General features: G+C 40.7%; 1 long non-coding RNA gene across 1 annotated transcript; it reads left to right on the forward strand.

Moving 5' to 3' along the window:
• Nucleotides 1-3,706: 3,706 nt before the first annotated feature.
• LOC123373171 lies at nt 3,707-100,229 on the forward strand. Its single transcript, XR_006580596.1, has 3 exons — nt 3,707-3,901; nt 86,559-86,705; nt 99,774-100,229. It is a non-coding gene; the product is annotated as an uncharacterized LOC123373171 (long non-coding RNA).
• The last annotated feature ends 43,950 nt before the right edge of the window (nt 100,230-144,179 follow it).

Here is a 144,179-nt window from a genome sequence, read left to right on the forward strand (position 1 = left end):
AGCACAGGGGATGGGGAAGAGCTAGGCTGCGCTCTGCTACACCAGTCCTCCACTTCTGTAAGGTCCTGAGGGTTTTCTGTTGGTGGTATCGGACAGAGCAGCCCCTAAGATTCCACCTTGTCCTGGGCCGAGCAGAGCTTAAAGCAAGAGAGACTTGCTCCTGATATATTAGTTCTCTATAGTTAATGAATTGCAGAAAATAAGCATTATACATTATTCAGAGAGGTTTCATTTCACCTCCTTTATACAACAGCATTTACAAAACCAGTCTGAACATTTGGAGAAAATGCTCTTAGACAAATTCAACTTTCTGTCACTCTCTGTGGTCTTGTCAAAACATTCAAAGTTTCTGGCATTTAATCTGTGAAAAGATAGGCAAAATATTGAACACTGTATTTTTACCAGAATCAAAGGCACCTTTACTGGGTATCACTTTACAGTAAACAGGAATATAGCACAACAAAAATTGAACAGTCTACTGTTCTTCCTTGATCTTGCAAATAACTACATTATTGAAATAAACAACTTCATCCACCTACAATGGACCAGTAGGCTATCTCTACAAGACTTTCTAGAACAGATAACTAGCCATGGGCACTTTTAAAATAGAAATGGATTCCAGCGCTTATGTGTTCTGATAAGGATCACCTAAGTGATGGCTTCTTCTTTCTTGTTTGATTTAGGAAGAGATTTTTCTTTTACTTGCAAGAGCCCTCTTTCACTTTTACTGCTATTCTGAGAAGAACCCCCTACAGCAGGGGTGGCCAACCTGTGTCTCCAGAGCCACATGCGGCTCTTCAGAGTTAATATGTGGCTCCTTCTATAGGCACCAACCCCGAGGCTAGACCTACAGGTGCCAACTTTCCAATGTGCCGGGGGGTGCTCACTGCTTAACCTCTGGCTCTGCCACAGGCCCTGCCCCCATTCTGCCCCTTCCCTGCCCTCCCCTCAGCCCACCGTGCCCTCGCTCCTCCCCCCAGAGCCGCCTGCACGCCACAAAACAGCTGATCGGGAGGTGCAGGGAGGCACTGATCAGCGGGGCTGCTGGTGGGTGGGAGGTGTTGGGAGCAGGGGCAGGGGGAGCTGATGGGGGGCTGCTGACATATTAGTGTGGCTCTTTGCCAATGTACACTGGTAAATTCTGGCTCCTTCTGAGGCTCAGGTTGGCCACCCCTGCCCTACAGCATTTCCAGGGGCTGGTCTGCCCCCATTACACTTTGGAGGGGTAACAAGTTAGGCTTACTGCCTCCTGAAAATCTCACCCTATCTTAAGTAATAAGAGTGGAAAACACTCTTTCTGCCCCAATAGTCTTCCTTCCCTGTTTTCTGTAGCGGGGCTGAAAAATCTTCCTCCTTCCTGATACTGCTGCTTTCACTGGCCCCTTGTATATGCTCTTGATTGATGTTGATGCATAGCACATTTTAAAAATACCATGTTATAACAGAAGGACTTATGTCTGTTATGTGTCTTGTGTCTGTTATAACTTATGTTATTATTTCATCTTTAAATGGAAAGGATTTCCTTTTTCTGCTTGAGTCAGCTGCCATTTTGAAGTCAGACTGACAAAGATTCTTATAGAATGGCACACTGCAAACTTTCAGCTGGAGACTGAGAACATGTCGGCCCATTGTGCTAGGCTCTGTATGTGCAGATAGCAAGTGAGACGCCCTGCCCTGACGTGTTCACAGCTGAAGGCCCTGATCTTCCAAAATAACCAGTTTCTCTCATCCTTCGGTATAGACCAAATGGCTATTACCTCCCTTCCAAGGCCCTTTGACTAAGAAAACACATACTAAGAGGGGTTGACTCACCTTGTTGGCATTCTTAACTAACTTCCAGTGTAACCTTAAGGATTAAAGCAGGTTCATAAGTCTGTTTGAATCTCTGACTGCACCAAAACAAAAGACAGTATATTTCCCCCACCCTCCCTCTTAAGGATAACAGGTGCCTCTTCCTGCTGATTACTACAGGAAATATAGTAGACAGATTTACTAGTGCAATTTAGCAAGAGTCCCGAGAGAGAAAGACAGAGATTTCTTCTCACTTCTTTTAAAATAAGAAAGTATTCCGAAAGAAACAAAACATTATTATAGCATCCAAGTACCACCTGGTGTTATTTATCTTCCCAGTTTTCAGTCTCCTACCGCATTAGATCTGTCCTCTGATGTAATGTGTTAGACTATTTACCTGCATAGTGCTCCTTCTGCTGTCTTCAACAAATCTTCCCATTTCCCATGTGGTTTTCTTTGGTTAAAAACACCCTATAAGTACTTCATGTGGCATTATGATTTGTTGCAAAGGAGAAGACAAAACAGTGCTTGACCTCACATAATACTGAAGATCACCCTTGATTTAAAGTGGCAGTCTAAATTCTACACATTAGCCTGCACTACAACATTTTTAATATACCAATAAACCAGAGTTATTTCAAGGCAAACAGGTTTTTTTTTTTAGAAGCAACTTTCGGCATACAAATGTGAGTGTGTCTCAATAAAGTTATTGGCTCACAAATACATTGCAAGCCCTAGTTTCTGATACAATTTGATCTCTGTATGAATAATTCTCATTGGGAAAATCAAAACCATCTTATCAGGCAGATGTGGAGTGGAGATTTACAATTTGCTGAAATCATGTACTCAAGGAGGTAAGAATAATAACCTAGAAGAAATAACTTAGACCTCTTGAGGTCTAAGTTAAAAAGGGTCATGTGTATATATACACAATTAAAAGGAGGTTAAAATGGAGACAATGATTAAAATGGATGTTTTGGCTATGCAGCTTTCTTTGCCTTGCAAAATGAGGTAAACCAAGGATAAAATTAGTTGTACTTTGATTTTGCTTTGCTTGATCACAGGGCAGGGATGGCTTTTCTACAACAGCGTTGTTATAATCAGTGCCCCTAGAATCCTATGCTACTTCTGTGACTATTTTAGGGGCAAATTTGTGTGGCAAAAGTTATGTATGAAATCTGTGGGTTTTCTTCAGCACTGAAGCCTCTTCTACTTGCATGATCCTCTGTTGTACTCTTTTTTGCTGTTGTGTTGCAGAATTCCAGAGACCCTGCCTACAACCTAATTTCTCTATATAAGTATTATTATTGTGCAAAATTGGTGAAAATGAGTCTACAACATTTTGCACCAAAATATTTCTTTCTCACATCTTCAAAATGTTCTGCCCTATAAAATTTGGTAAAAAAAATTAAATATTTTTGAATTTAAAAAAAAAACGTGAAAATGAATTTTTCAAACTTTAGAGCAAGCTTGTGATTAGAAATGGTCACATATTTAGCTCTCCTGATCCCCAGTGTTACAAAACATTTTTGGGCAAATGAGACCAATCTTGAGATTACACAAATGTAAAAGGTCTCAAATTTTAGGTAATTTCTCCTGATCGTATGTTTTTTTTGTTTGTTTTTGTATTTTAATCTATATACGTATAGAAGGACCCTAATTTGTAATTTAACAAGTCATATTGTACTAAGGCAGTGTCAAAAGATTTACAATTAACTTGAACCTTTGCAGTTCTTCCTCCATGAATATCAAGGCTCTGATCCCACAACTGATTACATATGGGTGTACTGCTGACTTCAGTGGAACTTCATGAGGGTGCAGGTGAATCCAATTGCAGGATCTAGTCCTAACTATGCTTTTATCAAAATCCTGCCTCTTTCCTGCTTCTCTCTCTCCTTTCTTTCTTTTTTCCTTTCTCTTTTCTAGCCTTTTGGTGAGTCTCCCCATTCTGTTCTTTGGAAACTTCTTCAAGCCAAATTTTTAGAAATTTGAAGTAGAAGAGACAGAAAGAGAGCTAAAGCCAAGTATTGCAGCAGTCTACTACAGAGTTAGTCCTGGTTTCTGCAGCATCTTGGAAATTGAAAGTATTTGGCACAGCTACCAGATCATGGTAAAGTAAACTCCTTTCTTATATCATTTCTAGTGGTTTTTTTTAATCTTTTCAGTCTGTTTGGTGAGGCAGAATCAATTGTAACTTATTTAAAAGGAATTGCCCTATGACCAAGAGCCCTCTTGTTTGCAAGCCAGATAATTTTCTCTCTCTCTTCTAATCGTGCCTTTTTTTGATGCAAAACTGTGTGTGGCTCCCTAGAGATTGTGTTCCTTATTGGAGAAGACTGTTAGATGTTTGGTTTTCTATGGTGAAGTTATAGCTATTTGAAAGTGGTTGTATTTATTTTTAAGAGCTTTGAAGCCCCATGGGTTTAGCATGTTGTGTTAAAGGGCAGCCTATAGAAAGGCTGAGCATGGGGGTTCTCTTTTGGTTTGTGTAGTTAGGTTTTATCAAAAGCAAAAGTACTTGTTGCTGTTGGAAGGACCTCTGAGGAGGAAAAAAAGAGAACTGGGAGTGTAACAGACTAGGGGTTCTGAGTCCCAATGAGATACTTACAGTAGTTGAATTGCAGCTTCCACAGGGTGTTAGAGTTGGGCAGGCAGAAAAGTCTTTGGGTTTTATTCTTTTTGTTATTTTGGTAAGATATCCATGTGAAGTATCTAACTAGAAGAGAATCTTGTTGGTTGGTTTGTTTCAAACAAACTCTCAGGCCACCAGATTTTACTTATAGGTTCACAAACAAGCTACCCTATAATTCCTAGCCAAACCGCTAGTGCTGAGGACTATATGAACCATTTTTCAAGATGTTATTTACTGCTTATCACAGTGACTCATGTTTTACTTAGACTTAAAGCTCTTGTGGACTGTGACGGTCATCTTGTGTGTTTGCGTAGTGCCTGGTAAAATGAGAGCCCTTGCCTCTAGGTGCTACTGCAGTATAAATAAAAGACAAGGATGAAGAAGAGGATAGTAGTAACACATGAGAGGGAATGAGAAAATGATACCAGAGGTAATTTCCATTAAAACGTAACAATAGTGCTTTGCAAACTTCCAGGAGACATGTAGTCTCTGTGTCCAGGTCAAATTACCTTCTGATTGCCTCAAATTCCCTTGGTGGTTTCAGTTGGATATGCTGTCCTTTGCATTCTAGCTGGAACTCTTGTGTAGTAGTGCCATTACGTTTTAAAGGCAGCCGCTTTCCAAACCAAAGGGGGCTTAAATTTAGTGGTAGGTACTGTGATCCCTATATACAATTTGTAATACTTACCATATGCTCAGGACTTCTGAATCAAGGAGCTACACTATATCAATAGTTATTAACATTACTAGTTTGTGGGAGCCAGCTGAGCTGGGAACTCTTAGAGTTCATTTTGGTGCTTTGAATCTGATTAAATCTTAAGGGTCCAGTGTGATTTATAGGAATAATTTAGCATCTGTGGATAAATACTTAGATTATTGATTGTGATAAATTAGAAAGAATAGATCAGACATTTATCTTACGGACATTAAAGTATTTTAAAATCAAGGTGCCAAGACTATTGAGATTCACTGACAGTTGGAGTGAACTGCTTGTATTGTGGGTTAGATAGAAGTTTCATTCATTGAATGCAGCTCTGTGTGAAGCTTTTTTTCCTGTTTCTTTTCCTTTGTTAGGATTCAAATGAACAAAGTTATGTTTGAGTATTCAAAACATGATCTAAGGAGACACTTCACAATTTGACAATTTATGTGTAAGAAACAGGTGGAAATTTACAGTTTTTTGCATCAATAAAACCTTTTTGGTGCAAAATAATTTTTCCTTCTTCATGACTCCTTATTTCCTTGAAACATTTTATTTTTATCCATATCTTTAAAGGATAAAAGGAGTCACAAAGAAGAGAAACAATTATTTTACACCCAAAAAGTTTTATTATAAAAATATTTTATTTATGCTCAAACATGGAAGAGAATTGTTGTTCATTAGTTTTCCTGAAATAAAAATATTTTCAACATACTCAAATTTTGTGATACTCAGAAATTATTATACAAGCAAAGTCATGAGGGTCAGATCTGGACAACTCCACACTCCCTAATTTTGGCCAGGACTTGAAGCACAATGCCCAAATAATGTGAGATAGGTAACTCTTACAGTATTTCTGGCCTGGATCAAACCAGAGTGTGCTGGTAATCTTGTAAGTCTTTGATTTCTTCAGGTTTCTAACTTGTTCCCCCCGATGAATGTCTTGATATTTCATTGAAATGCATGGGCGTGAATCCCTTAATTTCAGTGGTGCTCCATGGAGACACAGGAATCTGACCACACACATCTCGTTGTGGGATAAGGGCTTGTTAAGACTGGGACAACTTTCTGGTATCTGCGCTTCTGAGTGATACCTGAACCTTACTCAGGTTTAAAACCTTTTGAAGTTCATTCACCACTAACTCTGATGTGAACTACTTTTTTTTTTTTAAAGTTGTTATAAAATAATCGAAGCCTTCATAGAGGCTAGTTATGGATACTAGGAGGAATACACTATTTCTACAATAAGCAGCATATATAATTATGAAATAACAAAACACGCATTAATCCTGTGGAAAATATTCTTTGTTAGTTTTCTTTCTCTGAAACATAAAATATTTTTTTTCTTTCCATTTATAAAAGTACCAATTTTCAAGACCTCTTTTCAAGTCATGAATATTTTAAACAGACTCCCTCCCAGAGAGAGGAACAGCTTTACAACCAGCTGGCACAGGGTTATATTTGGCATATGGAGCCTAGATTCAGTGTTTAACTTAGAAGCCAAAAAAATCCCCCTAACAACAATGCTGTGTGTGTAGTACACGTTGTTGGGGAACCCCTTAATACAGACACTATGTAGCCAGCCTGGTAGACTACTAGCAACAGAATGCACGAAGCAGGAAACTTGAGTTCAGAACTTGTCCCTAAGATCTTTTGAGTTGGCAGAGGTTAGGTTACACACACAGCCTCCAGGGTTGGGAGTAAGGGGGAAGGAAGATGAGAGAATGACTTATGGTGTTAAAATTAACACCATTTACAACTTTTTTCTGTATATATCGGGTGTCTGTGAAAGCAGCTAAAAGCTGGTGTTCTCTATGCACATTACAAATACTTCATGAACAGCAACACTGCAAGCTTTCTCATAAAACTTATAGACTTCAGTGAGCCTGTGTGTGGTTCAGGGGTTCCCCTGCATGATTTGCTTTTGCAGGATCAGGGTTATAATATGCAACCTTAATAATTTGGGATTTAAATTAAACATTTTTTTTTCCTATTTGGTAGATTAAGTATGGAGTAAACAGGCCATCCTTGAACATCTCAGTAGAGCTCAGCATGAAAAGACTTCATAAAGTCATCTCTTCTTTTCCACAATAAAAATCGAAACCCATACATCCTGAACAGTTGTATGTTACACTGGTATGTAATAGTTGTGATTGTTTAGTTACCATTTTGAAGCGATCAAAGTTGACAATAGAACTTTGGAAAAAGGTTGATATGGAAGTGAACAGGGCCAGCTCCAGGCACCAGCAAAGGAAGCAGGTGCCTGGGGTGGCATTCCATCCGTTATTGGGGCAGCATGTCCAGATCGTCTTTGGCAGCAATTCAGCGGTGGGTCCTTCACTCCCTCTGTTCCTCTTCGGCAGCAGCTCAATCGAGATTTTTTTTTTCCTTCACCGCTTGGGGCGGCAAAAAAGCTGGAGCTGGACTTGGAAGTGAAACCACATATATTCTGTTATCTTTGTGGAAAAAATTGGTTCAATTTACACTCTTGAGGTGCTTTGCTATCAGAAATGTCAATAAAATGACCAACGAAAGAAAAAAATATACTGAAACACATACCTTATTTACAGAATTTGGCCCAAATGTAACGAGAATTTTTTTTTTAAATTTAGTATATGTATCAGTTTTAACTAACTGTAGGCTGGAGGTATAGCTGGGTGAATATTATTAAAAATAAATGTAGAAATGTTTCCTGAATAGGAAGATTTAAGGGAATATTCACAGTGAATCTTAGATACACAATTATGTATTTGCACCAAAATCCTGTTTCTGAAAGATACTCATCCAGATAGGCAACATAAACATACCAGGTGTTCAGGTGAAAGCTCTCATCTCACACATGCTTACATATGTGCTTAACTTCAATTATATCTGTAGTCCTGTTGACTTTAAATTTAATAATATGAGTAGTTCCATTTAAGTCAAGCATGTATGTAACTGTTTGCAGGATTGGGTCCTAATTATACTGATAGCTTGCAATGAGGTGCTCATGAAGAAGTGCAAACCAAGAATTATTATGAATAACAAATACATGTGAGAAAATTGCAATCAGTGCAGTGACAGCTAATGGAGAGTGAGAGGGATGAAATTTGACAAATTGTTATGAATTATTTCCTCAGCCCCAATTTGTATCTTTGCATCTCTAAGATTCAGAAGATCAAGTTGGCCAAGAGGTTAGAGATGATTTGAAGTCAATATGCCACTCTAACAGCATGCACTGCAAACTGCTGTGCTGTGATGCTTTGAACCAGCAAATACACCTTTAGGAAAAAGTCAAAACTTAAAAATGAGATCTCATTACCTGCTTAGTGGTGGTCACAATGTGCAAAGCTATTCCAGGCATTACTCCCCCCCCCCCCCATAGTATCTTTAGGTCTGAAAAGGGAACAATGGTTTTGCCCTATGTAATTTGGAACATTGTTAGTGTAGTTTCTTTAAGTCTGTGCAACCTGTCTCCAGGTGCCTTTTCATTATGGAAGGGCAAGATAGAATCTTTCCCTGGGCAAATATCTTACATTAGTATAAAAAACATAAGGAAGCCTTCATGGCAGCTGCAGTGCAAATAAATTGAAAAGCATCACTGCTTTTGGTCCTCAGCTAAGCTGCCCTTCAAAACCAGATCATGCAGTAAAGCTGTCATTACAAACTGGTAATCTCTTTAGGATGACTTGCCTCTTCCATTTATTTTCATGCATTAATATCTTAACAAGAAGAACTAGGTTTCTGAAATCTGGGGAAAACCTCTCTCTGTTAATATAAGATTTACTATAATTCTGTTCAACCATATTTTTTTTTAACAGACGGTAAGGTCAAAGAAACACTGTAGGGAATGTTTTCAGTAGCTTCCTCTTGCTACAATAAGACAATATGTTACCTGTTTCTCTACAATGCTTTGTCAAGTTTAAATCTTTTAAAAAGTTTTATATAAACCCCTCCATTTTTAGTTTTGAAAATAGAAACTGGAACTAACAGAACATTAGACAATAAACTCTTATATTGCAATGCTGTTCAACTTGAAATGGAGCTTGAAAGTTTTGTCAGTATGAAATGTATTCTGTAAACATATCATAGGAGAGTGATCTGAAATATCCTATTCTGCAGATAAGTGTGTTTAGAGCTTCTATCTGTCACCTTATAGAACACTGTTTCCTGGGAAAACATAGCTGGTTATTATTGTGGGAACACAATGGCCACTGAAGTAAGGTGATGTAGGAACTTTCCAATGCAGATCAATACTAGTAATTCATTTGGGTGGGGTATGAAATTTCCAAGGTTTTTCCATTAAAGTTGAAAAGAGCTGGTTGCAGAAGAGAGAGGAATACACAAAAGAGAATGTATATATGCAGGGTATAAAAATGCAGGACTTGTGGGAAAAGGAGTGGACAAAATATAGGGGTATAGGTGAGAGAGAGACCAAGTCACTGAGAAAAGCTCTTTGCTAGAGCAGAAGGCTCTAGCAAAGTTAACTAGCAGAGTTAATTCCCAACTCTACAATGGCTCACTGTGTGATGCTGGGGCAAATGGGAACCTCATGCTTCAGTTTCCCTCCCTGTAAATATTTTCAACTTCTGGTTGACAAATACTATACAGTATATGAATAAAGTCATTTTAGTTTTATTTGTTCTTTTATTGTTCCACTAGCTTTGATTGCAGATTCATTCTCTCACACACAAATATATAGAATTTCCCATGTCAAAGTGTTGACTATGTAGACAGCAGATTATATGATTATGGAAAAATATATTCTGAAGTGCAGAAGTACCACAGAGAACAAAAGACAATATGATGAGGCATGAGAGCCAAATTGGGTACTAGATCTCTTGTGTTTATGGCCCTTAAACCTTGTTTTTTCCAGTCGGTTGTCATTCATTAATCCAGGTAAGCCAACATTAACAAGCTTCTTGCTGCTCTTAGAGCCAGATAGTCACAGGTCTTAAGGGATCTTAACGTAAACTTGGCAAGTAAGTGCTTTTCTGCTCACCTTAAATATGGTTCGATAACAACCTATCCAGAGGGTTGTCGTGTTCCCTCCTAGAACATTGGTCCTGTGGTGTGGAATGTCTCTTGTCCAATGGAAAGCACATTTTTCAATTGCTTAAAAGAAGTTGTGAATCACCTGAAATGTGTTATCTTTCCAGTGTCTTTCACTAGCAGATCAAAGAGCTGTGAAAACATATTGGCAGATATCGCTCTTTCATCTAAAAACAAGTTGTGTAAAATGCTAGTGCCAGCATAACTGCTTCTCGTTAGGGCCTGAGTAAGCTTTGTAATTTGGAAGGTGAATGAGGAGCTTAGTCTGGGATGTAAGGCAATGGAAGACAAGTAGGTATTTTAAATCAAGTGCATCTTTAATGTTTACATTTATCTGAGTGTAATATGTAATTACATATATTTTATGATGTGTCTGAAAATAAGGCTGACCATTTTTATGATGATTTTTAGTATGTGAACTAATTATTTCTTAAATGCCATTTTAGAATTACTTCTATCCTTCAGTGATTTTATAAAAATACTGTTAAACCCCCTTATCATAAAGCTATGATGGCTAATGGAAACTACTGGGGAAGGTGCAAACATGATTTTGTCAGAGGGTGGAATTTTCAGGACTGCTTAGTGCTGGCCTGACAGCTCTCATTGAAGCAAAAAGGAGCTGTACCATTGACTTCAATGGGAGCAGAGCTAGGCCCGTGCTTGAACGCTTATGAAAATTCCACCCTTACAGCAGCTTGATAGTAGTGAATCTCCAAAAAAAAAAAAAAAGAGCTACATGATGAGTATTTCTGTTTTGGAAAAACAGCAAATAGGTTCAGGTTTAGGCTTCCAGAGCAGTGGTAATGCACACTTTCTCAATAACAATAGCCTCCCTGAGTGTACGGCACCCTCTCCCTGAGCCCATTACTTTTGCTTCTGTCAGGAAAAATCTGTGCCCGGATGGGTCACACTGGAATTAAGTGTACCCCTGACCTCTAGACCCCATCCTGAAATAAATCTCCACAGCTCCTGTTTTAGAGGATTGCAAAGCGGCCCCTCTTCAACTTTTTGATCCCTGCCAGGAGCACCCTCTGCTGTATGTAGGGTTTCTGAGGGATGGGTAGGCACAAGACCAGGACAGAATTAAGCATAATAAGATCTAGCTCTTGTTGGGAATGTCATTATTCTTTGCTGCATGTTTCAGTGCATTGCAATGTGAATATAGCAACTGCAGTTGCTGGGAACCTCAAATTATAATAAAGTTATTGTCTGGGGCAAGAGGGCAGGGAAAAGGCCTTAGAGAAAAGGATCCACTGTCTTGCATTACACGTGCTACAGCAAAACCTTCACCTGTTTGTCTGCTGTTTCAAAGACTGTGACTGTGAAACAGAGTGGTAACACCAGTTGGTTTTCATCGTGTCACAATAACTCATCATTATATTGTGCAGTACTGTCACTTCCTACTGCGAGGAACTATTAACAAGAATGGCTCTCAGTGCTGCAGTGTTACACTGGATTAAAATTAACCCATGTCACCTCTGTTTGGTTTCTGAGGCATGTCACACGGGCACACAATGGGGATTGTGTGAACTCCCTGACTGGACTGCTTTCATTATCTCATAGACACTGTGGAGAAGGAGCTGTTAGAAAAGGGGTCAAATAAACACCATGCAAAAAGCAGCAGTTAAAAAAATTGCTTTTGGCAGCACAAAATGTCTACAAAGGAATCCTGTTCTTCCTAGAACCACGACAAATTTCCGGCGGAAACCCTATACCTGATCTATATCACACGGTGCAGAAATGCACATAGGGCTAACGCGTCAGAGCAGCTTCTGTACTGTGTGTGTAAAAGCAGCAATTGTGTGCCTATTAAAATTCATGTAAAGTGCAGTTATTCTCTGTGACCAATATGTCATCATGGGGTTCTATGCTTACTGGCTTTCAATGTCTTTCAGATCCAATTTTGCTCGGTTTACCATTTTAAAAAAAAATTCTAATTTCAGCCCTGTGATCTGAATGTCCAGCAAAGTTCTTTTTGGCTCCAGTGTTAATTAAGCACAATAAAGTCTATTGATGAGGCATGAGCCTGAATAGATTTATTCTCATAGGTCTGTATAGGCTCCGTAATGCTCATCCAGGAATGAAGAACAATTGAGTAGGGGGGTTTTGTTTGTTTGAAAGGCATCCTTATCTTTTCTGGGAAGAAATGTTGAGCTTAACAATATACTGCCAATGTCACAGTTTCAGGGTTACTGCCCCTTTGACGCCGCTCACCCACCTGCAATCAGATCGGAGGCCTCTAGTCTTTATCTCCCTATGGGCAGGAACCAGCATCCCTTCTTTCTTCAGACAGGGGTTTTTAGGCTGCAGTTCCCTGCTCTGTACTGTGGCAATCCCAAGAAGGTTTGACAAAGGTCCAGTCCCTTACTCTTTAGTTTCTCTCCAGGGACAATGATGGTGTTTTTACCAGTGACCACACAGGTCTTCCAAAGAAAGAACATTTATTCAAAGACAAAAGCCTATGGAGAAAACATAAAATAAAATAAAAAAATCTAAATGCACAGTGAACGTACCAGAATTGCTCATCTTTCTTATGGGGAGGTGGGTAGGCCAAAGTAAGTGGTTGGGGTCCCACTGGAACCAAAGGGTCCTGTCCATTTGCTGAATTACAAGGAATATCCTAAGTCTATTTAAACTCAGTCTTTTATACCAGAAGTTTTGCTTTGTCTCCCAGCCCCAAATGAACAAGTGAAACCAGTTCCTCCCCATATTCCGTGGGAGGTCTAGTTTAAAAGGGTGCCTTGGGATTTTGCATTAATCCCCTCTTGTGATTTCAGATCTGCAAGGAATCCCCCACCTCACCTTACCCCTTATGATTTGGGAAAACATACAAATATACATAATCTGTATTGGTACAGAGGTCTAAAGAGGAAAACTTGTACCATCTTGCACCTATGGGATAAATCTGACCTCATAAATGCACTTTAAGACCAATCTGTAAATTGTAATGCTTTGATCCCCGTTTACTACAAGGCATGCTAAGGCGACATGGATGCAGTGATACATGTCATATATGGCATAAATGGAAAATTTTTATTTCCCATAGAAAGAGCTAGATTGTACTGCTATAACCTGCCAGACATAATATTTTACAACATTATAAATCCAGTTGTTATTGCTGATCTATACTGTTGTAAGTGTGGAGAATGTAAGGTTTGTGTTTCATTACCTTCTCTTACAGTTGTGTAAATCAGGAATAATTTCATTGGAGTTACATTAGTATAAATAGAGGGGGATTTACTGACCTTTACCTGTCAGTTTCATTTGTATAGTCTGGCACTTTGTATAGCTCTAGCATACCAGTGAAACAGGCCCTTATTTAATAACTTTTGTGCAGAATTGGAATACTAATAATTAATTACACACGGGGAGCTGTGGCCCCAGTTTAACAAGCTAGTTAAATGTATGCCAAACTTTTAACACTTGTGCCTTCTCAGAAAAAGCATTGCCACTCTAATTTGTGATTAGTGTGCTGAATATTACTGTGGTGGAGTAGCAATGAACTTTCTTGAGTCCAATGGCATCATGCAAAATTATAGATACTAGATATACATTTTGTTAGAGGAAAAGGGACTTTTAAAACTTTTTAAAATGTAGAGTCTGTTTGTGGGATAAAAAAATTACCATGCAAATTGTGTGTGGGGGAGAGAGGAATTACCGTGGAATGTGCTTATGAAATGGAGGAAAAAAGTAGGTCACAGAAAGGAAAGAGAAGAAATAGACACTGGCTTTATGTGATAGGCAGTTTTATCATTTATTTAGTTTATAATTTATTTACAAGAGCGTTCATGCATCAAAGACTGCACAGACTTGTTCAAAATGGATGGGGAGTAGATCTGACTGCACTCAAGAAACTGTTACAAGCCCATTCAGAAATCCTAATCATAGTATTAGCAGCTCAATTTCAATCTGTGAAAGAAGGTGAATCCTCTTCAGAGTGGTGGGAGGGGGAAAAAATGAGTTGAGCAACCATCTTCCAACTGCTTCACTGAGCTGCCATGGCTCCCTGAATTGGCCAGTGCTGCCAGCAAGTGTAAACGCCTAGTCCTGGTGAATAGTAACAATTACAAGATACAGTGGCAGAAAAAACACAAATCTTTTGTTTTAGTGTTCTACAGAATTTATAGTCTGTTTCTATATTTGACTTCAAATATGTTGTTCATTGGGGCCCTGATTCAGCAAAATACATAAGCACATACTTCAAAATAGATGCTTAAAGCTCCTTGCATTCAAGGGGCTTTCAGAATATGCTTAAAGTATGTGCTTACTGTATTGTGATCAGTGGAACTTGAGTCAGAGGGTCTGGATGGACACCTGGGAACTAGGAGGAGTTAGCCTAGGGACAACTCACGCACGTGCACAGGATTCAATAAAATTCCTCTAATTCAACTTAACTTCATTCTGCTTCACTCTCAACTAATGAGTCACAGTGCACTTCACTGAACTGGGGCCTGGGACTATGACATTATCTTCAATAAAGAAGGTTTGCGATGGTGGGCTGGGGATACGGGGGAGGGATTGCTCAGTGGTTTGAGCATTTGTCTGCTCAACCCAGCACTGTGAGTTCAATCCTTGAGGGGGCCATTTAGGGATCTAGAGAAAAAAATAGTTGGGGATTGGTCCTGCTTTGAGCAGGGGGCTGGACTAGGTGACCTCCTGAGGTCCCTTCCAACCCTGATATTCTATGATCAACTACTCTTTGAGCTTAGGGTGACCAAATGTCCCAATTTTATAAGGACAGTCCCGATTTTGGGGTCTTTTTCTTATATAGGCTCCTATTACCCCCCACCCCCATCCCGATTTTTCACACTTGACCTCTGGTCACCCTATTTGAGTTAAACAGCTTCAAAATGGCACCGCTGCTTTAATTTTACCTCTGTATAAAGATTGCTGTTATAATATTGCTTCTGATTTAGCTGACATAGCTTAAGTTTTCCTGTATCCACCAAGCTCAATTTATAATCATAATTCTAATAAAAATATTCCATACAACACTAAAAAATCTTGGCTCCCTAGAACGGTGCTATAGTGAAAGTGGAACAATACAACATATTGCCAGAGAAGCATTTTAGTTAAAAATATGCCAGCAATGACTCATCTCCTGCATCAGTTTGTAGAAGGATACTTCAAATAAGCAAGTTTAAGCAGATACTCTGTTCCCAAAGCATATTATGCTTTGATTCTAAATATATTTATATTCCATTTTCAATAATTTTTGAAAAATTATATGGTGATGCTTGACTGGCAAAATGCATGATGCAAACTTATGACAATATTTAAAAAAATAAAATAGCTCTTTTCAGTTTCTGCATAAAGTGTGTTATCTAAAGCCAAGAGGCAGTTAGGAAGAAGTGTCCTATATATTGCTATTTTGCTGTAGTAAGGAAATTGCAGTTTCCATTCCATCATTCCTCAACAAGCCCAGCCATTTCCAGGAATTGAGCTATGCTCCTAGGGCTAGCCACTCACAATCTAGTCTTAAGGCAGCTACCAGAGGTGGATGATGAGGTAAACAGCTTCATCCCCTTGATGGCTTTTAGGTGGTCCATGCCAGAAATGCAGCTCTACGGCTCAAAGGAGCACAGGGATTGCACTGGAGCAACTCTCCAGAAAGGGGAAAGGTCAGGGAATAGGTTGAACCAAATCACCACCTCCCTTGTGCTACATTCCTCAAAGAAGTATTGCAACTTGTTCTGATGCGCACACAATCAGGGAGCTCCAGCAATCACCATCACTTACACAAGACAGTGACTTAGGGTTAACTTGTGAAATTTAGCCACTAACTTCATTTCACAGCATTATAGCTGGTGATACATGGATAAGATTCTTAGAGGAAGATCCGGTAGTGAAGATAAGCAAGTAGACATTGATATAGCATATGTATGGGGATAGATTGCTTCCTGCTTTTTATCCAAGTGGCTGGCTTAATAGCACCTCTTGTTAGCTTTTTTTTTTTTCCCCCTTGGGAGACATTAAAGCAATGGAAATCTTTATACTGATGTATCAGAATCTGGCTCTTTATGAGGTGAGGACGAGAGCTTATCTGCTTTGCTTCATTGGTTGAGCCAGAACTGGCCTCACTCTTTCAGTGTGTTCAAATGGGAGCCTTCTTGTCAGATAATGCCTTTAGCAGCACTCCTTATCACATACATTACAGGCATTTAAAGATTACTGTGTTGTGAAATATTTCTTTTCTTTGGATGGTGAGGAAGTCTTCAACTCAAAGAATGCACTCACTTCTACTTGTTACTTGTATGTTAATTCCTAGAAAATCAGGGAATTACAGTAGAAACCCATTAAATTGTTTCATCTTTCTAAATCTGGCATCCCCCAGCAGACCCAATCAGGGTTAATGTACAACCATGGCTGGTTCTCTAGTGGTTCAACTTTGTGTAGCAGCACCTTTTTATAGAATTGTATCATAAGTAAAATCTATTAGCTTCGGAACTTTGTTTTCCCTTTTTGTTGATGGTTTTTTCCTCTATTTTGATAATAGCTGAACAGTCAATTGTGAATAATGTTGCTAGAACTTTCCTAATTTAGCTCCAGATTATTCCACCATTACTGTCACTGAGTAGTGATTTTTATTTCAGTCGTATTACTTAGCGTAAGTAAGCGTGGCAGAATCTTTAATGTCACAGTACTTAAATGGAGTGCACTAATGGACCCAAGGGTGGGGGTCCTGAACTTGGATTCAGAAGACTTATGTTCTGTTCCCAGCTCTGTTGCTGACTTTAGGTAACTCACTTCTTTGTTTTGTTGTGTCTATTGAAATTATAAGCTCTTTGGTACAGGGATCATGTCTTATTTTGTATCTGAAAAGCACCTTGCACAATAGGGCCTCGATCCCTATTCTGGCTTCTAGATGCTAGTGTATTAATAGTGGTGGTGATGATCATGATTCTTACATTTCAGAGGTCAGGCCTGGAGTTCAGATCTCTGTGGTCCTAGGCCTTGATATGTTAGTTCTTGGCCTTAGAGCTGGAATGTGCTTTTTCAAAGCAAGTCAGGCTGTTCCAGCTCCTGATTTGGTTTCAGCATTTCCACTGATGTCTTAGTTTGTTTGTGTTGCTTTCTGATCTACTGCAATCTGTTAGACATTTGGGGCTACATTAAATAGCAAATGATGGCAAATGGACCAGGAGCTCTGTGAGTGTGCATCCTCTCAGTACAAGATTTAAGTCCACCCTGTGCTCTCAATATCCTTGTCCCACTTTGTACAACATAATAAATCATGTAAACTTCTGGAGCAGGATTTTTTTCTATTTATAACATAGAATTGTTCTCTATCCAAATTTATGTATCTCTCTAGAGCATATGCCTCAGAGCCCTGCTTGTGTTTAACATTTTGTGATAGTGCTCATTATTAGTGAGATAAATTTTATGCATTCTCTCCTGTCATGTACTGTATGTCTTTTATGTTTTAAATCATGTTAAAAATCAATCACTTTGTGCCTGGTATTAACTAATGCATTCGTCTCTTTGCATGTCAGACTAGTCCTCTGTCCCATTTTGAACAGATCAGCTCTTATATTTATCCATTGGTAATTGAAAAAGGAGAGAGAGAGAGAGATGTTCTTCCTTTAAATTAGAGAGAGATCCATTCTCTTTGCCTGATTAAAGTTCCAAGCTGATACAACATTTCTCTGTAAGGCAGTGAGTCTCATTTATAAGAATGTGAATAAATGATTCTAGAAAAAATATCATATTTGTGCTTAATTGTTGTAAAGATAATTAAGAATCTTTTCCAACAATCCTCAACTCCTTTTCAGCTATATTATTTTTTGTTTGGTTGGTTTTTTTAGCTCCCTGCTTCTTTACCAAACAAAAAGGAATATATGAATGCACCTTTTTGTGTATGGACTGAGAGTAAAGATGAATGTAAGTTATGGGTAAGTCATGATAGCATGTGTATATACCTTGCTGGGAGTTAATGTCTGTGGCAGGGTGCTGGCCGAGAAGCCCTTACTCGGCTCCTGCCACTCCAGCCCCAATCAAGGGGAATGGATTGGGGCTGGGTGAATAGCCTGGTACCTGCCTGGTAACTGGACGCACCTGCAAGTCTTATTAACCAGGAGCTATAAAGGCTGGGAGGAAGCTGGGACAAGGGGGAAAGGGAAAGGCTCAGGCAGAATTGGGAGCCGCCTAGTCTGTTGTTGGCCAGGCCTGTTGTAGGCAAAGTATCTGTGAAGCCTATATATCAGGGGTCAGCAACCTTTGAGAAGTCGTGTGCCAAGTCTTCATTTATTGACACTAATTTAAGGTTTGCATGCCAGTAATACATTTTAAATCTACAGGGGTTGGGGGACAGAACCCCAGACTGTCAGCGGGCAGAGCAGGGCCGGAGGCCGGGACCCTGGCTGGCAGGGGCCGGCGGGCGAAACCCCAGACCAGCAGCACGACTGGCAGATGAAACCCCAGCTCAGCCCGCTGCCAGTCTAGGGTTCCGTCCACCGGCTCCTGCCAGCTGGGGTCCCGGCTGCCAGCCCCGCTCAGCCCACTGCCGGCCCGGGGTTCCATTCATCCAGGCAGGCAACGGGCTGAGCAGGGCTGGTGGCTGGGACCCCGACTAGCAGCAGAGTGCCACTAAAAATCAGCTCACATGCCACAGGTTGCTGACTCCTGCTGTATATGGTTGGGAACTGGCGGTGGGAAACCTTTTGAGAATAAAGAGCACCGGTGTTGCACCAGGCTGAAGTGTCCCTGACTCATTGAAGGTGGGGGCAGGGGCACAGCGTGAACCTCCGTTACAGTGTCTCAGCATCTCCACAATATGTAGATAGTTGTTGTTGATTTGTTTTATTATTATTATGTTGTTAATATATTAATTAATTATGAGGGATGAATCTATAAAATATCCAGGCTGGAAATCTTACACCATAATTAGTTGTATCTTAAAATTTTCTCTGCAAGGAAATGGAAAGAACAAGAAGCAGCTGTTGTGGCTTCACTAGATTCACTATTGAAAAATTTAAAAATTCCTACTGTAAATTCATTAAAGGCTTTGCTATTCAACAGGCAACAATTGCTGGAACACTAAGTAGATGACCTAATAAATGCTTTCCATCTCTAACTCCTTTGGGTTTTCTGCTTTTTCTAAAAATATGCAGATACATTTTCAAAAAAAAATGCCCCTAATTTTGGATGCTGCTGGTGGGTGCTGGGCAAGATGAAATATCTTGGACCTGTCCTTCAGCGGTGTTGAGCACCTGCAGCTCCCATTGAATTCAGAGGCATCCGCAATTAGAAGCTACTTTTTAAAAATGTTCAGCCACAGCTCTTACAACTTTTAGACTTTCTAACCAGTGAGGCTATGCTGAAGGTTTTACTAATGAAGTATTGATTGTTGCTAATCTTAAGCAAGGCCACTGTCATAGACCTGTGGAAACAAAGCATCAACTGGAGGGTCAGGCTCACCAATATTGAAATCAGGATGTCACTGTCATTGATCTGGGACTCATTAGGGTGCAGAGTAAACAGTACTGTGCCCACCAGCTGAGATGGATCACCATTTGCCGTTACAGCACTCAAAGCAGTTTGACTGCTTCCCACTGCGGAACTGATGCAGCTTCCTAAAGTGCGATTCCAACAATAGAGAGATTCTTGGCCTGAGTGCATCGGTCTAGCATTGAAAGGGATGTTCATCTAAGGGTTGTGAAAAATGTTTGTGTTAACTCCATAAACCCTGTCCAAGCCATGTGGTTTTAGGTTTAATCATGAAACCAAAATTCTATGTGGTTAACAGAAAGCTGTGGCAGGAACTGAGCAGGCCTTCCTTCCTCCTATACTAGCCTCTATGATGCCTTTTTTATTATTATTTTAATGTAGATGTTGCAATATCCTTGGGGAAGGAGGTAGGGTCATGGGGAATTAGATACCCTCTCTCCTCTCAACACCTTCAAGAGTCAGCCAGCTGGCATGCTCCATAGTCCATATCTTCAGGGGAAGAGAGGAGGCCCTCTGTCCCTCTCACACCCCATCCAGAGGAATGAAATGCACTGTGCTGGCACTTCCATTGGACCCAGAAGTCATGCTGACTTTCCTGTGTCACTTCCAGTTCATCTCTAATAAATCACTTACCCCTTTGTAAGCACATGGGCTTTCCAGTGGCACTGCCTGCAACGCAAGGCCCTCAGTTGAAGGATCTCTCATTGGCTCCTACTGATATTTATTGTGAGAAAATGTCAAGGCCACCTTGGAATTTTTCAGGCTTTTTTTATCCAGAGGATGAAAAGCAAAACTTTTACAGAAAAGAGAGCAGAAAGGGGAGGGGCTTTTTCCCCTTTGAATACCTGACTTTCCAGCATACACCCTTATGATGTCATTAACAGCTCCTCTAAGAATACCAGCACAGAACGGCTTGACTTTCTCCATTTCTGTGTCCCACTATTGCTGTCAAGACTAATAAAGCTGGGAGCAAATCTAGCAGGCACTCTCCTTCCATATTCTAACGATTTTACAACATTTTTCCTATTCTTTTTCATGGTGATGATATAATTTACATATAGTGCACATCTCTAAACATTTTGCAACCCAGACTGGGATTTGCAACACCATAACTTTAAAGTGAAAATGCATACCCTTTCATTGTTTTGGTTCCTAATTTATGCAACTATATGAGAAGTTATACATATTTGCAATGTGCTGGCTTTTTTGTTGTTAGAGAGTGTTGGCAGGTATAAAAACTACAAACAAAGCTGGAATATGAGGAACAGAGCCCTCTGTGCACTAGTGGGTGAAGAATGGACCTCGAGGGACAGGGTGAGAGGTTCGGATGTTCTTATCCTCCCTTTCTAGGGAGCATGTTGGAACTACAGAGCTTATTGCATGCATCATTAGGACTGTCACAAGTGAACATGGGGTGGCTTCTTACTTGCTCTGTGTCTGAGAGGAAGGATGCCTCCCCCAGGGAATGTAGTAGTATGGAGCCTGATATTCAGGCTATGTGTTGCTGCCAACAGTTTGGGCCTCTGCGTGTCTCTCTCCGTCTCAAACTTTCAGTGACATCCAGAATGTTCAAATTCATTACACTCAAACTGGTACAAAATATCCAATAATTCACTCCTGTACAATTCTTGGGTTGTGTGTGGGTTTTTTTGTATTTTTTTTTTAAATCTTTGACTTAAACAAACTATGGTAACAAGTCTCATGATGACTAATTGGAAATAATTATTTCTTAGAACAAATTAAGCAGGGGGGAAAAGATATTTAAAAAAAAAAAGCTGTAGAATTACTGAGTAGGCGTACTCTGGTTGAGCAGCTGTGTCGCGAAGCTATGTAAATGCTTACTGTTAACTTACTATTCAGAGCACTCTTAGTGAAATACTCTTGTGTGATTTGAAACTTGCTCTTCCACATGAAACTCAGGATTAATTCTTTGTGATTCATGATACAGATTAATCATTTAATTTAATTATCAATTTATGCTACTGCTTTTTCCCCTCCTTTGGCCCAAAAAGTGGACAAAATTAATAATGTGGTTATGTGATACTTTTATAAAAGTGGCTTTGCATGTGGCTTTAACAGAGGAGGTAATTGTACACTCCCTATAAGAGCATGTTGTCTATACCCTGGTTGAAACACATGCCTGCTTCTTTGAGTTCCCGGTGCCAGTTATAATCTTCTTGATTAAATATATCACTCTATAAATAGAGATGGGCCTGAGTTGCAAAATTCAGGTCAAGATTTTGACCCCCTTCTCCTCCCCTGCCTCAATTTAGGGGAGACTTTCAAATATGGAGACTCTTGTTCCCTCCTTCCACACCCCAGATAATATTTCCTTAGAAACCTTAATAGGTTTCTGCCGGAGGAAAACTGGTCCTACAAGTATTTTAGAATAGATCACTGATTAGAGACAATGTCCAGTAATGAAATTGAGTTGATAATCTGGGTTATTACTACTAATGTTTTTGTTACAGGAGTTGCTAGATATCCCAAATGAGATTGAGCTCTTCCCCCTTCTCTCCCACCCCCATTTTACCTGCTGTAAAAAGTAGTAGTAAGAGAGTCCCTGCTCTGAAGAGTTTACAATTCAAATAGACAAGGCGCACAGTCTTGGGAGAGAGGAGGGGGCGGTATTCTTATTTTAAAGGATGGGGATTGGAGAAAGAAGCACATTTTTACCTGTCAAAGATAACACAGGAAGTCTGGCAGAGCCAGGAAATTTAGCTGAGTATCCTGGCTCCCAATGCAGTGCCTTAACCGCATGTCATCTTCCTTAAATAGAGATCTGTCCAAAGGTTGGTCTATTGATCTCTTACCATCACTAAAAAGTTTCTGGGGCGGTGGTGTGTTGGTTATTTTTGGTTGGGGTTTGGGGAGGGCAGAGGTTCATATCTGACAATTTGGTTCAGGCCCATCTTTCCTTCTGTCGCTTGAATCTCATAGAATGGTGGCGGAGAGTGAGGGTGGAACGCCAGTATGAATTTACTAGGAGACCAATAGTGTTGGACTCCAGAATTTGAGCTCTCCAGTAAGAACCCTGTAAATAGAACTACAGGCAAATGACTGCTGATTTCAGTGTTACTTAGCCATGCTTCTCATGGTGCTTCTAAAGAGCCCACTGTACTCTGAGAGCAGTGTTGTGTTTTTTTTTAACTTCATCTCCAGTCAAAACCTCTAAATAAGCAGAGCAAAGAAGGAAAAAAATACTGGAATGTTTAAATAGAGTGAAAAAATGTTTTCTCTCATCTAATTTAAAGTATGGCCTGACAACTTTTCTGCTTAATCCTGCTCTCAAGAGAATTGCTGTGTAAATTCTAGTAAATGCTAGTTAAAGTAATAATTGTATATAATTAGTACTGGAAATGCAGAAATAGATGGGAACAGCATGTGTTGAATGTAAATTCTGTAGCACTGGGCAGTAATGTTGTTCTGTCCTATACAGTTTCCTTGTTATGCTGATTATTTTTCTTGATGTTTTCATTTTCTTTTGTACACAAATTACATAGATGAGTGTAATTATAAATCTCGTCTTGTAGATCAGGATCATAGCAAGATGCATTCTGTCCTCTGATACATATGCATCCAATTTCCATCCACTTATTTGAGTGGCTGTTACATGGCGTACCTGAGGCCAGCATCCAGTTCATAATGTCAGGGAATGAGCGGGCATCTTGGCAAAAGGAACTACTGAATTAAGAGTTAGATCTCCATTTGGTAACTAAATAGTAGGACTTGCTACTTGGGAAGGAAGTATGTTCTTAGTTGCATTGCTCAGTGTCCCATGTTTCAATTTGCTCCCTCTTGCCCTGATGATCCTATTGGCTGTAATATCTTGTGCTAATGTGCATTGTTGCTCTTACTCATATACACACGCATGCATGAATGCAAAAATAAACACATTAAGGTTGCAAAATTAAGTATTTAAAAGTTAGGTTTGTCTGTAAAAACTTAAGTCCTCTGGTGCATATGCATGATACAGTCTTTAATTACATGATCGCATACAATTCCCCCTTCCTTCCCCCAAGATCCTGATTCATTGCACAGTATGAACAGCTATTCAAAACTTTGTTTTATCCTCATTGTTCAATGTGTGTTCCAAAGCCAGTTTTCTGCACACTATTCACATCCTGCTATGAAGACAGAATCATTCATTACCTTTTAGGCTTTTCTGGGGGCACTTATCACTATAGTAAATCTCAGTGCTTCACAAACTTTAACTTACTTTTCACAACACTTTTGTGAGAGTTTGGGTGGTATCATCTCCATTTTACTGATGGAGAACTGAGGCACAGAGTAAGGTCAAAAATAGCCACTATTTGGGGTGTCCAATCTGAGACCGCTCCCCACTCCCTGGACCTGATTTTTGAGAGTACTAGCATTATATAACACAGTGCTCTAAGCATAGTCGCTATTAACTTTATTTGTGGCACTTCTGCAAATCAAGTCTAGGATCTCAAATTGGGCACCCAGAAAATGAAGGACACCCAATTAACCTAAACTTTTCACAAGCAGTCATTAGTGACTTGCCCCACATCACATAGGAACTCTGTGATAGAGGCACAGTTTGATTCTTGCTTTTTTATAACCTCTGATTAGTTGACTTTGCAACTTTTAATGGCCTTTTGACATAGATCCCCGGTATTAATTTTTTGTTTTAGTTTCCTATTGTGTGGTGGCCTATTGACATCCACATGTTTTCCGCAGCAGGATTGGAATATTTACAGCCACCACACAGACCTCTGCTACTTGAGAATTAATCAAGTAATTGATAGCAGTAGTTGTCCTCATCATCTTGTTTGTGAACCAGCATGAGGTGGCAGTCGGATGCTATTTGCCAGTGAGCTTCGCAGCCATCTGATGACAGAGAAATAGTGAGACTTGGGAATTTCATGTTCCATTTCAGGCTCTGGAGGAGAGAGTTCTCAAAGAGGTACAATCTCTTCTGCTGGTTACCCTCAAGCCTCATCCTTTCTGCTTTATCCCTCCAGTCCTGTCTCTTCCCACCTTGGCTGCTCCTTCCTGTTGAATTCTTTTTAATTAGCTAGTCTAGTTCCATAACTCAGGCCTGATCAACACTAGCAAATTAGGTCAGTATAACTGTTGCTCAGTGATGTGAAAAATCCACACCCCTGAACAATACAGTTAAACTGACATAACCCCCAGTGTAGACATCACTAGGTTAATGGGAGAATTCTCCCAACTACTGTCTCTCAGGGAGGTAAAGTGGCTATACTAACAGGAGAAACCCTCCTGTCAGAGTAGGTAGCGTCTTTACTGTAGCACTACATCATTGCAGCTGCAGTGTTTGAAGTATAGACAAGCCCTCTGTCCTAGGTCCAGCTTTTGTCTGCTCTGCATTTGAATCAGGCAGCTTGCTCCTCCAGATTGCATGAGCTCAGGAGGAAAGCATGCTGATGGAACAGGAGAGACAAACTCCCTGGTGCTCAGCACGTAGCAGCTGCATCTTCACAGAAAGTCCTGCTTGAGCATACCCACTGCAGAATCTGAAAGGAATTTAGCTGCAAAGCTGTAGCAAGTCTCTACTGCGTATATGTAAAACTGCAACTTTTATCCCCAAAGCTTATAACGTGGATGAATTTGGACAAATGTGTGCGTGTTTTCATAGGGATAGCTAAAGCACATACCTGACACAAAGATCCACCCTCTGCCTAATTTCAAGTCTCTGCTCTCAAGCATGGGGGCACTGGAGCTTCTCAAAGAAAAGATTGTTATTCCCATATTAAATATTTCTGGCAATCTGTAGTCTGATTCTCAGAAACAGCTGAACCTTTTGGCTGAAATTTTCCAGAACAAATCAGACTGAGGCAGACATCCAACATGGATAATTTCAGCCTGAATGGTTAAAGTTTTGGCAAACAAGCAAGTGAAAACAACATTTTGCAATGGGAAGTGTCAGGTACCTTTAATAGGCAATGCTATTTGCTACATCTATAATACATTATTAAATTTGCTAATTTTATTCCCTATTGTAAATTCACTGTGATTAATATAATTACAGTAAAAGTGATTTTGGACCAATGAGAATAATCTTTTTGTAAGTCCAGTGGCAAATACAATTGCTAATAAATCCTTATTTTACCTAACCTCATTTATTAGCTTAAAGGAAATTGCAGACATAGTTTCACTTGGTGACTACCAAAGACATTGCAATACTGACTCCTTTTATGTGCATTAAAATAGCTTTTTTTCTAGTTCATATATTCTTACTGCTACATCGTGACAAAGAGCATCCCTGGACACATGAAGTCAAGTTCTGTCCTCAGATGGATTGTTTTGAGCGTAATCCCACCTCCTTAAATCCCAAATACACACCACGTTGTTGCGTCCTAAGGTAACAATTGACTCTAAAGGCCAAGTTTTCCATGATCCAGAACCTGCTTCTGGAACAGGAAAGGGAGAGCAGAGAGCTCTGTCCCCTTGGAGAATTTGTCTCCACATCCTCTTCTTGTTCTGCATGTGCAGAAGTATTGCTGAAGGCATGCACAAAAAACCCTTTTAACTAATTTATCATGTTTTTCCCCCATGCCTTTTTAATTGTCAAGTACTTCATTAACTGAATGATTGTCAGCATGTAGGTTCTGATCCTCTGGCCCTTATTCATTATAGAAGCTAATGAGCCCATCGTTAGTGTACCTGACAGACCCCCTGGGACAATATTTAATTGACTGTGGAAATATGGTGGAAAAACATCTGATATAGACCTAGTTTTAAGGCCAGTTTCATTCTTGCGCATTAACCTTGTCATTCACCGAAGCGCAAGCATGCACAAGACCCAAGCAGTACTCAAGCCCCTTGTAAAACCTCTCTATAAGTAGAGATCAAGTGGTACATAAAGTTTTGCAGTGATTTGCATTTCATTGTGTTATCGTGTGGCTATTTTCGTATTATATGTGCACTTAAATGGAATCTTTCTGCACAATGAAGCTGTGAAATTAATCTTTTTCTGAATTCAGTGTTCCATCAAACACATTGAAAAATGGCTAGTGCTTAGTTATATCTTAATGCTGCACTAAAGTTGAACTTTCCATATTTATTGGTGTGCCCATACATTCTGGCGATATATTGATAATCTGTAAAGCCAACAATAGTCATGTGTCATAGTTCTCATGTTGTAGCATGCTGCACTCATGCAGTTCAGGCTAAACACTCCTTTTTGCAGCAGCATTTGGTCCTATAATACAAGTATTTAGCTACAAGTACAGCTCTGCTTTAATCGCTTCCAAGGCTAGGTTTTTGTTTACTGGTCTTGAGAAATTAATCACTGTCACTGCGTTGTTAAGAGAGAAATAATGAGACATTGATAAAGTGGCTACAATTTGTGCACAGTGTATAAAAATCAGATTATGCAGAACCAAATCAAGAGCTTAAAGATACTACTGCAGCAAGCTCCCTATCGCTGATGTTGCGGAGGGTGAGAGCCAATGGTGCAATAAACATCTCTTTGATAATGCAAAATGAGAATACCATGTTTTTTTAAATGAAGCTAGTAATGCGTTAGTATGCATAAATCTCAACATGAGCTCTGAGAGAGTTAACAAGGCAGCCCAGATTTCTATAGCTTACTTTGCTGTTATTAATGATGGAGTGTTGTTAATGATAGAGTGGATCTTTTATAATTAATGTATACACCACATATGCGAGGTAAATGCTTGTACCTGGCAAAAAGAGAAAATATGTACAAAGTTAGTTAAATTCTACAAATACTGGAACATTAGTAGTACATTACATGGCAGCAGTGGTAGCTTTATTACCCTAGAAGACCTCTTTACTTTCTGACCTACTGTTCTTAGAAATGCAACTGTTCTATCAGTCGTGCTCCATCGTATAATAGCCAATGGAAAAAAAGATATTTCCTTCCTTCCCTCCCCAAACACATGAGCTATCTTTGATTTCCAGTTCCAAAATGGCCAACCCCAGATGTTCAAAAACCATCAGAAGGACCATCCTAAATCATTAGATTTGGCTTTAAAATTAGATATATATATTTTTTTTTTTAATGTCAGGTTCTTTTTATTTGCCTTCTGTTGGTTGAGCCTTCAGGGTTCAAGTTAACAAACTGCTCTCTGTAATCATGAGGGTAAAACCTACTTTTTAGTGGGGTTGAGGGTTGGTTGGGGAGCAGGGACAAGTGCCTTAAATAAAGAGTTTCTCAGGTGATCACGTGACTCCAGAAAATGGGGTTTGGAATAAAACCACCAAAATCACTAGACTTTTGACCAAATGGAAAGAGCTGGCAACACTGAATCACTTGGTGATGTGCAAGCGAATTACTCCAGCCTTACTTGCTTACACAGATTGTCTAGTCAGCAGTATATAGAGAGGAGAGTGTGTACAGGAGAGGAGAATGAATTGAAGATCTTAGTTACGTAATCCCCACCCCCTTTTCCCTAACTGGGCTGGTTTGATTACATAAGGCCCGTACTTTAAACTGTAAAATCTTCAGGACTGAGGCTGTGTCTTCCTGTTTGTGTACATGGGTCCTAGCATATGGTGGATGAAAATCAAATACTTTTAATAATGCTCACGGGCCCTGCACAAAACTGTATGGAAGATTCTCCTCTGTTTCTTCCACAGACTGATCTTGGGTCCATATTCAGAGAAAAGGGCAAGTTTCAGAGTATTGAACTCCAATTCTGATTCCATTTGTCCATGCCCTGAAATCCTACTGCAAATGCCAGGCACAGAGCTGCAATGGGTGATAGATTGATCTACTGTCAAGCAATCTGAGGCTTTTCAGGGCTTGTGAATCCCAGAAGGCCACCTATGTTTCCACTGCCCTAGAATGTATATCTCTCATTAATGGAAAGGGAAGTATCTCTTTTTTTACAGAGTGGTTGATTTGCATTGCTTGATTTAGTTGGCAAATGCCATCAGCAGACATTACTCTGGACATTTTAGGCACTTGAGAAAAGCCTAAAGGAAAAAGGGAAAATATGATTGCATGGATTAGGATTTTTTTTATTTTAAAAGCTAATAGTTACTATGTTGAATTGTAATTAGATGTAAATTGTTTCCCACTCCTATTTAGAAAGTTGTAAGCTCTCTCTGGTGAATTATAGATATGATTTTCCCCTGCAACCATCCATAGAGACTACTCTGGAAAGGCTATGACATCTATTTAATCTATGTATTTATGTCACACTCACCGCCAAGATATGTGAGCAACTTACATATTCTAAAAGAAACACACATGTTCTTTTTCCCTCTGTAAGAGGAAATTGTGTGTGTATAGGTGTACCTCAGAAGCTTATTTAGTGCCTGAACCAAAGTTCATAGACTTCAATGAGCTGTAGACCATAAGAACGGCCATACTCGGTCAGACCAAAGGTCCATCTAGCCCAGTATCCTGTCTACCGACAGTGGCCAATACCAGGTGCCACAGAGGGAATGAACAGAACAGGTAATCAAGTGATCCATCCGCCCTTGCCCATTCCCAGCTTCTGGCAAACAGAGGCTAGGGACACCATGCCTGCCCATCCTGGCTAATAGCCATTGATTGACCTATCCTCCATGAACTTATCTAGTTCTTTTAAAATAAATACAGGATTTAAAAAAAATTCTGGTATACATGTATGGTATATGCAAGGCCTGTGATCATTCTGACCTCTTCTGTGAACTGATTACACAGTTCTGGGCCTACTGTCAAGACAGCTCCATCTCCACCACCCACCAGTCTCCCTCTTTGGGTTTGAAATGTCATTGTTCCAGAGGTGCATAACTGAGGCAAGCAGTCAGGAGACAAAGGTGAGGTGAGACCATTTGCTTGCAGCTAGGGCATTGAGGGGCAGTTCCAACACTTTGAACCTGACAGGTACACTGTGGGGAGGGGGTGGTGGAGAGAGAAGGAGAAGGGGACCATGGTGATGCTTGGAAGCAGTAGAGAACACTGGAAAAATTCTGGCTAACTCAGCTAAAATTCCGCCTTTGATTGCCAGCAAGTGTATGTTGACAGCTGCAGCTCTGTCATTGGTGAAGTGGGCATCACTGAGGTGGCTGGAACTGTGACCCACCTCTACTGTACCTGTTTTCAGAAAGTTAACGCTAGCTACAGTGCTAAGAAACCTCTGCTTGTGCTTTCCTGTGAGACTGTGCCCAGCCTTTGGTCACTGTCCTCTTGTGCCCTCTCCCTGCCACACAGGACCAGGCATAATCAGCCCCTCCCCCCCACCCTAAGATAAGCAAGGAGTGTATTGTAGCCAAACATTGCAGTTCCTTATGAAGGAGAATTCCATGTGAATTAGTCACCTCGATCAAATGTCTATGTCATACAAGTCTGCCATAGGTTCCTCCAATTACATAAAGCAAAACTGGAATATTTCCCCCAAGCTATTTTTTTGTATAATGTAGATATGCAATAAATTGGAAAAATAAAAATAAAAGCTTCAGCATTTTAAAGCTGACATGAGGTTATTTTCAACAGTTTCCCCTAGTCTCCTTCCCAAAAGGACTGATGACACTGCCAGTATGGTAATAGACTACTTGCTTCTGCTTGATCCCCGCAGTGGCATCAGAATTCATTGTACCCACAGGTAATTTTCCTTTCCTACCTGCACTTACAAGGAATGGTATTTCTCTGTTTGTAGCACTTGCATCGTTTTTCCACAGTCACTTTACGATTACATCTCTCCTCCTAGTGAAATAAAAAATATTACCCACTCCGTACACAAGGCTATTTGGGGAGACAGATTAGAATCCTGACTTAGTGACTGCAAATGGGTTGACTTCTAGCTTGTGGGATATGAAGGGTCTTGGATACTGATAGGGAGTATATAATTTTATGTATTACCGTAGAGCTTAGAGGCCACAAGATGCTTAGATGTACTAGGCACGATCTGTCTAGACACAGCCAGAAACAGTCCCTACCACAAAGAGTTTACAAACTAAATGGACAAGGCAGACAGAAGGTGAAAGAATGGGCAGAACCTTGGATCAACCCATAGGCGCCGACTCCGGTGATCTGGAGCTCAAGCACCCTCTGGAAAAAGGAGGGTGCTCAGCACCTGCAGGACTGAATTAATCTTTTGTGGGCCTTGGCACCCAGACCTTGGCCATGCCCCCCACTTGGCCAAGATCCCAGCCGCCATTGACATGGAAGAGGAGGGGGTGGAGAGGAGCGAGCACCCACCAGCAAAAACCAAAGTCAGTGCCTGTGATCTAACTCTTCCCTCCTCCAATCCCTAACATCAGCCATATGGTAGAATGTAAAGGAGAGGCACAGAGGTGATCTGACTTCCCCAGCATCACACAGCAGGTAAATGGAAGAGCCAGGAATAAACCCAGGTCTCCTGAGTCCCAGTCCAATGGCCTAACTGATTGATGAGAGGCAGCATATCTAACAAAAAACCAAGGCCTGGACTCTGGATCCAGATCTGTGCTCAATGAGTAAACTCCAATTCCATTTTTCTGTGTTTTGTTTGTTTTATGTCTGGCCATAGATAGTGACGGGAAGGAGGCTACTCAAATACTACCCCCTCCACTGGTGAAAGTGCCAGGCCAAATCTGGCCTAGAGTTATTCACAATGAATATGTTTCAGGATCTGGCCTGTTAAAATAATATGTTTGCATGGGGCATATCTCCATCTCTATCTAAAATGGAGAACTGGAAAGAGCACTTAGGAACTGCATCCAAGGACTCCACAAGCTTTCCTTTGGGCACCTCTACTATATGCAAATAGAGTAACAGGAGAAAGCATATACAATCTGACAGAATACAAAGGAATATGATACCAGGCCAATTGGATTAGCTTTGGCTAACATTTCCTTTGCTTGCCCACGTGCTCAGAGAAGGGGTTACAAGAAATGGCTACAAATATAGGAAAACACGAGTGGGAAAGCAGGGGTACATGTCCCAGGCCAGACAACTGGATTAAATTTCTCTCACGCACACCTGACCAGTCATCTACTTGTAATTTAGATTCTTGTTTGTAATAAGTGTTCATACAGCTACCACAACGGGGCTATCATTCCAGCTAGTGACTTTAGACACCACTGTAATATAAATAACAATACAGAGCTTTAGGTGGCTGACAACTCCATTTCTCGAGCCCAATAAAAATTTCTACCATAAGCTCCACTGTTTAGGAGTTCAGAACCATCAGAAACCTCAAGACCTTACAATCCAAGTGCAAGGTATGCTTCTTCAACCTATCTTTGCGCGCGCTCTCACTCACACTCTCACTCTCTCACACACACACACAAACCCTATTCAAACAAAATACTACACTGTGCACACACAGGAGAGGATTGAGCCATGTGACAGGTTGATCCCAGCACTGATTACGCTGTGGGGAAGTGCTCAGCTACTGTAGTAACAAAGGTGGTATAAATCTCTCCAGGATAGAACAGAAATCCCATAATATATCTGAGTGCTTCAGAACAGACTGTCAAGGCTGTACATGGAAGGGAGCTCAGTCTTGAAAAAGACTATAATGGAACTACTGAAAGAGAACTCCAGGACCTTTACTGTTCTGAAAGATTGGCAAAACTAGGTCTGCAGTTATTTGAAAAAGTGAGGGTGGATCTTGCTTTGGTCTGGTACACAGCGGTGAAGGGAGTAGAGAAAAAGATGTCCTGCAAGGCTATTTGAGCTAGTGACTATTTTAAGATCAAGGGGTACTAATTTGCAATAAGGAAGGAAAACTAAGGGCAATTTAGATGGAACTCATTTTTACAAAGAGCTCTGTAGTGCAGATGTTTCTGAAAGATTACAAGAACTGTAAACTAGTCCAGTCCCTTCACCTCATATGTCTCTTCTAGTGTGTGGTCTCTGTCTGAAAGCTGTCTTCCCCTCCATGTGTCTTACGCTATACCTAGTGCATTGTATCATGTCTACTGGTAGATGTCTTCTAGTGCATTAGGGATGGCGTTCCCTTTGCCTGCACACCACTTAAGTCACACACACACACAAGCCCTAAACAAGATTTTAGATGGGTGAGGATTTGAACTGAGACTTTTGCACAAGCCTGCAAAACTGGTTGGAATGTAAGAAACCTATCTTATCCGGGTACACTGATTACATACTAGTAGTCTGATACCTGTATCTGGCCTCCCCAACACTCACATCACTCCTCCTCAACTCCATGAAAAAATTGGCAGCTAAATTAATATTCCTTGCCTGTGCATCTAACCATGTCTTCCTCCTCTCTTGGAATCCTTCTACTGACTCCTCCTTCTCCACAACATCAAGTTCAGATTGCTTGTCTTTTTCTACATGTCCTAATTAGCTCCACCCTTTCCCATTTATTTGTCCTTGTCTCCTCTTGCATCATCCCCTCTGCTCTGCCAGTGACACCACCCTCTATACCTCAGTCATCAACTATTCTCACAGCTGTCACCAGGTTTTCTACCACGCTGCCCCCATAGTAGAAACACCCTTGTGGGCTGGGCTGCAACTCAGTTTCCCTCAATCAAGTTGTTTCTCAAGACCACATCCACAAACCTGACAAGAAATTAGCCAACTAAGACACACATTAGCTTTATTCTATTAACAAAAAACAATTAAGGAAATAACAAATTTGTTCCACCATACTATGCGTTATTTTACTGACTCCATCCCTCTGTCTTCCACAACTTTTCCCTACCTTTCATTCTGCTTGCCCCAGGAACCCATCTTTCTAACTTGGGGAGGTTTTTAGTAAATGTTTGTGCACACTGAACTTTAGGTAGACTCTCTAGGCCGGATTCTGCCTGGCACTTTCACCAGTGGAGGGGGAGAATTTGAGGATAGATACTTATCTATCTCAGACTATAGTGCCTGTTGCACAGAATCAGTGTTGCAGTTAGACAGTGTTGCAGTTAGTCTTGCATCCGAAGAAGTGGGTACTCACCCACGAAAGCTCATGCTGCAAAACGTCTGTTAGTCTATAAGGTGCCACAGGTTTCTTTGCTGCTTTTACAGATCCAGACTAACACGGCTATCCCTCTGATACTTGGCAGTTAGACAGTTTGCATTTCAGTCATGTGGAGCGATTACAGTCCTGTGTGCATCAATATGTGTGTATCGAGTCTGTGGGAGGGATAACACTATATCAATGGTAGATGGTATGATAAGAAAATATTCTAATGTTGCTGCAGTAACCCTTTAACATTCTTTTAAATATCCATTCTGGGTCAAGCTTGTTCTGCTCTTTGTGCTGATTCTGCTGGAGACTTACCTAGTGATAGGAGCAAAACTTACAAATAACGAATTAATTGAATCATAAGGGTGAAAGATGTGGTTCTTTATAAAGAACCACAACATCTTCAATTTCTCTGGTGAGGTTTGGTATGCTGTTTTTAATTAAGCAGCACCTGGAAACTCCGCTGAGCTTTTTAGGTAACTCATTTTTGAGTTTGTAATTTATGCCTTTTAGCCTTCCTTCCTGTCCAGTTCTAATTTTACCTAGCTTGCCTCCTATTCAGGAGTAGCAGCACTGATGAACTACATAAAATAAAGTACCTCCATTTCCTGACACTCAAGGAAGCCTGTAGCCCCAAGCTCTGTTGCATAAAGGTTTCTGAAGACACTACATTTAAATGCAGATTTGACAGTTCACCTAGTTTGACTAAAATACACTTTTTTCTCCTTTGGCAATATAGGAGATCGGAGCCTTAACCATGAAGGCTTTCCTGAGAGCTGGCTTCAGTGCTCAATTTTTGAGAGGACTTTTTAATTAAAAGCTATATCCAGGTGATCTAAGAGAAGTAAGGCTAGGATATGCTGCAAGTAAATTGAATTTCCTTTCTCACCAGTAGTGGAAAAGCAGCTTTTGCATTCATGTAAAGGGCGATGACTAGAAAATCATCTTTCCCCTCTTCTCCCGAAAAATCAAACCCTCAGCTGTTCTCCAAGGTAACCGTGACACCCATCATGAGGAAAGTATGAATGGGGTTTAGAGGGCTTTTTGATACACATAATGGGCCTGCTTCTCTGTTACAGCAGTGTGAATCAAGAGTAGCTCTACTAAGTCAGTGAAGTTACAGTGGTGTAAAACTATTGTTAGACGAGGAGACCCACTAAATGTGTACGGTTTTTTTTAATTTGTTCCAATGAAAGCTATAACTATTACCAACTTTGTTTTAATCTTGGAGGTATTTTTAATTTGATGCAACTGTGAATTTATATTCTTTACTTAGAAGTTTCAATTCCCTTTTACATGGTTGTAAGAAAAGCAGCCCCACCTCTACCAACAGGCTGCAGCATGACAGGCACATCTACCTCAGTTTTCTTCCTCCAGACTCCCTAGAAATAGCCCAAAGCACCCTTGTGGGGTTCATCTATTACCAAAGTCCTGTGCACATAAATCAAATCAAAAGTCCCACAACTATAGTGCAGAATTGCTCCAGTAGAGTCCAAGCAGAACACACAGCCCCAGCATACCTCCCTACACCTAGCTTCTCCAGAGCAGCTTTTTCTTGTCCTTGTACCAGGACAACCCTCTGGCTTCAGCTCTTTGGCTCCAAGATCCATTAGGTATCTCCCTCTACTGCTTTCAGTCTTCAGCTCTCTCCAGCTTAGCACCAGCAGGTAACTCTCTCTCTGGTCCACCTGCCATAGGCCTGGCTTGTAGAAGTCAGCCAACAAACCCCTCTTGCTGCTCTCCTTGTTTTCAGCCTTTTCTCAGGAAACACCTTCTGGGACTCCTTCCCTGATCTCTGGCAGCTTTCACCTACCCTTCCTAACTGAATTGGCTGTTCTGACTGGCTGGGACTCCCACTCGGTGGCTCTCTCCCTTGAGCCTTTATAGCCCCCATCCCTCAGGTGCTGCCCCACACTCTTAATTGGTCAAATGGGAGCATCTGCATTGGCACAGAGCTGGACCTACTTCATTTCCTGGGGCCAACCACCTTGTGGTACTGGGCTTTAGTGTTCCTATTTTTTCCTCTGAAATTCAGTGGTTTATGTGCAAATTATAACTGCTTTTCAAACTGAATATTTTATTTTTATTTTAAAACAAAAGTAATTTCAAAGGCATTAGGTCTAACTTTTTCTCCCAGTTATAATTTTGAAGCCCAAGAATGATCTCTAGCTAAATACAAGAAAACATATAAGCTGCACGACTGTATTATGTGGCTCATGCCACCTTTATTCAATTTCCTAGCAACAAATCTGGGGGCAGTGGGGGAGGTTGGGGAAGAACTGAACTGACCATTCAAAATAGCTAAATGATTATTTTTGATGCTTTTTTAAGAAAACTAACTGAAATATGGTTGTGAGATAACATTCATTGATTTCTTTAAAATTTGGTTTAAAATCTATAAAGGGAAAATACATCATAGCTGCTATTGTTCTACACAATTCAACAGGTCATAGTGCTATATTCAGACTAATACGCAAAGTTCCGGAATTGTGGAGCAGCGATCAAAGGGACTCAAAGGACTGAAATGATTCTTGGCCATTCTACTAAGAGTTGGAGTTGAATAGACTGGAATGAGTCTATTCATCACTTTGTGATCTGCCCATATTTTCCCCCACTTTTGTTGTGTACATCTCACTTGCTGTATGCAGTTGAATCCTTTTTTAGGACTTGGCCCAAAGCTCATTGAAGTCAACGGGAGTCTTTGGAACAGGCCTACAGAGAAGCAATTTTTCATGTATATAATTTAACTGTAGAAGGGATTTCAACTGGGATGGGGGAAATTCACTGAAACAGAGGTTTTCATTGTACTTTGCTATGGCCCAAATCCGGCTTTCATGGGACAACCAAAATATAGTCTATGTACTAGTGAATTCTGTGGGGCATTGGGAGGGAAGGAATTCTCCTGCCCAGACTAGGGTAGCTGAGTGGAACCATTTGTGGCCACTATTGCAGCCCTCCTGGTATGGTGCTGAAATCTCTCTTCTTTATGAACTGTTCCTTCCCTACCTTGTGGGGGAATAGCTAGGAGAATGCAGTAAGCATAAATCCTAGCAGCCAGGCCCAATCCCTAATGCTTTCCCTGCATGCACCTTGTTTTCCCCAAAGAACTCCAGAACACTTTACAAAATAAAAAAATCACTTAATCCACGAAGTGAAATGTAGCTGCCTCTGGAATGATGCTCTTGATGACTTACAATGATACAAGACAGCAATTTAAGACAAAACATGAAGAAAACCATATCCAACTGAAACTGCAGAGGCAGTCTAGATAGGCAGAATATAATCAACCCTAATACCCTAGCTAAATGCCACCTTGGGTAACAACCCTACTTTGATTGAGAAGTACCAGGGATCATTAAGTAGCTGGTATCTTTTGGGTGACAAATTTCAGCTATCATTTCTATCAGCACAGTGCATTCCAGCAACTTCATAGGGCAGTGCTTTACTATATTAATAATACAGAAGGATAAGTGCCAGCTATTAAATCAGCAGTGCCACTTCCTGCATCATCCTAGCTCTTTCTTGGAGATCAGCTATCCAAGTAACTGACCCAACATGACTCTGCTCAGCTTGTGAGTTTTGATGGGCTAACATTGCAAAACAGTATGGCTTCAGGCCCTTGCTGCGTCAAGCTTTTATTTCCATGGTTTTTAATGGTTTCATGCGAACAGCTAATGAGCGACAAGACTACAGAACTGGTTTCCTATTGTCTGAGACCTTGTAAAATGAAGATTGTTTAGGGATGCTAAAAATAGAAATATCAGGAAACAAAGATGACTTTATCAAGTGCTCATTTTAAATTTGCCAACCATACCAACTGAGCCTTCCTACACAAAACATATATTTGATTAATTCTACAAACAAAAACCATATATTCAAATAGGTGAAAGCAAGAAAGAAACATTTGCTCCCTCCTGAAATTGCTTTGCATCTTTGTTCTGGACTGATATTTATATAAAAGACTTCTCTGTGAGAAAAGATTAGCTAAGGCTAGGAATATTTCTTTCCTGCTAAGAGGAGATTGCATGCTACAGTAAAATCAAAGCGTTATTACTAAAAAAGTACAAGATAAGCAATTTTGATAACAAGTAGATGTGTAAATGTTTAATGCTTTGCATTGTTACATACCGTAGCAGAAACCAAGCCTGTGTAGTCTTGTGGCAGTGCCCTAGATTCCCTTGTCTTTGTTCTAGCCATGCATCTTTCAGAGATCTCATGGGTGATTCTGTGATACTGAAGGGGAGTTGTGTGTGGGGGAAGAGGGAGGGAGATACAATTAATTTCCATAGAAGAGTGGCATAGTAAGTGGTGTTTGTATGTCACTTTTGTATGATGAACACATAGTGTGAAGCTTATTCAAAAGCAAAATACAGCATCTTGACACAATACCAAATCTTTTTACCAAAAGTGGGCCATATGTTTGTTCAAAGAAAAGACCAGCCTCCTTTTTTTATGGAAAATATGCGTGTCAGCATCCTAAAATGTTGTCACTTCAAGGCTATTTTCAGACTTCTTTCTCTAAGCTTTTCCTTTCTATGTGTGTCTGGCAGGCTTTCTCTCACTGCACCTCCCCTCTTCCCCCCCCTCCCCCCGGAAATGGGTTCAGTAGTGCTGCTAATGTATTTGACTAGTTGTTCTAAATCTTAAACAATTACACAGCACCACTCTTACATGCAGGATGCCTACGAGACCAGCATTCCTTAATATGTTTAATGTACTATTGGTCTACAAGACAGGTTTTTTTCCCCTCAGTTATGTTGAGCAACTCAAAGCCCAATGGACTGGATGGTACAAGGTAATAATAATTGAGTGTTTATTAATGTAATTATAGTGAAATTTGAAAATTATAGTGGCTTTCAACTGAATTGATTCTTTTAATATATTAATAAACTATCCTTTACATTTTTTGCTCAAAATATGCCAGGAATTCTATTTCCCAGCAAATGTATATTAATGTAGATGTTAAAGATGGATAATTTAAACTAATGCTGCAAAAATTACTAACAAATGCACTCCCTACAAATTGAAAAAAAAACCTTAAAATATTAAATCTTATTTGAAATGAAAAGCTCCTAATAGAATAGGTTTTGGAAAAGTGTGCACTTAAAACAATACTAAAACAAACCAGACACTGTTCTTCCAATAGCAAAGAACAAAAGTTATACTCCCAGGGGACTAATTAGGTGCATATAGCAATATTAAAAGACAGAGGGCACTCCAGTAGCATAAAACTACAAAAGGAAGTTGCTATTCTAACACAAGATGACACACATATGAGAGAACCCAAAAGGGAAATGTTGAACAAAATCTTTCTTTGCTTCTCGTTTGTGACTCATTTTCATATGAGGTCACCTGTTATCTATGCTGGCCCTTTAATGTTAAGGGGGAGGGAGTGGGGGATGAATATACTAGTGCTTCCAACTTTGCAAATGATAATATGTTGCTTTGGCATTTGGTTGTGCTATGAAAAGTACACAACAGTCACTCAATTGGAGTGTATCCGTTTGTAGGGCTGAGGGCAGAGGATTGCTACTACTGATGTGCTTTTTTTTTTTAAGCAGATTGGAAACAATGAAATAAATGGCACGTTGTTAATCAGCCGATTCCACTCTCTGAATACCATTCCTATGTTATAAAGGAGGCAATAGTACCAAATGGATACTAGCCTGAGACTTGAGATCTGAGTTCTCTTCCCAGCTGGATGACTTTGGGCAATTAATTTGACCACTCTGTAAAATGGAGATGAGACTTATCTAGTTTATAAAAAGTGACAAGGAATCCTGTGGCACCTTATAGACTAACAGATGTATTGGAGCATGAGCTTTCATGAGTGAATACCCAGTTCGTCAGACCCACAAAAGCTCATGATCCAATACATCTGTTAGTCTATAAGGGTACGTCTACACTACAAGACTATTTTGATTCATCTTAATTCGAATTTCTGGAATCGACCTAATGAAGTCGAAGTTGTGTATCCACAATAAATACACTAATTCGACTGTGTGAGTCCACAGTAACGGGCGAAGCGTCGACTTTGGAAGCGGTGCACTGTGGGAAGCTATCCCACAGTTCCCGCTCTCCCCGCCGCCCATTGGAATGCTGGGATTTCCCACCAATGCATGCTGGGGGGGGGGGAAATTGTGTGGAGGGTGGTTTTGGGTAACTGTCATCATTGAACCGTCAATCACGCCCAGCATCCCTCCCTGAAAGCGCCAGCTGGCAATCTGTTCGTGCACTTTTCTTCTCAGTGACAGCGCGGGTGCCACAGCACTGCGAGCACGGATCCCGCTGCAGTTGTGGCCGCTGTCAGCTCCTCGCAACTTATCATCCACCTCTTCCGCAGTCAGCTGCTGAGAAATTTGGCTAATTTTCAATAGTGCTGCGAGCAGTGGTGGACCATGGGGGACGTTTTACCAACATCAACGTCGGGTGGCCAGGCAAAGTTTATGACGCGCGTGTTTTCAGGAACTCTGGTCTGCTTAGACGCCTGCAGGAAGGTAGTTTCTTCCCGGACCACAAAATAACGCTTGGGATGTGCAGATGCCCATACTGATCTTAGGGGACCCAGCCTACCCGCTAATGCCCTGGCTCGACACGCCCTATGCAGGCGCCTTGCACAGCGACAAGGAACTCTTCAAGTACCAGCGAGCAGTGTGAACTGTGACTGTTCAGTTTCTTCACAGAGAAGCTGAACCTGCCCCTGTTTCTTTACCAAGTTACTGTTGACTAGCCTCTGCAGTTACATACCCCATCCACCCCACTTCCCCAACTTCTAACACACGTTTAAAAATTAAAGTACGTGCTCCACTGTATCTTTACAACGGTGTCTTTATTGATGACTTTGCGTTAAAGGGTTGAAACTGGGACGCACACTGTGCTGGGTAGGGTGTGTGGTCATGTAAAGACCGCCTCTAAAGTTGAGGTTTGACATGCTCCCGCTCCCAGACCGGTCAGCAGTGCCGGACTGCTTGTTTCAACGGATCCTGCCATCCCTCCTTTTTTGGACTCTGTGTGCGGGGGCTATGTAGCCTTGTTGTGGGGGAGGACGGACACAGATTCCTCTGCTGCGTGGCTCTGCGGTCCATTACAGGGACTGTTGCATGACATCTGTAACCCCCCTCCCCCGCTACAAATGCACGTACCACCCCCAACGACAGAAAACCTGTAAACCACCTCCCATACCAGCTAACTACCTACTGACTGCACTGTGTGTGTGACATGCTGCTGATCCAGCCCCCGTCTATGTACCCTGCTAAAGGTGACTGTCCTATGCATTACACTACCCCCTCAACCACCCAACGACCCACCCAAGACATCTAACACAGTGTTGTGTAAAAAACCATGACTGAAAAAGTAAATAACAGAAAACTACTTTTAATAATCAACAACACAGTAAGGGAAGGACTTTTCAAAATGTAGTGACTGATAGCTTTTGGGTAATTTAACACTGTCCTGTGGTGCAGTGACAGTTTTCACGGTCCCTGGTGACCCTCCTTCTTGTTGTTTTTGATGAGGGGGGGATTGGAGTTTGAGGCGGGGGTGGGCGGTTGCAGATACAGTGCAGGGGGGCTCTGTCTTCCTGCCTGCGGTCCTGCAGAACATCGACAAGGCGCCTGAGCGTGTCCGTTTGCTCCCTCATTAGTCCAAGCAGCGTTTGAGTCGCCTGCTGGTCCTCGTGATGCCACCTGTCCTCCCGTTCGCAGAGTGAGCGGTGCTGCTGACTGAGGTTCTCCCTCCACTGGCTCTGCTGGTCCGCCTCGGCTCTGGAGCAGCCCATAAGTTCAGCAAACATCTCGTCCCTTGTCTTTTTCTTACGCCTTCTAGTTTAAGCCATCATCTGTGAGGGGCATGGTGCATCAGGTCGTGACACAGTTGCACCTGTGTGATGTCAAAAAGATAGTGAATTTCTTACAATGATACATTTTTTAAACAAAGAAACAGTCTACTCGTTGTCTGTGAACAAGAGTATGCACAGCACCTGTCTCATGCGCACTCACTAATGGAAAGTTCGATTTCTCTGAATGCGCTTTCATTGCCTGGGGTATTGGGCTGCAGATCAGAGAACCTTTGCAGGAAAGAAGAATTCGTGTAGCAGCAAGGCATGGTAAGCCAAACACTTTTGGATTCATAGAAGTGAATGTACAGCTCTGGCCTCTTGATGCAGGCAATCCTGAAAGCATAAACTCGGCCCCTGTTGCACCCCCTCGCGGCTGTTCACTGGGAAAGATCCCTGTATGCTGCCACTCTGTAGACTGCAGCACGTGGCTGTTAAGTGAGGCTTCTTGTTATGCAAAGGAACAGTTAAGCGATCCCATTACTAATAGTACCCCAATTACTCTAATTTCATGCAGGAGTGTGTGAGAGAGATCACCCTGAGGAGAGTCTCACGGGCAGAGAGAGCGCGCATGCTGGAAGAAAGCCACCACAACCCAGGGGCCTACTCTGCCATGGTCGTGAGGGCAATGGTCCCGGAGTTCCAGCTTATAGCATGGAAAGGCAAAGTGTGCTACCTCGGGGCACACGATAAGCTAACTCTGCCAAGGAACCTCCTGCATAGACTTTCAGATTACCTCCAGGAGAGTTTCCTGGAGATATCTTATGAAGATAAAAGTTCCATCCCCCTGTATGCAGACCTTCTGTTCTCCTAATGTCTCTCCCTGTTTAATTACTAAAAAAATGTTAACTCGTTGTTCTTAGCTGCTTTTAATAAATAAATGTTAACTTGTTTAAAGCACTTACAGACTGATCCTTCTCCTGATTCAGGGTCCGTGGTAACGGCTGGGGAGGGTTGGTAGGGGATCTCAGTGAGGGTGAGGAAGAGATCCTGGCTGTCGGGGAAAGCGCCGTCGACTGCCTCGTCCTCCTCATCTTCCCCGTCCGCGAACATCTCCGAGGAACAGTCCATCGACACTATCCCATCCTCAGAGTCCACGCACACTGGTGGGGCAGTGGTGGCAGACCCACCGAGAATGGCATGCAGTGCCTCGTAGAAGCGGCATGTCTGGGGCTGGGCTCCGGAGCGTCCGTTTGCCGCTCTGAGTTTCTGGTAGCCTTGTCTCAGCTCCTTGACTTTCACGTGGCACTGCATTGCATCCCGGCTGTATCCTCTGTCTCTCATGGCTTTGGAGACCTTCTCGAAGGTCTTTGCATTCCGTTTGCTGGAGCGCAGCTCCGAAAGCACAGACACATCGCCCCACACAGCAATCAGATCTGAGACTTCCCGGTCAGTCCATGCTGGGGACCTCTTTCTAGTCTGAGATTGCCTGGACTCCTCTGCTGGAGAGCTCTGCATCGTTGCCGGTGCTGCTGTGCTCGCCCCGATGAGCAACCAGGAAATGTGATTCAAACTGTCCATACAGGAAAAGGAATTCAAAATTTCCCGGGGCATTTCCTGTGCGGCTGGTCAGAGCATCCAAGCTCCGACTGGCGTCCAGAGCGTCAACAGAGTGTTGCACTGTGGGATAGCTCCTGGAGCTACTAAGATCGATTAGCATCCACACCTAGCCTAATTCGACATAGCCATGTCGAATTTAGCGCTACTCCCCTTGTCGAGGTGGAGTACCGAAGTCGAACTAAGGAGCCCTCTATGTCGAATTAAATGGCTTCCTGGTGTGGACGGGTGCATGCTTAATTCGATTTAACACTGCTAAATTCGATTTAAAGAGCTAGTGTGGACCAGCCCTAAGATGCCATAGGACTCTGTCGCTTTTTTACAGATCCAGACTAACATGGCTACCCCTGTTACTTGTTTACAGAGTGCTTGGAGATCTATGGAGGGAAAATGCTCTACAAGAGTTAAGTATCATTTGTTTATCCCCAAGTGGATTAACTTCAATCCTTTAAGAATATTTGCTAATTCTCAGAGAAACCTCTTACGTGTTTAATTGATTACCTTCTTTTACTTAAAAAAAATCCATTGAAATAATTAACAATTCAATAGCAGATGTCTTTTATCAGGAGTCTTGAAGTCTCTGGAGCTATGCCAATTTACACCAGCTGAAGATCCGGTGCTATATCTTGCCCTAGCAAGGAATGGATTTCATAATTTGTAACTACCATACTGTGGGCCACATTCTGCACTGTGGGAGAAACTTGTATAAAGAGAACAAACTGTGGGAGCTGAGACTCATGGAGTTTTCAGTGAACCAGAGTAGAGGGATCTATCTGCCTGCTGACCCTGCGTGGAAGAAGTCAGACATTTTGCTCTCAGAACCTGTGGATTTTTTTTTCCCTCACAGGGGCAAGGCCATGCTTTGCTTCCATTCTGCCTCCTGGTTCCTGAGGACCCCAGAGAGTATAATTTCTGCATACATGAAGTGGGAGTGATTCCACAGCACAGAAATGGAGGTAGGACAGTTTAGTACAGCATTGAGCTGTTCTGTTTTGCACCAGTTTCCACTGATTTGAGGTGGGAGAACCTGGTGGAGCTTGCGTAACTCCCCTCAACTCTGGCCTGTCTTCTCTGCAGTAGGGCCTTCCATTGGGACAGGATGAAGGAGGAAGTATGCTGCCTTTGTGGAAATCCCCTTTCCCCCTCCATCCCCATCACACTTGCTCATGCAGGCTTCTGTCTGTGAGTGGGCACAGAGAGGAGCATGGAACCCTTCTTAGACCATGCACTAAAATGTCAGGGATAGGACATGATTTTAAGCTAAATGAATGTTTGGTTTGAATCAATCCCACTCTTCCCTTTCCTCTCCTCTTCTTGGTGATTTTTGGGAAAAGGGGGCAGTCTGCATTTGATCAGCTAATGAGCCAACATGTTTATAGCAGGCATTTGGTGCCTGAATCATGTCGGTATCAACAAAGGGCATTTTTGACAGGGTTATCAATATGAAAAACACAAAAATGAATTTTAAAAAGCATGAATGGAGAAACAATAACTTTCAGGTCTTTGATCTGCCATTCAGGTATACACTGCTGCAGGCTGAGGAAAAAGAAAAATGGCAAGCAGCAGAGACAAGGAGAAATAGCTTAAAATAAAATTTAGAGATTTCTTGGTTGTGGACGGGAAGCAAAGGGGACATGATTGTACCACAGAAATAGAGAATCTCCTTTCCTTACCTGGATTCTCTCATGAAACTGGCCCATAGTTATTAGACCATTTGCATGTGCAAGTTGGGTGACTGCACACCTAACTGCCAATAAGCAGTTTCCAGGTCGGTGTGAATAAAGATGAGGTTTAAACACTTTAGATAAATGAATACATTTTGTAACTGCATTTTAGGAAGAACTCAAGCATAGGAAAATTTGGCCTATCATTTCTATATCAGCATTCATAGACTGTCAGCAGTTGTGAAGGTTTTTGTGAGATTTATGCATGCAGGATGCTAGCCAAAAATAAAATACATACATTATCAAGGCTATCCAGTCAGCTCCTCACAGGTCCATCAAACCTCCACATTGCAGGTGATGTGACCTAAATGTCTGGCACAGTGTAGTAGGGCAACTTGGTCAGGAAAACCAAGCAAATCTATCAACTGTCATCCTGCCTCAAATGACCGATACTACATCATGGAGTCTCCTCTGTGGTGTGATGTATTCTTACTTATAACCCTAAGAAAGGTGCTGGGGAGGAAGAAAGAACACTTGTGTTTCTTAAAATATCATAAATAAAACACGCTTTTAAAATCTGCAAATCACTTCTGATTCATCTGGGGTGACTTTGAACCATTTTTATGCTCACTTGTATGTTTTTTATTTGGTAGATTAATTTTCAGAAATTTCAAAGAAACTGCCCTCCCATGACTAAATCTAGGACTTTAGATACCTATGCTGCTCCTCGCCTCTGCCCAATCATATATGGCAACGTGGTTCTGTGTTCTAGGATGGAACCACCTAATGTGTATGCGGCATTCTGAATGAAGTAGGCAGGCAATTAGGAGAGTTAACTCATTTCTTCATTCAAGCAGATTCTCAACATGTATTCTAGGCCATTTTGTTTTTATTTTTTATTTTCTTTTGGTTGTTTCCCACCTTAAATTCCCTGGCTTTCCCAAATATGTATTGCATCTCCTCACTGCTGTTTTTTTCACCAAACATTAGTTACAAACAGAGTGGAGTTAGGAATAGGCTGCCACCCCATTTCTTTGTGGTATTAACCAATAGATAGGAAACTTCATTAGGAGGGATACTAGGGACAACTATTACCTACCCCTTTTAAATCCACCCACCTAACTGTTTCCATGTCCTTACTCCCTAAACACCTATAGCTGCACGTAGCAAATAACAGGTGAAGGTTGGACAGTCGCTATTGTCAAAAACATTTCAGATTCTATGAATTGGCTTTTTCTGAGAAAACTTTGTGGCATAGGAAAATTTCCAACCAGCTCTATTCCATTCACTATGAACTTCTGTATGGATTCCCTATGGAGTGCTGGGGAAAAGAAATTTTGCGGCTTCCTGGTCCTGATCTCCACAGAAGTTCTGCTGTGGGACTGAAGGAAAAGAGTGATGCCCCAGACAGCAATTTCCCCCAAACCTTTGCCCTCTAAATTAGGTCTTTCCATCCCAAGAGGTAGATAATTTGGCCCTTTGATCTTTTTTTCCTCCTTCACTGTCCTCTCATTGTTTTTCTTTCTAGCTTTCCCGCCACTACTTGTTTATCTCTCTAGTATCAACTAACTTTCCCCCTCATTTTTTTTTCAAGTCCCTCAAGTTCATGTATGTGTGGTTTCTTCCCCCTTTCCTTTACTGCTCTCACGAGCCAACCATCATGCTGGAGAGGAAGTGGTGGTCTAATTGTTTGAAATCATGGGATGACCTGAATTTTGGTCTTGGCTTTGCTACTGACTCACTGTTGCCTCATCAAATGTCAGGGTCTAAATTTGGATGCCTAAGCCACATTTAAACGCCAAAAATGTGACCTGGTTTTTCCAGATTCTGACAACCCAGCAGCAATGAATTCAGCTGGCATTGTTGCCATGTATACCAGTGTTCAGTTTGTCCCATCATGTCGGGACTATCATCATTTCTGTGTAAAAGGATATTGTCAGACTAGTTAAAATGCTAAACAGGAGTATTTCAATGAACTTCTTAGGATTCAAGAAGTACCTGATTTTAAATATCTATACTGGAAAAAGGACAATGAGCAATAGGCTATGGGGGCATGCTACAGTGTTGTGGGTGGTTTTTTTTTTTTTTTCAAATTATTACATTAGAGATCGGTCGAAACAGAAACCTCAGATATTAACCTCTCCTAATCCTGAGATGTTACATTCTGGATCTGAATTTGGCAGCTTTGTAGATGCAGGCAAAAGATTATGTAAGCTGCATAGAGTACAAGTAGCAAGACAAATGCAAAGCCGCTGCAGGTTTTTGCTACATACGTGTGTGTGTGTATAATTCTTTTTTTAAAATTGTCTGTCTGGTTTTTGCTTCAAGTGCATTTGGTGAACCACCACTGTCAAATGATATATTTTTTGTTGATTTGGGTTTTTTCCCTCCTCTTGAAACTAGTGAAAACATAAAATTAATTGGTTTAGCTGGCAGTGTAATATCTTTTTCAGTGCTCTAGCTATTAGTAACTTGATCAATGTGGATGAAGATTGAGGGTATAGGTGTAGCACTCAATAGAGCAGCAAGGTTTGGAACCCACTGCTGTTCTAGAAAATCAGTCTTCTCGTAAGTAGCGGAAGGCATTATTAGTTGAACTAGCAGTTCACTCTTCTGATGAAGGTCTCTAAAAAGTATGTCTGCAATGAGATGCAGAAACAATAGAAATATCCGCACCATATTCTGTCTGTATGCCAGCGCATATTTCTCCATTGCCACACATACATATCTTCTCTGCTGTTCTTCCACATTAAATGGGAACACAACCCCTCCCTGTATCCACTCTGAGAGTTACTAATCTTGTGACAATTGGCGCAGGGCTTTGCATGCTATTTAGAATAGCAGAGCAGTGGAACCCAGCAGAGTGGTTACTGTTGTGGACAGGGCTGGTGCAACCCATTAGGCGACCTAGGCAGTTGCCTAGGGCGCTAACATTTGGGGGGCGGCGACCACGGCGGATGGATCTTTGGCCACCCCGGTCATCGTCATCAGTATTTTGAGGGCGGGACCTTCCGCTGCCTCTGTCAGGGGTTGTATTTCGGGGGCGGGACCTTCTGCCGCCTAGGGCGCCAAAAAAGCTGGCGGCGCTCCTGGTTGTAGAATGGGTAAGCATGCTGCCTGCAGAAGAACCCCTGACTTGATTGCAAAAACAGGTATACGGCCACCTATTTTGCCTTTTTTGAAAGAAGACTTCCATTAGTTTAGAGTGGATGGTTGCCGGGGCCTCTACTGCCACAAACATAGCATGAGTCAGAGCCCATAGAGAGGAATGGAATGTGGTGTGAAGGGAGATTTACAGCAAAAACTAGTGATAGAAGATAGTGGAATAGGAGGGGCTTCAAGAGTACAGATCTTTAGAGACGCCTCAGATAAGTACCCAAGCATTGGTCTGTTGATACATCACTAACTGAAATGTTGATTGTGGTAATGAATCAATGATCATACTTCATAGTATTGTGTTTGTACTAGTGCAGATCTAACAGAGAGGGAGGGTGGTCCAGTGGGTAAGGCCTCAATCTCAAAAGAGCTTGTTTCAAGTTCTTGCTCCACCACAGATTTCCTGTGGGACCTTGAACAAGTCACTTATTTGTAAATTGAGAACAGTATTTCTTATGTCCACTTGGGATTTGTGTGTATTAATACACTAAAGCCTGTGAGGGGCATAGATGCTACAATAACAGGGAGCATACAGGTACTTTAGATACAATGTTCATGCTAATAAATTTAAACTTAGGTTTTCCACATGTCCACCTCAAGTACAATAAACTTTGGGGTGTTTGAAATCTGATTCAGGATCCTACCACACATTTTACTTATGGCCCTTAATGTTGTTCTGAGCTGAACCAAAACTCACATTTAAAACCTGCATTATGTTTCTCCTTAACCAGGATATAGCTTTCCCAGATTAGTTTTTTGTGTAACTATTTTTTGTCATTAAAACTTCATGAACACAGTGAAATGGTGACTTGACCCCAAAAGCCCAGGCTGAGGAAGGATTTTACTATGGGCTTACTAAACTTGGTAACTGGCAACAGTGCTACTGATTTGTCCAGTGCTAAAACTCTTTGTTTGGGAGTAGTCTATATAAAAGCTGCACACACAAGGAGGGAAGTTCGTTCCTTAGTCTAGGCTCCAGGAATTTGAGTGTGAGAGTTGCCAATGCTGTAATGCTCCCATTAAGTGTTGTTAGAATTCAGTTACTGTCAGTCACACAAAGTATCTTTAAAGCCATCAGAAGTAACACATGATGTCATTAGACTCCTCCACAGTAAGAGAAGTAAGGTGGTTTAAAGGTCTGATTCCTGATTTCCCTCGTTTAATCAATCAGTGGGTTATATGGTCATAGAACTGGTGTAGTAGCATGGAGAATCAGACCAAACATTATAAAAAGAACTGAGAGTACTTAGAAGTGGTTCCCAGTAATTCCTATGAGCTCCTGAGATCAAGAGGTCAAGGTAGGATCTCTTTAAGTCTCATTAATGGGCCTCATTCTGCTTCCATTCAAGCCAGCAGGAGTATAGCCATTAATATCAATGGGATCAGGATGGGGCCTTACCCATATACATCCCTTTTGTTTGTAAGAGTGTCCTTATGAGCATGACCAAACCTACCAGACATGTTTAGAAATTTAGTTTCCATTTTCTTGCCTGTGTGTTTGGCCCTGTAAACAGTGTGGGGAAAATACTGTATTTTTCTTTAGCTGGTTCACATTTAAATGTATTTACTCTCAAGATGTCTGAGAATTACATAGTAATGCAGAATTATTAGAGTTGTTTTGGACTTATTAGAGGAACGAGCAGGATGGTCTGTGATTCAGAGACATAGTTCTCAGGGGACCAAGAGAAGGCAGGAGGCTGCATACTTGTAAGATAACTTTCCAGGGCCCTTAAGGGTTACAGGCTGTCATGTGGCCCAGTGCTGAATGGACATGAATCAGATGTTTATCTGTAACAAATAAGCACCCACAGAGGACTGGCACCATTGGAGGCACCAAAACCACCTGTCCTTTCAGGCACCACCTTGTCTATGCTTAAAGCTTCTGATTTTTTGTTTTAACTGATTAACAACCCTGCCCCCTACTCCCCACCCCAAAAAATAAATTGGAATGGATCTAATAAGCACTGGACATGGTTACTTGTATCTAAAGGATTATCCACACAGAGCACTAATGAAGACTACAGGAGAGGGTGTAGGGGGGAACAGGGAGGGTGTGATTTCTAAAGGGAACTGATGTGTTGTGTGACGTGTTATGCATTAATTGGTCCCTGTAGACCCTGCTGGTGCTCAATGAAGGTTTCCTTTGCTCTAATGCTTTACTAACCTCTTTAGTGTGCTCTTTGAAACAGTACTATGTTAAAAGGCACTAAAGAACATTACAAAGAGATTACTCATTACAGTATGTACAAGATGTGATGAGTAATGTATATGCCAGATATCACTCATTACAGTAAATACAAAGAGAGAGAGCCAAACCCCCTGATGTTTTTTTGGACATCTTCATAAAATGTAAATAGACAAAAATAAACCCAGAAAAATTAAATTTATAAATCCTGAAAAACTGAAGCCCTAACTATGTTTCAGAGCATGGATGGGCTCAGCAGCTCCACTGCCATAGTGGAGTATGCACACATCAAGAGAACTATTCTATTGGAAAGTTGACAAAACACTGTCTGCTTTCGTGTGGATTTTTCTTTTTAAAAACTGCCTACCGCAGCAGTGCTGTCTGCTTTGCAGCTAGTGAAAAACTGACAGGGAGGTGTTGTGTGGGGTGGACTAAGGAAATGGTTTTCCTAGCAATGATAACCAATTAGTGCTGCTTCTCCCACTCATGATTATAATCATTATTAGCAGTTTGGATAGCACTGGGAATATAAGCGGATACAAAGCAAAGATTTTGTACTTGTTAAAACATGTTTCTTATAAAAAAGCAACAAAAACCCAAACTAAATAAAAAAAACCTGAACATATGTCTTAACATTTTCTTTCCCACACCTGCCAGACATCAAACCTCATGATTCTCCACACCAAAGCTCTAGAGGGCATGGACTCAAAGGAACTTTAAATCTCCCCTTGTCCTCTAACCTCCTCACATTCTCCAGACTGCACTTTGCTTTCTGCAGGAAATTCTGAAATCAGCATCCACTTTTCCCACTGGATCTGTATAGAAAAAGGCTTGTTCTCTGTTAATGAACACTCTCACTTATTTGCAAATCCTAATACAAAATTAAAATTTTCATTTCCATGGTTAGCTGTACATGCTGTAGTCTGGGAAAGCTCAATGTTTATATTTTAAATGCTTCACTATTACCTTCGCTTTACCATTTCATGTCCTAGTGATTGAAATATTATCAGTCTGTGACAGACCTCTCAAGAGTTGAAACAATCCTCACTCATCATGGAGCTGAGATAATTGCAACAGCCACCTGCTCAGCATCCTTCCCTGTGATGCTTGTTGAGATGTGATACTTGCTTGTTTCCGTGACCTCTGTTTGGCTATTTATATAGAAGTGGAAAGAATAGTTGCATCTATTTCAGCAAGATATTGAAAAGATCTCTTACAATATGGATGAGTTCCACACACTCTGCCTTAGACTGCAGTCAACCCTCCAACACTTAGCACAATATATAGCTTTTTGTTCACACGAAAAGGCATGGAGCCCAAACTAAATGGTCCTTTCTAATATACCAATTGTTTGGGCTCTGGGCAATTCTTAGCTGCTGATTGGCATGAGTTTCCTTCTGGAGAACTAGCAAATCTGAAGCTGGGCAAAAAATTAAAAGAAAAGAAGTCTACCATTGGTTTGGGGGTTTTCAGTTATTCACACTGTATATACATCTAATCATTTCTCATTAATACAAATCTCTAAGAAATTGTAGAACAAATGTCAGTTTTACACTGCCGTACCTATTTGAGTGCATTGCTGGAAGAGTCTTTAGCTGAGACACCTGATTCTGGTTGTCCAGCAATGCATATTTTTGTTTCCACAGTTAACTGTCCTATTTTAAACTTCTCTCTTTTTTCTAAATAAAGAATAAGAAGCAGGGCACTTTGAACTTTTCTACTTTCAGCCAGATGTCCTATTTAAACCTTGGCAACCTGCCATAAATATAAAACAGAGTGGAAAAACTTCTTAAAATCTCTCTATCTCCTTTTGTGTCTTAGAGCTTAGCTCTGCTTTTAGCTGTACTTCAATTTTCCTTTTTTAAATGCTAATGTCTGAAGATTGAAGAAACTTCCTATTATCCATGTGATGTCACTGTTGTGTAGACACCAACTGTTATTTTCAGATGAATGGCATTTCCGTATTTTGAAAAATCCCACAGTTAGTTCCTCACATGCTAATCTCTAAACAGCGAGTTCAGGCAGGGCTGTTTTGGACTGAAGTTTGGTGAATGTGATGATCTTAGGCAGCAAGATGACCAGGAAGTCTCTCTTTATGTTGCTAGATGTTTTATATAACAAACCATACTTAAGTGCCACCACAGGTGTGAAGGTAGTTAGTGATTGGACTCTAACTAGCAGTAGGAGTACCGATCTCTAGTACTCAGATAGATCCATGCATTAGAGGTGTGAGCAGAAGGAAGTATATGATAAAAGTTGATCAGCCCTGATAATATTTAGTGGTCTGTTGTGAAACAGGAGTTGAGACAATTACCTTCCTTGAGGGGAAAATCAGAGCTGGCTTTGCAATTTGTGAGCATCTATCCAGGCAAGAGCAAACACCCCCAACCCTTCAAGCTATCCCTTTATGTCATCATGTTAGAAAGAGAGCCATGAATGGTCACCTTCTCCTCTGGAGCACTAAGATGACTGGACAGGCAACTAATTTGTAGGCACAATGATAACTTGATAGAGGAATACCTGCCTTGCAAGCATACTGGGGCCCAAATGAAAATCTGCCCATAATTAATTTTATTATTTGTACTGCAATCATGTCTAGTGGGCCCCAATCAGGGAGTGGATCCTGGTGTATTAGGCATTGTGCATTCACACATGAAGATGGTATTTGTGCCAAAGAGGTTTACAATCTCCGTATAAACCATCTGAGGATGCAACATGGAAAAAATCCTAGGTAGTCTAGAGCCTGCTCATGGGGACTGTTTCCTGGGACAGAGAGTCAAAGGAAGGAAGGGACTGTGCCCTGGCAATTCTCAACTGTGGGAATGGTGTCATGGTACTGTGCACAGCCAGAAAGTAGGGGCTTAGATGCATCTGGCTGGCCCTAGAATCACCCCAGTATGTGACATAAGCTACCTTTATGGTACCTCAACCACACTGAAGATCTAGCCCAAGACTTTTAGTACACGTGTAGGGAGCCACATGGAGTTACAGGAGGTGGGCATGTGTCTCTGAGCAGAGTGCAAGATCCTCAGGCAGAAGATGTATTTCCAAATTCCAAAGATGGACAGTCTGCACCAGTAAATGAGCTCTTTCCCCATATACCAGGTGGAAGGATTCTGCAGCTGGTTTCAGTCTGACCATTTGCTAGAACTAATTTGAGAACTGCAGCTGCTTAAACCTCCTGGTTCTCCTTCCCTGCTCCCGTCCCCCTGTGCTCCCTGGGTCACCGCAGTACAGCCCTCCAGCATGGCGTTTTGAGACACTGAAAATCCTCCTTGAAGCTGTGGTTCTCAGTGCTAGGAACTGAACAATGGAACCTCACAATTTGCAGGCTCTATTATTAATTTTAATTGAAAATAAAGACTTTAATATTATGTTAATGCTCCTTGCATTGCCAGCTAGTTGATTTAACACTTCATGCCCTAAAAGATATTTCTATCTAAGTCTATGTATATCTTTTTTTTTTTCCTGAGACTAGTGCTGGTTTTTTGTGTGCAAACTCCTTTTCACTTATGGTTATGTTATTTTGATCCTTTTTGTTGGCATAATAGAACCCACTTAGGTATTGTGGTCTGTTTTCCCCCTCACTAGAAAAAAAAATACAATTGAACCAGGAACATAAACCTTAGGCCAGTATTCATGACCTGAGAATATTAAACTCTAAAGAATCCTAACATGGTTCTTTGTAGCATCCCATGGTGGCAGAAGTAACCCCTTCAAAGCCCCCAAGTGTGGAATTATTTCAGTGTATCAGAATGAAGCCAATCCCTTCAAAGTGAAGCAGCAGGATATATAGCAAAGGGTTAGGCAGATGGCAGATTTCCCTCAGTGAAACTGGATGATTATGTAAAATAAAAAAAAAAAAGTTCCCAGCACATATGGCAGGAGAATTTGAGAACCGGTATCTGCGAGAGTGATGGGAAAAGATTTTTCTTCTTTGTAGCTGGTAAAGGGGGTGGGGGTGGGGCCTAAAACAACGCTGCAAGATTTAATCCTGGATATGTAGGGCCTGATTGTCACTTACACTGAAGCCCCTTTATACACATAAAGGGGGTGTAAATTTTCAACTGCCCTTCATCTCCCCAGTGGTTGATGTGTTAATCTGATATTGATTTATTTTAACCATGGAGAAACATTGACAAATCTTTTAGAGCTGGGTGCACTCTTCAAAATAAACAGTCTCTTTAACAAATTTAGTCAGTTTTCCCATTAACTATCTGGGAACAAACTTCACCTTTTAATGACTTTGAAGACCTGTTGTTGAAATACTTTGGATATATTGAACTATACGTGACATTTTGACTGAAAGAAAAGTTATAAAATTAACACATACTGTGCGTAGTGGTGGTGTTGCTGTGTTGGTCCCAGGACATTAGAGAGAGAAAGTGGGTGAGGTAATACCTTTTATTGGACCTACTGTTGTTGCTGAGGGACAATCTTTTGAGCTTACACGGAACATTTTCACCTTGATTGGTCCCTTAAAATATGGTGTTAACTCCGTATGCTAGACAATCTGTTCCACCTGGTATTTGGCTGTCACACGGAAGACCTGAAGAAGAGCTCTGTGTAAGTTAGAAAGCTTGTCTTTCTCACCAACAGAAGGTAGTCCAATAAAAGAGATTCTTTCACCCACCTTGTCTCTCTAAAATTAATATGGCGTACGTTAAATGGATAAAAGCTGGCTAACTGATAGGTCTTAATATGTAGTTGTAAATAAGGAATCCTCACGAGAGGGCTTGTTTACAATGGGGTATTGCAGAGATTGGTTTTTGTCCCTAGGGCATTTAACATTTTTTATCAGTGACCTGGAAGAAATCATAAAATCATCCCTGATTACAGTTTGAAGATAACACAAATTTGGGGAGTGATAAATAATGAAGAGGACAGGTGGTTGATTCAAAGTGATCCAGACGGGTTGGTAAACTAGATGCAAGCAAACAATATGTTTTTTTTTATCCAGCTAAATGTAAACACATACATCTGGGAGCAAAGCATGTAGCCCATGCTTACAGGACTCTGTAAAAGATTTGGAGGCAGGGTGGATTATCATCTGAAGAGGAGCTCCTAGTGTGAGGCTGTGGTCAAAAGAGCTAATTGGATCCTGGGATGTAGAAACAGGGGAATCTTGAGTAGGAGTAAACACGGTATTTTTCTTCTGTATGTGGCACTGGTGGGACTTCTGCTGTGTCCAGTTCTGGTGCCCACAATTTAAGAAAGATGTTAAATTGGAGAGGGTTCAGAGAAGAACCACAAAAATAAAGGATTAGGAAACATACCTTGTTGTGAGAGGGTAAGAAGGGTTTTGACAATTTAAGAAGGGTCATGGTGGATCCTCCATCATGGACCATTTTAAAATCAAGATTGGATGTTTTTTCTAGAAGATATGCTCTAGGGTTTATGTAGGGCAAGTTTGATGTCTCTTACAGAAGATCAGACTAGATGATTACAATGGTCTGTTTGGCCATGTAATGTATGAATATTATTAGTTTATTTATTATTAAAAACTGTTCCTGTGTTTATGCACACACATTTCAGCTTGGATTGCTCTTAAACTATTTACCACATTGTTGCGTGGCATACTCACCATTTTGATATTGGTATCTGGCAACTAAGCATTGTTTCTGCTCCCTGACTTGAAAATGGAAACTTCAATAAATGGGAAGAGAGCTGAATAAGTCCCTTGGGGTGCAAACATTCATGTGAATTTATATTTGTGACACAGAGCATATAAATATTTGCACAAGTAACTGGAATACTTTCTTTTTCTGCCAAAAAAACCCCAAAAAAACAAAACCAAAAAACGGACAATTGACGTATGTGTTGCTGGAAAGCATATGGAAAAAGATCATGAAGATTGTCAAGGCAAAACTGTGTTTTTTGTTTTGTTTATTTAATCTCAGTGCATGGTTTGAGAATCCCTTTACCAGTATTTATCTAGCTTGCATGGTTCTCTATGTGCCACCCAGGTTAGCTCTAGGGGGTTGTATTTTGTACATATTTCTTTGACTGTTTCTTTAACACTTTAGCTGGAAAAAGCTCCATAAAATTGGGGGCCACTGACTTTGTAAGCATCCTATAATATGTACCTGGGATGAATTGAGCCCATTAAATCTTATGAAATAATTGGAGTTGGACCAGGGATTAATTTGGCCCACAGTGGTTATCGTAGTCACACAGATGTAAAGGTATAGAAAAACCTAGAAATGCCCATGATGTTAATTAACTTGTATGGTGATCATGCTTCAACTAATTTTGAGATTTATGATATTACTGTGTCTATATCTTACTATAGAGATTACACCTGGATATTTGTATTTCAGCAAATCAAAAACACACTCATTCACCCATGAGGTCTAGAATGCCCTTCACCTATTGAACACTTGCTTTCAAGCAGCTGAAAGTTGACCCAATTCAGTTGCAGGAACATTGGTTTCAGAATAAAATTGACACACACATTTTCAAACACGAACATTCATGCATTTTTCTCAGTATTCGAAGGTCTGTATTTAAATAGCAGGAGTCGTGTTGCAGTGCATGCCTGCTCCTTAGGGTGACCAGTCAACAAATGTGAAAAATCAGGATGGGGGTGGGGGGTAATAGGAGCCTATATAAGAAAAAGACTAAAAAATCGGGACTGTCCCTATAAAATCAGGACATCTGGTCACCCTACTGCTCCTTCATCCACATCTTACTAGAATAGGGAAGGCTGCAATGTTACTAGTCATCTTCCATTTCAAACATTCTGTTCAATGGCAACACTGTTCTAAAAATGAAACCCTAACAAGATTAGAACTGAACAAAATGTGTTACAGCAGCAGGGAATGTGAAGCTACAGCACATATTAATGATTTGTCAAATGAAAAGTATTCTCTGCTTGGAATGGTGGAAAATTAGTTGCTAACTACTTGTAAACATAAATAACCAATTTTTTTTATCACAGTTGGTTCTTAATGGCTGCACAACCCTCATGCTATTTACCCAGTCTTTTTGAAAATGCATGAAATATTTGCATTGTAAACTATTAAGCCTTCATAAGAATCTCTTTATTAGACAGTTAACCGTTCTCAGCTTTGCCTCAGGATGGATAACTAACAAACCAGTTGCTAATTACTTATAATGGCTGATTCCTTGGGAAATGTGACTTCAATAATGCATAATTTAACAATCTCGCCATACAATCTACTACTTTACTTTTTTTTAAAACACAAATCTCTTTAGTGAGAAGATCATCTTTCCTGTTTGGGATGTAGGCTAAGATAAGGCATGTGTGAGCATGTTCAAGGGCCCTGCTAGTTCCCAGTAAACAAGGGGTTAACCTCAGCCTTGCACAGAAGTCCTTAGGATGTACTACAAATGGTTGCTTGGGGAGAGATGGAAGAGAATGCCTTTGGAAAGTAAGGTCTTACATCCATGGCCATAGGAGCACCCAGCTATAGTGCTATCTGGGGCTTTTTCCTGCTTATGTTAATTTATTTTGCTATCCTCATTGAGTAAACTACTTTTGATTTAAAGAGTTGTTTTCTTAACCAGGAAATGTCTCCTGAGGAAAAGATTTTCCTGACTGCAGCTGCATTTTTTCTTCTGCTGAGCCATTCCACCAGTTTATAACTTGTATTCAATCTTGGAATTTTTTTGGCTCAAATAGCTAAGTATCTTGTAAAATGCTGGGCAAACAGAGGAGGAAATTTTGAGTATTTTTCTATATAATCAAATATTATTTGCTGTGTTGGTTTTTATAACCGCTTTCATTTGTTTGAGAATATTCAGGTGAGCACATATTTATTGAAAGAATCTTTGTAGAAAGTATCCTGAATAATAGCATAAATAAACATTTGAGTGTGTTTGCACCAAATCTATGTTTTTCTGGCATCATTATAGAAAGAAATAATTGACTAATTTTAAATAGTGAAAAAATTTGCTAAAATCATCACTCATTCACCGATAATTCACAGAAAACCTTTCTGCTCTTTCTAAATGTTAGGTCATCCAATCACAAAACAGACTCAATATCATGAGAGTTATGAAAATAATTGCAAGTATTCATAGTGAGCAGCTGACAGACAAGCCATGGGACAAAACATTTTTGTTGTTTTTTACACAAAGCATAAGCTGAGCAATAATGAATGATGCCACATCATACTCGAGAGCAAATAAGAGCTAAATTCCTAAAATAAGTGTACAGTATAGTGAATAATTCAAGCTGTAACAGCTCTAATCCTGCATCAGTAAATTTAGCCCTCCCCTACAGTAACACTCAACAAATTTGGACTTGTGATAATGGCAGACTTATTAGGATGACTCACTCCATCCAATCTTCTCCACCATGCACTTTTCAGAAAGATATTACTTTTGTATGTTTTAGGCAGATTGGATGCTTTTTCTTAAGCATGTTTATTTTCAATTCAATTTTTCTCCATGCTTACCTTTAGCTACTGCTTGTAAAGCTATTGCTTCACAGACCTGATAAAGTAAATGAAAAATTGTTGTGGCTTGCCAGTTCTTTCAGTGATCTCAACATATATTTGAGCATCTCTAATTTTGGTTAGGTTTAGGTTTGCCAAGCAGGTACAATTAATAGTTTCACGAAAATCCAACTATTATAAAAAGAAATAACAATTAGGGTCTCATGTATAATGCTGTTAAATGGCCACTAGTGTAAATGTGGATTTTATTTAAGTTGCTGAATATCTGGGCTTCAAAAATTACACTATAGTATTCAGACATCTTGCTACCAAAACACAAAATATGAAATTTGCAACAGCCTGCTAAGAAGAGATTGGCAGCCCTTTTTCTTATAGACACAATGAATGAGTGCTTGAAAAGCGAAGACTCCAACTAAGATTAGTCTGATTCTCTGAGTCCTGCAAGTGGGGTTGTATTCCCAGAACTCTTTTTTAAATCAGTCCAGTTATCTAGGTGGTTAAATTTAAACTTGAGTGTTAATGTTTAGGTGCTCTTTTTGTAAAATAATAAACATCATTTGAGACAGGATTATTAATAATTTGTCTTGCTTAACGAACTTTGGCTTGAAGAGTTGAGTTTTTTTAGCTAGGGAAGGAATAATAACTATTGTAATGTTTTTTATATATGAGTGCATTTTCCTGACCTACCTTTTATCCAAATTTGAGCTCTTTCTCTTTGGCTTCTCCTGCCTCTTCCCCTGATATCGTGGAGTCATTTATTTTAGAACAGATGTTTACATATGTGTATCATTCTCCCATTCTTCTCCCTGCTAATATTATTCATATACAAAATTCAAGTTGTATGGCTGATCTTGTATTAACCTTGAGTAACATCATCTTAAAGCTTAGTGGCCTGTAATGGGAATGTTTATATTGGGACATACCCTAAATGGAGATGAGCTGCACTGGATTAATAGGGGGCTACCACGGTGTGGTTTCATCTTTGCAAATATCCCCAGAATAGATAGGTTCTAAGTGACTGGTTATTTTTAAGGCTTTTTTGCAAGAGCACAACAGGATGTATGCTTTCCTCTTCCCTACCCAGCTTTTCCCATTAGCCTCCCTGTTGATGTTTCCTTAGGGCCTTTATTTTTCTTAATAGTGAAGTCTTGGACTGTGGAATGGTTACACCATAGAGGTGTCTGAAGCTTGAGTAATTAAAACTAGACTGGAGAAAGCACCCAAGAATATACTTCAGAGAACAATGGAAGAGAATTGAAAAAGTTAACCTAATATGTCTTTTTCATCTCTAATTTCAATGGGCCATATCGTGCCCTGGATCTGTTGCATTCAATTCCTGTTGATGCCATTGGGATTTTCTCTCAGATCCAGGGCATGATATGACTTTAAAATCCTGTGATCATACCTTGCATTCATGCTTCTTTAGCTTTATTCTTTGGTGTCCATCTCCATTGAGCCTTCCCCCTGCCAAGGTCTCCTCCTTGTTAAAGCAGCTCCTGCTGATCACGTGGATAAAATCCAGCTCAGAAGATTGTGACACAGAAAACGGCCAGATTTGATCTTACTCTTTGCCTCCCTTATGACACTCATTACAATGCGGAGAGGGACCAAAAAAAATAAATCAGCTTTGGGAGTTTGGAGGCTGCCACTAAAGCTTTACTTGCAGTAGGTTTGACAAAACTACCTCATGAAAAACATTTTTCTTTTCTCTTTCACAACAACAAAAGGAAACTTCACTCTTTCCCCCACCCCACCCCTGTTCACAGCAAAGAGAGTGTTAGATTTCACCTCTCTCTCTCTCTCTCTGCACTTCACCCACATAAAGCCCAAATACAAGTTCTGTGCAGGTGGAGTGGAGTCACATTATCGTTCCTTGAGATGCTGGCTCATAACTATTAAGGCTGTTTGTCAAGGACGCTTCTTCAGTCCTCCTTTGTGTGTGAAACCAAACAAGGGGAAAAGGGGAATGATGTTGCTTAGCAACAGATCTCTTTGGTCAGGTACTGTATGACTATGAGAGAGAGAAATCTGTAAATTTCAGTGGATTTGGGCTCTTTTTGAGACTTTTTGTTTTGTTCCTCAGAATCTAGCCTTTCCTTTGTAAAACATTTTAGAGGGTCTAACTTGTCCAACATTCAAACGGCAACAGGCTGTTCAAATCACAACACCCTGTAAATATCAGTGAGGGGTTAGCCTATTAAGGTCACTAAATTCAGTTGATACACTGTATCTTCTACAATATGTGCATAAATAAAAGATAGCTGAACAAAAATTGTCCTAACCTACAGAATCCCACATTTTTCTTTTGAAAAATCTTTTTGTGAATCCATAAACACCACAAGTAGGGTATGTATTTATTGCATCTATATAGAGAGCTCCTTGTAATTCACAAGGTATTTAAGTTTTTTTTTATACTTTTTAGTGGGATTTTCTTTCTTAAATGAGATGATAATGAAAAAGATTCCTTCATGCTTATCAGGAGAATACTTCCTGTCTCTGGATCGCACTCACATCTGTAACAGAGGGAGTAATTGTCTTTCTTATGTAAAATGTGACATTATTACTGTATTGATACAATCCTTGTAAAAACCATCTGCAGCCTGGAAGTAACCATAGCAGCACAAAAAGCTCTAAAGTCAACGCTCTTGATTCTGGATGCAGAAGTAATGCTATTTAACATATTTACAGCAAGTCAAAAGTAATCCCACCATTGAATTAAATTGTGTTTTTGTAATGTATAATAGTAACTTATTTTGCACCCTAGATATTTATACACAAATAATGTTCATAAGCCTGACTTGAAAGGCCAAAACATAATATTTTATCATTTGAATATATGTCTGTAGCGAGGCGGTGGGCTACCCCACAGGTCCGCTGAGGGACAAACCTCCCCTGACACCAACTTGGGCGGAGCCACTGGGTCCTGCGCCCGCCCCTCAGAGGTCATGGCACAGACCCAGAAGTATAAAAGCTCACCTGCAGAGCTCAGTTGAGAGCCAGCTGCCGCCAAGACCAGACATCTTGCGGCCAAGCTCCCTCCCTACCCTGCTCCAGCTACCCCGAGGAAGAGACGAGCCTGCCGCTTGCCGCACCACAATGTCCATAGGGCCAAATGCAGACCCATTAGAGTTGGAATGTGGTGGGGAAAGGACGTATGTTAGTGCTTCAAAACCACATTAACCTCAGTCTGTATTCTGCAGCATCCATGAAGCAATGCATAGTTCCTCTGGTCAAGTAGTAGACTGCATGAGAAACAGGCTGGTCTTTGTGGGATTGTACATGCCCTCTGAGTCCAAGTCTAACCAAATGCCCCTGTGATAGATTGTCAATTTCTTTCAATATCCTCAAAAACTTAATATAATAAGCTTTTAAGTATTTTTGCAGTCCACTGTATTAAATGCAAAGGTTATGTATTACTGTGGGCTGGGGTTGTATGTAATCTCTCTAGAAGGATGATGTGATGTAATCCATGGGAAGTGTTATGTACTTCTGATTGTATTGTACAATGTGCCAGACAAGAATGGACGTTTGGAACAAGCAGTGTCAAGTGGTTTGTCTGGGGATTCTCTAGGGGATAATAAATATAAATTCCCCATCTCCAGTTATGCAACTACCCAGCCTTTTGAAGCTATACCCTGAGAAGTGAGACATTATCTGCATGAGACCACCATCAAAGGCCCATGCTGTATAAAGGAAAACTGAGCTATTCATATTTCTGCTAGTTCTAGGCTAGGTTTATTACAAACTTGTAAGTACAGAAAAACTCCTTTGTTGTGTCTGAAGGAATGACTTCTGCCAGAGCGCTGGTTGGAGTTCAGGAGTGATCTCTGGTAAGCTTATTAGCATGTATATAGACTCCTTTTTGTTTTTAAAGGTCTCTATAAAGCTTTCACCTTATGAATAAAAGTGCTTGCCTAGAAAGAGCTGTGCGGTAATTTGTAATGGCTAGCAATTACAGCTGTTCACAACCTTTAAAAAGAAAGACAAGCACAGATGCTGGCCTTTTAGGTAGTTTGGCTTGCTGGAGATATTACACTGTAGACAAGGAACTGCACAGGCTGGAAAACCCTCGTCAGGAGAGAGAGACATGCAGGTCCCTACCCAAGAGATGTAATGGCTCAGGAGCCTAGAGTGGGTTAGCTACCGCAGGGGAGGTTACATAAGCATGTGGCCTGAACTATGGCAACTCCCTCCATGGAGACTCTGAAGAGTATCAATGCTGTAGATTTTAGGGTGCCAAAGAATGGGGCTGTCTCTTTTCCTGTTAGTGAATGGAGGAATTTCTTGAGATTACCACTTCCACATTCATGACCAGCTCTTTGTAACAACAAAGTTGTTCTAACTATTGATGTTTTTACTATGAGCCCACTGCATGCTTATCTAGGACTCTGGGAGATTAGTGAGTATTGTATGAATACTCATGTAGTGCAAAAATAATAAAAGTTCATGGTTCTGTAACATGCTATCATGCCTTTAGGTTTTTGATTTTTAGGCACTCCCTATAACATAGGATTCAATAAATAAGTGGAAAAATTGGACAAATTTAGTGCATTACTGAGACATCTTATCAACTTGTAGGGCTCTAATGGTTTTCATCCTTCAATGTTTTACTTGCAGTCCATGTACCACAAATAGATACCTCTTTGTAAAGAAAAACAGATACATTTTATCAATCGAAGTTAGGGGAAAACCCACAAAGGTTATACCAATTCCCTTGGTTCTAGTCAACTAGTGATTATTACTATAGAAAACAAGCAAACTCAGGGTAAGAAACTAATTAGCTTTATTCCCAATAGATGTAACTTAAGGAGATTGTGCAAGCCATTCATTTTTAGTAAATGGTTTTAGATGATAACTTACGGGGATTGCTACAAGTAAATGGGATATTAAGATTATGTTCGAACAGGTGCTGCCTCGTAAACTGCTTCAGCATTGATCTGAACAGATTGCATGGGACAAAAAATGCTCAAAGGGTTACAAATGTATCCATACTGTATCTCTTCTGGCTCCACATTTCTTGGCTCCAATAACTGTGCTGTTGAACAGTGCTGTGACAGAGGTGGACCATATGAAATAGATCTACACCTTAAGGCTCAGTGGATGGTTCCAGGGAAATCTCACACTTCATTACATGTAAGCACAGTGAGATGAACAATAGTGAAATTCTAATATGAAACACCCATAAGATACAGCTTATTGACATAAATAGTATTTCAAGGAAATGATTTGGGTTTTTGGGTTTTTTTGAATGGCTAAGCAACAGTCAATATTATGTTTAGCTATCTGACAGGGAAAAACAAATCTATGGAATTAAAATTAAGAGCAATATGCAACTGAGAAAAAGTCAGCTATTTTATAGTTGTAGAAGGAACTGCCTATGAGTATTGATGAGTAAGGTATATAAGTTAAGCACAATGGGGGAGTGAGCTAAAGACCAAGTGGGAGGGTTGATATGGATTCTCCTGCTTTTGTCTTTTTTTTTAATACCCCCACCACAGTTACAAATTTCTAGAAGCTAGAAGGCAGCTAGCTTTCAGCCTTAGCCTCAGCATTAGCTCTGCACTGCTGTACATCTACATGAGGGGTGTGTGTGTGTGTGTGTGTGTGTGTGTGTGTATATATATATATATGTGTGTGTGTATATATATATATATATATATATGTGTGTGTATATATATATATATATATATATGTGTGTGTGTGTGTGTGTATATATATATATATAAAATCAGGTGGTAATAAGACAGGAGAGGGGAGAGTTCCTTAGCTGGAGAGTAGCTCCACTGAAGTTTTAAGCTTGTAGTTTTTCTAAGGGTGATAAGCACCTCAATTCAATTTGAAATGGGTGCCCAATTCCCTTTGGCTCATTAGAAAATCCCTTCTGAAGTGTCTCCTTTCTGGGATTACTAAGGCTATTGAATAATTGCTTTGCTATAGTATCTGTGACAAAGGGGAATAAAAAAATCTCTTTCTGCTGGAGGTAGTGTAAAAAGGCAGATTCATTTGGGCAACCTTCCTGGTCATAGAGCAGTCATATTCTTTCTCATAACATCTCTGGGGCCCTTTTTTTTCTCAGTGCCTCTTTTGTACTGAGAAGCCCAAGCTACAGAATGCTGAGCACAACTGTCAGAGTAATGTCAAGTGGAGAGATGCAAAAACCGAGCTGAGTCAGCAGAGAAAGACAGAGAATTAAGGAGGGTGTTGCCTGCTAATGAAAAACCACTAAGAGTATTGATCAAACATGCTGATCCAATAGTTTGTGTTCTCATTTTATGTTTACTACCTCTAATTGCAAAAGACTTTGAGCAGTATGAACATATCAGGCCAGATCCTCAGATAGTGTAAATCAGCATGAGTCCATTGAAGGCAATAGTCTATTTACATCAGTTGAGGAGTTGACCCATTATTTCTTCCCCAAAACACTGATCCTTTCCCCTTCCAGTTGGACAAAAATATATCTCTCTTGATTTAAATAGAAATTGATATGAGTTTGGCTTTCTCATTTCTTCATATATGTTCATCCTTGGAATGTGGTTAACTTGGGGTTCTGTAGTGGCTCTGCAGTGACACAGCACAAAATCTTTTTTTCTATATCTTTTTTTTTTTTTAAAAGCACCCTAGGTACTAGGCAGTTCTTTACAGAAGCCATCTGAATATGATCTTTCCTTGCTTTGGAGGAAGATAACTCACCAAGCATCTACCATATGTATATTTCTTAAATATTTTAATGTCTTTTTATCTTTCAAGCTGACATTGGAAAAAGATTGTAAAGAAACAGAAAAATGAAAAAGGGCAAATTAACCTGTTAGTAAAACACAGTAACTTAAAGTTGCTATGGCCACCTGAATGCTATTGAAATATTTTGAAGTCTTGTACAATCGACACTGGAAGCTAGATGCTGTATAATAAGGTAATTGGATTAGCATCGAGAAGATACTTACTAGAAGTGGCAAGCCTATGGAAATTCTTAATCGCATGCTTTAGTGTCTTAGATAATGTGACTCTTTGGGGTAAGATGCTAAGGGAGTATGGTGGTTAGTCTATAAGTGATCATTGTGGCTAATCCAGCACTATGCGTTATAAATGGTACTTCGGAACAGAGGGACGTTTTTGTGGTGGAAAGAAAATTCAGTACAGATTGGTGTATGGAGCTGGGAATAAAACCACAATATCCTTTCCATTTTACCATAGCTCTGGCCTTCGTGTGACATGTCATGCCCAAAGGAGGACTTCTCTTCATTTACTTGTCATTAAGAGTATAAAGTGGAAACAAAACTTGTTGCATAGAGAAGCTTACACCATTCCCTGCTCTAGCCTCTCTGCTGGCCTCACCCTCCTCATGGATTTTCCCCACATGGGGGCCTGTGATATCTTTGTGTTGCTCCAGGTGCCTTTACCATGGTAATGGAACTTGTTGCTTAACTTCTATGGTCTAGTGGAGTATGCAGTCTAATTTGTTTAGACAATATGGCTCATGTTTTTAAAAGTCCATGTGTGCTTTTGCACATGCCCAGTGCTCATGCAGAAGTCAGATTTATTCACATGTAAAGGGTTGTGTTTGCTTCAATCCCTGATATATACAAGCATCAGATTTTGTGCATGTGTGCTAAAGTGTTCATGTACTTCTAAAATAGTGTGCATTTCTTGGCTGAGGCAGAGCCAAGCTGCTGAAACTGCATGTTGCAGGAACACTACATAAACTGGATTTGTTCCAATGCTTTCAGCTATTCCCCATCTCCAAGGCTAGAGTTCCTGGAGTTAGTGGTAGATGCTATGTTCCTAACCACTGGTCCCTGCTTAAGGGAATCTATTACAGATGTCTGAAAAGATGTTGTTCGTTCCTTCCACACTCAAACATGTTTAGTGAGTCTTCTAGAGCCACTGGTAATTAATCTACTTGCTTTTCCTGTGGCCAGTCTGTATTCCAGTGCTTTTATAACAGTACTCTGTAAGAACAAGGGACTAAACTTCCAATTTGGACTCAAACCTCTGCCTGCTTCAGGCAACCTGTATGAACTTTGTGTTGGAGGTGATAAACCACCTGTTGATGGCCCACTCTTCCCTACATTCATCCACCATAGAATCTAGGAACAGATATTTCATCAGCAAGCTGAGGGGACAGCCTTTCCTCAACAAAAAGTTAAGGGAGTAATTGGACTTTCCCCGTACTTCACTCAATATAAACGTAGAGTTATTCACTTTCTGAAGAGCATTATCTACACTGCACACGCCCTGGGGCACCCCTATGAACTTTGTGCTATCTCACTTGACCAAACTGGGGTGTGTGTGTGTGTGAGGGGGATAGGGGGAAATCAGGTGCAAGTGGATGTCCAATCTGCCTGTACACATTTGAATTTTGACAAAGCAACAAATTCAACCCTGTCAGCTCAACACATTCCACAAATAGGCTGTGCTAGTTGATGCTTTATCCAGAGCCGGCATCCTATGAGAAGAAGCTTCCAAGTCACTATGGGATTGATTCACCACCTCTCATAATTCTCGGTACCCTGAATTCGTTCTCTGGTTTCCCATGTAAGGAATGTAGCAGGAACAGATATTCTTTTGTGGTGAAGAAAGTAACAAAACAAGCATATGACAAAATATAGAAAGACTTCAGTCCATGGATCATATAAGAACTGAGCGATAAGAATTCACTTGTGCAGTCCTAAGTACCTAATCACCGACTGTTCAGCCACAGTAGTATCAGATAGTAACTGTAGCCATTAAATTATATGCTTCAGCTTTAGGCTTGATCTTTCCAGTGCTAGCAAACATGACATGTTAGTCAGAGCTGCCTCCTTATTTAAATTGGTAGGACTCTTGCTCCTGCACCTCCAAACTGCTCTTCAGGGAGACATACTGTTACTTAATGCCTCCCCACAGCCACATAATAGAAACTTTGGAGGCGATGATGCAGAAATTTAATGCTGCATTGGCTTTCACTTGGATAACCTGTAGCATAACTGGATGGGGAGCATGCCAAGGGGAAAATGTGGCTGCTTATTGGACCTCATCCTAAATGCAGTTCCCAAAAGCATGAGGGTCTCTAATCTTGCAGAGGGGCTTCTGAAGGCTCTTTGAGAGTGTGAAATGTTGTGGCGTCTCTCTACTTCCTAACCCTGCTAACCACTAGCAGTTTGGGGGGCCAGGATTGTTAAAATTAGCTTCTTTGTTCCCCTCCATCTGGTGAAGGGGTGGGGGGAGCATCTAGCACATAAAACTCTCTTTAGCTGCCATCATTTTTCTACCGCTTGTTTTGTTTGATCTCCTAAGGGACAACTGTGATCTAGTCTTACTCCCTGTGTAACACAGGCCACCAAACGTCCCCAATTTTTTTTCCCTAGAGCAGATCTTCTAGAAAAACATCCAATCACACACAGGATATTTCTCAATATTGCAATTATTTCACAGGAAAGTTTAAAAAAAAAAAAAAAAAAAAAAAAGCTCTGAATGGCAGTTGTGTGCACATACTCAAGGTGATGGGATGTAAAGTCACCCCTGTGACTGCATTTATTACTACAAGCCTGCGGTGAGTGTTGCTTTTGTAATGAAACTCAAAAGTAGACACATTTGAAATAACAAATGTTTCTACACAGATGCTGAAAATGGGAGTTGGGTGAAAACCAGGAAACACATCCAGAAAGTGTGCATTTTAATGTAAATATGAATATGGTTTGTCTGTGTTCACATTTTTTGTGAAAATGAGTAGACTTCAGATATACAAATGTTAAACAATCAGACTGTCAGTAATTGAGGCAGTGACAGAAAATTACAGACCAGCAAATGCAATGCCCTTGGTACATTTTATATGAGATATTGGTAGAGACACAGCATCAGGATAAGATTCCCAAAACCCTTTGGCAGAGCCCTGGCACAGAAGCAATTACTCAGGGAAATTACTTTGTGGGGGGTCAAGATTAAAATTAAATGTAATCATTACAATTAACCTCACTTACGTTAAATTTTCTAGGAAAGTTACCTCCGGCAAAATCAATATGGCTCTGAAAAGATAAGGTGTAAGTTGCTCTAAAATGCTCTAGTTCTGCCTATCAGCTGCCTCGCCCCAGTGACTTCTTCACACCCTCCTTTTGATTATAAGAGTTCTACTGATCCATCCGAGGAGCAGCAACTTTACTGTCTAAGGATTTATCCCACACTGATTACCATCACTCTGCTCATAATCAATAGCATAAGAAAAATTGGTGGTGGGGAATAAAATGATTTTGAATAGCCAAGAGACTAAACTGATTACTGCAACTTATTTTCTTGGGTCAACAGTGACAATGGAAATAATGCTTTTTTACTGTTGAAAAAGACTGTAAATTTGCATCATACACGGGGTCTTCCCTCCTTACTGGCTTATCCATGGACCAATGGTGGCTTTACCTTCAATTTCAAAGACTTTCTTCCCTTGATTATAAGCTATAGTGTTCAATTGCAAGTGCTATGGACAAAAGGCAGTGGATGAAACAGGACAACAATGGAATAAAAAAAAGTATGTTAAAAATGAAATTTATAGTCATCAGAATGTGTATTAATAAGGTCTTAAGTGCATTGCCGTATTTTAGTCCACAAGCTGTATTGTGTTCAAAAGTAATGCTTGATCACGATCAGCCACAATGCAATCCATATAGTGATAGAATAATACTCTATTCTACGCATCAGAGACCTGTAATCTGAAAGCTAGCAAGCTGCAGCTGATTGGTTTCAGTTTCCAGCAGGGAAATTTTCATCTCCTAATTGAATAGAAATTGATTTTTTTTCCCCCAACAATGAGCTACTGGAGCCCATGAACAAGACTCAAGGAGGCAAGACTCAAAAAGCAAGGGGCAAGACAGAAGAAACTTAAAATTCATGGGGAAAAATGCAGCAATCCTCCTCCATTTGGTGACTCCAGATTAGTTTAGTTTTGACCGAAGGTTTCAATCATCCCTGAAGTCAGTGGATATCTTTAGTAATAGTGCAGTGGTATGTCTGTTTTCTCCCCCACACATAGATAAAGTGATCATCATGGTTCTATAGAGAATACAGCTGTCAGTGCATAACAGAGACTTCATTAGATATTTCATGAAGTCTTTGGCAAAGTTTTTGTTCAGTTGGGTATGGTTTTAGTATTAGTCTGCAGAGACTGACTGCCTAACTGATGGATTGTTCCGCCTTCAAACATTTTTGCTTATCTAGGTCCCTTCACTCAGACCTGTTGCTGTAGTTTAAAATATATAAACTCTACAAATAAAATGGTATTAGTCCTTTGCTTGATGGAAATGGTAGAATTGCTAGTAATAATGCATAGAAGGCAGAGGTGTTCAATAAATATTTCTGTTCTGTTTTGGAGGGGAAAACATGATGTGGCCTCATTGTGTGTTGGTGGTACTCTTTCTATTCCACTTTTATCTCTGGAGGATGTTAAACAGAAGCTACTTTTTTAAATCAGCAGGTCCAAATAATTTGCATTCAAGAGTTATAAAAGAGCTGGCTGAGGATCTTGCTGGACTGTTGATTTTCAGTAAGACTTGGAGCACTGGGGAAGTTCCAGGAGACTGAAAGAAAATTAATACTGTGCCAATTTTTAAAAAGGGGTAAACAGGATGATCCAGGTAAATTATAGGCCTGTCATCGATACCGGGCAAAATAATGGAGTGGCAGATGCAGGCCTTGATTAATAATGAACTAAAGAAGGTAATGTAATTAATGTAAATCAGCATGGATTTATGGGAAATATAACGTGTCATACTAACTTGATATTTTTTTTAATGAGATTACAAATTTGATTTAAGTGTGTGTGTGTGTTGATAACTTCTATAAGGCATTTGACTTGGTGCCAAATAACATTTTGATTAAAACAAACCTACGGTGATATAAAATTAACATGGCACACATTAAATTAATTAAAAACTGGCTAACTGATAGGCACCAATATGTAACTGTAAATGGGGAATTGTCATTGAGTGGGTATGTTTCCAGTGGGGTCCTGAAGGGATCTGTTCTAGACCCTATGCTATTTAACATCTTTATCAATGACCTGGAAGGAAACATAAAATCATCACTGATAAAGTTTGCAGGGTGTGTGTGTGTGTGTGTGTGTGTGTGTGTATATTATACATACACACACCCTGCAAACTTTATATATAAAAAAATAAAAAATGGATACACTTTTATGTGCATGTTTGCAGAAGACACGCAAATTGAGGCAGTAGCAAATAATGAAGAGGACAGGTCATTGATTCAAAGTGATCTGGATTTCTCGGTAAATGGGGCACAAGTAAACAATATGCCTTTCAATCCTGCAAAATATAAATGCATATATCTAGAAATGAACTTATAGGCCATACTTACAGGATAGGGGACTTTATCCTATGAAGCAACGGCTCTGAAAAAGATTTAGGGGTTGTGGTGGATAATCAGCTGAACATAACCTCCCAGTCTGACACTGTGGCAAAAATGCTAATGCAATCCTGAGACTGGGGAGTCTCAAGTAGGAGTAGAGATGTTTATTTCACCTCTGTATTTGGCACCAGTGTAATCAAAATTGGACATAGCATTTCAAGAGCGGAGTCCACGGTTGAAGAAGCACATTGATAAATTGAAGAGGATTCAGAGAAGAGCCACATAACGATTAAAGGATTAGAAAACATACCTTTATAGTGATACTCAAGGACATCAATCTATTTAGCTTAACAAAGAGAAGGTTAAAGGGTGACTTCATTACGGTCTATAAGTACTTACATAGGGAACAAATATACAGTAATGGGCTCTTCAATCTAGCAGCAAAACATATAACACAATCGGATGGCTGGAATTTTCAAACTAGACAAATTGAGACTGGAAATAAGGTGTAAATATTTAATGGTGACAGTAATTAACCATGGGAACAAATTACCAAGGATCATGGTGGATTCTCCATCACGGACATTTTTAAAATCATGATTGGATGTTTTTCAAAAGATTTGCTCTAGGAAAATGTTTTGGGCTCTCTGCCATACAAACATAATATCAGAGTACCTTCCAGTAGCACAGTCAGTGACTGACTGACTAAAAGCTATCACGTGGTTCATTGTCCTTATAATTCTTGCCTCGGTGGGAGAACTGTGTGCAGTGGAGCGTGTTTTGTTCGTGTGTGTGTGTGTGTGTGTGTATATAAAAAATAGTAGATAAACTTTTATGTGCATGTTTCGAGGAGGCAGGTGGAAGAGGTGTACCTTGCACTTGAGTGGAAGAGAGTGAAGTTAATGATGCTCCTTAAACTCCCACAGGAGCTATCTCACAATCTTGGAGCCCCCTACACCTGCGATAGCTCTTTCTTTTGGACAGATAATATTTATCTTGTATGGCAGAAATTCTATTGTGCCTGAGGAGCACAGTTATCAACCAGTCATCCTGGAGTGTTAGGTGACTTTTTAGCGGGACCTAGGCTATTGAGTGGTTCTGAAGATGAGGACCAAGACCTCGAACTAGACTATCTTCTATGGGAAGTCAAGCCACTATAGAGAAGAGAAGACAGGGTGTGATGTGCTCACAGTAGTTGGGGACATTGAGGAGACATGCTCTATGTTCTGGGCTAGCTGGAATTTTCTACGGGCTGATAGGTTCATACTCATGTATAGCATTATTGTAGACATGAGATAACAAAAGTGTGTATAACCAAGGCCAAATTATTGTCCACCAGGATGGGACAAGTATCTTAGGCAACCAGAGATGGTAGAAAGCATTGTTCGCAGATGCTGCTTGTGTGATTTCCATCCCAATCAAAACCAGAAGATACTGTACATCTAAGTAGAAAGCCTATTCTCAGGATGTCAAGGTTCCTTCCCTACTCTGAACTCTAGGGTACAGATATGGGGACCCACATGAAAGCCCCCTAAGCTTATTCCTACCAGCTTAGGTTAAAACCTGGTACTCTGCCGCCACCACCGAGTGATTTAACAAGAAACAGGGAAAGGACCACTTGGATTTCCTCTTCCCTCAAAATATCCCCCTAAGCCCTTACACCCCCTTTCCCGGGGAGGTTTGAGAAATAACATCCTAACCAATGGGTTACAAAGTGATCAAAGACCCAAACCCCTAGATCTCTGGACAATGGAAAAATCAGTCAGGTTCTTAAAAGAAGGATTTTATTAAAAAGAAAAGGTGGTAATCATCTCTGTAAAATCAGGATGGAAAATATCTTTACAGGGTAATCAGATTAAAAGAGCCCAGAGGAACCCCCTCTATCCTTAGTTTCAAAGTTACAGCAAAACAGGGATACTTCCCTCTAGCAAAGGAACATTCACAAGTTGAGAAAAACAAAGATAAACTAACACGCCTTGCCTGGCTGTTACTTACAAGTTTGAAATACTTGTTCAGAAAGATTTGGAGAGCATGGAATGATGTCCGGTCTCTCTTAGTCCCAAGAGTGAACAACACCAAAACAAAGAGCACAAACAAAAGCCTTTTTCCCCACCCCCAAGATTTGAAAGTCTCTTGTCCCCTTATTGGTCCTTTGGGTCAGATGTCAGTCAGGTTACCTGAGCTTCTTAACCCTTTACAGGTAAAAGTATTTTGTTGCCTCTGGCCAGGAGGAATTTTATAGTATTGTATACAGGAGGGTTGTTACCCTTCCCTTTATAGTTATGACACAGGATATTGCCAGTTAGGTTTGTAGGCACTAGAGTTTTGGATGGTTCTATAAACTATGCAAATATTTAGGTGCTCCTCGAAAATCAAACTAGACTTTTTTTATGCTCACTACTATTTTGTTTTACTGATTGGATGCCTGCAAGAATAGTAAACAAAATGAGACCATTTGTTAATGTGCCTGGTGTTACATATATAGTACAATTCCAGCATGTCTCTTCATCAACACAGGCTGTCATGAACAAATCAAATTTGACTTTGTATTCTATGAAAAGCTAGTAAAGACAAGTTTCAGGTCTTGGTCCTTATTGTCAATTTATTCAATGGCCTTGCCCCAGTGTATATATAGAAGATTTCCTAATGCTCCAGGATGAGGACTGTGATTAACAACTCTGATCCTCCTGGTACAGCAGAGGTTTGTACCATATGGGTACATCTTGTCTGTTGAGGAGCCACCGTTATCACAGGGCTGGTCCAAGACATAAACAAAGGACCATTATAAACCTTACCGCCATTCACTCCACATGCAAGGCAAATTTTTGACCATGCCATTTCTAACCTAGATGCATAGAAAAGTGTGTGTGTGTGTGTGTGTGTGTGTGTGTATATATATATACACACACACACACACATATTTTTTTAAATCACCACTAAAACAAAACACTCCAATGTACATACTTCTCCCTTTGGGGAGAGGAAGAGAGAATGAGAGAACAAATAACACAAATATAAGGTACTCAGATACCTATACTGCAGTGATTAATACAGTATAAGAACTTATATAGAATAGAATAAAGAAAGTAAGGGATAAGAACCTAAGCCGAATGGAATAAAATAGAAATTAAAGGTCTGCTTGTCAGAAGTGATGAGCCCCACACCACCAACTGAAATAATAGGAATTGTGGAGCTCAGCATTTCTGAAAAGCAGGTCCTAGTTTGTTAAAATTATTTTAATACTGCAATCCTCCTCCAGAGCCCTTGTAAGTTCCCTCTCCTGTACTCTTAGACCCATAATTATCCGCTGAAACTTTTTGCAAACTGAGCCAGACAGTCTTTTAACATCCAATATATCTACATGATAGGTTGCAAGAATATATCTGGTGCTAACTTTAGCCAGTTGGGGAAAGGCAGCCTTTTCTTTATTGTAGCTACTAGATCATCAAGTTATTTGTCTTATCTGTAGTGTCCTTTCTTGCCTTTAGGTCTCAGGCAAATGTAAATCAAAAATGTTTTGAGTTATGGATCTCAATGATTCACAAGGTAATCTTGCAAACACAGCAGGGAAATATATGGTGTGCAAATTGCTTAAATGACATTGCTGCTATTACCTTAAATTATTGTTGCAGTAGATCTCGTTTTACAATATTTCAGCTTGATTATATTTTAAAACTTTTTCCTTTCTCAAGATAAATATACTGCCTCCTATTTGCATACTTTTATTTTGTTGAGACTTTATGCATATTGAAGGACAGAACTCTTCATTTCAGAATGACCTGAAGTTCATCTTTTTATGTCAGCATCTGTGTATGTTTAAAAGTGTTTTTCTAAATCCTCAAGTAATGCAATTTCTTAAACAGAATTACAGTGGGATTTCCCTGAAAATTTACATTCCAAAATTGCTAAAGATTTTCAACTTCAGAATAATTTTGGATTAAGCATAACATGTGCCTAGATATCTACAGAATATTGCATTTCTCTCTGGTACTTAAAAGCAAAAGTATTTTTATTAGCTATTGTATTCCTTGGTTTTGTATTATGAAGCACTGTTTGTTTATTACAAGTGCTGAAAAGATGTATTTTACAATTATTGTTACACAATTAGTCTTTTCAGTATTTTCTCTCATGTAACAAATAGTACATAGCAAAAAAAAAAAGAGATCACACGATATTCCTTTCTTGGAAAATTTGGTACTTAGGATGATAGCTGACTGCTGAAAAAAACATAGGGGAAATTTTTGTTCTCTGATGTGTACCATGTGTCTGATCTTTGGAGTAATATATGAGTGAGAGAATGAAATTGACCTTGTGCAGGTTTGGATCTGCCTGAATTTCAGCATCCTCCAAAATATGTGAATCCTCCAAATCAGATACTTTCTAGCAATAAACTTTTTTCATTCAGAAAACAACAAAAAAGAGAACATATGGCTCCATGAGAGAGTGTGGTGCGAGTTTGACAGTATGCCCCCTCCCAAAAGTTCTCTCTTCAAACTGCAGAGTCCTTAGTGATTTAAAGATGCAGTACACAGAAAACAAAAGCATATGAAAAGTAGGTTGTCTACTTAAAGACACCACATGCATGTCTCTAGAATCTTTTTTGTTGTTTGTGGTAACTAATTACAAAAGGGACATACTTTGGACCAATACTTAAATTCCTTGTTTTGATACCAACATTTTCAAGAGGTTAAAATGATTGCTGGTGAAATTAAAACTAACTTTAAATGGTATAATTTGTACTTGTTTGAGGCTCCTCTAATAATGGAGTTGTAAACTTGTCTCCAGGAATTAATCAAAGTCCTGATAGTTCTCCCATTGAAGACAATAAGAAAGCAAACAACCTATTTGACTCCTAGTCCCATACACTTAAAATCCGATCTCATCTTTTTATCTGAGACCTCATCAGTACTCTGTCTCTGTAGTATCTTGCGAGGTCATGAAGCCAAACACTCAGAGCAAGGCTAGACTAGAAAGTTTAGAGAGGTGCAGCTGCACTGCTGTAAGCTCTCTAATGTAGCCATTCTAAGCTGCCAGCAGAGAGTTCTTGCGTCAGCTTAACTACTCCAGACCTTGTGAGTAACAGTAGCTATGTTTGCAGGAGAAGGTCTCTCACCAACATAACACTGTCCACAACAGGGCTTATATCAGTGCAATTTGTCACTCAGCGGGGTGATTTATTCACACCCCTGAGTGACACTGGTTATGCCGACTATATAGTGTAGACATAGCCTTAGTTCCACCTGAGCAACTCCCTAGAAATCAGAATTGTATCTACAAGTCTTGTGATACAAGTCTATATCTTGTGGACTTCATTTTCAGTGATCACCTTCCATTGTGCTAAGATGATCAATTACATACACAAATATTCTTAGTGTGATGTCTGTGTTTTTGCTGCAGTCCATGGCAGGTGGAAAAATAAAGCTGTGATTATTTGTGAACATTAAATTGCATCCACAAAAACAGCATCTGGGTTGAGGTCAGCAAAAAGCAGTCACTATAGGCTAGATGCATGAAAAGTGCCTAGTACCAATGGGGCTTGATTCTAAGATTTCACAAAAGCCCTGCTCAGCAGCTCCTGCATCCTGCAGGTGCCTACAGTTGCTCAGTGCCCACAATTATGTATTAAAAGTTCCCTAGGCACTTAGGTTTCTGCCTCTGCACCTGTGCATTTCATTCCCACACCAGGCATTTGGATGCCTAAGCTCCACAGCAATGCACAAACTAGGGAAAGATCGGCGTTCCTCTGCTTAACTCACTTAGGGAGCCCAATCCAGTGGCTGTGGCCAGGACAGACTGAGAGCCCTGCATCAGAATTCCCTGCAACCCAGTGGTTCTGGCACTTACCTGAGAGGTGGCAGATCACTGTTCAAATCTCTTCTCCCCTTTGGTCAGAGTGGGGACTTGAACCAGGGCCTCCCACATCCTAGAGGAGCACCCTAGATTTGTGAATCCAGGAAATCCAAAAAATACTTATAGGTTATATGGTGTTACTGACGTACTCGCTCCAAATCAATCTTCCCTTTCCCTTTATATTGTAGCCTGTAGGTACAGGTATTTGCTAGGTAAGGCAGAGGCAATAAGGCAATAAAGCAATGATCCTACTGGTCTCAGGCCTGTCTCACAATTGCTACTGGTCTCACAATTGCTTAACTAAACAAGGCATCAGACCCCAAAAGCCTTGTCATAAGCAGCTAACCAGTAAGAAATCCTCGATCATAAATTATCGTAAGATAGCCATGACCCAATTTCACAAGATATCCTAGGATAGAATGCTTCATGAAGTAAGTGTGTTAAAACTGCTGATACTCAGAAAATATATGCTGCAATGTACCAGTTAAAGTGGGTTAGAATCTTTTGAGGATTTTGCAGACATAAGGTGTCAGCAGTTGTCTGACCATGAAAATGCCATTGTAACTGATGCACCTATATGCTGATGACCTTGAGGCAAAAGGACTTGTAACGTATGGGAGAAGGGCACCCCAACATTGGTAGTGTGAGGATATACAGATAAGGAAAAGGGGCTAAAACCTCTACTGACTATGAATTAAGCAGAGTGGCGTCAGCATAGCATGTTATAAAAGTTGTCTCCCAGCCTGTGTGTTTGGGAGATGTCAGGATGATGACCACTGTTGGTGGTGATGAGGAAGATGATGATGAGTCAGAAGACAATGACTAACACTTCAGGTTGTTCTACATGGGATGGTGTAAGTATATGGATGCCCATATGCTCATTCTGTGTTCTCTATCTACCTTGCTGGGCTGGAGTGTTTGTAACTTTGCTAACCATATTAATAAAATAAAATACAGAAGGATTTTTCCTAACTTTGAGTGTTAATCTGCACATTTGGGTACCCAACTGAACAGTAATTCTAATAATACTAAGCCTGCTCTTGTGACTAGAATCTACTAAATCTGTGTTAATTGACAATTAATTTAGCAATATAATTAATACACAATCAATAGATGAACCAACAATGTGCTTCCTCTGTATTTCCACTTGTAAATAATGTGGGTTATGATTGCGGGTTCATCCATTACAGAGGTGTTAGAGTAGAGTTATGAGGCTAGTCAGATGGATAAGCATTAAGTTGATGATAGTTGAAACCACATAAGGAGGTAAGGTAGGTTCCTGACAACCTTTAAAAAGTGAGGTGACAGGCATCACCAGGTAGCAGAAAGAAACCCCAGTTGTTCAAACCACCTGTGGCAGAGAGAGAGGGCGGTGTGTGTGTGTGTGTGTGTGTGTGTGTTTGTGTGTATAAGGGCTCCTGTTGATGATTAGCGTCCCTTAGGGGAATGGCAACCAATAAAAGCCACTTACACTTTGTTTGTTTGTTCATCCCAGGATTGTATTAGCTCTTTTGGCCATAGCATCATACTGGAAGCTCATGTTCAGCTGATTATCCATCACAATCCCAAAATCTTTTTCAGAGTTACTGCTGCCCAGGATGGAGTCCCCCATCCTGTAAGTATGCCTACATTCTTTTTTCTAGATGTACACGTTTGTTTAGCTGAATTAAAATACATGGATTACTATGATTGCACGTACACTACCATGTGTTTGCTGAGATCAAAGTAGGATGCCAGATGACTACTGAATGGGATTGTGCACCTTTGGAATGGCAAGGGCGATGCAAATGATCCAAATGTTTCAGAGCTTCACCCTGTTAAGACAGCCTCTCAGGGTCGGGGAGAGTTTTTTAGAGGCTAGGTTTAGGTGTGAGGTAGAGGAAAATAAAGGAGAGGAGCAACATGGCTTTAGGAAGGAAATGTTTACTATACACACAATAATTTGCAATGTGACAGACGTTTGAAAGAATGATAAATGGGCAACATACCTACCAGGTAGCAATTATTGATATTGAAGTCATATGACTTGGTTCTATAGGAGCTGGTGTTTAGAGTATTGAGAGGGATGGGAGAGAGACTGCAAGAAGTGCAGCTGATAGAGGAGCTGTGTCAAGGGTCAAGCGTTAACATGGTAACAATACCCGGAATTTGAGGGAGTTTTGAGATGATGGTGGGATTGAGACAAGCTAATATGCTGAGTCCACTTCTCTTCATCCTAGTTATGGAGTTAATTAGTAGGAGAACTGAGCCTGTGGAGACCCAGAGAAAACTAATATATGTTGAACCAGCTGAACATGGTCTGGTCCTTTTTGTCTGACAGCAAAGAGGAATTGGTAAATGTGGCACAGTCAGTCTCCGGGCAACCTAACAAGTGCATCTGAGTTACAGTAGGCTGCCTGAAAGGCTCTTCCAACCAATCAGGTAGGGTAGTCAGCAGACTGGCTGTTAAGCCCAACAGGTGCAGCCGTTCAGTGGAAGCTCAAAGCATTTGCCCACAGCTGCAATAGCACCTGCTACGCCTGCCTTGCCTCACTCCAGGTAACTTGGTTCTGACTCTTGGCTCTGACCCTAGGCTTCCTGGCTACCAACTCCTGTTCTAACCATTAGGTCTGACTCCTACTCTGACCAGTAGGCACGATTGCTCACATCCCAATCATGTGAGAGTATCAGAGTGGACATCTTTTGAAAAGCATGGCTCAAAGGTAAACCCAAAAAACCCTTGACATTATGCCAGTAAGGAAGAAGAGCTGTTGATTGAAGAGAAGCTGAATCAGAAGAATTAATTTGTGTACTTGGGAAGTATACTTACTGCCATTGTAGAGAGATCCGGAGAATTAAAAAAATGACCTGAATGTGCATGGGTGGCAGTGGAAAAGGTGGCAGAAGTAGAGTGGGACCAGAAATTAAGTAATGAAAGGAAAGGTGTATTCTGCCTGTGTTTGTCCCTGCCTGCTCTATGATTTGGAAAGTGGATCTTACAGAGATGGAAGAAGAAAAAGATAAAAGTAGTTGAAAATAATATACTGAGGAGAATGGCAGGCAAACAGAGGGTAGACAGAATGTGCATGAAAGCTGTTAGGGGGAAGATGAACTTGGGACTTTCAGTAATAGATAGATAGTCTGGAGGGTGCACATTAGAGGTTAGTTGATCATATGATAAGAATGGAAGAACAATGATCAGCACAGAAAGCATGGGAGAAAAGGACATGGAAGACTGAGGATATGATGGAAAGACTCTGTCAAGAGAAGTCCGTAGAGAAAATGACTAGAACTCGGAGACCTATGAACCCACACCATGGACTGGAAGGAGTGGTGAAAAATCATGGGTACCTCTAAGCCCATGTAAACTGGAAAAGGAGTTGAGAAGTGAAATGAAGTGACTAATGGTGGTGAGGGCAGCACAGGAACCTACACAGATTAGAAATAGGATAGTTTTTCTCTTTTTTGATATTTTATGGTACTGGTCTAAATGGATTCAGGCCCAGGAGAGAGCCTTAGCTGGTATATCTGAACATGGCTCCATTGACTTCAATGGAGCTACACAGATTGATACCAACTGAGGATCTGGCTCAAGTACTGCAGTGGCATGTGAAAATGAGAAATAATTAACCTAAAACCAATAGTTTGGAATCAGCTTAAATTTTAGGTGAAAGTTCTGTTCTTCCATCCATCCCTACTACATTTGTAAATATTCAAGATGATATTTACAAATGATTCTTTACAAATTTATTTTATATAAAGTATTTGTGCTCCGAGAGCCCAGCCTGGTAGTTCTGATGTACTCATTACTCAGGGAAACCTCCCAGGAATATCACTGCAGGATGTGACCAAAAATACCTGCATTATTTTGCTGAACAAAGTAGAATCTACTGTTGGTTTCTTGTCAGCTAATGAGATTGTCGTAAAGACTGGAGATAAACCTATTAAAAATAATAAAGATACGTTCATGAGTGGACCAGTCATGTCCAAATCAGGCAATGAAATACTAGTAGGACATATATGGGGCATACTTTTTCTGATGCATACAACATGGTGCCTCTTTTCACTCTTACCCCCACCCCTATTTACATGAAAGACCTCTAAAACGTTAATTAATAGACTAATCGGCATGCTTAAGAATATTAAAACATCTGTATCATTTTTTAAAGCTAAAAGACAATATTTGCAACTGGTAGCATGCCATGATTTTGACATGTTTGCTAAGAGAAAACATGGATTTTTTTCTTGGATACTTCACTTTTTCATAAAAATATCCCTTTTGTCACTTTCCTGATCCTGCAATAACAGTTAACTCAGGAATGCTATTCCCAGCTCTGTACTGACATCAAAGCAACACTTGTACTGCGGGTGCAAAACCGAAGATATTTTGGTGTGATAATCACCAGTCATTTAATTAACATGGTAAAATTCCTCTGAGACCAACTCAAGGAGCTATCTAAGAGGAAGTAGTTTGTTAAATGCAAAGAGTTGTGCTAATTTTAGCTCCATTTAAAAACAGGATTTTTTGTTTTGTTTTTTTAAATCGCAACCTGTCTGCCAAACTGAAAAGGACAAAACTTGTAAGGAGATATCTTATTTGACATTTATAAGAGGTTATTACAAATGAGAACTTAAAAAAAATACACATTTAACTGCAAACTCGCATCTTTTTAAATGATTAACAATTTTTTAAAATAGTTTAGTTTTCAGTGTTTGTTTTTCCATTTACACAGTTTAAACAGTAATGCTAGGCTGTCCGGTTTCACTTTGGGGCTATAATTTCACTTTTCTGTTCCGTTTCCCTTGCAAAAAATGCCCTGTGCTGGGTTTCTAAGAGTACAGAGGAATGCTTTGTTTGCTTTTTTCAAAAAAAGTTAATTTAATTTATAATTTTCTGAAAATTCAGATAATTCACTTTTTTTCTTTAATATAATTTAGGTTTTGATATTCCTTTTAAAATAAATTAACTACTTAACAGTATTGCCTTTGAAAAGCACATACTCTGACCCTGCAGCTCTTTCTCATGTGAGGCTATATCTTAACAATCTTTCTCCACTTAAATCAGGGGAAAATAATGCAAATAGCTTCACCATTGCTAAGAGCATTCACAGCATTAAAATTGCTTGCTACTGTAGGCTTGGGCAAAACTTAAAAGTTAAGATGACATAGCTACATCAGTCAGGGTTGTGAAAAAACTGCATCTCTAACCGACTTAGCCATGCTGCTCTATCCCCCAGTGCGGAGGCAGCTGTGTCAAAGAAGGAATACTTCTGTCAACATAGCTAACTTTAGTTTGGGGAAGTGTTGGACCAAAAAACAATAATAAACCCTTCTGTCAGTGTAGTTTGACTCTACATCATGGGGTAATGTCATGATAGCTATGCCATCACGGATATGCCTGTATAGTCTCTGTAGTGTAGACACAGCCTTACCGTAGCAATGTACTGCCAGCCAGTAAAGGCAATGAAATTACCCACCCATTGCTCCCAAATACCTCTATTATGTTCCTCTAATGATGTATTCTGTAATTTTGATGTATTTTTCTTGTCTCATGGCCTTTCAGGCATGATGAAGTTGGTGTGCATGTTCCTTACATTGCCTTGCATTCTGACTTGGCTAAATACAACAAGGCATTGTGTGTTGTTTCTTGTGTAATATAATTGTTTCATTTCCCTTGGAAACTAGTTTTTTTCTTAGGTGTCTGGGCGGCTGCAGGGAACCAGTCATTAGTAATGTTTGGGATAGTCCTCTGCAACAGCCATTCCAAGTGGAGTTGGGGGTGGACACCATGTCAATGGGACCATAGCACAGAGTACAGGAGTGGAACAACAGAAACTCCTTGTCACAATGTGCTTAAAGCCCCAGATTGCCTTAATCTATTCCTGTCCGCTACACCCACCCATTTTATGTTTCCAGCATGACTAATTTGCATCTAGTGACTAGTGTTCCCTCTAATTTTTCCCACCCATGTGCAGAAGGAATTTTGTCAGGTGCACCAATATGGAGGTGATGTGTGACACATCATCTTCATGTGGTGGGGTGGGGCTGAGGGGTTCAGAATGTGGGAGGAGGCTGAGGGCTGGGGCAGAGGGTTGTGGGGGGGTGAGGGCTCTGTTTGGGGGTGTGGGCTCTGGGGTGGGGCTGGGAATGAGGGGTTTGGGGTACAGGCTGCCCTGGGGCTATGGCAGGGAGAGAGGTCTCCTTGCAGCATCACTTGGGCTGGGGCTGCAGGATAGGCACCTCTCCCATGGCCATGGCAGGTTTGGGCAAGGTTGAGCTGGAGCCCAGGGAGGGGCATGTCTCCTCCGGCAGGTCTAGGCCTGGGCTGAGTTGGGGACGGGGGAGTGCCGCAACCTTGAGTGCCTGTGCGGTGCTTCATAGGATTCTGCACGGCTGCGCAGCTTAGAGGGAACTTAGCTAGTGACTGTCCTCCAATTGCCCTCCTCTGAGCTGGGAAGCAGCAGAGAGAAGTCAGATAATGCTACATTCTTCAGCCCAAACTCAAACAATTGGCATGGAGCACTGAGCAGGCCCTTGAAAGGAGCTTCGGTTCAGTGGACTGTGGGATGCTGGTGGCCAGGTTACCCTAGCAGTGAATGGGCCAGCTGTCTGAATTCAGAGCAGGGAAAGGGAATGCTGGGTTGGTGTGGCAGTCTATTTTTGTTTGCATGGAGGAGGGAGAATGGGCAGGGAAAGGCAGAGATGTTTGCAGAGGAGCATAAGTATTCCACTTTAATCCTTTACAATTAGCTCACGCAGAACTGAAAATGAGATTTTCCTACTCTGTGAAGGGTTATTCTTCAGAGGCTTGATCTCAGGCTACGCTTTGAAGGGATTTTTCTAGTTTAGAGTAAGAGATGGGGAGGAAAAAAACCCATACGTTTCTGTTTTGGTTTATTACTCTATTCTGTACAGATTTTTATACTGTGTTCATCACAGATCTCAGACCTTGCTCATAACACTTGATGCAACAATTATCTCCAGCTACCATAAACTAGGCAACCCTACAAATAGAGATGAGCACACCCAACAGTGTCCAGATCCAGATGATGCCAAAGATAGAATTCAGTGCTCTTACCTTGTGGCAAATGACCCATTTCCAAGCCATTTCAAGAGCCCTATGAATTCTTGGGTCCCGTTCACAGGGACTTCATAGCAAGTGATGGCACAGAGACAGCAGCAAAGGTGAATGGATTCTGGTGAGGACCTGCCTACCCAGATAAAACTGAATCACTAAGCTGTGTTTAGTAGTGGGTGGGGCAAGCATCTTTGTTGGAACTGGAGACAGACCTGCATTGAGACACTTGGACTACTGCAACTTGCTGATCCAAACTATGAGTGGGGTTTGGTGAATGGAAATGGTGGTATATGTGACTGGGTGTATGAACCACACACTGCAAGTGAAGAGCTTAAAAAGCAACTCTGAGCCCATCCAGCCACACCTGCAGAGCATGCTTTAAATGGAGAAGGGGCTTAAAAGGAAGCTAGACAGGTCAGAAGGGGGATGACGAGGCAGGGAGACGGACCTACCCTGGGAGCTCTTGAGAAGGAACATGGCAGCAGCTTCTCTAGGAAGAAAAGAGCCTACCTGCTGGGCCCGGATAGACAAAGGCTGCAGTTTTCTTCATTACCTTTTGGTTACAGACTGCAAAGCTTGGACCATAGAGTGCGGGATATGAAGTGACCCAGGGAGGACAATTTTAAATCACTCTCAGGTCCCTGACCTTTATTACCCTTCATAGGGCCCTGGGGCAGAGCCCAGTGGAATAGTGGGGTCCAGGCTCCCCTACCAACTCCACTACACATTAAGAAGGAATAGTTCCCTAACCAGTAGACAATGAGTCCATCAAGTGCCAAACTTTATAGTATAACCTAGGGATTGTTACTAGGGCTGTCGATTGATCACTATTAAACAATAGAATACCAATTGAAACTTATTAAATATTTTGGATGTTTTTCTACATTTTCAAATATATTGATTACAGTTACAACACAGAACAGAAAGTGTACAATATTCACTTTATATTATTTTTATTACAAATATTTGCACCGTAAAAATTATAAACAAAAGAGATAGTATTTTTCAATTCATCTCATACAAGTACCGTAGTGCAATCTCTTTATTGTGAAAGCACAACTTACAAATGAAGATTTTTTGTGTTACATAACTGCACTCAAAAACAAAACAATGTAAAACTTTATAGCCTACAAGTCCACACAGTCCCATTTCTTGTTCAGCCAATTACTAAGAGAAACAAGTTTGTTTACATTTATGGGAGATAATGCTGCTGACTTCTTATTTACAATGTCACCTATAAGTGAGAACAGGCGTTCGCATAGGACTTTTGTATCCGGCATTGCAAGGTATTTACGTGCCAGATATGCTAAACATTCGTATACCCCTTCATGCTTTGGCCACCATTCCAGAGGACATGCTTCCATGCTGATAACACTTGTTTAAAAAAAAAATGCATTAATTAAATTTGTGACTGAACTCCTTGGGGGAGAATTGCATGTCTCCTGCTCCCTGTTTTACCTACATTCTGCCATATATTTCATGTTATAGCCATCTCGGATGATGACCCAGCACATATTCATTTTCAGAACGCTTTCACTGAAGATTTGACAAAATGCAAAGAAGCTACCAATGTGAGATTTCTAAAGATAGCTGCAGCACTCAACCCAAGGTTTAAGAATCTGAACAGCCATCCAAAATCTGATCAGGATGGGGTGTGGAGCATATTTTCAGAAGTTTTAAAAGAGCAACACTCCAATGCAGAAACTACAGAACCCGAACCACCAAAAAAGAAAATCAACCTTCTGCTGGTGGTATCTGACTCAGATGATGAAAATGAACGTGCTTTGGTCTGCCCTGCTTTGTATCGTTATCAAGCAGAAGAATCATCAGCATGGACGCATGTCCTCTGGAGTGGTGGTTGAAGCATGAAGGGACATATGAATCTTTATCACATCTGGCATGTTAATATCTTGCAATGCCGGCTACAACAGTGCCATGAGAATGCGTGTTCTCACTTTCAGTTGACATTGTGAACAAGAAGCAGGCAACATTATCTCCTGCAAATGTAAACAAATTTTTTTGTCTAAGTGATTGGCTGAACAAAAAGTAGGACTGAATGGATTTGTAGGCTCTAAAGTTTTAGATTACTTTATTTTTGAATGCAGGGGTTTTTTTGTACATTCTACATTTGTAAGTTAAACTTTCATGATAAGGAGATTGCACTATAGTACTTGTATTAAGTGAATTGAAAATACTATTTTATTTTTACAGTGAAAATTATAAAATAATATAAAGCAAGCACTGTACATTTTGTATTCTGTTTTGTAATTGTAATCAATACATTTGAAAATGTGGAAAACATCCAAAATATTTATGTAAATAGTATTCTATTGTTTAACAGCACAATTAATTAATTTTTTAATCACGTGATTAATTGCGATTAATTTTTTTAGTCACGACAGCCCTAATTGTTACCTGTGTTTCACCAACTTTGTCTGTGTTCCCTTTCCCCTAATTAAGATTTACCTATTTGTAAACTGTCTTCGAGTGCTGGCAATTAGGGAAGGTTTGCCTGTACATGTGAATCCAGGGAGGATGCATTTAGTTTTCACAGATTTCTTGCTGGGACTCAAGCCTGTTTAGTTGTTTGTCAGTATTAAATCTGGCTCTTCTTGCTACCATTAACCACCTGGCAATTGGGTTACAGGCAGTTAATGTTGATTGGCATTAAACCTATCAAAATATGGGTGTCTGCCTAATATTATCTTTTTTCTATTCCAAGGCTTAGTGGGTGCCTTCAAGGCACAGCTCTACTTCAGGGAGTTGCATCACAGGGGGAGCTTGCTATAAGACTATGCCTCTTTGAAGCACTGTCTCAATGTTTTATAAGTAGGTTTCCACAGGGTATACCACCCTTTAGCATGGCGCAAGCCAATACCCCATGAGGTCAGTGGAGGCACTGGAGAGGGAGAGGCCATGGCCCAGCTTCTCTTCTTGTGGGTGATGTGCACCCTTGGGAGAGAACGTGAGAGCCAGGCACGGTCCCAGTCTTTTCAATGTGCAGGGTATGCCAGGGTAAGGAATCCCTTACTGTCTTCCTCCCATCAGGCATCTGGACCTGGCCAAGGCATAGACTGGCCCTAACATGAAAAGTATCTGCCAGACCTGAGGAAATCGTTTTGGATAAAACCAGACCTGACCTGACTCATCTGCTGAGCTGTTACTCATCTGACTCCAGTGACAATGCTCATCACCGTGAGTAAGGGACTGCTTTGCAGTCTGACGCATTGATGACTTTCTTTGAAGGTTGAAAATCTGACTTTCACTTTACTAATAACTTTGTGCTTGTTGTGCTCCCCAGAGGTTCCTGGTGAAATATCATGAGGGAGGCTAATTCTTGTGCTAGTTCCAACTTCATGATAAAGCCCTAGAAGGGCTAAAAATCTATTGGGGAAAGGAAGTTCTAATCTGATGGAATTTCCAGACCAGTTTTCGTCAGTAGCTTTTTCAGATGCAGGAAGTCCAGGGAGAAGGGGAGGTGATTGAGCACATTTCTCCACATCACATTAATTTAGTTTACAGTGGATTGTTATGTAAAGAAAGATAATGGCAGGCCCAGGAGAACTATTTTCAGTGATCCATCTCTGGTGCACATGTGAGAGGAGGAATAAAATGCTGTCTAGACTGTTGACAGCTCCAGAGCAATGATGTTGAATGCTGCTTGCATTTCCTCTTACCTTTTTGTTCTGTTCCCAACAAATCTCAGACTAAAAGCCCAGTCCTGTGGGGTCCTGAATGGGCACTGAGGGAACACACAATATTCTGTATGATCAACTTGGTTGGCATTTTAATGGAAGTCTTGGAAGAAAATATAATGGTGATACCTTTGGATGGGTAGCAATTGATTTTAAGGAGAGTAGGATAATGTTGAGTCAGTAGGTGGCACTCTTCCCTCATTACTGACCAATGCCCAAACAGGGTTGTAATGAGTACTGTACTGCTAGATGTGCCATCCTTCTCTGGCAACGTAAATCCAGGATCCTGGCCACTTGAAGTCATGAAAGATCCCATGACACCTTTTGGAAGAGTACTAGTAATAATTTCCATAGCAAGAAAGATTTGATGGGGAAAAAAACAAAAATAAAAAATAATTCCCAAATATTTTCACATATAGGTTTTTTTATTTTCTAACCAACTCTGGTGATAACCTTGGTATCTGGAAAAACTGCAGTTCAGCTAATTTCATTCTGATTTTCTCCTTCATTGCTTCATGCCTTAATCTGCTTTTTTGTTGCAGTGTTTTACCTAAGCAGTATTGCTATTCACTACTTGACAGCTGTTCTGTGTGGGTAGAGAGTGAAATGATCTCTGTATATCCCTTACCTACCCTACAGAGATGTTGTAAGTCTTAATTCAATTAGGATCACAAAGCTGTTTTGAGATTCTTGAATTAAAGGCATTACAGATGTCCCAAGTACTGTATGATTGTTTCCATTCTTTGCAGACCAAATTTGCATCGTGACCTTGTCTATGAATAAGGAGGTTAGCAAAAAATTACCGTTGCTAATGCTGGTACAGATCCATCATTGATGGGTCAGGTATCAATAAGCTCATGTGGTTAGAGGAGCCATCTCACTTTGTCTAGCCCTGTTCAGAGCAGATCTATCTACTGTTAAAACCCACAATGCCCAGGGGAGTTTTTTTCTATTCTTTTGCTCTCACCATTGTTATCAAGGTGGAGCTGCTCTGATGTTAGAAATGGTAGGAAGCTTTTATCAAAACACCTAAAACCCAGCCCTTACCTTTGGCCACTGAGCACTTACACAGCTCAGGAGGAGGAGCAGTACAGGTGGCTTTGTGTCATCCTTGTAACTAGTCTGCACTACACTGATCACTCAGCACAAGTTAGAGCAGCCGGTTCCAACTTGTGACCCCCACTGGCTGTTCAGCACCCATGATTACTGGGATAAAGGGATGCCTCATTTTACCCTGGCTGTAACCTTTTCTGCCTTCAGGGGTGGTCCAGGAGTTGCTATGGTGACATTAAATCACTCGAAGTTCCTCCTGTGCTGACTAAGCCCATTTTAGGACAGCTTTGGATACTTAACTGAAATGAATTTTTGAGACTTCATGACCAAGCATCAAAATATATATATATTTTTTACTTGCCTGGAATACATTTTACTTATCATGTTGTTAAACTTTACTTCACACCTAGTAGAAGCAAGTACAGTCGAATTTGTTGGCTGTGGGTTCCCTAGTGATGGATTACTATGTTGCCCTAAGGCAGGGGTATAAAACTCATTTGGAGGAGAGGGCTGGATTCCATGTTTAATTATGGTCTATTGTTCAGAATATAAATTCAGGAATTTGCATTCCTCTCAGCCCACAGCGGATCTCTCACTTACGTTAGTGGGAGGTTTATACAAAGATCCAGGGGAGAATGCAGCCTCTACTTGTATCTTACCTTTTATTTATTATTTATTCAGTACTTTAGTGTCACATTCAGTACCGCTTGTTGAGTAAAATCTGCTCCCCTTCAGATCACCATTACTTGTGCCTTGTTTCCCCTTTTCCTTCCCAATCTTTTTTCTATTTCTTGGTCTCCTCTGTTCTTCCTTCTGCATTTTCTTCCCTGACCCAGCTCCTAATTGCTGGGATTCTGTAAGAGAGACCTTTTCCACTCAGCTTAACCAGAGCACTTTGTCCAGTCCTGGGAGAACACCTCATCCAGTTCTCTGGGATCCAAAACATTCAGTTTAACTCCAGATTTTATCACTCCAGTATCTTTATTTGGCATACAGCAAATTGATGCTAAGTTAATCAGATTCAAACATAGGAGAGGTTGATGCAGGGTATATCACAGCTCCAAAGCTACACAGAAACAATTTCCTTTATATACTTTTACACATCTCATTGAATTTATTGTGTTACATCACACATTTTTGGATTGGATTAGTTACTTGGCAGGACCCAATCCTTGTGCAGAATTCTATGTCTACGCATTGTATGCACTTGACCTACTCCCTTCCTCCTCTCTACCGTCCATTGTTCTTGTTAATAGTAAATGGTTCCCTGGGTGTTCTCCCTTTTATCTTAGCTGGCTCAGACATTCTTTTGTCTTAGCCTACTGACCTCTTTACTTATCATATTTAGCAAAAATGTTCTGTTTTCAACCTGATGCTCTGTTTACCTCCCTAATTCTATCTTCCAAGAAATGGGACCTCCCTCCAGGTGTTAATTACTCATGTCATGCCAGGCTACACTAATTGCAACCCCTCAAGGCCTTCACCTTTCCTGTTTCATCAGCTAAAATGATCAGTAATGGAACGTTAATGTTGTTGACGCTGAAATGTTGTCATTGGGCTACAGCACTGATACTCCAGTGAAATTACTCAGGCATGGGGAGTTCATGATACTGAGACATTGTTTCAGACTGTCAACAGACTCAGGCAGACCTATTGGTTCACACTCAGTTCATGTTTAGAATATTATCTTTGCAGCAGTGAGAGCTAGAAGCTTAAGAACAACAAACAGATCCTGTGTAATCTTGATAATAGAAATGAAGAGTTGGAAGAAGCCTCGAGAGCTCATCTAGTCGACCCCCACTCTGAGGCAGGATCATGTATGCATTGAGAATCCATGTCAGATGTTGGTCTAACATGTCATGTTACTTATAAACCTCCTGTGAGAGCGTTTCCACACACTCCCTGGGAAATTTATTTCAGTGCCTAACTATTCTTAGGTTCTCTCTCCCCACCTATATCTGCTAACTAATCTAAATCTCCCCTGCTACAGATTAAGTCCATTACTACCTTCAGTGCACATGGAGAACAAGTGATCACAGTCCTCTTTTTATAACAGCCCTTAACATATTTGAAGACTGTTATCAGGTCCCCTTCAGGGCCAGCTATAGGAAGTGTGGGGCCCAATTCGAACAGTTTTGACAGGACCCCGGCAGGGATGACTGAAAAAAAACCCACATGTAAAAAAAACACGTGGGCCTTGTACTCACCGGGTGGTGCTCCGAGTCTTCGGCAGCACTTCGGCAGCGGGTCCTTCACTCGCTCCAGGTCTTCGGCGGCACTGAAGGACCCTCTGCCAAAGTATCGCTGAAGACCCAAAGCGTCGCCAGGTGAGTAAAAATTAGAAATGCACCTCTAGCCAGGGAAGGGATTCTCACTGGGCGCGGGGCCCTCTTAGGCGCGGGGCCCGATTTGGGGGAATTGGTGGAATAGGCCTGAAGCCGGCCCTGGTCCCCTTGCAATCTTTTTTATCAAGATCAAACATACAGAGTTTTTTAAATCTTTACTCATAAATTATGCTTTCTATATCTTTTATCATTAATATTGCCCATGTGACATATAAATACATCATGTTGCCTGGGTCCAGCCCACCAGCTGTATGTTTGACAGCCTTGACCTAGGGATCACCATGACTAGCTAACACATTTTTTTAAACACAACTGTCTTTGTCTACATTGTTAAAATACCAGTTTGCAACTAATGTCTGAATAAAACTTTGAGCAATGGCTGTTCTCAGATCAGACTCGCAAAACAAGTGAGACTAAGTGACAGTATTTAGAGCAATTTATTTACATCGCTAACCCATCAAATAACGTAGCATGATTAGCAATCCCTGCCTGCCCACAGAACTAGAGAATGTCAGCAAAGGGCAGGGGGGTGGCATGGCAGTTCTGGGGTACTCCAATAGAGCAAGGTAGGGTAGGTTCCACAACATTCCTGGGTCAAAAAAATGTTGTAAGTCTCTCTGGTGACACTACTTTCACTTGCAAATTTTAAACTACAGTATGTGGTTTAAAAAAACAAACAATTTCTCTACAAAGCACTTATTTATAAAGTGCTGCTTCTCTTGGATTTTTCATCACTGTGCCGAGTAACACCCCCAGTAACATCACTCACTGCACACTCACCATTTTATATCCAGGCCATTTATTAGGCGAAATCTTGTTTGATAAAAGAAATAAACCTGTTTGTGGAATAGATTTAGTGTACACCAGGGTGATGAATTAGAGGTGTCCAAGCTCTCCAGTGTGTTCTATATTTCCTTGCCATTTAGCACATCTCTTAGGGAGGAAAAAACAAGCAAGAAATAGCACTCCCCTATCCCCGTTCTTATGAAGGCAAATTGAATCCAAATAAAAGTGTGGTACATAGATTAAAAAATGCTGAAGTAACTTTGCTTTTTTTAATTTTTTGCTCTCCCATTTCTGGATAATGCATCCTATGAGACTAGTTTGTGCAGGTGTGATTGTCCTTCACCCCTAATTTTTGTCCAAAAAGTTAAAATTAATTATTCACAATGGATGAAAAGGATTATTTTCAAAATTAGACACTGGACTGTAACTCATGAGATCTAAGTTCAGTTCCCAGGTCTGCCAGGGACTTCCTGAGTGAATCAATTACGGAAAGATTTTAAAAAGTGGATAGCATCCACAGTTGTGGCTAGAGTTTCTTGACTCCTAATTAGGCATCAAATAAGTTGACAGACTTTTCAATCACATTGGGTTATGAAATCTTCTGAAAATCTGGCTGTATTTTTAACAGTGGGAGCTAATGGATATTGAGCTGATTTTGAAAATAAGTCCCTGCTTGCAGATGCAGGGCCCTCAAATAGCTAGCTTTGAGCTCTTTTGAAAACCTAGTCCCAAATTTCTGTGCCTCAGTTCCCCATTTGTACAATGGGTTCATTAGTATTTCCCTTTTCCCACATTTGTTTAACTTGGCTGTAAGACTTAATTATCAGGGACTCTCTCTTGCTATACATATGTACAACCCCAAGCACAATTCTCATCTCAGCTGGTGACTCTAGGTACTACTATAATACAAGGAGAAATTTAAACAAATGATAATGACTCTCTACCAATAAATATGGTGATTCGGTATTGACTACTCTTATAATTAAACTGTTTTGGTTGTAAAATCAAGCCCATAAATGAATTCACTTTTAAAAGTCGAAGTTGCCCAAGCAGCCCTAACTTGGTCATATTGCACATCTTAATATTGCCATAAAAAGTACAGGAACAGTGACATATTAAATGGTTTATACATAAAAAAGAACAGGAAATGTGTGTCATGCACCATTGTCAGAGCAACCTTAGAATTACCTGACTCTTGAGTAGAGCTGGGCAAATTCAGCATTGTATTTTCAGCATTGCATTTTCCATAAATATTCATTTGAATTTCAAATTGAACTGGCTTATATTGTTTGCATTCCTTATGTGCTCACCATCCACAGATATTCTAGTCAATGAGTTGCTGGCAGATGTATTTGCAGAAAGCATGAAATTTTAAGAGAAATTTGGAGAATATTCATGGAAAGTGAACCTTTTAATTAGTAAACATGAGTATCCCTACTAGAAACATGCCTTTTGAGAGCTAAATTTTTAATATTAGATTAATGTAAACTTCTTTGCATTTAAGTTCTTAAGGTTTTTAAGAAACAAGAACCTCTGGAGGTAATCATCTTGCACAAGACAGCTAATTCACTGGCAGAATTGGCTTCACATTTATTCACCTGCACACTTTTGAAGTTCTATTGCTTTCACCTCCATAAGGCGCCTTGAAATACTTTGACCCAACAAGTAGTTCTCTGGGGCTTTTAATTCTTTGACCCAAAATACAGTTTAACTCTTAATTTTAGAGGAGGAGAATAATGATAGAATCTTGAGATTTACCACCAAAAGGAGTGAATGAAAAGATGTAACCACTAAAGAATGTGCTTGAAGGAATGCTGAGCAATACTGGAAGAACACTAGGAGAGGAAAATTGAGGAGAAGAGAATGGTGATCACTACTTAATTATGCTACGTATTGCCAATGTATTAGCACATTTGTCATCTTGCTTTCATTGAAACTTAAATTTATATGGGATGAATGATGTCTATCTTCATGGTGTATTAAACTTTTGCATGCATAGGAATACTAAAATAGCACCCACTTGCCACTAGATAGCTGCCTTAGGCACTGGACCCACGAAACACAGATGCATCAAAGTGATTTTTCCCATGTCTAAATTTCATAATTTGTTGTTAGGACACATCTTGAAAGGGGGCAAGTAAGATCTCCCTTCAAACATGTTCTGTTTCCAACGGCTTGGGAACTGGAGTTGTCTCTGACTTGTTATTTGCTCACATGCTCTGCTATGTGCCACCCTAATCACATATTCTGGTAGATAAACCCAACCTGCCATGGGCTTTAGACCTTTTAATTCTACTGTTGCACAAATCCTCATGCATGAACATTAGATGCATGCCTCTCTCTAAGTCCCTTTCCATAAATTGGGTGTGTTTCTGCAGTTAAAACAGTATGTTTCTGTTTCACAGAATCTTTCTTACTTCTTTGATACTTTGATTAGTTTACATTTGCCCAGCAGTATTAGAAGCTGCCTATGTTGTTTCCCCCTGATGAAAATTTATAATGTACATGTGCAACTGCCACTCAACCCTCTCTTTTATCCATTTAAACGGGCTTCAATGTGAACAGAGTGTGCATTCCGAAGTGTTCCACACATTGAGCTCTGGGCAGCTCTATGCTCTTGTACATTTGTACTCCATTCTCTCCCATTACATCTCACAACGATTTGGAAATATAGCGCTCTCTCCAAGTTTTACCCCAAGGCCAAAACTTTGGCTATAGTTGATACACACTTCTGAAAGAATAGCTTACAGAAAAGGTAAGATGCTGTGAGAAAATTCAACCTCCCTGTTACAGGTTAAGTCATCAATCTGCTGCCTTCCCCTGTAGGCTGATCTGTATCTCTCCTGTTAATTTCTCCATTTATTGTAATTTAAACTTGTCTTGGGTTTTAGCAATATGTATATTTATACATCACATACATGGAAGTAATAAACTTGTAGAACTGTATCATAAAATAACGTATTATGCAACTCTGTCCACCTTATTTGTTTTCTGCCCACCTTTTTTTCTTTATATACAAATATTGTGGCTTTAAAGTCCAATACTACAAAGTTCTAGGAAATTGAAACCATTGGGAAAGTGGAGGTTACCAATAGATAACATCCATAGCAGGTTGTGTTGATTTGCAAAGGGCTGACCCCATTTATAGCAGAGGGCATGGAGTTATTTTTTTTGCAGTGTCCTTGACTCGACCTTAGGGCAAACGACTTGCCTTATTACATGCTTTAGTTTCCCCATATGTAAAATGAAAATAATAATAGTATTTAGTAGAGAATGCCATAAAATGTTTATCAACATGGAAATTCAACCAATACTGGGGAGGGGGGGAAGCCAATATAATTTTTTCCTGAATTTTGTATGCATTTGATGAGCTCTAAATATTCATCTCCCCTCGTTGGAGTGTTCTGATAATTAATTGTTGGCAAAGGACTTTGTGATTTTTGCCTAAAAGGTGCTTCGGATAAAAGGTACAACGTACTATTATGGTTATTTCTACTGAAGAGTGATATGAAGATGTAGATAGTCAGGGGAGAATGAAATAAATCAGCTGGGGGGCAATTTGTCATATATTGCCTTCAAAATCCATAGCTGATATGTCAAAATCACTGCAACTTAATGTCATCCAGTGCTGTAATGACTTGTAATGTGTTGGCCATGCATGGTGGGATTTTTGTTGTTGTGCCTCAGGGAGGCAGAGCACAACACTCTCAGCTCGCTATGGCTGGGTGAGGGCTAAAGTGGCTTTAAGCCATCTGTGTGTTCTCCCAGTTTGGGGCTGCACTAGGGACTGAAATGCCCCCCAGCCATAGTTGTGGCAGCCAAGCCAATTGTCTCTGGGTGGCAGTGCTAAGCAAAATCCCTGTAGTAGCATCCAGTTATTCCTTGGCATGTCCCTTATGCCCAGACTCTCAGGAAGAGCCTTGTTCAGATCCTGAGTTGGATTCAAGGTGCTGATGATCTGTCCATGTAGCTATAGCAGCTAGAGGACGTAAAGGGCGGGGGGCGGGGGAAAATATCCCTTGATAATTGCAGAAGGCCAAATAATATCCACAAATGTATTCTGGTGGTAGGAGTTTACCTGGGAATCCATTGCCCTCAGAAGAATTTAAAAAGATTGCAATCGCTATGTGATATTAGTCTAAGGAAATATTGGGGGCATCTGTCCTGGATTCCACTGTTTCCACAGAGTGGAATTGTTTGCATGCATGTGGTAGAGCTCACGAGGCCGGGGAATGCTGGTAGCATTATATAGCTCTGGAATGTATTGGTACCATATTTATTGCCCTGGCTCCTGCTCTTTCAGTCACAAACAGGGGGGTAATGGCTGCATCACAAAATGCTCTTCAGGTTTCTTGGATATGTTTCAATATAAAGAATTCCTTTGCATTTCTTTTTTATGCTGAAGAGGAACATGCAGCCCGTGAAAAGTAGTGACAGCTCTACTCTAAAAAGGAATAGTGTCTGCAAATACCCTGTGTTTTTAGGTAGTTTAGCAGAAATGTGTCAAATGTACACTACAAGCAGGCTAGAGTTTAAGGGAGTTAAATCCTCCTCCCATCCCGAAACTAATCAAGAGCACAGCTTGCTCCCCATAGAACTTCTCATGGAGCATGCACACGTTGCCAATATGATTATTTTAACAATTTGATCAGATTTAATTTACTCTTAATCCTAAATTCCAGTTTGGTCTGAGGCCAGATTCTGTGTTTCTCCTTTGATAATATGTTTTTATCTGGGTCTGACTGAAGCAGTCTTTTCTTGTCATCTTCTTTTGAAGTTACTGAGCATTAAATAACATTGTTTGAACAAGCTTTCTGTCCCATTGTCACGGAGTGTGGGGGAGCCAGGCCCTGCACCCCCGGTCTCCCTGCCGATTCACCAGGACTCTCAGCCAGCCAGTAAAGCAGAAGGTTTATTTAGGCGACAGGAACACAGTCCAACACAGGTCTTGCAGGCACAGATAACCGGATTCCCTCGGTTAGCCCCATCTTGGGGGGCCTCACAGCCCCCCCCCCCGAGGATCAGAGTTCGGTCTCCCTGCCTCCCCTCTCTTCTTCAGCCAACTTCCGTCTCCCAGTTCCCTCCGGCCCCTCCTCTCTCCTCAGCCTCTCTCCTTTGTCTCTGCCCTGGCCAGAGGTGTCACCTCCCCTCCCCCAGGCCCAGCTCACCTCACAGTTTGAATTCCTGCATCTCACCTACCTCTGGCTCTCACCTCCCCCACACAGACAGTCTGTGCTTCCTACTCCATTACACCCATAAAAGGTTATTTCCTTTTTTCCTTTTTAAAAAAAATGTTTATGAAGTCCTGGGCTTTTTATTGAGGTTTTGGATACAAAGACCTAGATATTATTTCATTTCAGATCACCTTCATGGTGTGTTTTTTGTCTTTGACTCTGCTAACCTGGGATGGGGGAGGAGAGTTAATTAGTTATTCTCTCCCCCCCCTTCATCCTTTAAGTACAATAAAAAAGGAGGGGAATAGGGCCAGGGGAGAAGGTCAGGGGCTCTGTCACACCAATCTATTTTGGATCTGTTTCTGTTTTTTAAATAGACTTTTTTATATTGAGAGAGGTATATTTCCACATCTCAAATGTTCATTTCATTTCCAATGATATTGACTGATTTAGTTCCCAAGTCCCCTCACATTTCCTGTTAAAACTATTTATATTGGAAATGCAGAATCCTGAAACTGAAGTTAATCATTTCCACTAAAGGAAGAACCCCACAACATTATAACTTGTGTTCACGTATATTCTCTCCCCCACACACACCATATTGGGTCATTATCACACATTGGGCCCCACATTCGGCCTTTGGCAGGTTGAGAGGTACCAGTACATTTGCTTATGTCACAGCAGTCCCTTCTATAAAATGCATGCTGAACAATCCTGTAACACGGCGGTAAGATGGAACTAATTTTTTGGTAGTTGGAAATAGGACTTTTGCTATTTTCATTAAGTATATATTCACGCCTTAAAACACACCTAATACAGTAATAACCCTATTAAAGAAAGAAATGGACTCTAGCCCTCACAACTGAATGTTTTAAGAGGTCTTCACTATATTGACCAGAGTGTCAGATGTTTAATCCTTTTAATTAAGTGAACTGTCTTTCAAAGGGTAGCAATTGATTTTTTTTAAGGAGCATAGAAGGCTACAGAATGTTTTGAATTTAAAATAAAAATTGTAAAGGAGCAAAAGGGTGAGCTTGAAAAGGGATGTGGTTATACCAAAGGATGCTGCTGCAGGATAATGCTGCTGCTTGTTGGTGTAGAGACAGCTGTGGTGAGAGAGAATTATTTTATTCATCAGAGTTTCCCACTGATTTCTGCTACTAGTTCACCACTAAGTTCAGATCATTGTCACTTTTTTAGGTCTTTGAAGAGAAGCAATTCTCGCTCCTTGTACTTGAAAAGGAAAATAAGAAAATGGTTGTCTTATCAGTCTAGGGATATGTTGTTTGTGTTTGACTGACAGTTATTTAATAAATAATGTTATACATATTTCCTCCTGGAAGCTTCAAATGCATCTTTGACTTGGCTGATTATTTGAAACTGAAGCTTACAGAGAATGAAGGAAGGGAGGGAAAGCAATCCTTCCAAAGGGCAGAAGAAATATGCAAACAAAGACTGATGGGGTGGGGAATTTTTAGTATTGATGGAAAGGAACATCTGAACTAAAACATGGAATCTTTATCTGCGTTAGTCAGATAGCTAACCAGAAGTCAGTTTCTGTGTGAGTTCTGTTTCCTACAAAGAGGCACAATTGTTGTGTCCCCTCCCCGCCCTCAGTATTGTGTTTTCAAAACCCCAGACTAATCCTTTGCTTCCAAAGAAATATTTCTTTCAGATGACTGATGAATGGAGGCATCCATCAGCTTTTAAGTAATTGACAAGCGGACATCTTCACAGAGGCAATGCATAAAGCAGCATTATACAAAAGCTGGCCATTTTAGTACAGTTTGTGCCTCTGCTGATAATTAGATGTTACAGCTCAGTGGCATGCAGTATTGTTCAGCTCCTAAAGGTATTTCACTTTTACAAAATTATTTCCCGATGCGTATCTGTCATGTGTCCACAGCATTGTCCTTACCTGTCCCCCCGGAAAGAAGGAATGAGACAAAATAAACAAGGGAAGGACCAACAGACAAAGCTCAACTGCAGAAGGGGATTTTGCATTCCAGTTGGATTCCCAGTAGCATATAACTTTTCCCCTTAGAGTTCTGAATTCTTCTCACTGACGGTACAGCATGTGTACTGTGAAGTGAGTGTTGCAGTGCTCTTTCCTGTTCTCTCCTAAGAAACACAACATACTCTGACTGAAATGAAACTCACATCACACTATAATAGAACTTCTGTAGAAGTGTATTTTCATGTCATTGAGAGGGCGTTTTATGTACCCTATGGGCAATGTATCACTAGAGTAAGAGTTACAGAATCACAGCTGTTAAAATATGAAGAATAGAAGTAAGTTGCTAGTACTGTACCAACACTGACCTTTGCAGCCTTTTGATTTGACCAGAAAGTATTAACATTTGAAAGAGCTTCTTATCAAACGTCAAGTAAGTGCAGCCTTTGTTCCCTTGCTACCCACAAACCCACCCACCCACGCTTCTAACCTAATACAGCAATAACTTGTGGAAATGGTAAAATGAGTAAATGCAGATTATTTTCTGTTTCACATTTGGGTCTGCTGGACATTTCCCATTTTGTTTTATTTAAATTATTGGAATATCTTACATTTATATAGCACATGACATCTCAAAGCACCATATAAACTTAAGAAACTGATAAAGCAACTGATAGACATGAATGGCAACCTCTGCTATTAAAATGCAATAACTTCTTGATGAAAGATGGCAAATAAAAACAGCCACATAAGATGACTGTTGAGAACTTGAAGTGAAGAATAAAGTATACTCATTTTGCAATTGCAGACCATCCCCACCTTGTTGTGGTTCTGGGGTGACAGTCCAATTGATAATGAGAATCTTATGATAGTATTGGGAAACTGCAACCAAACCATTATCTATGGAGCTTTTAATGCCAGAAGCACACTGTGGGGGAACAGAAGGATTGATTTGAATGGAACTTTGCTTTATGACTTGATTGCTGACAGCAATTTGGTTTTTCTTGAATTATGGCATCATGACATATAAGTCAAAAGCATATGGCACAAAGTTGGTATTAAATGCAACTCAGATGAGCAGAAACCATGTCCATGAGCTACACGTGGAATGTTCTGTCTGGTGTTGAAATTGATCATGGAAATGTACTCGTTGGAATAGGAAGATAGTGAGTTCTCAGGTGATAAATAGGAAGTGGAACTTTTGTAAGGCTGACTGGTCCTATTTTACAGATGTACTTCTGAATATTATTTTTCAGGCACCTGTGAAACATAATCCTTGAGGATTATGTGCAGAAATCAGAAAAAACAAGAGCATCCCAAGAGGAAGAAGGTCCCACATTGAAATTATGCTGGCATAAAAAATGTTAAGGAGAGAAATCAGGTTTGCTTGGAGGTTGAATGGAACCCCAGAGACACAGGCCAGATGCAAATGGCACAATGGGTCAAAAGAGGTTGCAGTTAAAATAGCCGAATGTTGATGAAGAGACTTGCCAAAAGCTGGATTCTCAGAGGAAAATGGATGACACTGACTCAAATCAAGAACAGAGTAAGACTTGTGATCTAAAGGACACCAGTATCCTAAAAAAAGGAGTTGTAGAGGCATTAGATGACTCTGTGTGTGAATATGCTGGTTGACTATTATGGCCAAGGCTGGCATGTTCATGTAGAAAGATGAGGATAGAACCATTACAAAACACACCATATGCATTATTCAGGAGGAATGAGAATCTAGAACTGTGTACACATACTAAACTGAGTACCCTGCTTCAAAAAGAACTTTCTCATATATAAGCTACAAGATGCAATAGAGAAGCTCAAACCAAGCAGAACGCATGGATTGGAACTCATGTGACCATATGATAAAGCACTTTGGGATGAAGGTTAAGCCAGGTTGTTGGACATAATAAATGAATTGTGAACCAAAGGCAAGGTACCTAAATGGTAGAAGTATTATTATTCCTCCTCTTAAGGTCAGTAAGGCCCACATGACCTATGAGGGAAGATTGGGGGGGGGAAATGTATGTTTAGTCTGGAGAAGAGAAGACTGAGAGGGGACATGATAACAGTTTTCAAGTGCATAAAAGATTGCTGCAAGGAGGGGGAAGAAAAATTATTCTCTTTAACCTCTGAGGAGAGGACAAGAAGCAAAAGGTTTAAATTGCAGCAAGGGCGGTTTAGGATGGATATTAGGAAAAACATCATGGCAGCATAATTAAGCACTGGAATAAATGGAGGAATTAGGGAGCTCCCCACTTTGCCAGGTGGTATCATTCCAAACAAAACTGAAGCAGAAGGCACAGCAGCTACCAGCCCTAAAGTTTGTGTGTGATCTAATTGCCTAGTCAGGAATACTCCATCTAAAGGTGTTAAGGAAAAGTTTAGAAAGGGAATATGTGGATTTATTTACCTTGCTGTTCAAGGAAGAGCATTGAGAGGTGGGGGCAAATTGTATAAAGGAAAAAAAAAAGATGACAAACCGCAAAGACCTAAGGTGGCTCAAACTCTTCAACTCATCTTAAGCCTTTTGCATTTATGTGAGTATAATTTGCCTGAGGCTCTCCAACAGGTATATTTCCTTCCTCAGGTATGAGGACTTAATAGTGAGGGCTTATGCTACATATGGAGGGGTAGCATGGTTAAGGTATCACAGAGGATTTAGGCAGAGGGAAGAAAGGAGACTGATTTATCCTGGTATAATAGACCAGGAACTTTGACTGGAGGTATGACTCTTTAACGCGCTGCCCAGCTGGTATTCGCAGGCGGCAGGTTGCCAGTGCCAAAACCTACTTTTCAAAATACAGATGCAAAGTACACATTGGCTTTTATATTAATGATGGGAAACGTTTTCGTAGCCAAGGTAGGCCAAACTCTGCTATAGGATGTGGGTGTGGAGGGTAGCACAGTGCAATTTCTTATGGGGTCCAAAGGCAGTTCCAACAGGGCTGTAGGAAAAGCGGTCTGCAAGGTCGTAATGTTTCAGGAGATGTTTCAGGGAGGGGCATTAATCATGTAAAAGGCTCCTTCTCCAGTTACAATACAGGGATATGCAATTTGTTGTTGGACTACCTCAGCAAAAAAGGCTCATCTTATTTGTGGAATGGATTTTTGGCCGGTTTTCAAATCCAATATGAGGGCATGAGGTGCCAATCTTAGGCAGAGAACTTGAAGTCCATTGAAAGCTTTGAAAATAGAGAAAGGGTAGAGATCATCTTGGAGGTGGCAGCAAGGAGAGAGGCAGGTCCCTTCCAATACTTTCCAATGCCAGAATTGCGCAGGTCACCCAAGTATGTTTAATGAAGAAGGCAAAGGAGAAATGTACATGTGTGTCCATCACCTGCCTTTACCCCTGGGGCTCATTGGTAAAAATGATTATATTGCGCCCTAGCTGTGTTCAGTGAGACACTTGTCATTTGATGCTGCAGTAGCCATAGTTAGGGAATGTGGCCTTAGGATGCTGTTGGCAAAAATGTGACATTGTCTGCATTCTGATTGCTTCCAGTGCATCCCAGGGACTTTAACTTGCTTGTATTTCAGTTTGAAGGCCGGCAGTATTTTGATAAAGCCATGCTCTGGGATTCTCTGTGTCATGTGCTGCTTTCAAAAGATGCAGCTCCATGTTGGAGTGGGCTATAGTGCACTGTGTGATACAGGACATCCTTGTGCGCAATCTCAATGTCTTGTTAGGTGCAGGAAGCTTAGGTATAGTTGTAGCCGTGTTGGTCCCAGGATATTAGTGGGAAGATTAGGGACAGGCAACTGTGAGTACATGCTCCAGGCATTTCAGAACCTAGCTGAATGCCTCAGGATCCCTCTTGCCTCAGAAAAAAGGAAGGCCCTGCCCAAAGATTAACGTATCTGAGCATTCAACTGGACTCAGTTTGATCTTTCTAGGTTACCTACAGAGAAGTTGGAATTGGTCAGGACACTGATATGGGCTCTCAAAGGGGCAAAGACAATTACTCTGAGGGAACTACAAGTGGTCAGGGGGCACCTAAACTGTGCATGCTGGGTGGTGGCTCCTGATCAGGCATTTTGGGCTTGTCTGGCATATGCCTCCTCTGGAGTGTGAAAACTCCATCACTTTATCAGAATGGCCAGGGAAAATGAAGGAAAACTTAAAATGTGGGAAAGATTAACTGGAAGAGTTAAATGGGGGTTTGGACTGGTTGTTCAAGACCTGAGCTGCCAGTACAATCTGGTGCCAAGGGAGGTATAAAGTTTGGGGTTTACTTTCAAGGTGATTGGTATGCACAGAGGTGGCCAGAAAGCTGGGTTGCTCAGGATATTATCTGAGTTTTTCCTATACTGGTGGCAGTATTTACTTGAGGAGAAAACTTTCAGAACAAAAAAATCTGTTTCTGGTGGGGCAAGCATCATGGGGTTCCCTATTGTGAATAGACAGTCAACTAAGGATGCTTGGGTAATGAGACTAGTGAGGGCCTTCATTTTGCACACTCTGTGGTTCAACATCCTTGTTTATACAGTGCAAGTCCCAGAAGTGAATAATGGTGTTGCCGAGGCACTCTCAATTCAGGATGACAGATTCTGGGAACTCACCCTGCTGGCCAGCAGGGATCACCGGGCAATGCCCCACCAACTCTGAAACCTTGTCTCTCAACAGTGGTGGAAATACTCAAGGACTCAGTTGCCCCACAGACTCTGCGGGACAGTAAGGTTAGTTGATCAGAGTGCATGGAATTTAGGGCACAGGAAAGGTTTTGTTGTGGTTGGCCGAATATGTGGTGCCTCTGACCCACTTCTGTGGGCCCCCTCCATTATCACTAGCCGGCTAGTGGGCCTGTCCTCCTGGGGTAGGTTGGTGGGTTTCCCAGACCCATGCAGGCATTTCATAGTAAGGGAATTCTTAGAAGTGTGGTCCAAGACAGTTGGGCACTGGAGGGATGGCAGGTTACCCATAACAATGGAATCCCTCTGAGTTACCGGAGGTTCTGCCTAGGGATGCAACTGTGGGAGTGAGGCCATTTTATTTAAGGTGGCATTTGTTGTTGTGCCCTGCCTCTCCTCCGAGACCCTGCCCCGCTCACTCCATCCCTTCTCCCTCTGTCGCTTGCTCACCCCACCTTCACTCACTCGCTCATTTATACCAGACAGGCTCAGCTGGGGTGTGGGCTCTGGAGTGGGGCCAGAAATCAGGAATTTGGGGTGCATGAAGGGGCGCCGGGTTGGGAGGTGGAGCCAAGATGTTTGGAGTATAAGATGGGACTTGAGGCAAGAGGTTGGGGTGTGGGAGGGGGTACAGACTGTGGACTGGGGCCAGGGATGAGGGGTTTTGGGTGCAGGAGGGGGCTCCGGGCTGGGACTAAGGGTTGGGGTAAGGGCTCCAGCTGGGGGTGCAGGCACTGGAGTGGGGCCAAGTACGAGGGGCTTGGGGCGCAGGCAGGGGCAGCTCTAGGGATTTTGCCGCCCCAAGCACGGCAGGCAGGCTGCCTCCGGCGGCTTGCCTGCGGAGGGTCCGCTGGTCCCGCGGCTTTGGTGGACCTGCCGCGGGCATGCCTGCGGCAGGTCCACCAAAGCCGTGGGACCAGCGGACCCTCCGCAGGCAAGCCCTCGCGGTGCTGGCAGACCGCCCTCCGCGGCTTGCCGCCCCAAGCACGCGCTTGGCGTGCTGGGGCCTGGAGCCTCCCCTGGGTGCAAGAGAGGGCTCTGGGCTGGGGGGTGGAACCAGGGGGTTCAGAGTATGGTATCAAGTATCAGAGGGGTAGCCGTGTTAGTCTGGTTCTGTAGAAGCAGCAAAGAATCCTGTGGCACCTTATAGACTAACAGATGTTTTGCAGCATGAGCTTTCGTGGGTGAATACCCACTTCTTCGGATGCCAAAGAAGTCGGATGGCATCCGAAGAAGTGGGTATTCACCCACGAAAGCTCATGCTGCAAAACGTCTGTTAGAGTATGGTAGATGACAGGTGAGCTAAATTATAGTGTTGCTTCTGTTTCCTGATTTGGATGACTGAATAACCAGTTGCACATGAACTAGTGCATTAATCTTGTTTGAATGCAAACAAATTCATTTTTGAAACGTCCATGGAAACGCAAGCTAATCCATGCAAATGGTGATGAATAGCGAACAAAAAGGTATCAGAACACGAATGAACTAAACGGCCATTCAGAATTCAAATGGATTTTTGTGAATACTTTTTTCCCATTATTTGACTAGCTCTCTTCCTTATTTGGGGAAAAAAATCCCCTATTGGGGCCCTTTATACAAACTACTGGGATGACTTGGGTCTACAGATCTAAGCTAAAAATTCATAAAAAACTGGTGATCCTGTCAGGTTTCTTTTTTGTTTTCATTTGGGCCAGAAATAGCAGAAGACCTGCCTTTCTTGTAGCTTCCATGTACTTCAGCTCACGGTTCCATCCAGAAAGAAGTAGTAAAAAGGGCTAGTAAATAGACAAAATAAACAGTTCATCTACTTACACTTGTAGTCAACGTTGTCTGGAGGAGAAAGAAGTTTTGTCTCCTGAAAAAGAAATTTAAGTGTTCCATCAGGCTAGATGTTTCCTGTCTAATATACAAGAGCCTCCCCTACCCTCCTTGGAATTATACTATCAAAATAATCTTTGTCGATAAGCAGATTATAAGCATATGTTATATGAAGTATATAAAAGATTAGTTACCTAGTACTCATAGGTCTACGCTTCCAGCAGAGAACCATGTAATGTGCTACACCTGACACCAAATCTTTGTTAGGCTTTGCAACCTTCCATCCTGAGCTGATAAGCTCCTCTGTTATTTGAACACATGTCCTGTGTTCTTTTGTGTTGAAGGCAAATAAGTTAGGCTAACTTTTTTGGACTTAATTTCAAGGTTCCCTTCAAGTCTTGGGTGACATTTGAGTTGTTTCATTCAAACTGCATCTGTGTCAGTTTTTTTCATTGAAAGCATTTGCAGATTAATCTAAAGATTCATGTGAATTTGTTACAACGCTAGATTTTGTTATTTTGCTGCTTTTTCAACTGTCACAAACTTCAGAGTAAAACATCACTGACTTCTCCCCAAATGGTGTTTTAAAATATATGAAAAATGCCTTTCACTTAAACAAGCAAAAATATACCAAAAATGGACTTGAAAATCATGAAAATATTGACTAGTGATGAAATTGCATTTCGCTTTGCAGGTTATATTGCTTTTTAGACCAGAACTGTTGTACCTAGGACCCAGCTCACAGTGGGATCACAATCTGGTTAAGTCCTCTAGCTACTACCACATTCCAGCTGTTAATGATGATAACAGGTGAAAGCTTTGATTAACAGAAAAAGACGACAGACATTATCTGTGCCAAGGAGTCTACGGTCTATCACCCTGACTCTGCAAAGACTTACACATGTCCGTATCTATACTACACACTGTGTGTAAGCCCTGGAAGCTTAAGGACCACTCAGTGTATAAAGTTAAGAATATGCATGTTTGTCACAGGAGTGTTTTTTTTTATTTGATTGAATTATACTGCCTGTCTGGATGTAGCATCCACTGATGGGACTATGTAGCAGTAATGACGTTAGAAAATCTTAAACTTCCTGGAAGTCGTAATTTAATTTTACCAAGATAGGACTGAATACGGAATCATGTTCTATAGTTGTCAGGGCAGGTGTGGTTCTTAACTTTCTCTTAGTGGCCTAATTACTGGTTAGGATCTGATGTATTGTGGAATTGCACAAAGTAATTCCCTAGCTTGGCTTTCTTCAATAACTCTATTTCCTTTTGGATCAAACAGAATAAATTACCACTACCTAAGTCCCTGATCTGCCCAATATAGTTTCACACCACTTTGGTTTCTTATCAGTACACAATGTTTTTATCTTTCTCAACTGATTCATCTAGCATTCTGTCACTGGGCCAGTTTCTCCGCAACCTATTACTGGGTTAATGTCTGTGATAACCCATTTTCTCTGCATCAGCATATGTTGGGCAATGAAGCACAAAATTTGCAAATGGTTCCATAATTTCAATACACAAATATAAACTGCTTTCTGCTTTTATTTATTGTCTTCCCCTTTCTTGCAAGGGATATTTGATTGCATTTCTTAGCTCTAATTGAGAGGAGAAGAATAAAAACAAAGATTTTACTTTGAATGAATGATGATTTTCTATTACCAAAATTATCTTGAATAATAGGGACTAAAGAACAAAGCAGGCAGAAACAGGGTTTCCTGGTGGGAATTCTTCACAATAGAAATGTTTTTTTAAATAATTAAATGAGATGGTGGCATAAACACCACTAGGAAAATATGTACTGAATATTGCAAGTATAATTAATTTTCTGAAAGCTTGCCTCTGGTTTTAGTCTCCATCAATGCAGTAACACTCTGCCCAGTTAGACAAGGTCTTTAAAGCAATTATAAAAGGTTAATTGTACAAAATTAGCATATCTAATGATACTAATGCCACTACATGTGGGGAGTACCATGGGCTTTATCTACTATATGTATTTAGTTTATATACTTATCTGTCTGCTGTGTACTTCTGAAAACAATGATCTCCTCAGTGTCTCCAATATAGTGACTAGCAAAACTTTTTTCCCTAGCAACTTGCAAATTGAATATTCACTTTGACTCTGTGCAAGACTATATACATCAACCATACTGTGTTTTTGTATGTAATATATAAGAATACAATAGGCCTAGAGATCACAGCATTACCTAGAACAGGAGCCGCTAACAGGGGAGTTTTGTGAGGGAGTTCTCCAGGTGAAGGAGGCACGATTATGTGACCCTTGAGGTAAGTTTGTTGTCTCTAGTGTGTTTGTAGGATCAAAGAGATCAAAACCTCAACAAAGAAAGTTGCTGCAGGAGTAAAAAGAGATAATGCAGGCAGAAGTCCAGCAACAGAGTGGGGGCTATCCAGTTTATTGCACCCAATGCAGCATGTATGATGTCCTATGGGCAGGTGACATATATGGCTCTCAGAGACTGTGTACCGGGTTTGGAGACCAGAGTGGCTGAACTGGAGGAGCTAAGGGACACAGAGAGGTACAAAGGAGAGACTTTCCAGGACACAGTAGAATGGTCCCACCCCCAGTCTGACAGCCTCTGTGTTGTTGAGGAGGAGGAAAGTCTCAGGGATGGAGAACATCCAACTGGAGCAGAGGGAAACGATCCCATAGTTGGGACTCTCCTTCCAGATGATGTCATGGTATCCTTTCGCACTGAGGATACCTCTCAAGGGTAGGGAACTCCAGTTATTGGGAAAAGACAGGTATTAGTAATAGGTGATTCAATCATTATTAACATATAGCTGGGTTTGCAATGACCGGGGGAACTGCATAGTGACTTGCCTGCCTGGTGCAAAGGTTGTGGTTCTTTCAAAACATCTAGATAGACTTATGTGTAGTGCCTGGGAGGAGCTGGTGCTCATGGTACTTGTAGGTACCGATGACATCGGGAAGGATAGAAGAGAGGTCCTGAAGGCCAAATTTAGGCTGCTAGATAAGAGATTGAAGTCCAGGACCTCCATGGTGTCATTCTCTGAAATTCTTCTAGTTCCATGTGCATGGCTGGTTGGACAGGCAGAACTGCAGTGTCTCAATGCGTGGAAGAAATCATGGTGTAGGTAGGAGAGGTTTAGATTTATTAGGAACTGGGGAGACTTTTGGGAAAGGGGGAGCCTATACAGGAAGGAGGGGCTCCACCTAAACCAAAATGGCAACAGATTGCTGGCACTTAGTTTAAAAACTGCTCTATGACCTTTTTAATTTTAAGGGCTGGGGGAAAGATGACCAGTGTGGAGGAGCATGTGATTCAGACAGAAACATCTCTTGGGGGACAATCTATTAATGGAGATTTCCTATATCCTAGTAAGAAGGAGAGGATGGAAGATGATAAAATACGGGTAGGATCTGATGAGAAACAGTCAAGTGAAAGAGGCCCATTCAATTATATCATGTAATGGCAGACAGCTAAAAAGTGACAAGTTTTTAAAATGCTTGTATATAAATGCTAGAAGTCTAAATAATATGATGGGTGAACCAGGGTGCCTCATATTGAATGTGTATTGATATAATAGGCATCACAGAAACTTGGTGGAATGAGGACAGTAAGTAATACCAGGGTATAAAATATATCAGAAGGACAGAACAGGTCGTGGTGGTCGGGGAGTGGCACTATATGTGAAAGAAAGCATAGAATCAAATGATGTAAAAATCTTAAATGAACCAAACAGTCCCATAGAATCTCTATGGAGAGCAATTCCATACTCTAATAATAAGAATATAGCAGTAGGGATATATTACTGACCACCTCACCAGGATGGTTATAGTCACTGTGAAAATTCTCAGAAAGATTAGCGAGGCTATAAAAATAAAAAAACTCAATAATAATGGGGGATTTCAACTATCCCCATGTTGACTAGACACATCTCACCTTAGGATAGGCTGTAGCTAATCCTGGAACCCACAAGAGGAGTGGAAATTCTTGGTTTAATCCTAAGTGGAGCACAAGATCTGGTCCAAGAGGTGAATATAGCTGGACCGTTTGCTAATAGTGACCATAATATAATTATATTTAACATCCCTGAGTCAGGAAAAACACCACAGCAGCCCAACACGGTAGCATTGAATTTCAGAAAAGGGGACCGCACAAAAATGAGGAAGTTAGTGAAACAGAAAATAAAAGGTACAGTGCAAAAAGTGAAATCCCTGCAAGCTGCCTGCAAACTTTTTAAAGACCCCATAATGGCTTAACGTAAAGGTATACCTCAAATTAAAAAAACATAGTAAGAGAACCAAAAGTCCTACCATGGCTAAACAAAGTAAAAGAAGCAGTGAGAGGCAAAAAAGCATCCTTTTAAAAAGTGGAAGTTAAATCCTAGTGAGGAAAACAGAAAGGAGCATAAACTCTGATAAATGAAGTGTAAAAATGTTTTTTGGCCTTCCTAATTATAATCTGAAGAACAGCTAGCCAAAGACTCAAAAAGTAATAGCAAATTTGTTTAAATACATCAGAAGCAGGAAGCCTGGTAAACAACCAGTGAGGCCACTGGACAATCAAGATGCTAAAGGAGCACTCAAGGATAAGGCCATTGCAGAGAAACTAAATGCATTCTTTGCATCGGTCTTCACGGCTGAGGATGTGAGGGAGATTCCCAAACCTGAATGATTTTTTTTTTTAGGTGACAAGTCTGAGGAACTGTCCCAGATTGAGGTGTCATTAAAGGAAGTTATGGAACAAATTGATAAACTAAACAGTAATAAGTCACCAGGACCAGATGGTATTCGCCCAAGAGTTCTGAAGGAACTCAAATGTGAAATTACAGAACTACTAACTCTAGTCTGTAACCTATCATTTAAATCCGCTTCTGTACCACATGACTGGAGGATAGCTAATGTGATGCCAATTTTTAAAAAGAGTTCCAGAGGTGATCCCAGCAATCGTGGGCCTGACATCAGTACCAGGCAAACTGTTTGAAACCTGCAGTAAAGAACAAAATTGTCAGACACATAGGTGAACATAATTTGTTGGGGAAAAGTCAGCAGTAAAGGGAAATCATGCTTCACCAATCTACTAGAATTATTTGAGGGGGTCAATCATATGGATAAGGGCGCTCTAGTGGATATAGTGTATTTAGATTTTCAAAAAGCCTTTGACAAGGTCTCTCACTAAAAGGCTCTTAAGCAAAGTATGCTGTCACGGGATAAGAGGGAAGGTTCTCTCATGGATTGGTAACTGGTTAAAAGATAGGAAACAAAGGGTAGGAATAAATGGTCAGTTTTCAGAATGGAGAGAGGTAAATAGTGGTGTCCTCCAGAGGTCTTTACTGGGACCAATCTTATTCAACATATTCATAAATGATCTGAAAAAAAGGGTAAACTGTGAGGTGGCAAAATTTACAAATGATACAAAACTACTCAAGATAGTTAAATCCCAGGCGGACTGTGAAGAGCTACAAAAGGATTTCACAAAACTGGGTGGTGGGGCAACAAAATGGCAGATGAAATTCAATGATAAATGCAAAGTAATGCACATTGGAAACCATAGTTTCAATGATGCATATAAAATGATGGGGTCTAAATTGACTGTTACCACTCAAGAAAGAGATCTTGGAGTCATTGTGGATAGTTCTCTGAAAACATTCACTCAATCTGCAACAGCAGTGAAAAAGGCGAAAAGAATGTTGGGAGCCATTAAGGAAGGGATAGATAATAAGTAGAAAATATCATATTGCCTCTCTCTATAAATCCATGATACTCCCACATCTTGAATACTGCATGCAGATGTGGTCGCCTCATGTCAAAAAAGATATATTGGAATTGGAAAAGGTTCAGAAAAGGGAAACAAAAATGATTAGGGGTATGGAACGGCTTCCATATGAGGAGAGATTCATAAGACTGGGACCTTTCAGCTTGGAAAAGAAATGGGTAAGGGGGGGATATGATTGAGATCTATAAAATCATGACTGGTGTGGAGAAAGTAAATAAGTGCTATTTACTCTTTCTCATAATACACAAACTAGAGGTCACCCAATGAAATTAATAAGCAGCAGGTTTAAAACAAACAAAAGGAAGTATTTTTTTCACACAACACAGTCAACTTGTGGAACTCCTTGCCAGAGGATGTGGTGAAGGCCAACACTATAACAATGTTCAAAAAAGAACTAGATAAGTTCATTGAGGATAGGTCCATCAATGGCTATTAGCCAGGATGGGCAGGGATGGTGTCCCTAGCCTCTGTTTGCCACCAGTTGGGAATGGGCAACAGGGGATGGATCACTTGATGATTACCTGTTCTGTTCATTCCCTCTGGGGCACCTGGCATTGGCCACTGTTGGAACACAGGATACGGGGCTGGATGGACCTTTGGTCTGATCCAGTATGGTCATTCTTATGATCTTATGTTCTTAAACATTAAAAAAAAAAGCATGTAGTTGACCTTTCTATTGGTTTTAAAAATGCACTTAGGATCCCTGAGGTGACAGTTTTCCCACTCTTTCTAAGCTGCAACATGAAAGTGTCCTTTTTAGAATAGTCTTGCTCTTTGTGACTTTAAGCTACTCTGACAAAATTGGTAATACAAAAGGCTTTCATTTTGCAGAAGGAAGGAACTGTTAGGTATATGGCATTGCTAGGTAATGCCATGTTACCACAATCGAATCTGACTAAGCTGCTAAAGCTTTTTTTTTTTTGGTCATTCACTTTAAAATATTGGGTTTAGAGGAGTCCAAAGGGGGAAAAACTTTATTTTCCTCTCGAAAGGAAGCAGCAAAAATTATTGGTTGTAATGGGGTTGGGGAGAGGAAAGAAGAGAGAGCTGTGGTCAGGAAAAAGAACACAACTGAGAGGCAGGGGGAGAGCAGCGAAGTTAACAAAGGAAGAGAGACTCTGCAGATGAGAAGGCTAAGTGTGAAATAAAATCAAAAGAGGTACAGATGAAAAGAAGAGGGAAAATGAAAGAAACATTCCTGTAAGTGGAATCTGAGTTAACAGATGCTGAAAAGGACAAAATAAAGAAGTCTGCAGGATGTTTTCATACTGTAAGAAAATCAAAAAAGTAATTTCTTACCTTTAATAATTCTTGTCTATACTAGCACACTTGGTACCTGTTGTCTGATGTTGGCTATGTTTGACATGGCCAAACTGTTATCAACACCACTTCAAAAAGCCTTCATCTTTACTAGGAAGTTCAGGACAGTAATTCATCACCAGTGGCCTCAACAGCGGCAACTCTCAGGATTTTTTATCATTCATGTTGTTTATCCTTGTCCTGAACAGGGTTAGATGACACTGATAAAAATGCTCAAATCCTCTCTGTGCTTCAGCCTTAGCAATTGCTACCACTAGTAGAGCTGCACCAGTGACAAAACATGTCGGTGTAGACACAGCTGCTACAAGAGAGACTCCTGCGTTCTGAATCAGTGAGGAATGAGGTTTGTTCCTGACTACATGTGCAATTAAACGGTCTTCAGCGCTGGTTCATCTGCTCCCATTGCTGACACCCATTTCACAGTGCAGGCAAGTGACCTGCCACTATTTCCAACTCTCAGCTTTGTATTGTAGCAAAGGAATAGGAGTAACAATAAGGATCTCTGTTGGCAGATTTAGGAGCATGAGGAGGCTTTATTTCACCTAGATAGCCATCTGGTTGTGTACTGCTATTTATGGCCTTGAATAGACAGAAGGGATAGTCCATCTTAACAGTAAGCAGTACCTTAACTAGTGTAGGATAACAGAAGTTACCTGTAAGTCGGTGGCGGGGAAGGGGAGGGAGTTTTGTTGCTGACTTGCAAATGGTATCTTGTTTGGCTAAGATTCTGTATGAGGAGTACAGGATCAAATCCAGACTGCGGCCATTTAACAGGGATGAAGGATCTGTGCGGGTTCTTTATAGTCAGATGGTGTTGTTAAGGTATGCTAGTTGTGTTGGAGGCAGTGCAGTGCAACACCATCCAAGATAGAGCTCGGGGGCTTATGCCTCAGAATGCATGTATGTAGTGTAGCTGTAGCTGAGTCCGTCCCAGGATATTAGACAGACAAGGTGGCTGAGATCTGTTATTGGACTCTCACATTTTGTCGTCTCACTCACCAACAGAAGTTGTGCGAATAAAAGATAGTCCCTTGCCCCGTTGTCTCTCAGAATGCATGTACCATTTAGGAGGAGCAGATAGGTAGCATTGCTTTGTATGATGTCGCCTGCTTTCCCCTGTGTAGTGTGAGAGGTGGGGTTATAGCATTATCACGTCCCTAGCCTCAGGTCTATTTGAACCCAGGAGCACTAGGGGGAGAAGTTGCTAAGCACTGGGATGTTATTGTATCTAGCCTTTGTGCAAGATGTGCAGCCAGAGAAGGATCTTGAGGTCTTCCCTCTTCTCACCCATGCTGGGGCCAGATACAATCTACCCTTTTGCTATTCCAGCCCTTTTTCTCCAGGAGGCGATTCCAGTATATTTGGATAAGCATTGTACAAACAAACATCTGAACTTTTGGATATTTAACCAATCTGCAACTTTTGAGATCCTCCTAGCATTAAAGCTGATGCGATTGGAGGCTATTAATAGTTTGCCTATGCAAACGGGTATGGATGAAGAGAAACTAAAACAGAACCTTAGTGATATTCAAAGCCATTTAATGCCTTTTTTAAAAAATACTCTTTTTAGTTCTCTATTTAGAGTTTTGCTTTTCCTCTGCACTGTGTGGTTCTGGGTGGGAAATGGGATAAAGCCAAAATACTATGAAAATGGGTAATTTAGAAAGGGGCCCAAATGGAAGAGAAGGTACTGGTAATCTCACAAAAGAGTCTTCTCTTATGAGTTTTCTTATCCAGTGTTGTAGAATCAAGAAGCTCAGATAAGATTTGGATAAATTGTATTTATCCAAACCAAACTCAACTGCCACAGCTTTTGACTGCTTAATTTTCCTGTAAATAGTTAATAGCATGACTTTGCTGTCATTCCAATCATTTCAATTAACAAATTAACATTTTGAGGCTTCTTTCCCTTTGGTAATGATTCATCCTGTAACCTGAACTTACATCCTTTCAATGGTTTTATAGACCTGAAAAGCTGCTGCTATTGATTTTTTCTTCATCTTGGAGGTGAATAATTACTACATTCAAACCACTAACATCAGGTGTAACAGGACAGAATTGTTGACACAACTGGCCTTTCATTCACATGTGAATGAAAAAATTCAGACCGTTTGGAGAAGCTGAAGGCTAAAGAAAAGTAGAAGCAGAGTATCTCAGGACATTCTGGGACTAATTTGAAAAAATATTCTCTTAGTGAAAGATTCAGTATTTAGTTTTTACCTTATGTTAAATAATTGAGCAAGATAATACCCACAAACACACACCAACATTCTAGCATTGAACCTGTAGAATTTTTTTCTTTGGGAATATGCTTTGTAATTGATGGTTTGATGAGTGGGAGGAGTTGTAATCCTGCATTGGGCTATACTGTATAGTATAGTATTCAGGAAAGGACTGACATCACATCCTTAAGATACCTATGGAAGAAGGAAGCATGTGCTTAAAACTAAGCATGTACTTAAGTGTTTTCCTGAATAGTGATCATTTACTGATCAGGGCCTAACTAGATGACAGACGTGTATTCTAGGGCAGGTACTCCAGCTGTTTTAAATAGATACCAAAAGAAAACTCTGCTTCTCTCCTAGAGGCTTGTTCTTAATGCACCTCTCTCTCCCCTTCACTTGTCACTAGAAAAGTTACTATGACATTATTGTGGGGAAAAAACACTATGCTTGGATAGGACTTCCATCAAATCACAGGCTCTATAAATGGGTGAGTGTAGCTAAGGGCTGGTTTGAAATGAATAATTAACACTTGGCCTATGCTTGAGTCTTATCAACTCAGCTTAGCATTGCCATATGCAAATTAAAAAACCCTAAAAAACAAAATCTGAAGTGGAACTGTGTTCTAAACAAGGGCAGCTCGAGACATTTCGCCGCCCCAAGCACGGTGTCGTGCCACGGGGGGCGCTCTGCCGCTCGCTGGTCCCGCGGCTTCGGTGGACCTTCCGCAGGCGTGCATGCAGAGGGTCCGCTGGTCCCGCGGCTTCAGTGGAGCCGCAGGACCAGCGGACCCTCCGCAGGCACGCCTGCGGGAGATCCACCGAAGCTGCGAGACCAACAGACCCTCCGCAGGCATGCCGCCGAAGGCACCCTGTCTGCCACCCTCCCGGCGACTGGCAGAGCGCCCCCCGCGGCATGCCGCCCCAAGCACGCGCTTGGTGTGCTGGGGTCTGGAGCCGCCCCTGGTTCTAAATCCTCATCCCCTCCTCCCATTAATAAAATGTTCTTCCAAACTGGACAAGGTATTTTAAATAAGCCAAGTAAAACAAGAAGTCTGGGAAAAAAAGAAATCTCAACAGTGAGTAACCAGCATCTTTCATTAAAGGGAAACACAGGACAACTGCTGCTTCATTATTTATTTCAACTTCTTAAGCTCCTATCTACCTGAGTAGAAATCCCCAGCTGAAAAATTTCACTTGGTTTCAACTGGCAAATAGGACAATGAGTTTATTACATGGGGTCCTCCAGCAGAAACCAACAGAGACCAGTGGAAAAATTATCATGGAATCTACTGAAACTGCCATTATGACAGCACTCTGGCTTTAGGAACCTTAAATCTATTTGACAGCACACTCACCAGATGGTACTGCAGACAACAGGCTAGGAGATATATCCATGTGTATGCTCATTCTTCCATCTCCCTGTCTGATCTCCCAAACACACATGCACAAGGGGGCCACAGTGTATCTTGAATGTAACCTTAACTTGAGATCTTAGGTCTTTTCAGTTTTCAGCTATTCAGCCATGCTATCTTAATGTTCTTTTCTCACAGAATTGCAACTCACAATTTTGAGTCCTATGATACTATGTGGTTTCTTTATTTAAAAAAACAAAACAACAACAAAAACCTAATGATTTCCTGGTTTCTGCCATCAAACTCATGAATTTTACACTTACTCAAAATAGCTGACATTTCCCATTACTTCCAATGGAAGTGAAGCCCCAGGATGCCTTCAGTTACAATAACTATAATTTTCTAATTGCCTCTGCGCGTAGAAGTGAGGCTGCCCCTAGTAAAGATGGTCTCCATTTCCCATTATTTTCAGTGGGATTGAAGCCTTGCTGTCTTGGGAGAAGTTGGCTTGTCCTCTGTGGTTAGGAAACTAGTCAGTCAGCAAACGATAAAGATATGGGATTGTGAGGCAGAGGGGGAGTGAAGGAGAACAGGTGAGGCGGGGCGTGGAACACATACTAGCCAAGTATATCTCTGTTCACATCTCTGATTGATCCAGAGAGGGTAACTACCTACTGCTGCTCCTAACTAATGGATATTGTTCTTAGACTGACGTGATAGAGGTGTAGAACTGTGCTTTGAAATGAAACATCTTGGGTTCAATACTCATAGAGAACTTAAACGAGGGGTTGTCACATATGGATGGAGACTGGGGATGTATAGGGGAATATGGGTTACAGTAGGAAACGGAGGAGGGTCCAGATGAATAGGGATGAAAGAGGAAGAATGAGGCGGGTAGATTGCAAAGCCTCAAGGGATCATTGCAATCATCTAGTCTGACCTCCATAATAATAGAGGACATAGATCTTCCCCAAAGTATTTCCCAGAACATCTCTTTTAGAAAAACATCCAAACCTGATCTAAAAATTGTCAGTGATGGAGAGTCATTCCTTACTACTTGGTAATTTCTTCCAGCAGTTAATTATCTTCTCTGTTAAAAATTTCATACATTATTTCCAGTCTGAATTTGTCAAGCCATTCGAATGTGTTACACCTTTCTCTGCTACACAGAAGAGCCCATTATTAAATATTTATTCCCCATGTAGGTACTTCAGACTTACCCTTCTCTTTGAGCCCCTTGAGTCTCAGTATACTGTGTTTTCTAATCCTTCTAATCCTTTAATCATTCTTGTGACTCTTCTCTGAACCCTCTCCAATTTATCAACTTCCTTTTTGAATTGTGGACACCAGAACTGCACACAGTATTCCATTAGTAATCATACCCGTGCCAAATACAGAGGCATATTGTGGGGTAAAGGAAGACAAATATGGAGGCAGTGGACTCTGGACTAACATGAAGGGATTATGCGAGTGGGGGAAAGATATAGATAGGATGGTGAGGGGGATGGAGAGCGAGAGAATGGCAGTTGACCCCACCCCAAGCATTAACAGAGGTTAAATGGAATCGTTTGAATGGCCAGCTGGGAGGCTTACATATTTGCATGGGCATTTAAGATTTAGTTTTGAACCTGAACTGAAAATATACAATTGAAAGTGGATGACTTTCCACTAAAGGCTCAAACTTTAGAAATCCAATAAAAATTTAAGGTCCTATCATTTATAGTTGTATTAAAATGTGAATTTTAAGCAAATCTGATGATTTTAGGGATCTTTTCTATGATTTTTTTTTAGATACTTAAGATTGGCAGTACTGTTATAACAGTTTTTAAATTGAATTATTTGAGACAGTTATGTGCATGAGAAAATAAGAACTGTAATAGACACTTGAATGTAACCTTAATTATAGCATTAAAGACCCAAGAATGCTATTTGTAATACATACACAGAGTGAGAGAGAGAATAGAAAGTAACATTAAAGAAAAGCAGGGAGTATTGTTAGAATCTCACCATCAACATCTACTGCCCTGAAATCTATTCTCAATCAAAACTCTACTCCATCACTTGTGCTTTAATGTTTATTTGGAACAAAAAGATCAATGTATCAAATTCAGCCTTCTGAAAACACAAGACATTGCTCAAGGTTTATGTTATGTTGATATATAAGAGCTCACATGCCTACACCAATAATCTGTGCCCTGTAATTAGTAATCATTCATTACAAGCTGAAGAAACCATATAGATCACTTACAACCCCAGAGGACTTAATTGTAAACTGTGGCTAGTGTTTTATGAATCCAATAAATATAATCTATTGACTGTGATTTTATTATAGTTTGTAAGGAAAGAAATTGACTGTCTCTTTCATTTTCCTCTGGCTTCAGGCATTTGCTGTCGCTCTTATTTTCTGGTACCATTAAAACTGAAAACAGAGCACATAAAGTGTAGTTAAATGCATTTCTTCCTATCAGATGGTTGATGGAAACTAGCAATGTGCAAGCAATCAGTGATACTTAATATTAAATATGTTAATCTATTATCAAGCTGCAATGTCCTTTTCACTAATATACTTACAGACAAATGGTTGCTTTTGTTTGTGGTGTCAGTTTGGTTGGGTGGGCAATACTTCGGCACAATATAAGACACTTTTTGATTCTTCAAGGGTCTTTATTCACACTTGAGCCAAAGCAGCTGGTGGAGGGTTAGAGAGCACTGAAGTCACCCAAATCTCTGGATATTGCTTTCCTCTGCACCATCTGTGTCCTGTTAAATATTCTTGATATTTGCCAAGCTTGGGCCAATTTATACATTAAATCAGTTACTCAAAACCAGATCCAAGAAGCTTCAGGGGGAAAAAAACAGTATTAAACTGCACAACACTTATACATTAATCATTCACTTTGGAACAAAAAGTTCAAGTTCTGCCACACAAATAATTACAGTGAGATGTCAGATTTCTGGATCTCAATGAGACAAGTTCGAGGGGAATTCTTTTTCCAGAATACTTTACTCTCCCCAGAGAAGAGCCCCATCTTCAGTTTTCTGCGGTACTGTCTGAATGTCACTTGGGAGGGGGAGGAGGATGGTGGGAAAGACCTTACAGAGCAGCTGTAGGGTCAGTCCTGGTGGTAAATACTTTTTCATCTAATATGTACTGTAGCAGAGTAAGGCCTAATGTGCTGGCTAGTTACTTTAGAAGTCTAACATTTTACTGCCATGTACCTGACTACATACTGAAGTAATTCAGATTATCCAACAAGAGCATTACTCTAGGCAGTTCATAATCTTTCAGCAGCTTAGTATGCTATTGCTGTCACACTTGCATTTAAATTATTAAATTAAGAGTAAAGGTCTAGTCTTCAGAATATTGGCTTTAGGTTAAACTGACAATCTGTTACATCATGGTAATGGTTTGTCATCTTATGATTTCAAGATAAGTGTCTCAGAGCTGAAAGTTTCAATTTTACTATCTTTCCATTCCATTAACTGCATTTAGCTGTGTTTTAAAAAGGGCGGGGGGGGGGGGAACAGTTCTTGATCCTTGACAAAGAGAGATTTAAAAGCAAACAAAAGTTACTACTCTGGGTCATTTTTACAAGCCTCCATCTGTTGCAGCGCAGGCGTGCGTGAACAAAGCTCAACAATCAATATGATTGAAAGCAAAGTCATTTATTATTTACAATGCATCATATTATATAGGCTTCTCCATATTAGCAAACGTCAGACACACCAACATTACATTGCTGCTGATTGGTTCTTTGTCTGATACACACACTTTTCACATGCATGGCCCTTTGCTTACTGGTTTCCCATTTCCCATGCAACTTATCTGATCCCAGTTAGGCCACCTGGCGTCTGTCTCCCACAGGCTAGCTCTCAACTTTCTCATAACAACTTTATCTAACTCCTCTATTCTTGTTGTCCTGCTGCTGTAACTTTCCACCAAGGCAGCATAGGGATGATGTAACCCCACATCCATCCTCCCCCTCCTCTGCTTTCTGTTTTACACACAAGATACTGCAAGCACATATGCCTATTGAACATGGGACCACTCATGAATTGGAACCTTCCAGCATGCTCTGAGCAATGAGAGATAAGCCAATACCTCCTTATGCCTATTAAGAAGATTGTAGTCCCACAAATATTTGGGCTTTACTTACTCAGTTATACCAAACTATAAAGAGACTGCTTCTGCCACCCTTTACTCATGCTTTGTAAGTATTTCCATTAATTTCAATGGGATTACTTGCAGAACAAGATGATAGTCGGCATGAGTAAGGGTGGCAGGTTGGCGCTCTTGGAGATAGTCCCATATAGCAATGTTTAGGCATAATGCATGTATTTAGTTCCCAAAGTTTAGCAGTGTCGTGACCTAAGGTTTCATTTTTGTTCCATGGATAGGAGCCAATTAGGAAGTTCAGAGTTGAATCCAAATCCAAAATTTTAAATTTAACTGTAACATTTAAAATGAATTCATTTGAATGTCTTGTTTTAACTAGGTTTTTCACTTGTCACAACCAGTGTTAGATGCTTCTAAAGGGAAAAAATATCGGATAGATCCCCATCTTGTAAAAATCAGTGTAACTCTGTTGAAGCTTGGTTGAGAGCTGGAAATACAACCCTTATCTCTGGTGACAAAGCCATGAATTTTCACTCTCAAATTACATGGTCAGAGTTTAAGGTTTTCTTATTGTGATGAAATATGTACTTCTCCATACAAAGAATAATTTGTCTGATATTTGTAATGTGTATGATGTGATGTTCATTTCCTTACACCTTTTAAGTGCTTCAGTTTTTTAAGTGATGGGATGGGTAAAAATAAGGTTGTCACTAAGCAACCTTAATTGGATTTTGAAATCAAGCTTTTCAGTTTTTTCCTAATAATTTATAAGAAACTGAATTACCAGTGGGATAAATTATTCCCTGCTGTAACTCATTGACTTCAATAGAGTTATACCAGAGATTAATTTGGCCCAGTGAGTTTCTGTGCACTTGCTTTACTGGGTTTATATAAGTTAGCATTAGTACAAATAATGACTTCAGAAAACATAATTGCTTAATCAAACAGTAATGAAATTTATTAAAAGCTACCTACAGATCAACAGAGGATGATAGCCTTTGCATTTGGAAATTGGAATCAGAAAAGAAAAAAATGCATAGCATATATTTTTAAACAGCAAGAGTTGAATTACTCATATTGTGTTCCAACAGGCAAGCAGGATTGTCACAGGTGGTGCCAATGCTTCATGTCAAGTGTTATATCAGAATTCAATAGAATGACACCACTATTTCATCACTGGGACTCAACCATCTAAATTAAATTGGACCTGTCAACTGCTCTGATTAGGTGATGATGGCTAATTTTCCCAAACTGTTCATAACCCAGCTGATATTTATTGAAGAATTAGGATGCACTATGAATGCCATCTCTGAAATAAAATCATGCCAAGACCTCTAATCTTACATGCTTCTGCTGCATGAGTTTGCACTATTAATGTGAATTCATTTATGATTAATGGTCATAATGTTTTCTAACACCAGATGAATACAGAAACAATTTAAACTTGGTCACTGCATCATTAATTCAGTTGGACATCAATAAGTCTTAACATGAAGAAACCATTAATACCTTATAATTGCCTAGTATTCAGTGTTCTAGCTATTAAGATATAAGTAATATCAACAATATTTTCTTTTGAACAGGCTAAGTTTAGTTGTTTCTAATTCTAAGATATTTATTTTATCTCAGAGTAAATATAAATGAAGAGGTCAAGGAATATTATTTTACCGGAGTATTTACACTTACAACTTAGTTCTTTCACAGCACTGGTAACAGATGATGAACAGAGGGAAAAACAGCTGTAGAGATGTTTGGGCAGTACTTACAGGGGCAGATTCACCAGCGGCATAAGTGGGCAAAGTCAACTGAAATTGCGTAAGAACGTAAGAAAGGCCGTACCGGGTCAGACCAAAGGTCCATCTAGCCCAGTATCTGTCTACCGACAGTGGCCAATGCCAGGTGCCCCAGAGGGAGTGAACCTAACAGGCAATGATCAAGTGATCTCTCTCCTGCCACCCATCTCCATCCTCTGACGAACAGAGGCTAGGGACACCATTCTTACCAAGCAGTACCTGTCTTTTACAGCTGGCCAAATAACAGCTATTCTGGGACGGAAAAAAAACACTTTGGGTCAAACCAAGAACTAATTTTCTCAAAATTTTCAGTGAATCAAAAAGGCATAGAATTTTTTTAGGGTCAAATGAATCATTTCATTTCAATTTTTTTATTCTTTAATAATTTTCAAATAATATAAGCAAAACTTTTTTTCCAAAAGTGTCAAAACAAAATATTTGGATTTTTTAAAAACTTTTTAGACATTTTTTGCAGCCCCCAAAACAAGTCAGCACAATGGATACAAATTTGCAAAATATTGGTTGCCAAATCTACATTTTTCACCAGAAAAAAAAAATTCACATGAAATAATTTCACCCAGCTCTACTGACTTTTGCTTGTAGATCATGAAAATGTAAACACAAATGGAGATAATGTATTTTAACAAAATGTGCACAGACATTTGGTTCTATTTACAAAAAAAATCATGTTCTAAAATACTGTTGCCTTCTTTTGTAAGAGCAGTTTTGCCATACTATCCTAGTGCAATTTTTTTCCATATCCACTATTACACTGTGTGCTTTGTGCCAATTAGATGCCATCCTGCTCCCATAGGAAGCCACAGTTCAGTGGTCCTGTACATATGGGTTTGTGTAGTGCTTTCTGGATATTCAGGAAGAAAGGCTGGGAGTCCGGGTGCTGCAGATTAGGTCCGACGACAACACCATTGTCACCCCGAGCGCCAGGGGCTTGCTGAAGAGAACCCTGAAGGCCGCCATCCACTCGCTGTATGTGGAAACCCTGAAGCGTAAACCAGACCAGGGTAAAGCCTTTGAACTGACCAGCAAGTGGGACGCCAGCAACCACTTCCTCGCCGGGGGCGACTTCACCTGCTTCGCCGACTGGCAGTTCATCCACTGTGCCCGGCTCAACTGCGTCCCGCTCAACGGAGCCTTCCGCCATTGGAACTGAGACAAGCATTGCAGGAAGTGTGGCTACTCCATCGAGACCCTGCCCCACGTCCTGTGCAGATGCAAACCCCACTCCAGAGCCTGGCAGCTGCGCCACAAATCCATCCAGAACCGACTGGTGAAAGCCATCGCACTACGCCTGGGGGAGATCTCCATGAACTGCACCATCCCTGGTACCGACAGCCAGCTATGACCTGATGTCGTCATCACTGACAAGGCCCAGAAAAAGATCATCCTCGTCGACATCACGGTCTCCTTTGAGAACAGGACCCCGGCATTTTGCGAAGCCCGAGCTCGTAAGCTGGAAAAGGTACCCCCCCCCTTACCAACACCCTGAGAGCGAAGGGCTACGAGGTGCAGATGGATGCCTTGATCGTCAGAGCCCTGGGCGCCTGGGACCCCCCGCAACAAGCGAATGCTGTGGACCTGCTGGATCGGTTGATGCTACGCATGGCTCATGCAGCGCCTCATGATCTCAGACACCATCTGATGGTCCAGGGACATCTACCTCAAGCACATCACCGGCCATCGACAGTACCAGGAGGCGCGAGCCAGAGTGACATCGTTCTTTGACTATGAGAAAGGGTTCAAGAGACTTTCTCCGTTGGATTATATGAACTGGAAACAATAAACTCCCTGAACATTAAATCTCACCAAATGAGGGTCAATCCATCCTCATCATCATATCCACTCATTATACTCCACACCTGAAAATAGACACTTTATGAACTTCATACCCTCATATCTCAATGTCTGTACTTTGACCCATCAACCTTTTACCCCCAATCGGGGATATTACAGATTATGTATTCCTTATGCCACCCGATCTTAAATTAAACTTTGCACCCTCGATAATCTGTATGTTATTCCCTGATAACCAGAAACTTCTATGCTTAGTCTGTACTGGTCACTTTTCTTAACATCATCTTAATAATTTTTTTTATTACAGTGTTGCTCCTTTGCCAAGTGGTAGCAGAATCTGAGGCCTTGCACAGCAGCTTCCTTTTTGGAAAAAGTGGTAAAGTGCAGCCAATTAGTGTAACTTGCTTATTTGAAAAATGTACACACATCGTGTTTTCTCAAACAGGGTGGTAACAAAAGGCTTGCAGGTAACACCCGCCTGCAGAAACCTCAGGGAAGGCACCTCTGCCCTAGAAGCTGCTTTGTTCCTCTCCCCCCGGGCCTCACTCAAGTCTAACTGTTTCACAGCCTCCTCTTCCTACCCAGTCCCCTGAGTTATACGCCTGGGAAACCGCTAGTCCAAAGTTTCTCACTAAGATTGCATGGCCTGGAAAGGTGAGCCTGGGCATCTACCCTCCTTTTGTGCAGCTGCAGCACAAAGGAACCTCAGAACTTTCATAGCCAGAAAAAAAAAAAAGGGTGTGCTTTTAACTCATATAATGCCCTTAAATTTCTGTGTGTGATTGCTGCATGGCATCTTCAGCATCTGCTAAGAGTTTCAGCCTGGGTGCATGTGCATCAGTAACCCTAATGAACAAGCTACTAGTGCCTTTCACCATAACACAATTCTAAAAGGTCCATATCAATATACTATTCTTATAAATGCTCATCACTTCCATTCATTTGCTTATATTTAGTAATATGGCAGCAGAGACTCCAGTCAGGAATTGGGGCCCCATTTTGCCAGGCATTTCTCACTGGACTGCCTGCCTTCCATGTGCCCATCATGGCCAGAAGTTGCTCTCTCTCAGTACCCTCCCTCCCCACTTCAAGGGACTTCTTTAATAAAATTCCACACAGGCTTTCATGAGTCCAATGACAACTACTTTTATTAAGGCCTGGTTTATTAAGGTAAAGCTAATACCCCTCTTGCCCGCCCCCCCTTTAAACTGGGTACAGTCGCAAATTTCCCTAGTGTCTTAAGGTCTTTCCTGCAAGAGCCTTTCTAATTCTCTGCGGTCTCGCTACACTTTTCTGAGCATTTCTCTCCTTTTCAGCTTCCTGTTTGTCTTTTTTATAGGAGAATAAGCTCCTCCATTCCCAGCTGGTTCTGCTAGTTTACCCCAGATCACATTCCAGGTGTGGTAGGCAAGCTAAGTGGACAGGGATGGCCAACTCCATTCCTCTGGCCATTAAAAGGGCAGACCACCCCAGCAGAGCATTGTGTCCAAGCAAATAAAAGGTGGTCCCTGTCTTGCAGACCTTACAATCTAAGTAAATCATGTCCATCTAGCTATCTACTATCTCCATCTACCTATGTTTTTATACCATAATTGTTCTCTGAAGGCCTGCTCAAAGTGCCTCAGACAAGATGTTTAGGAGCTCAACTACAGATCCAGATGTCAAACTAAAGTAAGTGTGAAAGTTAGGTTTGTTTATGTTCCCCTAAATAACTATCATAACGAGCAGTGATTTATTAAGTTCAGGATAACATCCATGCCTAAGTCTATCAATTTCCTGCCTTCTATTTGAGTCTTGCCCAATTTTCACATTCTGTGATTTCATCATTTTATCCTTTAATCATAATACCAACAATGTCATCAATATTATTTGGTTTTCCACCCTGTCGTTCTCTGATTTGTCTTTGACCAATCCTCTCTAAATTTATCAGTCTCTAGAAGGGATGAGGGTTGTATGGGTTGGCATTCAAACTTCTTCCCACTAGCCATAAAGTGTAATTCTTTTTTTAAGTGCTACTGTAAAAAAGTCTTTGTTTTTTCTGTATTCATTTCCACCACTGACTTCCATAGCAAATTCACTCTTTTGTAAGCTAAAACCAAGTTTTTCTAATTGTCAGAACTGCAAGCTTATCCTCTCTCTGAAAATCAAGCTGAGTTCTTTCTGTCTTGTACCTCATTGCCAACAATAAATATTCTGGAATTAGAATTTCGCTGGCAGTTATTGATGATGTATGAAATACTCACGTATAGAGCTAGCTCTTTCACAGCTACATTGGCTCTGCATTGCTTATAATAGTGAAAGGTTTTGTTAGTAAACTAAGCAGATATGACTAACGATGCACAGAAGTACTTCTGTACAATAACAAGTTGAGATACTTTTGCACTAACTTTTCTGACTCTCACAGACAGTTCAATAAGCCGAACATGTACCATAAAAGATTGTTCAGAAAATATTGGATGGAGATTTGAGTATTCCAGAGTCTCTCAGAACATATTTCTACAGTATAGTGAGACACAGGCACAAGATACCAGGTTGCACATTCTCATCCAGCAATTTCACTAGCCCAAAATAACTGCATCACAGCTCCCAAAAGTGAAATGAAGTTAATTAAAAAAAAGTCCTCTAGCAGAATGCTTTCATTAGCTACTGTAACTCTCAAACTTTCAAAGAATTTTTTTTGTGCTTGTGCAAAAGTATCCAACTAAGTGTTAGCTTGGCTTGCAGGAAAAGGAGGAAGGGGAAAAAAATCTCTTCCATGCCCCGTGGGAGTTAGTTATTTCATAAGGGCTGAGAGAGTCTTAAATATACTCAGACGAGGGAGACAAGAGCCAGTTATGAACTTTAAACTGTACAATAATCCCTAAGGGTGAAACTAATTTCTTTAAAGTGAAGGAATAGGAACCCACAAATGAAGTGGACACTTGGACACCAGTTGTATAGTATTGTAGGCAGTTTCTGGAATAACAGCTGTGAAAAATAGTATTAGAGAACTCCAGACCAGCTGCAGTCAAATATTTAAGAAACCTTTTAGCTAGTGTGGCAGGGTAGCTGTCCCTTTGAGGAGAGTTGGCTATGACAGGAGGGGCAGAGACCCATCTCCCTTCAAGGCACAGCCAGTATTTGACATTCAGGATTCAGATGATTAACACATCGAGTATTTTTGGATCATATGGAGGATATTGGTAGTCTGGGGAATAGCTTGATGGTGAATTGCACCCAACACAGGCTAGTGTATGCAATCAGAGTGTATAATCAAGGCTAAGCAAAATGGTAATACAAGTTGTCTAATTCTATAATTAGGCCCCTACCAAATTCATGGTCCATTTTGGTCAATTTCACAGTCTTAGGATTTTAAAAATTCTAAGTTTCATGATTTCAGCTATTTAAATTTGAAATTTCATAGTGTTGTAATTGTAGGAGTCCTGACCCTAAAAGAACTTGTGAGGGGGTCACAAGGTTATTGTGAAAAGCGACAGAGTCCAGTGGCACCTTATAGACTAACAGAATTATTGGAGCATGAGCTTTCATGGGTGAATACCCACTTCGTCATTGTAGGGGAGGTTGCAGTACTGCTACCCTTATTTCTGCACTGCTGCTGAAGGTGGCACTGCCTTCAGAGTTGGGTGGCCAGAGAGGGCAGCTGCTGGAGCCCAGCTCTGCAGGCAGAGCTGCTGCCAGAGGTAAGGATGACATGGTATGGCATTGGCACCCTTCTGCACTGCTGCTTTCAGAGCTGAGCCCTCAGTCAGCAGCCTTCACTCTCTGGCCACCCAGCTCTGAAGGCAGCAGTGCAGAAGTATGGGTGGCATGGTCCGGTATTGCCACCTTTACTTCTACACTGCCGCTGGTGGGCGCTGCCTTAAGAGCTGGGAACCCAGCCAACAACCGCCACTCTCCGGCTGCCCAGCTCTGAAGGCAGCGTGGAAGTATGGCTGGCAATACCACAACTCCCTTAAAATAACCCCTCTGCAAATCCCTTTTGGGTAAGGACCCCAATTTGAGAAACCCTGGTCTCCACTGTGAAATCTATATAGTATAGGGTAAAAGCACACACAAAAGACCAGAATTCATGGGGGGAGACTAGATTTCACAGTCTGTGACATGTTTTTCATGGCCATGAATTTGGTAGGGCCCTAACTATAATTGAGTCTGAACGGACCTGATAGTTATCTTAGTCAAATCAGAAGTGATTAAGTTATTGCAGAGTTTGCGTTATATTGTCACGGTTTATTTGTGCTGTTTATTACAATGTGTCTAACACTTAAAAAGAGTGTGGCAAACGGCAGGGATTCTCAAAGGTGACACATCTTCTCTTTGTGGGTAGCAATATATGCTAGATCATCATGTGCACGCTACTCTCCTCCATGACAATCCATCTGAAAAAAAGCATCCGTGTTTTCGTTCTCTCACAAGGTCTCGGTACCCTCTTTGTCTGGGTGCAGTGCTGTGCTTTTGTTTCCCCTTCTATGGCACTGGAGCAATCACGTGCTACACCACTGGGGTTTCAGACTAAAATGTCCCTTTCTGAGGTCTGGTTCATCATCATCATTGTGTTCCTATTACGCCTCTGGCATTTAGGGCAGCGACAAAGTTCCTCCACTCCTGTCTGTTTCTGGCAAGTCTTTCAATAGTTTCCCAGTTGTGCCCCAGGTTTTTTTCAGCTCAGCTTCCACAGCTCTTCACCATGTTGGTTTCATGCACCCTTGTTTTTGCTTACCTTCAGGTGTCCATCTTAATGCTATTCTGGTGATGGAATCAGTTTTCATCCAAAGCACGTGGCCAATCCATCTCCAATGCCTCCTGGTAATGACGGTGCTCATAGCTTCTTGGCTGCACTGTGTGAATAGGGTTTTTGGTTTTGAGATTGTTCTGGGCCAACAGATTTTTTCTGAGGCACGTTGTATGTAATGAAGACAGTTTGGACATGTCATTCCCCAGCATACTGCACTGTAAAGTGGTGTTGAAAATACACAGCTCAGGTAAACCTTGAGTTTGGTTTTAGTCTTGTATTTTGATGATTTCCAGACTGTCTTTAAGCTCTCGAAGGTGTTCCTGGTTTTATTGGTTCTGTTCCAGATGTTCTGGCTTGTTCCACCCTCCTGGCTGATGGTGCTGCCCAAGTATGTGACTGTTTCTACATCAGTGAGAAAATGATCCTCTATCTGTACTGGTGAGGGTGAGGCAATATTAAGGTCATGATATCTGTCTTATTGCAGTTGATTTTCAGTCCAGTTTTCTGACTGACTGTATTGAGTTGTTTTTTCTTGTATATGGTGTTGTGTATGTGATAGGAGAGTGAGATCTGGTTATTAATATTAAAATCTATCCACTCTAAACAAAACATTCAGTCCAAAGTCCTTTCTGACCCTTCCCCAAATGTTTAAGTTTCTTGTACTGGGCTTCTCCCTGAGTCTAGTCCTAGACCTCCCACCTGCCCATAGAGAAGAACGTCCTCACAGTTTTCTCTAAGACAATAGTTTGCATATACTCCCGCAAAAAGTCAGATGATTCCTGGTCACCAGATTCTCTCCTCGCTCCCCCCTCCTACCCAAGTACACACAGTTGTGTGCTCTATCTGGGGACTGACATTTCCTCAAATTCCAGCCTTAAAAGGGCTATGGTCCTGGAAGGAGCAGCACCCTGTTACATCATCCAGGGTATCATTTGCTCTGCTGCAGCTGGATATATTCATAAGGAGAAGGGAAGCAAAGGTGAAAAATGTGGCTCAGTTAAGAGGTAGGTGAAAACCCCATGAATACATTCAGGCCTGTCATAGTCTTGACATACTTGTCTAAGGGAGATGACAGCCCACACTCTTCAGGTGGCGTAGAGCAGGGGAGAAAGTCACGCCCATTGTTCATTTTATTTATTATAGTGCTATAGAGGTATATAGCTGTGGCTAAATATAAATAATCGTATAATTATGGGATTGATGTATAGATATTAGATTAGATTTGAATTGTAGAATTAAGTGATGTATAAGGAGGCTTATACTACAGGGTTCGGGACTACTAAGTATGTATCACTGATAACTACGTATTACCTGTGTAAGTAAGATAGGGTTGCAACACAAGATCTACAAGCCCTAGGTCTGTAAGATATGCAGCCTGGCCATAGAAAGGCTTAGGCCGAAAACAGGTTAGCATGACTAGTTGTCTGAGAGAGAACTCTATCCCAGTAAAATGTAAGATTACAGTAAAAGATGAGTTAAATTGCTGACTTTCTGGAAACTATGGAGCAACAGAGTGTAAAATACGTTGCAGTGTCTCAGTTAATATTGCGAGATGACAGGTAATATCTTGACTGATTCTGAAAAGACCACAAATTACCATAGTAACTGATTGATATAAATGCTATTGAGTGTAAGAGGAGCTAAGGGGTTAGCCTATGAAAAATCAGGCACTCTGAAATCAATGGGGTGTGGAAATACAGATAAGGAACAGGGACTGAAACCATTATGCATAAACATAAGTAGCACTATAGAATACAATAAAGGCTATATCGTGGCCTACGCAGAGGAAGAAGAGGCTAGGATGACAACCATTGGTGAAGCTGACGACAATGAGAATAATGTTTTTGATATGGTCTCCCACAGTATTCTTGCAAGCAAGTTAAAAAAGTATGGATTGGATGAATGGACTACAAAGTGGATAGAAAGCTGGCTAGATTTGGGTTCAACAGGTAGTGATCAATGGCTCGATGTCTAGTTGGCAGCTGGTATCAAGCAGAGTGCCCCAGAGGTTGGTCCTGGGGCCGGTTTTGTTCATCTTTATTAATGATCTGGATGATGGGATTAATTGTACCCTCAGCAAGTTCACAGATGACACTAAGCTCGGGGGAGAGGTAGATAAACTGGACTGATTGGCTAAGCAGCAGTTCTGCAGAAAAGGACCTGGGGATTACAGTGGCTGAGAAGCTGGATATGAGTCAGCAGTGTGCAGTTGTTGCCAAGAAGGCCAATGCCATATTGGGCTGTATTAGTAGGAGCATTGCCAGCAGATTGAGGGAAGTGATTATTCCCCTCTATTCGACACTAGTGAGGCCACACCTGGAGTACCGTGTTCAGTTTTGCTCCCCCCGCTACAGAAGGGATGTGGACAAATTGGAGAGAGTCCAGTGAAGGGTAACAAATAATTAGGGGGCTGGGGCACATGACTTATGAGGAGAGGCTGAGGGAACTGGAGTTATTTAGTCTGCAGAAGAGAAGAGTGAGAGGGGATTTGATAGCAGCCTTCAACTACCTGAAGGGGAGCTCCAAAGAGAATGGAGCTAGGCTGTTCTTAGTGGTGGCAGATGACAGAACAAGAAGCAATGGTCTCAAGTTGCAGTGGGGAAAGTCTAGGTTAGATATTAGGAAACACTATTTAATTAGGAGGGTGGTGAAGCACTGGAATGGGTTACCTAGGGAGGTGGTAGAATCTCCATTCTTAGAGGTTTTTAAGGCCTGGCTTGACAAAGCCGTGGCTGGGATGATTTAGTTGATGTTGATCCTGCTTTGAGCAGGGGATTGGACTAGATGACCTCCTGAGGTCTCTTCTAACCCTAATATTCTATGATTCTGTGAATGGTTGGCACCTCAGTGTCTCTAGCAGAATATGTAAGTGATGCCAGCATTAGGACTAGACATGCTATGTTACCTCTTTCTTTCCTGTAATATTGTAGTGTGTTTGATATTTTTTATCTGCTTAAAATGATTCTTAATGAAAGGATGGTTAAGACCTTCTAAGTACATCAGTTGTGGTCATTGTTCCTCATGTTCCAGAGTCTCCAAATCTTATGATCTTAGTGGCAATTCTCACCCTGCTAATGATGATACTGTACTTATTTAGGAGGTCAAACTCTTAACTCAGGTCACTGATCTAATATAAAACCAATCCATCAATAATCAATATATTAATTCAGAAATTCATAAGGCTACATAGGCCTGTACAAGCAGATGGATAGACAAGGTCTCAGAGACTCAAACTTTTCAAACCTGCAGTGCTTACCATGCTGCTGGTGCTATATACAAAAATGTAAATTATATCAAGAATTGGCCACATTAAGGCAATATGGGGCTCTCAGCTCAGCATGACCAGGGCCTCTTGAAAACCATTTCTATTGCCATAGCACTGCACCATAGCACTGCCTCCAAATCAGAGCCCTGCCTACCATTTGGCATAACAGTGGCAAGGGCTTCCCTTCTTTTCTAGAGAGTCAGACCAGCACAATGGGGGTTCCATTTTTCCCCAGTTGAGGCAGCTAAGATCCTCTTCCCCACAGGAGTCCTGGAGGCCACAGCAGGAGCCCTCCCAACCCACTGGAGGGGTAGAGGGTCACAACAGGAAGGCCCCGGTTCCCTCTCACTGTTGGGGTATTTGTTTGGATGAATGGGTGGGTTGATCCTCCTCCTGTCATGCACACAGCCCTCTACTGGGGTGGTATTAGAAGGGCCCTCCAAAGAAGAGGGTCTTTTAGTTAACTCTCCATGGAGATGCATGGGGCATTTCACTCCTCAGCATTGCTGTTTCATCCTCTCTGCTGACACTGGTTATGCTCAGGTCATGTTTTCGAAGGGTTTCTCACTTTTTCAGCCATGAGGTCTAGATAATTAAAATACTAAAAATCGAGATTCTGATGTAATCATACAACTCCAGCAGCTGCGACCCTCGGTCTGGGTTTGTAGTGCCTATGACTTAATGTGGTCTTGTCTAAAACACTACAAAAAATGACAGATTGTGGTTGGCGGATAAAGGGAGTGAGAAAACATCTGCTCATCCATGAAGGTATGTTCAGCTCTTGGCGGAAGGGAGATCTTCATATTTCATTTTTTTTTTTTACTTTAGAATTTTATTTGTATATTTGTATTAAAATATATTTTACTTCTACATTAGGTGGATCATCAAGGATGGGTTTAATAGATGATGTGTATTTTCATGAGTGGTTTCAATGTGGTGGATATTTGGGCCTTGGTTCTGCTTGTGATGGGTTGGATCACAGAAACCCCCCTTGGAGCTGCCACCCGATGTGCCAAGACTACCTCTGATCCTGTTTTCCCTGCCAGCCTGGGACTCCAGCACTCCGGTCTGCTCCAACAAAGACCCAGGGTCTGAATTACTTGCCCCAAAGCTGCAGGTTTACCTGAAAGCAGCTAACAGAAGTGTTCCTGTCTTTAACACCCAGATGCTCAACTCCCAATGGGGTCTAAACCCAAATAAATCCATTTTACCCTGTATAAAGCTTATACAGGGTCAACTCATAAATTGTTCGCCCTCTATAACACTGAGAGAGAGAAATGCACAGTAATTTACTCCCCCAGGTATTAATACATACTCTGAGTTAATTAATAAGTAAAAAGTGATTTTATTAAATACAGAAAGTAGGATTTAAGTGGTTCCCAGTAGTAACAGACAGAACAAAGTAAGTCACCGAAAAAAGTAAGTCACCAAGCAAAATAAAATAAAATGTGCAAATCTATGTCTAATCAAGCTGAATACAGATAATCTCACCCTCAGAGATGCTTCAGTAAGTTTTTTCCTCAGACTGGACACCTTCCAGGCCTGAGCACAATTCTTTCCCCTGGTACAGCTCTTGTTCCAGCTCAGGTTTTCTCAGGGATTCTTCATGATGGCTCCTCTCTTCCCTTTGTTCTCTTCCACCCCTTTGATATATCTTTTGCATAAGGCGGGAATTCTTTGTCCCTCTCTGGGCTCCCACCCCCTCCTTCTCAATGAAAAGACACCAAGTTAAAGACTGATTCCAGTTCAGGTGACATGATCACATGTCATTGCAAGACTTCATTGCCCACTTGCCAGCACACACACATACAGGAAGACTTACGGGTAAAACACATCCATCTGCACACAATTGTCCTAGTTAATGGGAGTCATCAAGATTCCAAACCACCATTAATGGCCCACACTGTGCATAATTACAATAGGCCCTTAGTTATATTTCATATTTCTAGTTTCAGATACAAGAGTGGTACATTTATACAAACAGGATGATCACACTCAGTAGATTATATGCTTTGTAATGATACCTTACAAGAGACCTTTTGCATGAAGCATATTCCAGTTACATTATATTCACTCATTAGCTTATTTTTATAAAACCATATAGACCACAGCATCACACTGCTCAGAATTATTTTGATGAAAAAACTTCCATCGGGGCACAAGGATGAAGAGAGAATTCCAACTGATATTAAAAAAAGCCACCAATGACAAACACAGAAAGATAAAAAGGGATCAAGTATTCGACAGCTTGAACCAAACAAGGAGACTTGGGAAAAGGAGAGCAGTTAGCCAAAGATCTAAAAGGGTGAGGGCCAAACACTTGAATTTGATGTGGAAGATGAACAAAAACCAGTGCAAAGATTTTTGATATGGGAGTGACATAGAGTGGTAGGAGAAGATGACAATGATTTTGGACAGCATGGAGGACAGAATGAATGGTGAAAGGCTGGGCAAGAAAGAGGAGAAGGTTGCAGGAATCCAGCCAGGAAGGGATCATGGTCAGATTCCTGAGGAAAACATACCACTGGAGTTGGGGTGAAAAAAGCTACCTGAATTAAAACTGGATTTGTTTGAGTCCTCATGGAATAGATATCACTACATAGCACTTTGTCCAGTCAGTGCTGTTTGACTTGAAAATATCTTTTGTTTTAAAGTTATTCTACTGTATGTTCAGTCTGATCAATGAATGACAAGCATCTTCTTAGTGTGAATGTGTATCTCAAGCTCATGTCTCACCAGCCACTAGGGTAAAGGGTACAAACACAAATTCGTAGAGGAAACATCCACGTCAGTATGTCATCTTACCAAAATTCAGACACCACTGAATCATTCATGCTAACATTGAAGGTCAGGTACTATTTTAACAAATTAACGTGCTTACAGCATTCACTCAATAATACATCCCTGTATGGCATGTTGTGATCTTTTTCCGATATGATTTCCTGAAGCTGTATTTGAAGTGCATTAATAGGTGTATTTACACCACTATGACCTCCCATGCAGAAAGCAACTTTGCTATAATTGCTTCTTTAAATGACATTGAAGTCAAATGTTCGATAATTACTTAACACAGCACTTTGTTAGATTGTGACACATAAGCAGCAAATTTTCCAATAGCACAGAGCTTGTCTTTTACCTAATGTTTCCATTTTTCTTAGTATTGTCATTAATCGACTTTATGGTCACTTTTTCAATTTGTCTACTACATGACCTACGATGCTGGAGTTTATTTTTTTTTAATTTATTTATTTCTATAATACCTACCACCTTCACCAAAGATATTTCAGGTAAGAGAAATTGTAATCTTATTTTTTCCCAATAAGCAACTGAACTTTGCTCTACAGCTTGAAAGGCTAGTTTCTTTTCAATGTCGTCTTTAATTTTCTTTACAAGTTAAAACATTTTACACCATTGATGCATCTAGCAGATATTACATAAAATGATAGAGTATTTTTCCAAAAGAACGATTGTGGAAATCTCCACTGTACATTATTACTTTAAGCGTATGATGCTTTAAATTCTCTCCAAACTGGAAAGCTACATCCTCAGTCGATGTAAATAAGCATAGCTCTGACTTCAGTGGAGCTCTGCTGGTTTACATGCGCTGAGAATCTAGCCCAGACTGTTTTGCATTCCCAATGCATGGGCTTAATGGGAATTACTGACAGTTTCTATTGCAAATGCTGAAATTGTGCCTATTATCCTTCTTACTCAAATGTGATTGAAAACTACATGTTGAATCTTATCATTTTTGTCATTTGTTCGGTTTATGGAAAACGGTGGGGAGGAAAACAATTTGAAACCAGTAACTTAAAACATGACAAAAGCTTTTTTCTGATTAAAGAATCCTGGATGATCAAGGGGAACAGATTTCAAAAGGAACAACACTGTGCTTAAGCTCTCAGTCCCATTTTGAAAGGGGGTCTCAAGCTGGCCTGTAAAATTACCACTCCAATGTTATGCATATTTACTGCATGCAGAATCTTAGAGCTTGTGCCAAATATTAAGGGCTCAGTTTGCAGCTGCAACAGTGCCTGTAAGACCCAGCCATTGGCACAAGTTAGAACAGCCACATAAGCTTTAAAACAAGAAAATGGGCCAAATTAAGCCTTGGTGTTAAGTAAGCTTCAATGCATTTGTGCTTGCTTACACCAAGGAATCATAGGTCACAAATGCCCAGCAATGACTAATGGTAAAATAACTATTACTATTCAAAGAAAAAGATTAGGAAAGGACAGATAAACTTTCTCATTCTAGACACCAAACCACTAACAACATCTAAAAGGAAAAGGATACTACCATACTAGAAAACTGGGACAATAGCACACTAATCAGACCCACAACAAGATCAGAGACTTTTAAAAACATTATTTCTTAAAGTGTTTGATGTATTTTGAAAATAAAAAGAATAAAATATACAAAGATGAGAATCAGGAAAAGAATATGCTGAAACTGTAGGAGGGATGGCACAGAGCAAAGCATGTTCTGTGATAGACTATATATTATGACTTTTTTTTATTTTGGAACTTTCCCAATAAAATAAAATGAATCATAAACTAATAAGGTCCCAATTAGGCATAATAATTGGATCCGACTCAAAATGATTAAAAATATTACTGTATTTCTACTACATTAATACTTAATAACATCAGGTGAGGGGGTTTTCAGCATCATCCTAACCGAAGCCCAGACACTTCCGTCCACCCCATAATTATCCACATTTTGGGAAGAATAAAATGACTATTTCTGCAGCAGGTGTAAAGTCCCCTCCCTCCTAGCAGTCATAAAATAGGGAGGAGAGGAAAAATCTCTCTCCAGAGATTGATGATGTTTGTGAACAGCCTTTCACAAGCTTCCAGAGCTACAGGGCCTAAAGAAGTTATTTACATTGTGAGTCTCACTGAACACTGCTCTCCCAGCAGCCAGGTCTGAAGAAGGGGAAAGCTGCTGCCACTTCTCAGCATCCATGGAAAGCTCCGGCTTACCAGGCCACCAAGATGAGAGACGGAAGTGGAGTGTCTCCTCATCCCCACCCACCAGCAAGGAGAAAACACATGAGACCTGTTCTCTTTCTCCTAGCTGCCAGGAGAAAGAGCAGGGAGGGGCAGAGGAGGGAAGGATAAGGTAAGGACTTATCCACAAGTGAGCTAGCATGCGGCAAGCCAGGTTGTGAATGTACAACATTGAATCCATTTCCTCATGTGTACACAAGTCCTAAGAGTGGCAGCTGACACTTGTTTGGAAAAAGACTCTACTGCCCATAGATACTCAGCTGTTATAAATTGGCTTTGCTCCAATGGACTCAATTGGCTCCAATGGAGCTCTGCTGATTTATGCCAGCTGAAGATCTTGCCTATACACTTTAAACCCAGAATAGAACCAAAAAAAGGACTTCTTGCAAGTTTATTGGGCAATTCTTTAATGCATTCCATGACCATGTGAAATACAGTTGCCACTTTTAAAAGAGAGGTCACTTAAAAAAAAAAAAGTCCAACAATAAAGGAAGCTTTTTTACCCCTAGCTTTCAGTTCTCCTTTCTGTCTTTGAAAAGGCTCATTATCCCGCACCGCAGGTTTCACTCCTGTTCTCCATGGTTCAGTTTTAGGATGTAGAAACACCTTGTTCTGTCGCAAAATATCAGAAACAGCTTTCTGTATCAGCCTCCTGGAAAGGATTGAACTTCATATTATTCCTACCTCATGCACACATGCTCGCTTCTACTCCAGTTAGTAGCAGAGGGCCAGACGTTTTGGCCTCTAACCTGGGATGAGCAATACATTGGTAATAAAACCCCATTCTTTTTTTTTTTCTGTCTTTTTGCCTAAACCTAGAACTAAACCTGGATGAAGACTTTTTAGAGACTGGGGGGAGGGGAGGATGCAACTTTTCATTATTTTTCCAACTTTTGCTCCTCTTAGATCTGAGTGGGACCAAAGAGAGCGAGAGTGTTAAATATTATGTGAGCACCTATTCCTGAAGCCATTTATAACCTGATCAGAAGCTGGAAGTATGAGAAATCCCACAAGAATACTTACTTTGAGGTCCCAGCCTAACTGTGCACAACCAAGAGGTTTGATGAATATCTAACCTTTAGGGTGCTTAACTGTAGCATCTTGGGTATCTCTCCTTGTATTTTTATATTAGGTTGTCGTTATATGAATTCCCAGGATGGGCTGTAATATTCTCCCACATGTGTAAAAGTGGATGAAAACATTTTTTCACAGGTTTTACCACCTGTGCAGACGTTTTTCTCACTGCACAGTTCTAGCATTTAGTACATTTATTAAAGTGAGAAAAATTCAGAGAAGTAAAGCATTTGAAACCCACACCTGAACTGAGTCAAGGGTGTTAAACAGAAGCAATAAGAGCTGTGGAAAAATTCTCTTAAGGTGAAATTCTCCTCTGTGCAGACCAGTTTGCCACTTAAATCCCACATAAACCCTCTTCTAAGGATTTAAATATGACTAAGTGGTGAATAGGTTGTGCTGGCCCTCAGTAGAGGGGTAATTTTTGCTCCTCGTGAGCAAGCTCTGCTTTGTTTAAACCTCTCCAAGTTTACAACCTTACCTGCTCCTGCTCCCATTGAAGCTGATGGGAAAGTTTCTTCAACTTCAGTTGAGCAGAATCAAGTCATAGCATGAGGCAATACATCTAGTTGCATTTGGGCGTATGCGAAAGCAAGAGAATGACTGTCCTTTCATAGGTTCCTCATGTATTTTAGAGTGGTTTACCATGCTTGCTAATTTAAGACCAGGTTGGTTATAACAGCTTTTGTTCAGGAACGGGGCCCTTCTTGCATGACTCTGAGTGCCAATCACAGCTATAGTTCCAGCAGCAGGGACAGTGTAGAGTATCCTCTCTCAGTGCACACCAGGATTGCTGGAACAATTTGTGTAGCGTGGTGATGAGCCATTGAACCAAACAATGAACCCTGTATGTGATGGGAAACAGTTCAAGCCAGGGGGTGTGACAGCACCCTCAGCACCCCTAGTTCCAGCAGCTATGGGGCACGCTGCTGCAAAGGAACAAATATGAAGGGTGTGGTCTAAAGGATGATGCAACCTGCACACTCCCTCTGTATGTGGGGAACACTTGGGGAAGGAATGTACCTTATAGGCACAGTGTGATGCTCGATGAGCCTGCTACATGAGATCTACATACATTAATGCCAAGTTAATTATTCCCTTTTTTTAAGATTTCACATAGATACACTTATCCTGATAAATAATACCATTGGCAAAACTGCTGCTAAAGAATATACTGTACCTAAATACAATGCACCTTCAGTGATAACCAAGTATAGACCTAGAACTGTAATCATGCCTAAAACAATTCCATTTGGATTTTTTATACTAAGTGCTACTGTGTTAAAATGAGGGAATGAATTACACTGATGTATCTTTTTTTAATGTTTTTTTCCCCCCAGTGTAAATCTGTGTAGCTAAAGCTTCATGTTTATATACGGGAAACTCTTCTGCTACCCAGGAAAAATAACATCCTTTGTTTAAAAGAGGAAGTGGGATTCTGCCTGTTTGGCTGCCTTTGAATAGAACAGATTGCCTGTCTTTTCGAAGATTGCACACAGGCTAATGGGCTTTACATCAAAATTGTTTACCTTTTATTTTTTTAAAGCAATCTTGCCAATATTTTATGGATTGCATCATTTTGTAGGGGGTAGTGTTGTTTATTTTGCACATATGTGGTTGTTTTTAGTTTTAAAGTTGTTGTTTTTGTGTGACTTTAATAGTATTGATATTTTGCAATTAAAGGGTATGAATTATGTATACTGACACCATTTGGCTAGATTTTTCTTCTCCCCTACTGGGCAATAGGCTCCAGATATTAGCAGTTTCAGCACTTAGCTCAAATACTGATGATCCTGGGCCTTGTTGCTCTGGTTTATAGAATCTCTTCTTGCATAGCTGCTGATGTAGTTCATCCAACATATATAAAGCCTACATGGGCCATTTTTCCAGCATGTGGTCCACAGCAACCTTTCTCTACCCATCTGGTACAGGTGTCCAAGCCATTTCAGATGACTTCCTTCCAAATTCTGCTCAGCTGTAAAGTCAAATTAGTCAGTCACCTCACTGATGGAATTCAGTTTCTTTTCCTTTCCTCTTTTTTTAACAGTAGCATACAAACATAGTTGAAAATGAAAATAGGGATCATTGTAAAGATTCTGGTAGCAATTCTCTTACTTTGGGTCAGATTTACCAAGTTATTTAGGTGCCTGACTGCCCCAGCTACCTCCTTTCTCAATCACTGTGGACACCACCACCATCCTATCCATCACTTATCCCTGTAACCAGGGTGTCATATTCAACCTCAACTTCTCTCTAGAGCCTCAAATCCAGGCTATTCTTTGCGGGGAAAGTCTGCAGATCCATAACAACATGTCTTACTCCTTCTAGCAGCTTCTTGGGGCAGTAAACAGATTTGTCAATGAGACAGACTGGGTGCAGCTATACACTTGAAGACCCAGCCAGCTAGCCAGTTTGAACCGCTTCCTGCAGATGCTGGAAGCCTTTTCCAGATCCCCTTGCTCAGAGCAGCAGCAGTAACAACAAAAAAGCTTTAAAAAAAACAACCAATCCACAAAAAGGATTCAAAGTGTCACTAGGCTGTTACTTAGTCTTGGGAGGACTGGAGGAGACTGTAGCAGGAAACTCCCTTCTGATACCAAGGTTGCAGCAACTTCTAGCGTAATATGTCTGGGCAGGTCTCATTGGTAATCAGAGTAATAGACAAGTTGGCAAAAAATGCCTGGGCTAACTGGACTTCACTTGCATTGTGATTATCCATGCCAAGTTAACAGAACTCAGTTTCAAGAGTAGAGAACATCATTCAGGGAACAAGTCATTCAAGGATAATGGAAGAACAGAGCTCAAACACAGCACCAGTTGAGAGAAGATAAGAATAATTAGGCCCTTGGAACTATAACTCCAGTCCTGAATAGCCAAGATGAACTGGTGGTGTCTTGCAACACTTTGGCAATGGCTTTTATCAACAAGGAATGATGTACCAGGTCTTCAACCTGGTTACAAGCTTCTAATCTTCTCTGTTCCTGGACATGTATTAAAAGAACAAGAGAGAAAGTGCTTTCTGTATGTTCAAGCACTACCCATAAAGATCGAATCAATATCATAATGGCTGGTTAAGGAAGGAAAAATCCAAGAGATTGGAGTCTATAGACTAAGATCTTTTAATGGAACATTGTCCCTGAGTTATCCAGTCAATGGACCTATCGGCCTCCAGGATCCAGAATAGAAACTGAAGATTTCTTCCAGAAGAAGAAAGTAATACGCTGCAGCTACAGTTATGCACTTTCTTCCATGGCCAAAAAGCATGACTTACTGTTTCTGGTCACAACATTCTCCAGGATGACAGTAAGAAGGCAGAAGTGAGCACTCTTCTGTGGGAGGGGCCTCACATAATCTAGGAAGGTCCTGGGTTTCAGATCCAATTCTGGTGGCAATGATCACTTGGTTATGCAATTTCAACAAGAAGTATCAGCTTCCAAGGGCAAAATTCTGCACCCAAGCCCAGAAATTAAATCTAACTAAATGCACAATATGGAAGAGGTATCAACTAAAATACGATATACAGATGTGTATGTATAACACATCACTTTTGAGAAAAAAACACTTTTGAGGAAGTGTTTTATGAACAGCATTAAGTTAGTGGCATAGATGGATCCAGTCAATGCAAAGGCAAAGCATGCAAAAATAAAATTATTTTTTAAAAAGTACTAATTCATTCTGAGCCATGGAAGTGCTAGCCTGATGGTTCATAGCCACATACAAAGAGAGATGTAGAGCTACTTCATGGTCATATTTTTCCCACTTTCCCTATGTTTTAAAAATTAAATGTTCATTCTCTCCTTGATAATTTAAGTAAAAGTTGCTGAAACTCACTCCATATGTCCTCCACATTCAGATCCTTGAGTTCTTCAGTCCAGTCCGCTACCCTAATTCCCCTTTTTTAAATCCACCCATTTTGAAATCAAGAACCCTAATTGCAGATCTGTTTTTTTCTTTATCCTTCCGTTTTGTTCAAACTTAATTAGCTCTTGATGACTTGAACCAAAATTGTGCTCTACAAGCAATTCTTCTATGAGGTCCTCACTACTCACGAATTCCAAATCTAAATGGCATTACTTCTTGTTGGTTTGGCAACTGTTTGAAGAAATCTGTCAGCTATCCCATCCAAGAAAATCTGGGCCCAACTGTTATAAGTAGCACTTGCCCTCCAATCTATATCTGGGAAGTTACTGTCTCCCATAATCACACTATTCCCAGTAGTATTTATTTCACTGAAAATGTTAAAGACATTTCTATCCATATCCAAATCAGATGCTGAGTGCCAAGCACTATCCCAGGGGAATCTCTAGAAGCTTTCTTTCCCAAAGTGATTTTGACCCAAAAAAACTCTGTTCCATCCATTCCATCACTGCTAATTGCTTTACAGTCTACCTCATTTTTAAGATGCTACTCCACTACCTTTACCTTTATTTACTTTCCTGAACAGCACATAGATTTAAAAAGAGTGCTCATTTATTCTTTGTTTTCCATCCCTGGTGATAACACTACTTTTGGACATTCCATTCTAATGGATCTCTGAAGAAGAATAGGAAAACTTATCTTGCCTGAAAATTTCCTTTCTTTTAGTATAAAAGTCTTCAGTTCCAACCCATCCAGCATGAGGACTATGGTTCTGAGGGAGGCCTAAATTGTCACACCCTCCTCCATTTTCTTTGTGGGCACTATATATTTCCTTGGAGTGGATTTTCAAGTTGCTCTGAAACAGCAAATGTTTGTGAATTTTCTTTTTTTCCCCCCTCCTATTAACACATGAATTCAACTTTAAAGAACTTAGCTCAACAAAGTAGCTAGTTGACTGGGTCTTCAGGGGTGTGACCCCTTCCAGCCTGCCATAATTGGCAAATCTGGTTACTGCCCCTAAGAAGTTGCATGCAGGAGTAAGACCCACTGTAATGGAGCTGTGGTCTTACCTTATCAATTTGTGTTTCTTCTAGCAGGAAAGATAAAGTTTTCTATATCTAAATATAGATTGCAGTTTTTTCTGAAAAAAAAATCTTTAAGAAACAGCAAAGAATCCTGTGGCACCTTATAGACTAACAGACGTTTTGCAGCATGAGCTTTCGTGGGTGAATACCCACTTCTTCGGATGCAAGTGAAGAAGTGGGTATTCACCCACGAAAGCTCATGCTGCAAAACGTCTGTTAGTCTATAAGGTGCCACAGGATTCTTTGCTGCTTTTACAGAACCAGACTAACACAGCTACCCCTCTGATACTTTAAGAAACAGTCTTGCCTATCCAACCACACTGTTAAACTCTCATCCAGGCTTTCATCTTGTGTTTCAATTGCTACAACATCCTTTTCTCTGATCTTGACACATTTAACCCACTCATATCTATTCAGAACGCAGCTGCAAAGGTCATTCTCCTAGCCCATTACTTTGACCATGTCTTTTTCTTTTGAATCCCTCTGCCGCTCTCCCTTTACTGTCACATCAAACATAAGCTGGTTGGCTTCATGGCATATCCCTACCCTACTATCTTCTCTTATTCACTATCAAGACGTCAGCTTTCACATCCTATCAGCCCATGATGCCAGCCTTCATCAAAACAAGCACCTTTGTGCTTTCCCTTTGCTGCCCCTCACAGTAGAGACAAGCTTGCCATAAACATTCACAAAATGAATGCAATGGCCTCCTTCAAAACCCTCCTTTAAAACTTTACTTTTCGATGATTCCTATAAAAAGCTTGACAACGGTTAGTGTCTATGTACTATGCTGATGAATATTGTCTTGTTGTTTCCTTGTACTCCCCCATCTGTGTGTTTGTCGCTTTTCTTATACTTAGATTATAAGCTCCTTGGGGCAGGGACTGTGGTTTTTTGTTTTGTACAGCACCTTGCACAATGTGATCCTGATCCGTGACTAGTGCTACAGTAATACTACTAATAATATAACATAAAGTAAACATCAGTAACTCCATTTATTCCAAGGCTGGTGCAAATGAGAGTGGAGCTTGACCCAGATAAAATCACTAATTGTTGCAGTCTCAGAAACTGTCATTCTAGAACAGAGAAATGTTACTCATGTGGCCAGCTCTTTTAGCTGTGTTGTCGGCAGTGCTTGAATTTACTATTCAGCATGTGAGCTCACGGGCAGACTTGGAATGTTTGATGACATGTTCTAAAGCATTTTGGTGATCAACCTCCTTTATACTGATGATAAAAAAATAGCAACAATGTTATAACTAGCTGTTTGTGTAATACGGAATGTAATGAAATTCACCCCACTGCAGAAAGCCCAGACAGGTAAATCCAGTTTAAGTATTCAAAAAGAAGATTTCAGATTGGTGCACAGGCCTTGTGCAAGTTCTCTGAATTTCACCATTATTTGCCATTGTTTTGCCAATACATTTTCCTGTTTGCTTTGTGATGGAACAATTTGTATTAAAAACCAGAAGTTCTGTTGATGGGATGAGCCTCTCCATTTTTACTTCTAATACAAGGGTCGGCAACCTTTCAGAAGCGGTGTGCCGAGTCTTCATTTATTCACTCTAATTTAAGGTTTCACGTGCCAGTAATACATTTTAACATTTTTAGAAGGTCTCTTTCTATAAGTCTATAATATATAACTAAACTATTGTTGTATGTATATTAAATAAGGTTTTTTAAATGTTTAAAAAGCTTCATTTAAAATTAAATTAAAATGCAGAGCCCACTGGACTGGTGGCCACGACCCGGGCAGTGTGAGTGCCACTGAAAATCAGCTTGTGTGCCACCTTCAGCATGCAT

Source organism: Mauremys mutica, chromosome 6, assembly GCF_020497125.1.
Source record: "Mauremys mutica isolate MM-2020 ecotype Southern chromosome 6, ASM2049712v1, whole genome shotgun sequence".
Lineage (NCBI taxonomy): Eukaryota > Metazoa > Chordata > Testudines > Geoemydidae > Mauremys > Mauremys mutica.